The following is a 144,179-nucleotide window of genomic DNA, read 5'->3' as shown; positions in this document are numbered from 1 at the left end:
AGAGCGTCCCCTCTGGCTGGGAAGGGAATAGAGGTTGGACTTCTCTGTTCTTGGCTTCTGGGACTACTCTAGGAAAAGAGAAGAACCTCCATTAAGTACGCTGATTGAATTTCCTGCCAACTGTAACAATAGGGGCTTAGAATTGGATTTAATTGGATTTTTAAAAATGTGATATTTCTCGAACCACCCAAGTCTGTGAAGTAACATTTATGGAGTAAAACCACAAAGTGTCTTAGAAAGGAAAATAACCTCATCAGCCTTGCATGATGGAAGGATAATGTTCGAGAGAATTGCTCTAATATCTGTGAACTTTATTGTGATTAGAGAATCAGATTTTTCCACAAACTAGTAAAAAGGGAGAAAGGGACAGAAGGTACACAAAGAAAACAAAACATTATTCTTCTAGAAAAGTCTACCCTTCTCAGGTAGAGCGAGCACATCCTGAAGACTGTGCCCACGAGCGAGAGGTCAAAGACGGAGGCCAGCACTGGGCGTACCCTCAGCAGCTCAGAAAAGGCCACCTTCACACAGCTCAATTCAGTTCAACCTTCAAGTTATGTGTGTCCAGTAAAATGCATTGTTAAATGTTGGTCAAAAGGTCCAAGCTTTCAGTCAAAGGATGAATAAGTTCTGGGACCTAACGTACAGCATGGCGACTATAGCGACTAATACTGTATTGTATGCTGGAAAGTTGCTAAGAGAGTAGACCTTATTTGAAAATAAAAACAAAATCAAAAGCTATGGTGAGGTGATGGACATGTTAATTAACATGATTCTGGTAATCATTTCACAATGTATATCTGTAGGGAATCATTACATTCTACACCCTACACATATATAATTTTTGTCAGTTATATTTCCATAGAGCTGGGAAAACAAAAATAAGTTCTTAATAATAAAACTTTAATAAACAAATCTTTGTTTTATATCTACATATATCTGTACCTATCAATCTATAGAGATATGAAAGTTTCAGATGTGATCATAGATCTAAGAAAAGAATCTCCGTATTATTGGGTCCACATTCTTGCCTTCAGGCATAAAGTATTGTTACTCCCATTTTAGAGACAAAAATCTCCAATCTCAAAGATTAAATTCATTCACTGAAGCATACACTCAATGAGAGTAGACTGAGCCCCGCCTTATTCCAGATACTTGGCTAAGAACTGCCCTGAGGAAGCCTATGGAGGGGAAACCAATAGGTAAAAATTGATAATGTATATAGATAGATAGATACAGATAAGTCCTCAACACTTGTACGTTTCCTTTGGAATGTCTGCCCTCCGAAATGACCCCATTTCTCTGAGAACTCTCCTTTTTCTCTCCCCTCAATATTGATCCCTGGCAGATGTGTTTTGCGACTTAATCCAACACTCTGGTTTTAATTGTATCTGGTGTGGTTGCTGGACTAGAGTGGAGCGATTCAATTTTCTCCCCGGGGAATTTAGAATTGGGCTTGAAAAACAGTGAGGTTGTCTCTCAGGTCAGAGATAGTTTTAGTAGATTATGTACTTCTTTGAATTTCATCAAAACTTTCTAAATTATTCATGCAAAGTTTAGAATAACTTACCTTTTTAATATCTGCAACATCTACAGTCGTAACCACTTTCATTCTTGATACTGGTTGTTTATGCCATATTTCTTTTTTTTTTTTTTTCTAGACTGGTCATGTTAGAGGTTTGTCAGTTAGCTTTTCAATAAGCAAGTATTTGTCTTTATTAATCCTCTCTATTTTATCTTGTTTCTAGTTCATTAAATTCTCCCTGATCTTTATGATTTCCTTCTACTTTCTTTAAGTTTACTTTATGGTTCTTTTTTCTAATATCTTGAGAGAGATGCTTTGCTCATTATTTTTAACCTACCTTCTTTTCTACTACAAGTGTTCAAAGCTATAAATTTCTTTTTTTTTTTAGATTTTATTTATTTATTTGAGAGAGAGAGCATGAGAGAGAGCACGAGAGGGAAGAGGGTCAGAGGGAGAAGCAGGCTCCCCGCTGAGCAGGGAGCCCGATGCGGGACTCGATCCCGGGACTCCAGGATCATGACCTGGGCCGAAGGCAGTTGCTCAACCAACCGAGCTACCCAGGCGCCCCCAAAGCTATAAATTTCTGAGTGCCGCTGAAATTGCATCCCATATGGTTTGACTATTTTGTTACAGTTAAGCTGAAAATGTTTCTAATATCCTTTAAGATTTCTACTTTGACCCCTAGGCTATTGAGAGGGGTATTTTTAAATTTCCAAACATGTAGAAAAATTTCCAAGTATCATTTTGTTACTACTAGTTTTATTGTACTATGGTTAGAAGACACAGTTTTGATCCCTTGAAATTTGTGAAGAGGTATCCAGAATATGGCAAATTGTTGTTAATATTCCATGCTTGCTTGGAAAAAAAAATGTATATTCTGCAATTCCTAGCACAACATTGTATAAGTATCCCTGAAGTCAAATTTGTTAATTGTGGTGTTCGAATATTCTGTATACTTAGAGCTTTTTTTGTTTTGTTTTTCTGTGTCCCATTAGTTCCTGATAGAGGTGTGTTAATATCTCTTAGTATAATTGTGGATTTGCTTATTTCTCCTCAGAATTCTTTTGGTTTTTACTTAATATATTTTGATGCTATATTACTATGTATGTATATGTTCTAAAATATTACATCCTCTTGGACAATTGAACTTGTATTATGCAGTGATTGTTAACTACAGTAATTCTTTTTGCCTTATTTTAGTTTTTTAGTTTATTTTGCATGGTATTAATATACATATACATTTCTCTTCTGACTCCTGTTAGCATGATATATCTTTGTTCTTTAACTTTTTAACCTTTATATATCCTTTTATTTTAGCTATCTTATAAAAAATATGTGCTTGGATTCTTGTTTTACAAATCCAGTATGATTATCTTCTAACTAGAGTACTTGGTTCATTTATGATACAATTATTCATGTTTGGATTTATTATATACTGTCATATTTGTGTTGTCTCTTCTGTTTTGTTATTTTTGTCTCCATCTCCTTTTTCTTTTGCTTTAAGTATTTTTTTCTTATTCTCTTTGTCCCTGTATTTGTTTGCAAGTTATACACTCTGTGTCTATTCATTTAATGGTTAACCTGCAAAGAACAACATACAGATTTAGCTTTTCAAATCTATTTTTCGTCAATACCATTCCCACCTCCCTTACAAGTTCTTAGAGCTTTTTTTTAACTCTGTTAACTACCACAATCCTCCAATTGAAATGTCATTTACAGTCAATATTTGTTTAGATTTCCCACACATTACTACTACTTCTTCCCTCCTTGCACCTCAAACTTTCCATTTTAGATCACTTTCTTTTAAATCCAATAACCATCCTTTAAAATATCCTTTAGAGAAGATCTGGTAATGGCATACTTTCTGAGTCCTTATTTCTTGAAAATAGCGCATTGTATCTTATGACTGGAAGATAGTTGGATTGGTATAGAATTCTAGGTTGAACATTATTCTTTCTCAGCTCCTTAAAGGTATCACTCCAGTATATTCTAGCATTCATTTTTACTGTTGAGATATCACCTGTCAGTATGTTACTTCTAGAGGCCACTATACAATTTTTCTGTGGCTATTGTTAGATTTTTTTCTTTGTCTTTAGTGTCTTACAGGTTTTCTATTCTGTGTCTTTGTATAGATTTTTTTTGTGTATGTGTATCCTGCTTGGGATTCATTGGGCTTCATAGGGAAGAAAAAAAAAAAAAAACCACAACTATATCAATTGTGGAAAGTATCCTGTTGTTAAACCTTTAAATATTGCCACTACCAAACATTTTTATCTTACCTCCATGAAATCTAATTATAAATATGTGTATATAAAAATATATATTTTATACATGTATATAAATGTATGTATATACATATATATTTTAAAAGATTTATTAGGGAGTGTGCATGCGCATGTGTGTGTGGGGAGGGGGAGGGGGGACAGAGAAAGAGAGAGGAAGACTCTCTGCTCTTTAAGTCCTTAGGTTCACTTTAATTTTTCCATTTTATATTCTATGTTGCATAGTAGATATATTTTTTGAGAATTCAAGTTCATTAACTGCAGCCAAATTAATTTGCTGTAAACTTTTTAAATATACATAATAAATTATTCTATTTTTCATTTCTATACTCATTGTGGTTTGAAAAAAAATCTGCTTAGTTATATTCTTCATGGTTTCTTGTTTCCTATAGATATTTTAAACTTCTATAATGTAAGAATAGTAGGCATAATTACTAAAATTCTGTTTGTGATAATGCCAATATCTGAAATATTTGAGGTCCTTAGCTGTTGATGTATTTATTCATGAAGCCTTATTTCCTTGTGTGCTTAAAACTCTTTTCTGTTTGTTGTGTATTTTCCTTAGGACAATTATTTCTGGGAAGTCTTTGAGAAATGTAGTAAAGTTACAATCCTCCGGACCAAATTGGCTTTTCCTTTGCCATAAACCCATGAGTACTACCAGTTTAGGGTCTTTTAATAATGATACTTTTAAAAGACTAATGGTTGGTGATGACTTTGGATTCTCTTGGTGATTCTGGGGTTGCAAATCCACATGAGGTTTTTCACTTGCTGCTTGCTCTTATATTGAAAGTATATGGGAAAGTATAAGGGAGATTACCTCTTAGACGTGCTACCTTGAGAAGGTCTGGGCCTTATCTTCTACCCCTTATCCATATGATTCCATGAATACTGAGACCCAAGTTTATGAGATTTGATGAATACCCTCAAGGCAGAAGCAACTTGCATGTTCCTCTTGCATCTATGGGTTCCCACCTTAACTTAGATTTAGTACTGATAAAATCTTTTTTCCCTTTTTGCCTCTTAGATATTTTCAGAAAATATATTTTCTATATATTATCATTCATTTTAATTGTCAACATTAGAAGCATTAGCCCAGTACCGAGATACTGGAGAGAGAAGTCCCACTTTTACCTTCCAATGCTAATTTAGCTGTTAGTCCTTGAAGGTAATTTTCTCTTTTCTTTAGAATTCCAGGGTGCAATTATTTCCCACAAAATTTCAGATATTTACTATTTATTAATTTGTTATTCATTACTTCCACTCTATTGTGGCTGGTGTTTAGTATACTCCCATTTTAAGGTTTATTACTACCTTCTCTGCCTGATGATTTAAAAACAATTTTTTTTCTTTGTCTTTGTTTGTTACTGCAGCATAACATAGCCTATCCTGATTGATTCAAGAATAAGTGGGATAACTTCTTCTTCATTGTCTTTTTCCATATCCTAGCACAGGGCCCGACACAGTAACTGTAAATTGTGGAGTCAGATTTTAGAACCTGAGCTCTCTAAACCCCCGGTGTGATGGTGCAAAGATGTGGTCTCTCTGATTTTCCATGAGATTTGGTTTTGAATCCCAATGTATTCCAACCATCTTTCCAGTTGAAGAGAAGGAGAATCATATTTGACTTAGTAAAAAATGGAAATCATTTTGTTTGCTACAAAGCCCATTGGGAAAAGCAATACAGAAGACATTTTTTTTTTCTTCTAGTGGGTAAGCTACTACTACACACTAGATATTCTGTTGGCCTCTGAGAAATGATGCTAGGTAAGAGAAGAAGCAAGGTTTCTTGTTTTTTGTTTTTGTTTTGTTTTGTTTTTTAATTTTTTTATTGTTCTCTTAATCACCATACATTATATCATTAGTTTTTGATGTAGGGTTCCATGATTCATTGTTTGTGCATAACACCCAGTGCTCCACACAGAATGTGCCCTCTTTAATACCCATCACCAGGCTAACCCATCCCCCCACCCTCCTCCCCTCTAGAACCCTCAGTTTGTTTTTCAGCGTCCATCCTCTCTCATGATTCGTCTCCCCCTCCGACTTACTCCCCTTCATTCTTCCCCTCCTGCTATCTTCTTCTTTTTCTTTTTTCTTAACATATGTTGCATTATTTGTTTCAGAAGTACAGATCTGTGATTCAACAGTCTTGCACAATTCACAGCGCTCACCATAGCACATACCCTCCCCAATGTCTATCACCCAGCCACCCCATCCCTCCCACCCCCCACCATTCCAGCAACCCTCAGTTTGTTTCCTGAGATTAAGAATTCCTCATATCAGTGAGGTCATATGATACATGTCTTTCTCTGATTGACATATTTCACTCAGCATAACACCCTCCAGTTCCATCCACGTCGTTGCAAATGGCAAGATCTCATTCCTTTTGATGGCTGCATAATATTCCATTGTGGATATATACCACCTCTTCTTTATCCATTCATCTGTCGATGGACATCTTGGCTCTTTCCACAGTTTGGCTATCGTGGACATTTCTGCTATAAACATCGGGGTGCACGTACCCATTCGAATCCCTACATTTGTATCTTTGTGGTAAATACCCAGTAGTGCAATTGCTGGATCATATGGGAGCTCTATTTTCAACTGTTTGAGGAACCTCCATACTGTTTTCCAGAGTGGCTGCACCAGCTTGCATTCCCACCAACAGTGTAGGAGGGTTCCCCTTTCTCCGCATCCCTGCCAACATCTGTCCTTTCCTGACTTGTTCATTTTAGCCATTCTGACGGGTGTGAGGTGGTATCTCATGGAGGTTTTGATTTGGATTTCCCTGATGCCAAGCGACGTTGAGCACTTTTTCATGGGTCTGTTGGCCATTTGGACGTCTTCTTTGGAAAAATGTCTATACATGTCTTCTGCCCATTTCTTGATTGGATGATTTGTTCTTTGGGTGTTGAGTTTGATAAGTTCTTTATAGATTTTGGATACTAGCCCTTTATCTGATATGTCATTTGCAGATATTTTCTCCCATTCTGTCAGTTGTCGTTTGGCTTTGTGGACTGTTTTTTGCTGTGCAAAAGCTTTTTATCTTGATGAAATCACAATAGTTTCATTTTTGCCCTTGCTTCCCTTGCCTTTGGCGATGGTCCTAGGAAGAAGTTGCTGCGGGTGAGATCGAAGAGGTTGCTACCTGTGTTCTCCTTTAGGATTTTGATGGACTTCTGTCTCACGTTTAGGTCTTTCAACCATTTTGAGTCTATTTTTGTGTGAGGTGTAGGGAAATGGTCCAGTTTCATTGTTCTGCATGTGGCTGTCCAATTTTCCCAACACCATTTGTTGAAGAGACTGTCTTTTTTCCACTGGACATTCTTCCCTGCTTTGTCGAAGATGAGTTGACCATAGAGTTGACGGTCCATTTCTGCGCTCTCGATTCTGTTCCATTGATCTATGTGTCTGTTTTTGTGCCAGTACCATACTGTCTTGATGATGACAGCTTTGTAATAGAGCTGGAAGTCCGGAATTGTGATGCCGCCAGCTTTGCTTTTCTTTTTCAACATTCCTCTGGCTATTCAGGGTCACTTCTGGTTCCATACAAATTTTAGGATTCTTTGTTCCATTTCTTTGAAAAAAGTGGATGGTATTTTGATGGGGATTGCATTGAATGTGTAGATTGCTCTAGGTAGCATTGACATCTTCACAATGTTTGTTTTCCAATCCATGAGCACGGAACGTTTTTCCATTTCTATGTGTCTTCTTCAATTTCTTTCCTGAGTATTTTACAGTTTTCGGAGTACAGATCCTTTGCCTCTTTGGTTAATTTTATTCCTAGGTATCTTATGGTTTTGGGTGCAATTGTAAATGGGATCGACTCCTTGATTTGTCTCTCTTCTGTCTTGTTGTTGGTGTATAGGAATGTCACTGATTTCTGTGCATGGATTTTATATCCTGCTACTTTACTGAATTCCTGTATGAGTTCTAGAAGTTTTGGGGTGGAGTCTTTTGGGTTTTCCACATGCAGTTTCATAACATCTGCAAAGAGTGAGAGTTTGACTACTTCTTTGCCGATTTGGATGCCTTTGATTTCTTTTTGTTGTCTGATTGCTGTGGCTAGGACATGTAATACTATGTTGAATAGCCGTGGTGAGAGTGGACATCCCTGCCGCGTTCCTGACCTTAGGGGAAAGGCTCCTAGCTTTTCCCCATTGAGAATGATATTGGCTGTAGGTTTCTCATAGATGGCTTTTATGATATTGAGGTATGTACCCTCTATCCCTATACTCTGAAGAGTTTTGATCAAGGAAGGAGGCTGTACTTTGTCAAATGCTTTTTCTGCATCTATTGAGAGGATCATAGGATTCTTGTTCTTTCTTTTGTTAATGTATTGTATCACGTTGATTGATTTGCGGATGTTGAACCAGTCTTGCAGCCCAGGGATAAATCCCACTTGGTCGTGGTGAATAATCCTTTTAATGTACTGTTGGATCCTATTGGCTAGTATTTTGGTGAGAATTTTTGCATCCATGTTCATCCAGGATATTGGTCTGTAATTCTCCTTTTTGATGGGGTCTTTGTCTGGTTTTGGGATCAAGATAACGGTGGCCTCATAAAATGAGTTTGGAAGTTTTCCTTCCATTTCTATTTTTTGGAACCATTTCAGGAGAATAGGTATTAATTCTTCTTTAAATGTCTGATAGAATTCCCTTGGGAAGCCATCTGGCCCTGGGCTTTTGTTTGTTGGGAGATTTTTGATGACTGCTTCAATTTCCTTAGTGGTTATAGGTCTGTTCAGGATTTCTATTTCTTCCTGGTTCAATTTTGGTAGTTGATACATCTCTAGGAATGCACCCATTTCTTCCAGGTTATCTAATTTGCTGGCAGAGAGTTGCTCATAATATGTTCTTATAATTGTTTGTATTTCTTTGGTGTTGGTTGTGATTCTCCTCTTTCATTCATGATTTTGTGGATTTGGGTCATTTCTCTTTTCTTTTTGATAAATCTGGCCAGGGGTTTATCAATCTTGTTAATTCTTTCAAAGAACCAGCTCCTAGTTTCGTTGTTCTGTTCTACTGTTCTTTTGTTTCTAGTTCATTGATTTCTGCTCTGATCTTTATGATTTCTCTTCTCCTGCTGGGTTTAGGCTTTATTTGCTGTTCTTTCTCCAGCTCCTTTAGGTGTAGGGTTAGGTTTTGTATTTGAGACCTTTCTTGTTTCTTGAGAAAGGCTTGTATTGCTATATACTTTCCTCTCAGGACTGCCTTGGCTGTATCCCAAAGATTTTGAACCGTTTTCATTTTCATTGGTTTCCATGAATTTTTTTAATTCTTCTTTAATTTCCCGGTTGAGCCATTCATTCTTTAGTAGGATGCTCTTTAGGCTCCATGTATTTGAGTTCTTTCCGACTTTCCTCTTGTGATTGAGTTCTAGTTTCAAAGCATTGGGGTCTGAAAATATGTAGGGAATGATCCCAATCTTTTGGTAGCAGTTGAGACCTGATTTGTCACCTAGGATGTGATCAATTCTGGAGAATGTTCCATGGGCACTAGAGAAGAATGTGTATTCCGTTGCTTTGGGATGGAATGTTCTGAATATGTCTGTGAAGTCCATTTGGTCCAGTGTTTCATTTAAAGTGTTTATTTCCTTGTTGATCTTTTGCTTTGATGATCTGTCCATTTCAGTCAGGGGGGTGTTAAAGTCCCCCACTATTTTTGTATTGTTGTCAATGTGTTTCTTTGCTTTTGCTATTAATTGCCTTATATAATTGGCTGCTCCCATGTTAGGGGCATAGATATTTACAATTGTTAGATCTTCTTGTCGGATAGACCCTTTAAGTAGGATATAGTGTCCTTCTTCATCTCTTATTACAGTCTTTGTTTTAAAATCTAATTTGTCTGATATAGGATTGCCACCCCAGCTTTCTTTTGGTGTCCATTGACATGGTAAATGGTTTTCCACCCCCTCACTTTCAGTCTGGGGGTGTCTTTGGGTCTAAAATGAGTCTCTTGCAGACAGCATATTGATGGGTCTTGTTTTTTAATCCAATCTGATAGCCTATGTCTTTTGATTGGAGCATTGAGCCCATTTACATTCCGGGTAATTATTGAAAGGTACGAATTTAGTGCCATTGTATTGCCTGTAAGGGGACTGTTACTGTATATTGTCTCTGTTCCTTTCTGATCTGTGCTGCTTTTAGCCTCTCTCTTTGCTTAGAGGACCCCTTTCAATATTTCTTGAAGGGATGGTTTCGTGTTTGCAAATTCCTTTAGTTTTTGTTTGTCCTGGAAGCTTTTTATCTCTCCTTCTATTTTCAATGACAGCCTAGCTGGATATAGTATTCTTGGCTGCATATTTTTCTCGTTTAGTGCTCTGAAGATCTCATGCCAGTCCTTTCTGGCCTCCCAGGTCTCTGTGGATAGGTCTGTTGCCAATCTAATATTTCTACCATTGTAGGTTACATATCTCTTCTCCCGAGCTACTTTCAGGATTTTCTCTTTGTCTCTGAGACTCGTAAGTTTTACTATTAGATGTTGGGGTGTTGACCTATTTTTATTGATTTTGAGAGGGGTTCTCTGTGCCTCCTGGATTTTGATGCCTGTTTCCTTCCTCACATTAGGGAAGTTCTCTGCTATTATTTGCTCCAATATACTTTCTGCCCCTCCCTCTCTTTCTTCTTCTGCTGGGATCCCAATTATTCTAATGTTGTTTCATCTTATCGTATCGCTTATCTCTCAAATTCTGCCCTCGTGATCCTGTAGTTGTTTCTCTCTCTTTTTCTCAGCCTCTTTATTTTCCATCATTTGGTCTTCTATATTGCTCTCTTCTGCCTCATTTATCCTAGCAGTTAGTGCCCCCATTTTTTATTGCACCTCATTAATAGCCTTTTTGATTTCGATTTGGTTAGATTTTAGTTCTTTTATTTCTCCAGAAAGGGTTTCTCTAATAACTTCCATGCTTTTCTCAAGCCCAGGTAGTATCTTCAAAGTCATGACTTTGAACTCTAGGTCCGACATCGTACTAATGTCCGTATTGAGTAGGTCCCTGGCTGACGGTACTACCTCTTGTTCTTTTTGCTGAGGTGATTTTTTTCGTCTTGTCATTTTGTCCAGAGGAGAATAGATGAATGAGAGAACAAAATGCGAACAGGTTAACAACGTCCCCAGGAAATATACGCTATACAAATCAGAAAAGACCTGAAACCAGGGGAAAAGGAAGGGAATGAAAGAAAAAAGAAAGAGGAAAAAAAAGAAAGAAAGAAAAAGATAAAAACAAAAACAGAACAATACAAAGAAAAAAACAGAATATAATCAAATATGATCAGGCTAGTGCGTAGATCAGTGCCACACACTAGATTTTGGGCGTATTTTGGTCTGTTATCAAAAAGTGTCTCCTAAAATTTTAAAGGAAGAAAGACATATATATAAAATAAGGGTTGATCCAATGAAGTGATGGAAGATGACTATAAAGATGAAAATTATAAAAGATTTTATAAAAGGAATTGATAAGAGGTTGTTTGAAAAAAGAAAGATGAAGATTAAAAAAAAAAGGGAGAGAATGTGATCAGGCAGGAGACTAGAACAAAGCCATACACTAGTGATTTAGGGTATATTTTGATCTGTTAGAAGAAACTGTATCTCAAACTTTTAAAGAGAGAACAACTTATATATATATATATATATATATGCCAAAAATAAGGGGAGCTACTATGATGGGATAAAATATGACTCTAAAAATGAAAAATAAAAAATGCTTTTTTAAAAAAGGGATTGATAAGTTGTTGGTTGAAAAAGGGAAAAAGAAAAATTAAAAAAAACAGTTAAAAAATTAACTTTGAAAAACTAATAAATCATGGTAAAAAAAAAAAAGCCATGAATTCTCTGTGCAGTATTCCCCTAGCACTGGAGTTCTCCCATTCTCCTTGATCGGTAAACTTGGTCTTGGCTTGCTGGCTGTTCGTGCTGATCTTCTGGGGGAGGGGCCTGTTGCCGTGGTTCCCAAACGTCTTTGCCGGAGTTGGAATTGCCCCGCCCTTGTCGGTCCGGGCTAAGCAAGCTGCTCGGGTTTGCTCTCAGGAGCTTTTGTTCCCTGCAAGCTCTCGGTACAGCTTTGGAGGACCAGGGCGAAAATGGTGGCCTCCCAATCTCCACCCGGAGGAGCTGAGAACTCGGGGCCCCGCTCCTCAGTGCGCCCCCAGAGAAAAGCAGTCACTCCCGTGTCCCCGGTCTCCGGCCGCACTCCGTGCTCACCCGGCCTGTGACCGAGTGTTTCTATCTCTGGCACCCGACCCCGTGTGGAGTCTCCAAACCCAGCAGATCCCTGCAGTGCGCTCCCGCGCCGCTCCTCCCGGGGGAGGAAGGGGAGTCTCCCCGGCTCTGCCGCTTGTTGGGTCCCTGCTGGGGGAGCAGTGGCCCGACTGGGCCGCAGATCACAGTTTATGGCCACCCCGAGTTGAGAGCCCGCGCCTCGGCTCCGTCTCTGCAGCCGGCTTCCCCGCTCCGATCCCTGGGAGCTCTGCCGCACTCAGGCACCCCCGGTCTTTCTGTGACCCCGAGGGTCCTGAGACCACACTGTCCCGCAAGGATTCCACCCCCCCGCTTAGCCACTGGAGCGACATCCCTCCGCGGACCCGGCTTCTAAAAGGTCCGATTTTGTGCTCCGCGGCTCTAGCACTTGCCAGAAGCGGCCGACGGAGGCCCCCTCCCCCGCCGTCTATCCTCCCGAATATCGCCTCGGGTTCACTTCTCCGCACGTCCTACCTTCCAGAGAGTCGTCGCTTCTCTGTTCAGAGAGTTGTTGCTACTCTCCTCTTCCATCTCCTGTTGAGTTCGTAGGTGTTCAGAATGGTTTGATCCCTATTCAGCTGAATTCCTGAGACCAGACGAAATCTAGGTCTCCTACTCCTCCGCCATCTTGCTCCGCCCCCCCCCTTATTTGTTTTTGTTTTTGTTTTTTTAGGTCAAAAGGATTAGGAAACCTCTTTGACTGGAGAATTACATGCTTGGGAAACACTTGGGCATTCACTGAATTCATTCCATTCCCCAGAAGTAATCTATCTCAGAGTGTTTTATTTTCAGAGGATATAAGGCCATTCTTATTCTATGAAGTAAGATCACTGGATCTACCAGGAGAAAGTCCTGTTCTCTTGGTCACACACATATTTTATGGATTTCTTTTTTTTTCCCAAATAGGTGGAATAGCTGTATTTTTTTATTTCCAGATATAGAGACATTTGAGAGCAAGAGAGGACACCATTATCCATTATAACAGGACAACTTGCATAAGCCGATATTTGCCTGGATAAACGGTATGAACATCTTACAAATCACACCCTTTACAAACGTGAATTTTGTAACATAGAATCAAAGCATTAAGTCTTTTTTCCTAAGGGGAGTCAGCTGACTGAGGGACTGAAGAGCCAAGGGAAGGAAATTTCATCCCCCGTTACCATTGAAATGGGTAATATTTTTCCACTAGCTTGGTTATCGCTAAGTTTTTTCACAGACACCCCTGGTGAGGTCTTTGATACCTTTGTACAAATGTCTGAACTATTTGCCTGGCATCAACAGCCCATTTTTGCCCAGCACTCCCTCACTCCAAGACCCAGATTAAATGGTACTTCCTCTGGAAAGGCTTCTCTAACATCCCTAGTTGTAGCAAGTCTTTGGCAACTGGGTTTCCCCCGCACAGTGTAGGCACTTATGCATGGCACTGAAAACATTACATTCTAATTCCCCATTTATGTCTGCCTTCCCTCATGGGATGCTCAAGGGCAAAAATCACATGTCATTTTCTCTTTCTAAGAAAAACTTTTTTTTTTTTTGTCCTAAAGTAACTGCTCGGCAAATTATTGCAAGTGTGATCCCAGAGAACTATTTATTTAGGAAGAGATTATGCTTAGAAGGCCTTCCCAGCTTGAACATGAGCTAAAAGAAATAAAAAGGATGAACTGGTTTGCCAGCTATTTCCTGATTCATAGGAGAAAAAAATATAGAGTGATTCTGAGCTGGGGATGGGAGAGAAACAAAACACAGTGCCTTCATTTTAATTACATTTGGCTGTGGCGCCATTTCAGGATGGAACTCACAAAGCTGTAACTGCTAGAAGCTGTGTGTTTATTACTTAAGGGAAAACAAGGTAATGCAGTAATCTTTGAGGGATTTTTAAAAGACTTTTGTGGTATAGCTTTTAGGAATAAAACTAAGTGTATTCCCCAAGTGGTGGTTACAGAAATTAGAGATGCAGAAAACTCATCTGGTCAACTCTCCCAGGAAAGCATGCAGTTTTATGTAGCTCCTGTCACTTCCCAGAAGTAGGCAAAACTCTGAGCAGGTCAGAGTAAATGGCTTTGGATACATAAGGCAGATACTTGGCTCCTAATGCTAAATGGCCTTTGTGAGGGATCGGGAACTGACAAATGTTAAATTAGCAGAATTCTCCAAGCCAGGAGTTAAGGCCGAAGCCCAAACTTTTGAGAAGTCCTATATATTTAGGCAGAAGGGAGAGCCGTCCCTTCTGGGCCAAGAAGTGGGTGGGTAAAATGTACATGAGCCGCCTTAAGCTGTTGTGCAAGATTTAAAGAGCCGATCTCCCTGAGGCATGTGAAAGGACAAGGCAGTTTTTCTCAGAATTAGAGGTGGTATGGTCTACAAAGAATAACATGGGCACAGAGACTCGTGGGATTACTTTGGGTTCTAATTCTGGGCTGACATCTGAGCGGGGTAGAAGCTTTAAACATCGGTGTTTCTCCCCAGGGCTAGAGTTTTCCTAGCACTAAAGTGTAGGGAAGAGTCCCAGTAACCATGGGAGGTGGTGGTAGAAGGAGATGGCACAGAAAGGGCGTCAGACATCTCTCCCTGCGTGGAGTTGGCCTCCACCCCTCCCATCCTCTCTCTTCGATCAGCACTACTATCCTGGGCCACCACTAAGCTCACGGCACTGTGCCAAGCAGTACAGAACTAACGGTAAAAATGACAGCTGTGGCTTTCAAGATCTCCCAGTCTCTGGGGAAGGCAGATACATAACCAGACCATCATCGTTCACGGCCACGGGTGTGCTATTGGAAATGTGTACAGGAGGTTGTGGGAATGTGGAGGAGGGAGTTGCTAATTCTGTACAGTTAACTATGGAGGAATTGAAGTTTGGAGACGCCTTCACATATGGCTCTCCCTTATAGACCCCAACCCTTTGGTGCGGCATTCCAGGGTCTCCAATATGTGTGTCTTTTTCAGTCCCGGCTGCTGTAACAGTACCATATGCAAATACCCTGTACTGCATGGTATAACAAATACTATAGACGGGAGTGGCTTACAAACAACAGAAATCTACTTTTCAGAGTTCTGGAGGCTGGGAAGTCCAGGATCATGGCACCCGCAGGTTTGGTGTTGGCAAGGGCTTCCCAGTTCGTCGTAGACTCTTCTTGTCTCTGTGGTCTCTTTTAAAAAGGACACTAGGCCTCCCCAGGGGCCCCACTTCCTGATACCATCATCTCAGATTTTCAGCACTTGCATTTTGAGGGAACACACATATTCAGTTAGCGTGTCTGCACTGGTCCAGTTTCACCACCCATGCTGCTGACACAATCTCTTTTCTCCGCTCGGTTTGTGTTATTCTCAATTTTATCCCCTTTATTGCCCAGCCCGAATGCTCCGCTTCTCTCTACTCATCCTGAATCTTAACTGTCAGAGATCGGCTTACATCACACCTCCTCCCTGAAGCCTTCTTTAATGATTCCAGCCTACGGCGGTCTCCCTATTCCATACTCACTGTTTGGAATTCTACTTGGACACTTGATTTTTATCTTGCATTGTGACATCTCTTAGGTTGTTCTGTAATTCTTTTATTATTGATTTGATACACATATGCTCTTTTCTCCTTAACTAAAAGGCATCAAATAACAGAAGACATTATCTAATATTCCATATAAGCTGTAGTAAAGCATAAGACACGGTACTCAGTGAATATTTATTGAACGAATGAATGGAAAATGTAGGCATTTTATCCCGTAGGGGAGATTCAGGATGAAACCTTTTTGTTTTTTTTTTTTTAAGCACCCAGATTCAATATGAAGAGTCTCTCTTCCCTGTCGCTACTAATTGGGTAATGCTATATTTCCCTGAAAGCCACATATCCATTCATTCATCCATTCATCCATCAAATATTTACTTGGGAGTTTACTATGAACCACTGCTTGGTTCTTTGGGAATGAATACACCCTGAGAGCTGACATCTAAGTGGGAAGGGCCAGCACATAAAGGGTGGGGATGCAGAAGACTGAAAGCCAATTCTTTCACAAGGATCAGTCATGATTTCAAGAGTCAGGGGATGTTTATTCCTGTGCTCACCAGGGAATGATGGGGTTGGATGGGACTAGGGGGCTGAAGTGTGAGCAAAGGAGTAGAGCAGTCTAGAGCTTAAGGCAGCCCAGTACAGCTACACACCCCACAATTCTTAGGTCCAAGTGAGGAGCCCTCAACCCCGGCTGGTTGTTGTAGTTTGTGGTGCCCCCTTTTGGCATTCTTGACCTGATTCCGTTGCAACCTTGGGTATCTGAACATATCTTTATGCTACCCTTTGCAGATGGTTTTCATTGATACTTGGGCAGGAGGTAAGAGTTCTTGATGGGAAGTAAGTTTCCTTCAGAGTTCTTATGGCATTGCCCGGTCATTTCTAGCTTTCAGCGTGGGTAGAGTTAGATGCGATTTCTGATCTTTCATATTTTTATATGGGACCTTTACCTCCCCCACTGGCCCTAGTTTTTAGGATCCTCTCTTTGTCCCTGGTATCAGTGATAATGTACCTTTGATATGTTTTCTTGTTTTTAAGTCATGACTTTAATTCAATTAAATTAAAATTTTGACTTTTTTCAAACACCCGATGGGCCCTTTCAAAATTGATATTCATGTTCTTGTTTTGTTTTGTCTTTTAAATAATTTTCCCTTCCATTTTCTCCCTTCTCTCTTTCTGGAATTTCTATCGGCTAGATGTCAGATCTGAACTGCTTCTCTAGTTTTCCACTCCTCCCTTCCCATTATCTGTCTCTTTGGTCATTTGTTCTACTTTCTGAGGTTTCTTTAACTTTGTCTTCGATTGTTTTCCCGAAGATTTTCTTTCTGTTACCCCATTTTTAATTTTGTATTTGTTGTCTCTTGCTTTGAATGTTTTCTTTTTCTAAATAGCATGTCATTGTTTCCTTCATTCAGAACGTCCTCTTATTTATTTCTCTGAGAAGACTAGTTAACGTTTTCCTGAAAGTTTCTTGTAGGCCCTTTTTTTGGTTTATTTGGGGGTCACGCTCCCACTTTAGGAAGTTTCCCTAAATATCAGTCGCCCCTGGTGGTCCATGCGTGGTTAAGAATATGGTAGGAGGAAGACGAATGGGTGATCCGTCCACACAGGCGGGGCTGCCTGATGGCATGTAGTATGGTAAATATTCAGTTAGGGATCCAGCAATTTTCCTGGTGAGTTGTTTGCAAGTATCAGTGGATGTTTTCCTTTAAGTTAGGGTATCCGCAATCTGAAATCCCTGAAGGAAGGGATTGGGAATCTTTGTGTTCGCTGTGTGGACTAGTTAAGCACTGTGTTTTCAGCAGGTCTTCCACTATTTTCTGTGCCTGATGTGTTCAAGTTCAGAGCCTCTCATGTTCCTGTCTTCCAGCAAGTCGGCCAGCAACTCTGAGCTGGGGGGAGGGAGTCTGGGTGCTACTTGCTTCTAGGCAGAATGAACACTCCCAACCCCAATGTCTTCCGAGGCCCCCCTGGTACCCCTAATTCCTGGCTTTTCCAGATTTTTGCAGCTTTAATCAGTTTCTCCCCCCACAGGCTTTCTGCATGACGCAGTCAGTTACCACTTACTTTTACTGTCTGTCTCCTCCAATTTTTCAAAAATCTGTCTTCTACTGTCATGCCCTGTTCTCCTTTCCTTCATAACTTAGGGACTTTCTTCCTTATTCTCTATCATTGGGGAAGATATTCCTGGATAGAGTTGAGATAGACTTGTAATGTGTAGCATGCGATATTTAACTGACCACCCTTTCCCTTACGCTGACCTTTAGGTTTCTCCTCCTGACTGTCTTGACAGATTCTGCTCACCCTGATCTTCCAGCCCACACCCAGTGCTGAGCGGCAGTGTCGCCAGATTTAGCAAATAAATACACAGGATGTCCAGTTGAATTTGAACCACAGATAAACAAATACGGCATAGAACATATGTAAACTAAAAAAAAAAAAAAAATTATTCATTGTGTTCCTGAAATTCAAATTTACCTGGTCATCTTATATTGGATTTGGCAACCCTGCTAGGGAGGAAGCTTCTCGCTCTGTGCTTTGGCCCTCTAGAACCCAATCCTTCTGTCTAACCACTTAGCTAGTACCCAGTAACCCTCATCCTAACTCCGCAGAGGGCAGTGGTAGATCTCAGTGTGCTCAGGGCCCTCTCCCCCCTTCTGAACAAGGCAGCTAAAATGCGTCCTGTCTCTATGATGCCTGTACTCAGCTAAAGAGTTTGAATTTTAGCCTCAGAGCTTGGGAGAATTGCCAGATATTTTTAGCAGAGAAGTGACATGATCAGATTTGGATTACAAATGATAAGAATAATGCTAAGGCTTAGAGGGTGACAAGCCTGGGGAGCAGGGAGACCTTTGGGTCACTACTGCAGTGGTAACTCAAGCAAGAAAAATATGGCATCCTGAACCAGGGCAGGACACGTGAGAGTGGAGAAGAGAAATGTGAGGAATATTAAGGAGGTAGAAACTGCTGGTCTGGGAAATTGAAAGCTGTGGTGAGGGGAGGGAGGTGTTAGAGACGTTTGCTGAGTTGCTGGCTTAGGCAAACGATGGGGTGTAGAGCCTTTCACGAAGAAAAGAAATTCAGGAGAACAGATTTCAGGGAGGAGATTGCTTTGAGTTCTCTCCTAAATGGTTCTCATTTACACAGTGGGGAGAGGGTTTTCTTCTGGGAATCATGAATGCATTTGGCCTGGTCCCAAACTCCAGCAAAAAGAAACCACAAGGATGTATCCAGCTTACCGAAGTCATTTGCAAACTGTCGCTCCTACCCTGGCTGTGAGCTTAGTTGCTGGAGGAAGGCCTTCTATTTCCCAAATACGAGCAAGAGAGGGACCTTCTCACGTGATGGTCCCAGGTTTCCCGCTAGGTGGTGAGAGCTGCTGGCAATTGTCAGCTCAGCCACGAGGGAGAGAGGCTGTTCTCATTCTGCTCCAGCCCCCGGTGACCCACAGAAATGGTAGGGGCTGTTCCATACTCCACCTGAGCTGAAGTGCCCATCCTGGACTGAGGCCTGATAGCACCGGAGGCTGGAGGGTGGGGGTAGACACTGACTCTCTCGTGGGCCCGTTTTCTTACCCCTTCAGCAGCCTTCCCCTCACCGGCTCTCTGAACTTGCAGGTCACGTATTGGCATCCAGTTCTCTTCCTGCACTGCCTCATCTGCCTGGAATAATTGGGTCCAAGATGGTTCATCAGCTGCAGTCAGCACATGTCCCCTCCCCAGGCAGTGGAAATCCTATGGACTCCTCTGCTGTTGTTAATTTTTTTTGGCTCACACGGAATCTTATTATTGGATCGAGTTGGTTGCGAGTTTAACATTAACTTGAATGCCAGTTCTTGGCCCCGTTCACAGTCCAGACAATGAAGGCAAGTGCTATCTCTGTGAAGCTAATGAGGCAGGGAAAACACGGCATGGCAGGTGCGGCCAGTCCTTCATCCCTCGAGTGTCTGCGTTGCCTGGGCAACTTCTCCCACAACTGTAAATGGTAGTGTTTGGCTTTTCAGCATTCTTCCCTCCGTCCCGTGTTAGCAAATCCGCCGGCCTCTCCTCTTTATTTTCTCAAAGAATATGTAGAATGAACTCAAAAAAACCGTCATCGTGACAATTCAAGACATGGCTTCTCTTTCCATTTCTATTGCTGGTGGTTTGATTTTTTTTTTTTTTTTTTTTTTTTTTTTGGTTGTACAGAATTGAAAGCACAGTTTTGCATGTGAAATTACCGGCACAAAGAAGCAAATTGCTGTAGGGCCCGGACAAAGGAAGGTGGATTGTTGGAGGATACATTTTTAAAATTTGGGGCTGGGGGCAGGTGGTGCCAGACTCCGATTTCCAGCTGAATAACTGGGTCCCTTGAGAAACAGAGAAAGTGTTTGCAAACCCTGCAGCACCATGAAATTCAAATAAGCATTCCTGTGCCTAAGTTTGCCTTATTAGATTGTTAAACTTAAGTCAAAGGACAGGGAAATAATAGATAATAATAATAGGGAAATAATCCACAGAATAGATTTTTTTTAAAAATGGAGAGTGGAGCATACAGGACTTGAGTGGAAACAGAGGGAGACACTGCACCTTCGCTTGTGGGAAGAAACCTTCATCAGCCATGTGAGCTCGCTGTTGGTTTTAACCAGACCACCTTCCATAATCGATCACGGAATATGATGAATTAAATGTGGTGTTCAAATTCTTAATGCACACGCACACTCATGCCCCAGCATGGTCTGAAGCTAGCCCACTAGTTTTCAAGAAGTACTATCAGGCTGTGGTTAAGAATCTGGCCTCTAGAGTAAAAAGGTTGAGAAGCATATACCAGATTTGTAATCCGCTAAAGGACTTGGGGGAAATTATTCAGTCTCTGAGCCTCAGCATGCTCCACTGTAAAGTGGGGATAATGGAAAGAGAAGAAGCCAGGAGACACTCGGCAGGGTGCCTGGTGCAGCCAGCTACCATATCCTTATTTTGGGGAGACATGCCTGCGTCCTTTGCATTTCCTGGGGTTTGCTGCTGGAGTGTGGTAGTACCACCCCATTTCCTGTTTTCTCACGGGAAATATTTCCTACATCTTTTGCCTCCTTGGTTGTTGCTGGCCAGGCACAAAGCCTTGCGGCTCTGGATTTGCAGAGGAGGCTTGGTTATTTGCCAGGCTGCGAGGAGGACTCCCCTTGAGGACTGTGTCAGAGACGCTAATGAGATCTCTGTTTAACTGTGGCTGTGAGCTCTCCTGGCATTTGGGGGAGAGCAGAAACACCTTGCACGACAATTAGCTTTTCACAGCCATTAGCAATTTGTAGTCATTAGCACCTAGAAACGTTGCAAATAACACTCAGGATGCAAATGCCACTCAGTGCTGGAACAGGGCTCCCGAGCAGCCTTAGTCCCCACCGAGTCAGAGGGTCTTGGGCGTGATGCCCCCTGTTCTTGCCCACACTAGCAAAGGGATGTGTGACCCAAAGTGCCTCTGTTCCTTCCCATCGTATGTCTGAAAATGGCTGCATCGAGCTCATGATTTGTTTCTGTGAAATACAAATCTTTCGGAAGGCGAGCCCGGAAGATGTAGTGTATAATAAAGCAATTCAGAATGCCTGCACAGACCAAGAAATCTAAACTGGAATGAATGGCATGAATAATTGAAATGCAATTTGAATGATACCCCAGTGCAATGCAATGATTTAGCCCCGAAGCCGTTCAGAGCAACACTGTTAAATAGTGGGACCATCGTTATGTCTTATTGTAGGGTTTGGTGAAATAATTGCGCTATACCTATTTAATGGAGTATAACACAGCCTTTAAAAATAATATACTGAAATTCAGAGGTAGGTTACGGGAAAAAGTTTAGAAAAGCGTATTAACATTTTTTTCCTTGTAAAAATGATACACACCTTCTCAAATAGCTGGGGTTGTTCTTGGGTGCTGGGGATGATAATGGATGGGTTTTAATTTTCATTCTCTTGCTGTTCTATTTCATGTTCTTTTTCTAAAATAACTGTATTCATGTGTAGTCCTTTTGAATCAAAGAAAGTAAGAGAAAAAGAGCAGAGTGAGGAAGTAAGCCCTGTCTGGCTATACAGATTTAACCTAAATGCAAAAAGTTGAAGTAAATACCTTACTGAAGTGTAACATATATACAGAAAAAATACACAAGTAAGTGCACAGTTTGACTTTTCACAAAGGACATAAACTCAGATGCAGAATGGGAGTATTAAATAGAGTGATGGGTCTGCTTGTGGCTCCCCAACCATGAATCTGGATGGCAAATGATTAGAGTAGGAGATGAGCTAAGAGGGAGTCAGTGGTCCAAGTTGGCAAATTGGAAGCCAATGATGGTAACTCTGGAAGGAGAGGTGGTGGATCTCCATCTTACAGAAGCAGTAACTGAGCTGAAGGGAATAAGAGTAACTTGAATCCGACAGCTATTAAGTGGAGAAGCTGAGATCTATTCCCAGGCAGTCAGGCTCTGGAATCAGGGCCTCACCAAGAAGGAAAAAAATAGAGATGAGCCACCAGCAGGAGGCCAGGGCATCCCTAAGAGCTCAATGACTATAGACAGTAGGAGAGGGGGCGGAGAAGGTTATATAAGGGAGGCTGGGAAGGCTCATAGGTTAGGAAAGAACAGTAGAAAAACCAGTTCCTGGCCATGTCTACAAAAGGTAGACCAGCAGGGAAATTAGTAAGTCTACGTTTGTGCACTTAGGGTCCATGTAGAACTAAAAGGTGCCCTTGGGGCTAATGGACCAGAGAGGCTGAGCACAAGACCTCTGGCCTTGGTCAGAAATCACAGTTAGCTAAGTAGGAGAATGGGATCTGATCTGCATTTTCTCTACATTTGCTGATTCATAGGGAAGCAAGGCACTATTTATAATCCCCTTCACCTAGAAAAGCACCCCCCCAAAAAAAAAAATCTTCACACAATTATTAAACTTGTTTCCCTCATGAAATAACTGCTCTGCGTGATCCATGCAGAGGGTGTGTTCTGGGCAAAGGGTGCCTCTGGAGCGTAGGTGGTAAATGTTGAGAACTTTGGGTGACGACAGCAGAGTCACCTCCCAAAAGAAACTCAGCTGGGGAAGACCAAGCTTGGAAGGTTTTCATGGACATCATTTTGTCAAAGGCATGTGCCTAGGAATTTGGTTTTCTTGATTAACTCGGGGGTAGCACTGAGGGGCGTATGCATACTCCATGCTATGTTCCACGCTGGATATGATACTTTGTAAATACCTCTAGTTAGGTTGTAACATCCTGTCTTCTCACTGTCAGATTTTCAAGGATAGGGGCTCTGTGATCATTCATCTCTACATCCCCAGTGCATCATAAAGTGCCTGGCAGATGAGAGATGTTGCCTAAGTGCTTACCAACTGTATAAAGCAGATGTCCTACATTTTCTAGGACAATGCCAATTTAAAAGCTCCATTGATGATGTACACTGATTCAAGTTCAGGAAACCTGATCACCCCAGAACCAATCTAAACGTGGCTGAAGGGAACTGCTGAGAATTCTCAGGAAATAGTTTTCACTACTAGCCACAATACCATAGTTCATAGTTCTTCTCAACCATTCTCTGGCTCCAGCGAAGGATCAGACAGAGATGAAGGAGTCCCTGGCAGGGAGGGAAGCAAGAATTTTATTAAACCTAAAATTGAATCCTAAACCTCATGCTTCACCAACTCCGGAAGTTTTACATTAGTCTCAGGTGTACAACATGTATGTCTCATGCTGTGCTCCCCACAAGTGTAGCTGCCATCTGTCACCATAAAACCCAATTATAATACCACTGATTTTATTCCCTGTGCTCTGCCCTTCATCCCCGTGACGTACACATTCCATAACTGGAAACCTGTGTCTCCCACTCCCCTTCACCCATTTTTGTCATCCCACTCCCCTCTGGCAACCCATCAGTTTATTCTCTGCATTTATGGGTCTGCTTCTGCTTTTTGTTTATTTTATTGGTTAGATTCCACATATGTATGAAATCGTATGATACTTGCCTTTCTGTCTGACTTACCTCACTTAGCATAATACCCTCTAGGTCCATGCATGCTGTCACAAATGGCAAGATCTCATTTTTTATGGCTGTGCAATATTCCATTGTGTGTGCATGCGAGCGTGCACACACACACACACACACACAGTTCAGATGTTTTTATCACCTAAACACTTTTTCAACAAACATTCATTGACCCTTACCAAGGGCCAGGATCATATTCAATGTTAAAAATACAAAAATGAGAGACAGAATCCACAGGTAGGAAATATAAAAATTGCAACGTGAGTTGGATGGTGTTTATATCAGATAAGATGTGTTTGGTTGCAAATAAAGTAGCAGAAAAGAAATCGTGGCTAAAACAATAGAAAATTTTAATCACCTCACAGATTAGAAAAGTCTCGAAGACACTGTTTCCAAATTGGTTCAACGGTTTAATGATACTATCTAAAACCCCATGTTCCATCTCTTCACTTTTATCCTGCACCCTTTGGCTTGTTTCCTCGTGATCACAAAATGGTTGCTGTAGCTCCAAGTGTCATGTTTCCGTGCAATTATATTCAAGTCAGGCCAGAAGGAATTTTCTATTACCTTTTGTAGCAGAAAACACAAACCTTTTGGGAAGAATCCATCAGTAGATTGCCCCTTTAGTCTCACTGGTCAGAATTGGGTCACATGCCCACTCCCAAGTCAATCACGGGGAAAGGGGACTGAGATTGCCCTGTTTGGCCTGAGCCAATTATGTTTCATTCTCTCAGGCTGGGGGAAGTGTTCTATCTTCCATGAGCATGTTGCCACCCCTTAGAAATGGGGGTTCTATGATGTAAAGAAGATAGAAAAGAAGGTAACCAACTCTAAGGGTAGAGTTGTGACAGGTCAACATACCTGTTTTCTCTGATCTGAGGACTTGTCTGAAGCTCCGAATCCCTTCCCTAGAGTAAGGCCCACAGTCCAAGGCTACTAGAAAACCCTAGCCTTGCATCGACACTCCCTGGGCCTTGACTGCCCCAGTGCAGGGAGTGAAATAAGCCGTCAGACTCAGCTTTGGCCCTCTCCTTGAGCTCGCCTGACAACCTTCAGCTTTCATAATCCCAACCAGCTTTTAAAAAATGCAGCTTGTTGACGTGAGTGGGAGCTTGGAATGCTGGAGGGGAAGGGTGAAAGTCAGGTCAACAAAGGAGATGGCAGTGCATTTTCTTCCACAGACACAGAGCTTCCTTCAGGACTCTGAACTCTGGTGACTTCTGAGTGGGAAGGAGGAGAAAGCACTGCAGGACAGCCAGGATTAGCCTGGCCACAGATGCGGCTCAAAATTTGACAGGAAGGGCAAGTAGGTTTTCTCCTTGAAGAGCACTGTGTTCTACTTTCTTGATGTAGGTAATAGAGAACTAAGGAGTGGACTTGAGTCTGGGAAGGAAAGTTAAGAAGTGATTAGAGGAGATATTTTTGAAGGGTGTGACTTTGGCCAACACACCCATAGGCCCTGGTTCTGCAAGGCAGTGTGAGTTTACTAGCGCCATACATCATACAGTATGATACAACACCATGCAGTCCAGTAGGACATGTAATATGATGTAATGCAACACCATGTAATCCAATAGAACATAACAATACAATAGAATAACAGTAACTAAAATTCGTTGAGCGCTCATTGTGTAATAGACATGATACAATATACTTTCCCTGCATGACCACTTATATTCACAATGCATGCTTCATTATTACCCAGAGGTTGGTAACTTGCCCAAAGCCACTTCATCAGATGCTGGGCTCAGGACTCCACGGCCCAGGGCTGTCTGTCTCTAGAGCCCCCCACCCCCACCCCTACGCCCCCCACCCCACCCTGCTCCATTCCACTGCTTTGCTGTCTTCTGCCTCCAGTTTGCCTTTTCCCTACTAGGGTGTTAAGGGATATTGCGGTGACAAGGCCAGGTGGTGGCAACAGACAAGACTGAGAGAGTTTAAGTGAAAAATAGCTCATTTGGGCTCTGGATTGGGAACAAATGTTCGACTGGCTAGAGAAATAAAAGAAATAACACCAAAAAGTTATTTTCATTCTGCCCAAATGTTCAGAGAACAAAATAGTTAAAGGTTTCTTGTTATACACAGTTCAGGAGAGCAAAGAACAGAAGAGGAAACGCTGTACCGATAGGAATTAAAAAAACAGATAAACAACTTTTTTCAGCACAGAATCATGCAAATGTATGCGTGAGTTATGAAGGTTTTGCAAATCTCTCTTGTGTATCTCCACAGTCATTCTCGGCCTGGATAGTTTGTGCATTTACTCATTAACTCGAACACTCACTTTATTCTTTCATTCATTCATTTATCTATCTATTCATCTGTCCGATGTGTATTCCGACTTTTCCATGCACCCCTACCAAAAAGGGTAATGCAGGTTTAAGACTTAAAAAAAAAAAAAAAAAAAAAAAAAAAAATGCTGTCTTCTGACTTAGATGGGATGGAATTAAGAGACGGAGATTTTCCCCTTCAGATCTACTTCCAGCTCTCCATTACTGGGAATGGATGTCTGCTGTGGACAGACTTCCTTTAGTCCTCCGGCACAGCACCACCACACTCTAGGGAACTGCCTGTCCCTGATTTATGACTGGGACACTGTGAAGAACAGAGGACATTAGATATGTTGTCTGTCTGTCTGACTGGAGCAAATCCTGGTTCAGGGATCTCCTACGAGTTTCCATAGCGTCTTGAAGACCTCTGTTTCCAAGAGCTAATGAACACAGGTTGGTCCCTTTAAAATTTCCCTCCCACCTATAGAGGGCACGAAGCTAATGGGTAAGGCAGGTGCCTGGATATTCCCTAATCCCACTCAAGAGCTACCCCCTGCAACTGGGTGGCTGATAGCCACTTCCCTGATCTGGCCTTTTGGCTTGACTCACAGATCCTGATGAATATCTATCATCTTTCCAGAGCATTTCTCTGTATACTGAAAAACCAGCAATGAGCATCATTCTTGACAGCTCTAGAATCGTCCACGCCTCTCTGTGGACTCTCTTAGGGGTCCTGTTAAACAAAGTCCCCAGACTAATACAGTGGCCCCCCTGCAAAACAGTCATCTCATCCTCAGGATCTGTTCCAGATCACTAAAGATGACCTATGTCAAAAATGGCTCACCACAGTGATGGGAAATGCCCTAAGCAGGTTTCTACATCTGAGCCAGTTCATCTCCATAAGGGTTATCCAATTACAATGATGTTCCAGCAAAAATGTATATTAGTGTGATGAAACTCAGAACACCACCCCCCCCCAAAGCCTGGATATTTGTTTCTGCCCTTTCCTATGCTCAGATTTTCTCTACAAAATAAATAGTTCAGACAAAGATAAGGTCAGGTCCTATCAAGCTTGGACAATCTATGACTTTCCAAGTACTCTGTGTATCATCTGCTTTGGCAGTTTGCACGTAGAACTAGACTTCAGAGACTTAGCACACCCTTCTGTTCACTCAAGTGGCAAGTGTATTCAGTCTCAGTGGTACACATCTACCCAGCCTCTCTGACTTTTGGAGGACAGGGGGTAACTGACATTCCCAGCCTGGTCCTGGGGTATTTGCAGGAGCTACTTCATAAAAGGGACACTACAGTCTCTGTGGGAGCCAGTCTGGCCTCTTGGCAGAGGGGAGCCCGGGGAGAGGTCCGCATCCCTGAGTGCTTGCAGCCCGGGCAGAATGCTCTGGGAGCCCAGAGTCTCAAGCACCTATGAATGGAAAGAGGGGAACAGTCAGTCCCAGTGTGCTTATCTGGAATCCTAAGTCCTATTTGATCTTAGAAACTTGGAAGCCTGTAGGATCTGGAAGTGCTGATGCCCAGAGGCTGTGCAGTGTAGTGGAAAGAGAACTGGCTTTGGAATCGGAAGTTCTTGTTTGAGTCTCAGTTCTGCCCTGACTGGCTACGTGACTAGGAGCAGGTCTCCTCACCCTGCTGACTGTGGCTTTTCTTGTCTGTCCAATGACGAGAATTAGGTCTTCCCTGATGATCTCATAGGGCTGGTCTTGGTTGGTTACTTTTCCTGCACACAGTGTACAACCTCCTGGTGATGTCTCTGCCATGATCTAAGGACAACTGTAGAGCAGAATAATGATAAAATTAATACTAGTTTCTATAGCAAATACAACATTAATAACTATTGCTACCAGCTGTTAAACTCCTAATATGTACCAGACACTCTGTTAAGGATTGTGGAAACATTATTTCATTGCCTGAGGTCGTATGGTTGTGGTAAATCTTATGGCAGGACTCAACACAGACATCCTGACTTCAGAGCCAAAACCTTAACCCTGTGCACGCTTCGTTCCTTGTGACCAACCAGCCAGATTTCTCTATAGTCCTGGCTTGTAGAGACTGAGTGAGATGTGTGGGTTCTCCACTGACATTAGTAAATACACAAAATCAATTAATCAAATCCTTTAAAACAGGCAAACACAGCAACTTTAGACTATCACATGTTAAAAGACATTTTATGGAACAGAATTATTTTTTTTAAAGATTTTATTTATTTGAGAGAGAGACAGAGACAGCGATAGAGATCACGACAGAGAGCACGAGTGGGGAGGAGAGGGAGAAGCAGGCTTACGCCGAGCAGGGAGCCTGATGTGGGGCTCGACCCAGGACCCTGGGATCAGGACCTGAGCCAAAGGAAAACACTTAACCGACTGAGCCACCCACGTGCCCCTATGGAGCAGAACTAAATACATAGGAGAAAAATGCAATCCCGTCTTCACTAATAGTTAAACAACATTGCTAACTGACCTAAGTGAAGCTTTTTCTTAGGCTTGTATAGAATAGGCATCCATCCCAACCATCTGTCTCCCTCATCCATCCCTTCAAGAAATAATTTCCAAGCACCTGCTTTGTTCTAAGCCCCCAAGCAGTGGTCAGATTCAGTGGTGAATGAGCTGTTTGTGCCCTCAAAGATCATTCCAGAAGAGGATATGTGTAGGCATACAATTAGAGCTGTGACAATGAATGTCCTGTGATGGGACATAGGCAGGGTACTATGGACAAATAGAAAATAAAAAGCTAACACAGTTTGAAATGATCAGGTAAGCCTTCCTAGAAAAGGTGACAGCTAAGTTGAGTTAGAGTCAAACTCTTGGATAGGAAGAGATGAGGTCTTGGCAGGGAAGAAGGAAAGAAGCAGCCCATTTCAGGAAGTGGAAGTATCCTATATGACGGCTAAGAGGCAAGAGAGGCAAGACCCAATCAAGGAGCCAAAGGAAGTTCAGAATGGCTGAAGAACACAGTCCAAAGACAGGGGAGGTGAGAGCTGAAAAGGAGGGCCATATAGCCTGCAAAAGGAGTTTGAAGTTCATTGTAATCACATTGGGAATTAACTGAAGCGATACAAGCTGCGGGGATGGGTGAGGGAAATGTAGGTCGTTCTGTGATTTGTGTGATCTGAAGGTGATTCTGAACACAGCATGGAGAATGGTTTAGTAAGGGGCAAGGGATGATGACAGCTTACAGAAGATAGAAGCCCCTCAGAAATTATTTGGAATAGTTCAGCTAAAAGATGAAGACGAATCAGCCTGGGGTTCTGGCAGTGGGAACGGAGAGAAGTAGATCCTGCAAAGAACATTTAGTGAGGTGATGAATGAAGGTGTGGGGAGGGAGGGAATGGCCTCAGGGATGCTGTGTGTGTTCTAGCCCCTCGGTTCCCGAGAATAAGGGCTGATCTGTTTTGTGGCGGGTTCTTTCTAGTTGAGGTGAAATGGCTTTGTGTCTCCAAAAATCTGAATCCAATTATCTCATGCTTCTTGACATCCCTCATCTCTTCTTTTGCCCCATATTTTTTTTTCATCTTTCTGTGTATGAAATGGGACAGTGTGAACTATTGTAACAAACCCAGAACTTTCATTGGTTTATCACAATGGAAGTTTCCTTCTTGCTCATGTGGGATTCTTTGCAGGCAAGTCAGTGGCTTCCCTCCACATGCAGGTTCAGAAAACAGACCTCCTTCAATTGTATGACTTTGTCATTCCCTAGGGTCCTAGTGTTCTTAGCATCCAGCTAGTAGAGGAGGCAAGAGAGTGGAGAAAGTATCCTTGCTGCTTAAAAACTTCATTTTTTGTGTCCTGAGTGAGAACTCGTCACATTAACTTCTAGTTGACATTTGCTGATCGTGGGGATGATACAAATAATTCAGTCTTCTGGTTTGGACTGATGGAGGAGGCTACCTCTCTAAGACACAAACAACAGGGAAAGAATGACTCATGAGCTTTCCAGCACAGGTAAAGGCATAACCATTGTGTTTTCGCTGAGCAAAGGGCCCCTCACTGAGAGATGAAGGATCTGGGTTCAAGTTCTGTCTGCATCGGTAACTTACAGCATGACTTGTGCAAGTCACTTAGCCTCTCTAGACTCCAGTTTTCTCATCACTAAAACGAATGGATTGGGCTATACCAGTGTTGCTCCAAGTGTGTTCTGTAGAACATAAGTTCCATGAAATTCTCTGGGGAAAAACTGCTCTGGTCAAAAAGGTTTGAGGAATCCTGTGAATTTGAAACCTCTCCTGAAGGATAGTCATGGCTCGTGGACATATTGAAAGATCTGGGATCCTGTGCTAAGGAACCTTGTTTGGCTTTCTTTACACTGACATTTCCCAACCTTGAGACATGGAATTTACATATCCAGGTATTAATTTCTGTGGTTAACATTTTACCACTAACCAGTGGGGCTGTAGTACAGAGAGGCTTGGACCGAAGTCAGCAGAAAGAGTTCTCTCAGTAACTAAGCCTCGATAGGGTAAAAAGAAGTTGGGAACTGGGCTAAGAAGGCAGGTACCTTTGGTGTGCCAAGATGCTATGAAGAAATTGACTCTGCCCCATGCCTAAATGTCCCTTTTCTCTCATTATGGGTGTCCCACAAACTCCCAGGGAACAACCCCTGGACTGTGGAGCACCTGGATGGAAATGAGATTTGTTGCTGCATGTGAGACACTGCCTAGACGCCTCCACTCTTCCTCATGGACTCAATCTCCTGTAGACCAGCCTCTAGTGAAGGTCCTAGATGCTCCGAAGCCCCACAGATCAAAAAAGTCTTTGCCACCTGTGGGATGATGATCCTGAAGGGAAGTTAGCAGGGGCAGGAAGGGTGAGTTGGAACTTCTCTTTTGAGCCAGGGCAATGGTGGAAATCCCTATCTTCTGATGTCTCTTGAGTCACAGGAGACTGTAGGTGATTAGTTTCTCCACCTCTTTACGCTACAACCCACCTAAGCTCGCTTGTAGCTGTAGAACTGGTTCCAGAAGGCTGATGGCTTTCCCCTCCAACATCTGCATTTCTATTTTTCTAAGGCTGAAGGATTTCTTCAGCAGAAGCTCGTTCTGTAGCAGGCAGATGCAGCCCGGAAGTGGAGAGTTAACGCCTCCAGACCAATCCCCAGCCAAAGGGACACGTGAGCTTGTGTATACATGCCTCAGTCTCCCTATCCTTCTTTGGGGCAATTTTGAGCCATATTGTACATGTCTTTACAGAACGTCCCATTGGGATTAAGCCCCAATTGCCCACCTTAGGCGACCAATGTTTCATTATAACTTTTATTGTTTTTTTGGTTTTTCTTTTTCCTTTTGTGTCTTTCTCCACTTACTCACTTGTTCTTGCTGGAATCCACTCAGGTAAACTACCTGAACCCAAGCTCATATCTCAGGATTTGCTTTGGGGGAATCTGTAGTAAGATAAAAATGTTTTCATGGGATGCTTCTTAGCTGGTTGCCAGAGCAGCCTCTTGCTCTAAAATTCAATGGTCACTTATTTGGCCACTTGCAGTATCCAAGTCCTGGGTGAGTTCTCATTTTACCAGAAAGACAGAGAAGGGAGACATTTTTTCCCACATTCTGACATTAATTCTTCATCTAAAGAAGTATTTTTATTTAAGCCCCAAAATGGTCTATACATCCTGAACCATTTTTTTCAGAGAAGACCAAAGCAGTGGGGAATTGTGAGCTGGTTTCTTGGATATTTTAATAACTTAAAATCAGGAATGAACATATTTTATACAAGTTAAACATGTTCAAATTATATTTTATATATAACAGCTTTATTGAGATATAATTCATATAACCATATGATTCACCTCTCTTTAAGTACAGAATTCAGTGATTTTTAGTATATTTACCAAGTTGTACAATCGTAATCAGTTTTATTTTTTTTAAGTAGACTCCATGCCCACTGGGGGGCTCACACTCAGGATCCTGATTTAGGAGTCGCATGCTCTACTCACTGAGCCCGCTAGGCACCCCCATAACCAAGTTTAGAATGTTTTTATTCTAGTTTTTAAAGATTTTATTTATTTATTTGTCAGAGAGAGAAAGAGAGAGGGAGCACAAGCAGGGGGAGTGGCAGGCAGAGGGAGAAGCAAGTTTCCTGCTGAGCAAGGAGCCTGATGTGCGACTCAATCCCAAGACTCTGGGACCGTGACCTGAGCCGAAGGCAGATGCCTAACCAACCGAGCCACCCAGGCGCCCCAAGAACATTCTTATTACTTGTAAAAGAAACTCCATACCCATTAGCAGTCTTCCTGTTTTCCCCCAAGGCCCCAACCTGTAAGCAACCACAAAAGTACTTTCTGTCTCTCCAGATTTACCTAAAATGGACATTTCGTATAAAGAGAATCACACAGTATGTGGTCTTTTGTGGCTGGCTTCTTGCATTTGGCGAAATGTTTTCAAAGTTCTTCCATGTTGTAGTATGTATAGTACTTCATTCTTGTTTGTGGCTCAAGAGTATTCCGTGGTATGGCTATACCACATTTCTTTCTTTCCTTCGTTCTTTCCTTCGCTCTTTCCTTCTTTCCTCCCTGCCCCCCTTTCTTTCCTTCCTTCCTTTCTAAGTTTATGGACATTTAGCTTCATCCCACTTTTTGGATATTATGAATGATTCTGATAGGAAGATTAATGTGTAAGTTATTGTGTGAACATGTGCTTTCATTTTTCTTGACTATATACTTAGGAATCAAATTTCTGGGCAATACAACAACTGTTTAACATTTCTAGAAACTGCCAGACTATTTTCCAAAATGAGTGCACCATGTTGCATTCCCCTGAGCAGCGTATGAGGGTTCTGATTTCATCAACAATTTTTATAATAGCCATTCTCGTGGATATGAAGTGGTGTCTCACTGTAGTTTTGATTTCCGTTTCCCTGATGACTCATGATGTCAAGTAAATTTTCATGTGCTTAGTGGTCATTTGTTAATCTTCTTAGGGAAAATGTCTATTCAGATCCTTTGCCTACTCTTTAACTGTTTTTAAAAAAATTACTGAGGTTCTAAGGGCTCTTTATCACTTATCAAATATATACCCTGAAAATATTTTCTCCTATGGATTGTCTTTTAACTTTCTTAGCGGTGGTCTTAATGGTGTAGCACAAAAGCTTTAAATCTTGGTGAAATCTGATTTATCTGTTTTCGTTATTGCTTGGTCTTTTAGCTATATTTAACCACTGACTAATCCAAGGTCATGAAAATTTATGCCTATGATTTTTTTCTAAGTATTGTCTACTTTTAGCTCTTTCTTTTACATTGTTACATTTAGTGTGAGTTAATTTTTATATATATATTGTGAGTTTAGGGGGTCCAACCTCGTTCTTTAGCTTATGAATATCCAGTTGTCCCAGGACCATTTGTTGAAAAGACTGTTCTTTCCCCCACTGAATGTCTTATTACCCTTGTTGAAATAACTGACCCTAAGGGTGAGAGTAAAATCTGAATTCTCAATTCTATTTACTTGCTCTGTGTGTTTATGCTGGTGTCACACTGTCCTGATTATTTTAACTTTGTAGTTATTTTAAAATTGGAAAGTGTAAGTCCTCCAGGTTTGTCCTTTTTCAAGATTGTTTTGGCTCTTCTAAGGTCCCTTAAATTCCCATATAAATTTTAGGAACAGCTTGTCAATTTCTAGAAAAAAAGCCAGTTTGAATTTGACAGGGATTGTGTTGAATCTATAATCAGTTTGAGGAGTATCATTATACTAATAATATTGAATCTTCCCCTGCATGAACACAGGATACTTTCTATTTAATTGGGTTTAATTTCTTTCAGCAGTGTTCTGTAGTTTTCCGTGTATAATTTTTGCACCTCTTTTGTGAAACTTACTCCTAAGTATTTTATTCTTTTTGAAGCTCTTGTAAATGAAATTATTTTCTGTATTGCATTTTTGGATTTATTCCTTACTATTTGTAGAAACACAATTGGTTTTTGTGGATTAATCTTAGAGCCTGCAACCTTGCTGAACACATTTACTTGGTTTAATTGTTTTTAAAATCCTTAGGATTTTCTATCTAACGGAGGATGTCATTTGTAAACAGATATCTTTACTTCTTCCTTTACAATCTGATGACTTTTTTTCCCTCATTTTATTGTCTAATTGTCCTGGATAGAATTTGACTGTCTAATTCCTAACACTATTACATTGAAGTGGCGTGAGCACTCATCCTTGTCTTGTTCCTTCTATTAGGGGAGAAGCATTCAGATTTTCTCTTTTAAGGATGATGAAACATGGACCAAAATGTGGCTCACCATGAGTGAATTGGGAATGTTAGACATGCCTTGGCTTAATGGAGAGGAAGGGGTTCAAAGACTTAGAGATACTGGAACATAGAAGGATTTGTCACGTAAGGCCTACTCACCCTCACTGGGAGGGCCCAAAAGCTAGACCTTTCACCAGCCTTGTGAGGAACAAATGTGTGAGGGGAGCTGAGTGATCACTCTTCTCTGTAGGCCAGACCTCACAGTGGCAACTGCAGTCACCGTATTGGGAAACCAAAATGCAATGGGAATAGATGGATCTCTAGTGGCAGGGGCTCCACCACCAAAGGCCAAGTGGGATGGGTATCATAATAAACAGGAAAGTCAAAGCAGCAATCAGGAGTCTGACTTGTGCAGAACCATGACTCTGGCTAATTAATCATAGTGAAGTAGAAGTAAAAATATAAGAAGCCTACTAAGTTCTTGCTTGGTGTGAGCAGAGAAATTTTAAGTCAAATGAACAAAAATGTTTTACCTGAATCCTAAAAACAGAGTCATGGCCCCTCAATCAGTTCCCAGACTTGAGCTGACTTATAGACCCACAACCCGTTAAATGAGGGGGAGGCTGTGTCCCCTGGAGGAAAGACCTCAGTACACTACCGGAACTTTATTCATCTTTCTCCCAGTTTCCCTAATGTGATCTATAGTCTTTTACCAGAATAACTATATATTGGGGAAAAGGAAATAATCAGACCCTTTGGGATTACTGGACAGTGGCTCTGAACTAAATCTAAGAGACCCAGTATCTGTGACTGTGCCCCATCATTCAGTGGAGGGGCTTATGGAGGTCAAGTGATCAATGGAGTTTTAGCTCAGGCCCATCTCTCCGTGGTGATTTTCCCAATTAAAGAATGCATAATTGGAATAGGCATACTTAATAGCTGGTAGAATCTTCCTGTTCATTCCCTTTTGCTCTGGGTTTTTCATAGGTATTCTTTTTCAGATTGAGGATGTTCCTTTCAAATCCACGTACTTAGGTGTTTCTGTCATAAGGGATATTTTATTTTGTTAAATACTTTGTTTCCAGCAACTATTGAGATGATCATATGTTTTTGTCATTTATTTTATTAATACATATATTAATCATTTTTGGATGTTGAACCAATCTTACATTCTTGGGATAAATCTCTCTTGGTTAGATGTATAATCCTTTTTATATCTTGATCATGATTTATAACTTTTAATGTGTTGCTTGATTTTGGTTTGCTAGCATCTTATTGATTTTTGTATCTCTATACATAAGAGATACTGATCTATAGCTTTCTTGTGATCTTTGGTTTTTGTATCAAGGAATACTGAGCTCATAAAATGAGTTGAGAAGTGTTCCTTCCTCTTCCATTTTTTAGAAAAGTTTGTGAAGTATTGGTACTGATTCTTCTTAAATGTTTAGTGGAATTCTTTACTGAAGCCATCTGGTCCTGGGCTTTTCTTTGTGCTTAGTTTGTTTTTTTTTTTTAAATTATTGCGAATCTCTTGTTAGAGATCTCTTCAAATTTTCTATTGCTCCTTAAATCACTTTTTAGTAGTTTGTATCTTTCTAGGAATCTGTCCAGTTCATCTGGATTGTCTGTTTTGTTGGCATACCCTTGCCCATAGTTTATCCTTGTATTTTTTTCATTTTGGTAAGCAGTTTTGTTCCCTCTTTGATCCTGTTTTTAGTAATGTCAGTCTTCTCTCTTTTTTGTTAGTCTAGCTAAATGTTTTGTTGATTTTTTTCTGTTTTTCTATTCTCCATTTCATTAATTGTACTGTAATCTTTATTATTACTATTATTATTTTTTGCTTGTTTTAAAGTTAGTGTATCTTTTTATTCCAGGGTGTTAAGGTGGAATGTTAGGTTATTGATTAGAGATATTTTTTAAACATAGGCTATAAATGTCCCTCTCAGCACTGCTTTAATTGCATCCTGTAGGTTTTTCTATGTTGTATTTTAATTTCTATTCATTTCAAAGTATTATGTAATTTCTTTTGTGGTTTCTTCTTTGGCCTATTGGATATTTAGGAGTGTGTTGTTTAATATCAATGTATTTCTGAATTGTCTAAATATCTTTCTGTTAGTGACTTCTAAATTGATTCCATGGTGGAGATCATCAGTTCCATGATTTCAAGCTTCTTAAATTTATCAAGGCTTGTTTTGTTGGCTAGCCTATGGTCTGTCATGGGGAATGTCTCATGTGCACTTGGATAGTTTCATTTCATTTGCTTTATTTTCATCTCCATTATTATTCCTGATTTGATGAGGTATTGTCATCTTACCTTCCTTTACTTTTAAAAGCATAGTTTCCATTAGTTCTTTGAACATATTATAGTGGCTGCTGTGAACTTGTCTTAAGTCTGACGTCTTGGCCCTCCTAGAGGGGAGTTTTTGTTGCCTGCTTGTCCCCACTCCCTCTATTGGTTACACTTTCCTGCTTCTTTGCATGTCTAATAACTTTTTGTTGTTGAAAACCAAACATTTGTGATAGTATATTGTAGGGACTCTGGATACTGATTTTTCATCTCCCAGGTTTGTTGTTGTTATTTGCTTGTTTATTTGTTTAGTAACTTGGCTGGAGTACTTTAGTGAAACCTATTCTCCATGCAGCATGAAGCCTCTGATGTCATTCTTGAGAAGGTGCTGCCTTGGGCATGGGCACAGTCACCCTTGGATGACTGGTTTTAGCAGGGCTCTCTTTGGCTGTCTATTTTCCTGACCCCTCTCTTCGTTGGCATCACACCCAGCTGTTAGGCTCCATTAATTGCTGGCTGATTACTCTGTAGTTTTTGATAATGTACTAATATATAAAGTGCTCCACAGTCTGATCCAATTACATCTGGGCCCTTTTATAGAGCTTGTCTTTAAGGTTTTTTCCTGACTCTGGGAGAGTTTGTCTTAGCAGTTATTTCTTTACCTGGTTCTCTCTGGTAATCTAGTTGGCCTATAGCTTTTTCTTGTTGCTTTCATAGAGCCATCAACCTCCACTTAATTGTCTATACCAAAATCTCCATTGTTCTTTGAGAATCCCTTAGGATTAAACTTGCCCATATTCTATTCCAAATAAATTTTGTCTGGAAAGAGTTTCTCCATGTTTTAGTCTTTTGCCCTGCCTCTCTTTATGCAAAAATCTCAGTCACTGCTTTGGATGTGGGAGCAGAGACAATGACCCACTTCTCTTGGAGTACTATTTTTGCTTTAATGAGCAGGGCACTGGGCTGGAGCAGTAGCTTCTGGTCTTCCCAGTTTGCCTCTCCCAGGGTGGAATATCCTCTGTATGAGCAGACTGTGGTGATGGTAATTGGCTCCAGTGTTATAAGCTATCTTGGCCTGGAAGAGAACCACTGGGGCTAAGAGTAGGGCTGGAGGGAGGAAGGGAGCCCCTGACCTCTTGGTGACCCTTGCTTAGAAATTTAGCCTCTGAAACAGGCAGCTAGGAGAGGATGAGAAATGTTGACACTTGTCCATCCCAGGGAGGTATAGCACTTGACTGGTAGCTTGGGGGAGAGGGAGCCCTCTCTGGAATGGAACTTCCAGCATGCTATGCTGGGAGGGAAGGGGCAAGAGAGGGAGTAGATCATGACTCAATTGACATAGGCTCTCCCTGTTCTCACCAAGATTTATTAGATTTTCTTGAATAAATGTTTCTTCATTTATTGTATTCCTTTAGGCAATTTAGAGAGACTTTATTTTTACTAGGTAAGGTTGTTTTGTTAGGGAGTAAGTCTGCAGGGCTCCTCACACTGCCATTCCAGAAATTATGTCTAATTATTTTTAGATGAAACTTATTAGGGTAGAGGAAAAAATTAGTGTAAAAACAACAAATCTGAAGTCTAATTTAGCTATTAGTGGTAATTATTATTTACAGATAGATTATTTATAGCTCATTAACTGTAAACTTGATTCTTTTCTGTGGTAACTCAATGAAAAATTACTTGTTGAGTGATAAGGCTCTAATGTATTTTGACTTTTTAAATAAATTCCAAGGTTTGGATACCAAATTCCAATAGAGCATTAAATAACCACTAGAGAAGACTGAAGAATTGGTGGTTATATGCATTTTCTATAATGGAGATATTTTATTATCTTAAATGTTAGTGTGGTTATCTACTCAGAATCTGGATGGATTTCATCATGTCTTCTCCGTGCCATCTCTCATGTTTGCAGAACTGACACAATAAGAAATTATCTTTCTTATAGAACGCCTAGCCTTTGATTTAATTAACCAAGAAATACTTAGAGTACTACTGTCTAGAAAGTCACTGTGTGACACAGAGATAACTCAACAAATGTAGTACAAGATACCTGTCTCCAAGAGGATAATCATCACTTGGGTGATATAGTCTCTAGACACATGAAAAAAATAACTTGTAACATAAGACAGCATAGTTCAATGATAGATGAATAGTACAGAGGGGTTCAGAGGAGGGTCTGGCACTTTAGGGTTGAAGCCCTATGTTTTAGTTAAAACAGGGGCTTTAAAATAGCAATATATATATTTTTCTTTTTCTGATAGATCAATTTGCGCAGGGCTCCATAGGATACGGCTTGTCTCTGCTCCATGCAGTGTTAGCTTGGGAGAAGTTGGTGGTTGCTGGTGATTAACTGAGGGCTGGAGGATTTGCTTCCAAGATGGCTCCCTCATGTGACTAGTAAATTAGTGAGCAGCTTTTGGTGAGCAGCTCAACTGGAGCTCTTGGTTTCTCTCCTGGAAAGTTCTAGAAAGCAAGGAAAATGAGGACTTTCAATGGTCACTGGAATTGCCCACATTAGAATCCAAGAATATTAGAGTTTTGGTGGAAGGAACCACACTGCAAAAAGATGAGGAAAGGGGGGTATGGCAGCAGGTTTATCTTGAGTCCAGAAAGTAAACGGTGAAAGGCAGGAGAGAAATTGGCTGGGGGCCAGAGAGACCATTCAATCAGATAAAGGTTTCTTTCAAGTTCAGAGAGATCAAATTATCACAGAAAGCAGAAGAGAAAGAAAAATGTTCTGTGTGTGCCTTGCTTTAGACTTGGTTTTTAATAGTATTGCATTTGAATAATGTACCTGGGATTGCTAAGGAATTTCTTGGAGTCTCCTGGGGTCTTGATTTGTTTGGATGCTTCTGTGCATCCAGGAAGGGACAGTCTGAGATTTCTGAAGCATTTTTATAGCATTACATCTTTATATAACCTGAATCCAGGTACTTCCTATCTTCTTGGAGAATAGTTTCCCTTGCAGATTAAGAGAAGGGTGAGTACTTCCTTTTCTCAAGCAAAGTAAAACAGGGCCGAGGTGGGGAAGACAAAAGGATGATGCTGAGTGGGAATTTGCATAAGAATTGTAAAAATTTTCTCCAAAGATCTGTGTGGCTTTATTCATAATTACCTCTTGGTAGCCAAAGCTATGGTGAGCCTGGAAGACCCATAAAGGACTATGCTGATGGTTTGTCAGTCATAGTTAGAAGGATTATTGGCTCTCATTGCTAGGGTTGATGGCAAGGAGGCAACTTAGAGCTACTGAGAGTTGTCATTTCTGGGAGCAACTGCTGCTGATGAGAGTTCCTGCTACAAAAAGCTCCAGGGTATAGTGTTCAGGGGGAACCAACTTCAGCTCCTGACAACCAGCACTTACGGGAGCAAACTCAGTTGGGCTTTTCCTAAAGACACTGCTACCTTGATTGGCAAGGTCAATAAATACTGCTCTGGACCACTGAGAGGAAACTCTCCAGGAAGTTAAATTTAGCTTAAAAGACAGGGAGCATTCTTTGGAGGCCAATGACCCAATCTGCTCTCCTAGCAAACACTGGTCTTGACATTGATGGGAAGAATAGGTTGACTCCCAATAGAGGTCAAGTGAAGTGAAGAACAGATAGTGTAGTAGAAAGAGCATGAGCCTTTGAGACAGGTTTATACGTATGCTCTGGTACTTGCTAGTTTGTGCGCCTTGATGATTTTTTTTTTTCAGTTTCCCTGTAGGTAACATTAAAAAAAATTCCCATCATGATGTTAGAGAGACGGCTGAATGAGATAAGATATGTAATAGAGCCTGGTATGTTGCGGGTACTCAAATGTGATAGCCAATAGTGTTCTGTTCTATCTAGGCCCATCTGAAATGAAGGCCGTGGGACTCCAAGGCATCTAGCCAGTTATTGAGTCCTTGAATTATATTCTGCTTTTTACATTCATATGGAAATAATCTAGGAGGCTTTAGTTTGGGAAAGCTATTAAATGAAGGACTAGAGGCAGATCTCATGACTCTGAGAGCCTTCACACTGTTACATGCATGTGGACTTGCAACTGATCCTAGAAATATCATGTGTTCAGGGACGAGCACACCCGTTCTGTGTATTTCTAATGACTTCAGGACTTACTATCATTAAACTGTTCAAAGGATCATAGTCACAAAGGATTTTGTTTCTGGAAAAAGTTTTCAACATGTTTGCTTCACCTTATGTATAAAAGATGGAAGCCACATTTCTCTTTTAAAAACCTGCTGCTTGATTAATTTCTCCTTGCCCAGACCTATGCTTAATAGCTGGATGATTTGGGTATCACTTTGCAATTCAAAATCTTAGCTTTCCAGAGATGGTTTTTGATTTGATGTTCCAGGTGGCTGAGAAGAAATGGACATTAAGTGATTGCTCATGGCTTTGAAAGGTCATGATCTGCTTCATGCAGGCTAGAGAATGTCAGTCTGCACCTGAACTTTAAGACTCATATTTTTCTGATTATGGATATAAATCATGTGACATTGGCAAGTAGCTCATTCTCATGCATATCCAATGTTCAATTAAGGCAGGACTCAGAGCTGATGAGCACTTCTGTGACTGGCATTTCAGAGGTGTATTTATTTCTTTGCTCCCTCAACTCATACATCAAAGGAATTTGAACAGTTTGGCTGGCGGGCAAAAGGGAAAGCAATTCCTCACTTTACATGTAATCATTTGCACATTTAGAGCCTCAAAATGTGTCATTCTTTCACAACTCAAATTTTGCACATACTCCATTTACATAGAATGAAATAACGGACACACTTCAAGAAAATATTGCAAGAATTATGGATGTGAGCATTTAAAGCCTTGTACAATAAAAATCCATAAAGTTAATAATATACTGCTATTTTGGGGGTAGCATCAAATCATTGACCTAATAAGGAACAGTTTTGAACATTATGAACTATTATATGCATCTAGTGTTTAGTAAGGATAAAAATGCTTTATAATTAAAATTTTCCCACATATACAGCATCTTTAATACACTCAGAGTCAATGAAGTAGACTCACATGTTTGTTTAACAAATGTTTAAGACTGTTTTGTGTGAAGACTTGAACTAGCATTTTAAAGATTTTACTTAGAGCATGAGCCCGGGGAGGGGCAGAGGGAGAGGGAGAGTGAGAATCTCAAGCAGACTCCATGTGCCAAGCACGGAGCAGACGTGGGCCTTGATCCCAGGACCCTGAGATCATGACCTGAGCTGCAACCAAGAGTTGGATGCTTAACTGACTGAACCACTCAGGTGCCCCTTGAGCTAGCATTTTAAAGGGTATCATTATAGGTGAATTTACAGGCGACAAATTTTATACATACCTACATAAAATAATTACAGAATGCTATATGAATAATCAAGGAAAAGAGTATGCAGGGATGGTGAATTTTGTGAGGTAATCTACTTTAGATAGAACAGTCAAGGAAGGATGCCATAGGATTTAAGTAAAGTGACATTTAAGCTGAGGCCTAAAATGAGAAGCCACCTATTTGGAGTGTAGCAGGAAAGGTAGATTAGGGAGAGGCAAAGCGAGTGCAGAATCCCTGCAAGGGAGTTTGGCATGTTGTAGAAACCCAACATGGTGTGAGTGGAGAAGCGGGAGCAAGGAGAAGAGCAGAATGATACCAAGTGGGTTTCTGATGATCCTTTGTTAAGATGTGAAGAAGATGGGGCTCAGGGAGCAGCTGTTCGGGCATACATATGCTATATATATATACTATATGCTTTCTTCAATCAATTGGTCCATGAGTCCTGGCAAAGTTCCAGGAAAAAAAAAATTACGGCAAATCAAAGTAGAAATCAGCATTCTTTAAAAAAAAAAAAAAAGGCTGGAAGTGACTACAAGGAAGGCAACGGTAGAACAGAAACATTGTCATAGCAATGCTGATTCATCTTGCTCAGCTTCATTGACTACTGGAAGCTGTTGGGGACCTAGTTAGTTAGTAGGCTCTACACCCACCGTGGAGCTTGAACTCGTAATCCTGAGATCAAGACCTGCGCTGAAATCAATAGTGGAATGCTTAACCAACTGAGCCACCCAGGCGCCCCTGTTGGGGATATTTTAGTTACTACGTTTATCATTTAGTTGGTAAAACACAAGCAAATTGTCATATCTAGGAGTTCAGGTTTCTGTATTCTGTGGTATTTTTGTCTTGGTTTTGAAATGAAGTCATTTTAATTCCAAGAGGTAGCAGATGCTTCTGGAACTGGTTATTGTCCTAACTGGGAAAGACCACCTCTGTAGGAGAAAAGTGGAGTGGTGTTATCCCCTGACTTGCTTAACATCAGAGCTACTGAGCATCTTACCTGGGGTCAAAGGGGTTGTGATACGGGCATTTGCAGACTCACTAACACTTGGAAGAGGCGGTGCTAGTAGTAAATATAAGGGCTGTCCAGTCGGCAGGCTCAACATGAGCAACCACTAATTCAGGGCATAATGTACAACCCTAAAGGCCTCTCCTGTGGCCTTAAACAGACCCTCCACTACGGTTAGCCGAAGGCAGATTGGGCTGAAAACCAGGGACCTTACTGTGAGTCAAATTGCAGAGAAGGCTTGATACACAAACCTCACCAAATCTCATACATTAAAGCAGGGAATTGATAGGGAAAGAATGGGGTGGTGGGGACATCTAGATGGGAGACTTTGAGACTCCCTATCAAAATCCTGTCCGAATTCTCCATGCCTTCAGGAGTGGCCCGTTATTTCTTGCCTAAAAAATGCTACAAATATTGCCTTGAGGCCGATGTCTTGTAAAATGGTAACATTCCTTCCTCAGGATTTGTCCCCGCCTCTCTTATGACATCCAGGGCAATAAGCAGGATCAACTCACAGAGTTTCCCAACTGGTAAGATACTGATTCAAGCATTAAAAAGAGACACAGTCTCATGAGGCTAAAACCAAGGCGTTGGCAGGGCTGCATTCCTTTCGGGAGGCTCTGGGAGAGCATCCATTTCCTTGCTTTTTCTAGCTCCTAGAGACCACCTGCATTGTTTGGCTCATGGCCCCGTCCTCCACCTTCAATGCCAGCAAGGACAGGTTCAGTCCTTCTCGCATCACATCATTGTGATCCTCTCTTGTGCCTCGCTCTTCTACCTATTAGGACTCTTCTTATTATATTGGACCCGCCCAGATAATCCAGTATACTTTCCCTATTTTAAAGTGAGCTGACCAGCAACCTTAATTCCATCTGCAGTTTTAATTCTTCTTTGCCATATGATGTAGCAAAATCACAGGTTTCAGGGATTAGGATTAGGCATTTTGGAGATGCTGTTATTCTGCTTACCACAAAATATAAAGATGCTAAAATTTAATGTCTGATATCTAGTAAATGCTCAGTAAACCTTTGCTATTATCCCCCTCTAATCCTTGGGTTCCTGCTTTCGGGTGGAGAAAACCACGACCATCTGTGAGTCAGAGGCATCTCAAACCCCATGCTCTCCCCTGTTCTCAGTAAGATTCTTCTCTTCTACTTCTTTCTCTGATGTCCCCAAACTACCATTTCCCTCCAGCCCTTTCCCCAGTCCCTAAGTCATCAGCAGCAGATGATTTTGTTGCCTACTTTGAACAAAAAACTGAAGCCATCTGGTGCTTTTGGGGTACACTAACCCCTGGTGCTCCCACCTATGTTTACCTACCACCCCTGTTCCCATTCTCGGATCTTTCCCCGCTGTGTGGAGGATCGGAGCTCCTCACTCTTACTCACGGTCAACTCCTCCATCCATATTCTTGGTGCCCTGTCGGCTTGAGGGCATTGCTCGCATCCTGTCTTCTCCCTACTGCGGACCATTACGCCCTCCTTGAGTTGCTGTCTGTAACCTCTTGATGTCCGCAACAAGCTTCTGTGGCACTGTTCTCTCGTGGTTCTGCTGCTACCTCTCTTACCACGTCTCAATCCCCTTCAAAGTCTCCTCTTCCTCCACTTGCCCCTTAGTTTGTGAAATATCCCAGATCCTGCCTGCTCTCATTTCATTGTAAGGAGATACGCTATAATCTGCACCTGATACATGGTGCTCACTGTTTTCATCTTCCAAGAAGACTCAGCAATTTCAGGAAACCTTCCTGTAATCTCTCATCTGTGCTTTTCCTCTGAGTTTTATGAACATCTGTATCTAAGAATTTACATCATAATGTATCAAAATCACATCTTAGCCAGTCTGTCTTCCCTAAAGTGCTGTATGATACATGTGGATAGAGATTTTAGTGATCTTTCTCTAGTGCCAGCTACCGAGGCTGGCACACAATTAACTCTTTATATAAGTTTGATAGTTTAACTATTTTGAACAGAATACTAGAACCATAATGCCAAATTTCTAAAGTCCTGCACTCATTCTATCACATGAAAACTTTTTTTTTCTTTAAGATTTTTATTTATTTACTTGACAGAGAGAGCACAAGTAGGCAGAGTGGGCAGGCAGAAGAAGAGGGAGAAGCAGACTCCCCGCGGAGCAGGGATCCCGATGTAGGACTTGATCCCAGGACCCTGGGATCATGACCTGAGCTGAAGGCAGACGCTTAATGACTGAGCCACCCAGGCGCCCCACGTGGAACTCTTCTGTAAAGTAAAACAACTTATTTCCTAACAAAAGTTACTAGTGTCATTTGCCTTTGCATATGGACACAAAAAGGCAAAACAAACATTTTTGGCTAGGCTTGTTAGTGTGTAGCGATAAACAATACGGTATAAAGTCATTTTTCTTTTTTTTTTAAGATTTTATTTGTTTATTTGAGAGAGAGAATGAGAGCTAGAGAGCACGAGAGGGGGGAGGGTCAGAGGGAGAAGCAGACTCCCCGCTGAGCTGGGAGCCCGATGTGGGACTCGATCCCGGGACTCCGGGATCATGACCTGAGCCGAAGGCAGTCGCCGAACCAACGGAGCCACCCAGGGGCCCTGAAGTCATTTTTCAAATACCAGTTTCCAGTTTCTATATTCAGAATGCTTTCATTGCTCAACCCAGTTTTGGAACTGAATTTATGGAAATGTTCTTAGAATTTTGCAGGGCTCCTGCGGCTCTGAATGTCCATAATATGGCTTTCTGTGATGGATGGCCAATTAAAAACTCTCAAGGACCTGAACTGAGGTCAGATTCGCACAATGCTTACTGTAGCCTCCACCTAAATAGGTCCTTTTAAAGATGACAGTGAAATCTGGTAACTTAGTGCTTAAATTTTCTATTTATGTCAGAAAATCAAGGAGGAGTAGATACCCTTTTTTTTTTTCCTGACCTTTTTCTCTTACCTCTGCTGTAAAATTGTCGGACACCCCTGGAATTGTGGCTCTGTTTTCCTTGTAAGGGACACATGTTTTATTGGTGGATGAAGTGATATATCTGCATGCCGAATATAATTTTGCAAAGTCCTTTGGCTTGACGGAGGTTGCACAAACAAGAGAAGACACTTGAAATAAACGGCAACCTGTAAATGCAGTTGCTTTAGCTGCTTTTCCAAATCTGGGAAAACCTGAGTTAAGAAATGGCATTCGGTAGAATTAGTTTGTGGTTCAACCTAACTGTGTACTGGGCCTTCCTTTTCTATATCAAGCATATTGAGTAATCCATCTCCAGAGATCTGGGTGGCTTCAGATAATGGAAACATATTTAGGTTACCTGCGGAGTAACTCACGTGTTGTTTTTTTTTTTTTTTTAACCTAGCATCACGGGATGGGAATTGTCCAGCTTGCTTTATCCGGACAGGAAGCACTCAATAAATAACTGGTGAAATAAATCCAGGGCAGACAACGTCCCCGATGCCAGGATACAAAGATAAATAAGACACATTTCTACCCTGGAGGAGTTCACAATGTGGCAGGAAAAAAAAAATCAGAGAAGCTAACAAAAGGGGATAATAAAATACGGTAGTGGTAAAGTGTTACAGGAATCTAGTAAAGGGGAAGATGTATTGTTAGGTAGAATCATGGGAGGATTCACAGAAAAGGTGCCATCCTTCAAGACCCCGTAGCCAGAGAAGCTAGGGGAGACAGGAGACAGGAGAGGGTGGTTAGGAAGCTTGTATGGGGTCTCAGTGAGTGAGCGTACGGAGTGTCTTCATGGAACTTGATGTAGTTTAGTTTGGATGAAGCATGAAGTTGCTAAAAGGGGGACAATAAATCAGGTCTAGAAAAGCAGATTGAGGTTGGGTTGTGAAAAGCATCATAAATCATACAAAGGAGTTTGAATTTCATTTTCCCCATTGAAAATTCCATTTTTAAAGCTCCATGTTGCCTGTAAGACTGGATTTCCCAGAGGCTGTTCCCAGGAAGGATGCGAGTTCTGTAGGATGTTCATAGGGGTTATCCCAAAATCCCTGCTCAGCATTTAAAGGTGTAAAGGCAATCGTCTGAAGCAGATACTATGGAGCCCAGTTGTGAGAAATAGCAGTGGTAGGGAATTTCTGAAACATGTAGAGCCCATCTATCTCTTCGATAAATGAAGTTAAACCAAATTAAACTACATACCTAGGCCAAATAGTTCTGCCGTCTCCCCTGATGGCTATTACTATCATGTTTTTCAGTGAGATGAGAAGGGCCTGCACTGAGAATTGTAATAGGAGATGGTTTGATGAGACATTTATGTGTGTTCCATCTGAACAGAGGGTCTGTCTTTGTCTAAAAGGCGATGGGAGTGTTGTCATTGATTATGTGTCCTTCTTTGTCATAAACACTAGGAAACCTAGAGCCACATTTGTGGCTCACCTGCAAAGGAGGGTCCTTAGGGTATATGTTCTTGGGTAACAACCGAACTCAGGATTTTGTTGGACTTCTTACATTAGTGTTCCCTTTGCTCAGTCTACTTATTCGATCCTATTGCAAGCTTCTGTAACCCTCTCTGATCTTCTGGGGAAGAAGAGCTGGGATTAAGAGAGACATGGAATGTACATCACTTACCACGGTGCCTGGCATACAACACAGACCAAACAAGGACTTGTCTTTATTACTGGGGTTTTTATCAACCCCATCTCCTCTGTTGGACGGCAGTGTTGACAGAAATGGAAAGATAGCATATACCAACGGATAGAAGTGCTTTCCAAAATCTTTTTGTCATAGTCTTAAGTCCCGTTAAGCACACAGAGAGGTGGACAAGTATGAGTTGAACAATTAGCAATCGCAAGTCTCCAGTCTTGTGCTGTGAAAGGGACGAGTCAGTAAGTCAAAGAGAATGGTAAATGGAGCGTCTAATCTAGTCAGGGAGCTCTGCTATCACTAGAGGCCTCAGGATCCTCATCTGTAAAATGGGAATAATAACAAAACTTACGTAGTAGAGTCATGGTAAGGGTTCTGACTTTGCACATGTGAAGTGCTACGAATAATGTCTGGCACTTAAGTGCTCAGTTCATTATTAGCAGGGGCTTTGCAAATTCAGACAAGTCGGAAATCACTACCAGCTGAAGTCATCCAGGGAGGCTTCCCAGAGGAGGTGGGATTTGAACTAGACTTGGTGGGATGGAGGGAATTCAAGTAGGCAGAGAGGAGCAAGGAGGTTGATCCTTTCTGGGATTCAGTAAAAAAGCAGAGAGGAGGGGGGTGGGTATCCGGTGAGGAAGAGCCCTCAGGAAAGCAGAGAATTGGTGAAGGGGGCTATTGGGTGGCAAGGCATGCAAAGGCAAGGCCCTGTGTTTTGTGCCTTCTTGTGTCCTTCTTGGGCGCTAATGCCCTGCCTCACGGTGGGCCTTCCCTAACCACCCCCTGAAGGAAAACCTACACTCTTCTCTGAAACACACTCTGCGCCTGCCTCTGAAACTTTCATCTACCTTGTAGCCAATAGGAAAATTACCTCAGGGTGAGGGCTTGAGAGGGAATTACAGAAACCCTGGCTATCCCCATTCCCAAATTCCTACACACAGACTCCGAAAACCATGCTTCTATTCCGGGCAGTCGAGTGCTTGGGAGGAAAAGTGCAGGAAATGTGAAATGAGAAGGTGGCAGCAACATTCCCATCTGTACAGACGCTGAAGGGCTCTTATTACAGAAAGTGAGAGAGAAACTCGGTGAGTCCCCGCAGCGGTGGCTGGACGGGCTCCAGAGTGGGGCGCCCACAAGGCGCCCAAGGTGGCCTTGGCTGTTTCAGGGTCGCCAGGCTCCTATCCTCTGTTTGTCTGTTTCAAGAGAAGAAAATCTATTTTTACACATGTCCCCTTATATTTCTAGACTCTTTAAGATTTGGAGGGGAAAAGATGAAAGATTCATTTAGATAATTTATCTTTGTACCAAGAAGAAGCCCGATGTTGAACTGCAGCAGTGAAACACTCATCAAGGAAGTGGAGGGAAGGTGTGTGTGGTTGACACGGGGAGGGGGGGTACCCATAAACCTGTGCTCGCTGGGGACAGAGACCATACAAACAGAAGGCTGAGGATACCAAGTTAAGAGTGCAATCCCAATTATAGTTATTTGCTGATTTATACCCTGATGCCTTCCAAAATTATTTGAGCTTGCCGAAATTCAAGTTGAGAAGCCCAACTCTCTGAGTGAACATCTGCTGACACAGTTTCTTAAAGCAAAAGCTGGACCCTCTAGAGGGAGACTTTTTCACTTAAAAAAAATAAATAAATGTTCCTTTCTGCCGTGCGACACCGTCCTGCATGGGGAAAAGAGCATGAATCAAGCTGGCAATTCACTTGACTCAAACTACATTCCCCATTTCTGTCACTGTTCTACACGCCACAGAGAGACACGTTTCACAAAGGGAACTTTTCTACATTAAAATGTTTATTGGGGTAGAAGATACAGATATATGCCCAACTCATAAATACACAGCTGGATGGATTTTCATGGTGTGAAAATGTTTGTGCAGCCAGCATCCAGATCAAGAAACAGAACATTCCTGGGATCCCAGAGGCGCCATCCGTTCCCCTGGACCCCTGAGGGTAACTACTCCCAAGATTTCTAACACCACAGATGACTTTGCCGGCATTTGAACTAACATAAAGGGAGTTACATGTCATTTACTCTTTTGTGAATTCTTCCACTCAACATTGTTTGTGAGATTCATTCACAACATTCATTCGTGCATTCTCATCGTTGCATAGGGTTTATTTATTTAAAATGCTGTGATTTACTAACTTCTTCTATGGTGAAACAGATCTTTGGGTTCTTTCCAGTTTGGGACTAACTCATTTAGTGCTTAAATACACAAGAATGTGTATGTCTTGTGTGTGTTGGGATTATACTAGGAGCGGAAGTGCTGGATACATTTTGAGTGTTGGCCAGTCACTGAAAACCATGAAAGGAGGTAGACACTGGAATGAAACCAGGGAAAAACCCAGTCCTTGTTTGCAAGGACCTCACCATCCAGTGAAGGACAGAGCTGAGCTGCCACATACTCTAGGATGTTGGTAGGGGGCATGTGCATCCTCCATCGTACAGTAGTGTTGACAGAAATGAGCACCTGGGATGGAGGGGGAGACAGGGAGGTGGGAGTCAGGAAGCCTTCCCCACGGGAGTGACACTCAAAGTGACTTTTGAAGCATGAAAAGATACTGAAGGAGGGACAAAGTGGAGAAGGCAAGAGAAGCGTGTGTGGAAAAGCAGAGACAAGAGAGGAAGTAGGTCAAGTCCAGAGACGGTGTGTTAGAGCAATAAAGGAAGGTCAGAAATGTTTGGTGAAGGTCAAGGCCGACTAGACAGGTTGGGGGCACAGCATGAAGCACCTTGCTTTCCATCCACAGAATACATACATTCTTCTGTATATGATGGGAAGCGGCAGAAGATTCTAGGGCCGAGGACTGGCAAGATCAGTTCATTTAGGTGGCTATGTGGAGACAGGACTGGAGAAGGGCCTGGAAGCTGGAAAGGGGAAGGGAGTGTGGTATCTTAGCGGATGGAAACTAGGTGATTCTTTGAAGTCTGGTTTTGGCCAATATCCAGGTCAAGAATCTGGATGGCTTCTAACGGAATATGGAGGATATGCAGAGGGAGGGTTGTGTGTGGGTGCCAAGTTTCAATGTGCAGAAACCACACACAGTAATTCATACGGAAAGCTTTTGGGGCCCGGAAGCCCCCTGACATCCGGACTGGTGTAGGCAAGGAGCCCTCTGCTTGCAAGTGGAGAGGCAAAGCATATGTGTGAGGAATCCACGCCAAAAAGCAAGTGCACTACGGCATGGGTCTGCAACAGTGCTGCCAAGATCTCATTGCTCTCTCCCCCCTGCAGACCCAGACGGAATACGGAGGGGAGACAGGCAAGTTCTCATCTCGCCCAGCTTCCTCCTAGACTCAGGAGAGAATTCTAGAAAAGTCTCCTAGCCTCCTCAGATTGAAATCATAAATTCAGTAGTAATATTTTATGCATACTTAGCTAATTCAGTGCCTGGATGGAGCCCAGAAACTCGGTGTTAGGACTCTGAATGAATATTTGACATGGCATGAGAGGTGTCTAAAATGAAATATAATGGGAAAATCCTGATTATTAAATTTCCTTCTAATATAAAATTGACACTATATTAGAAAATATGAAAAATGCATAAAAGCAGAAAACATTTGCCCCATATTCCACTGGCCAAAGAAAAGCACTGTTGAGTTTCCCTCCTCTCCTTCCCCCCTTCCTTCTTTGCTTTCATGAACACACTTCTTTAGAGTTGTAATCGCAAGGTAGCCTTCGTTTTTGCCATAAGTGGCATTATCTCCAATTGCTTAAAAATTTTTACGACCGCACTTTTCCCTTTATTAATAAAATAAAATTGCGAAACTTAGAGAAAATACTCTGCAAAAAAGAAAAAAACACCCCTAAGTTCCCACCACCAAGAAATAACCATTCTCAATTCTTAGTCTGTCTTGACATTGTGTTCTTGTCTATAATTTAATAAAAGTATTGCTTTATATTACCTTCGATTTTGCAATCTTTAAATTATTACCTATGTATTATGCATATTTTCCTAACCGTATTCCATTGTATAACTGCAGATTTTATTGGAATAATTCCTATCTTGGGATACATAAGTCTCCAAATTTTCTTAATATAAACAATGCTGCGCTTGTTCACTTTTTTTTTACTCTTTTTATTTAAAAAATTTTTTTTTTTATGTTATGGTAGTCACCATACATCATTAGTTTTTGATGTGGTGTTCCACGATGCATTGTTTGCGTATAACACCCAGTGCTCCATGCAGAACGTGCCCTCTTTAATACCCATCACCAGGCTAACCCATCCCCTCCACCCCCCTCCCCTCTAGAACCCTCTGTTTCTCAGAGGCCATCGTCTCTCATGGTTCGTCTCCCCCTCTGATTCCCCCCCCCTTCATTTTTCCCTTCCTACTTTTTTTTTTTAAACATATAATGTATTATTTGTTTCAGGGGTACAGGTCTGTGATTCATCAGTCTTGCACAATTCACAGCGCTCACCGTAGCACATACCCTCCCCAATGTCTATCACCCAGCCACCCCATCCCTCCCAGCCCCCACCACTCCAGCAACCCTCAGTTTGTTTCCTGAGATTGAGTCTCTTATCGTTTGTCTCCCTCTCCGGTTTCATCCTGTTTCATTTTTATCCTCCCTTCCCCTATGAACCTCTGTCTAGTTTCTCAAATTCCTCCTATCAGTGAGATCACATGACACTTGGCTTTCTCTGATTGATTTATTTCACTTAGCATAATACCCTCTAGTTCCATCCACGTCATTGCAAATGGCAAGATTTCGTGGGGTTTTTCTTTTTTTTTTTTGATGGTTGGATAATATTCCATTGTGTATATATATACACCACATCTTTTTTCTTTTTCTTTAAATTTTTTATTATGTTAATCACCATACATCATTAGTTTTTGAGGTAGTGTTCCATGATTCATTGTTTGTGCATAACACCCAGTGCTCCACGCAGAACGTGCCCTCTTTAATACCCATCACCAGGCTAACCCATCCCCCCACCCCCTCCCCTCTAGGACCCTCAGTTTGTTTTTCAGAGTCCATCGTCTCTCATGGTTCGTCTCCCCCTCTGATTCCCCCCCTTCATTCTTCCCCTCCTGCTATCTTCTTCTTCTTCCTTTTCTTAACATATATTGCATTATTTGTTTCAGAGGTACAGATCTGTGATTCAACAGTCTTGCACACTTCACAGCGCTCACCATAGCACATACCCTCCCCAATGTCTATCACCCAGCCACCCCATCCCTCCCACAGCACCCCCACTCCAGCAACCCTCAGTTTGTTTCCTGAGATTAAGAATTCCTCATATCAGTGAGGTCATATGATACATGTCTTTCTCTGATTGACTTATTTTGCTCAGCATAACACCCTCCAGCTCCATCCACGTCATTGCAAATGGCAAGATCTCATTCCTTTTGATGGCTGCATAATATTCCATTGTGTATATATACCACCTCTTCTTTATCCATTCATCTGTCGATGGACATTTTGGCTCTTTCCATAGTTTGGCTACTGTAGACATTGCTGCTATAAACATTGGGGTGCACGTACCCCTTCGGATCCCTACATTTGCATCTTTGGGGTAAATACCCAGTAGTACAATTGCTGCATCATAGGGTAGATCTATTTTCAACTGTTTGAGGAACCTCCATACTGTTTTCCAGAGTGGCTGCACCAGCTTGCATTCCCACCAACAGTGCAGGAGGGTTCCCCTTTCTCCACATCCCCGCCAGCATCTGTCGTTTCCTGACTTGTTAATTTTAGCCATCCTGATGGGAGTGAGGTGGAATCTCATGGAGGTTCTGATTTGGATTTCCCTGATGCCGAGCGACGTTGAGCACTTTTTCATGTGTCTGTTGGCCATTTGGATGTCTTCTTTGCAGTAATGTCTGTTCATGTCTTCTGCCCATTTCTTGATTGGATGATTTGTTCTTTGGGTGTGGAGTTTGATAAGTTCTTTATAGATTTTAGATACTAGCCCTTTATCTGATATGTCATTTGCAAATATCTTCTCCCATTCTGTCAGTTGTCTTTTGGTTTTGTTGACTGTTTCCTTTGCTGTGCAAAAGCTTTTTATCTTGATGAGGTCCCAATAGTTCATTTTTGCCCTTGCTTCCCTTGCCTTTGGCGATGTTTCTAGGAAGAAGTTGCTGCAGCTGAGGTCGAAGAGGTTGCTGCCTGTGTTCTCCTCTAGGATTTTGATGGATTCCTGTCTCACATTTAGGTCTTTCAACCATCTGGAGTCTATTTTTGTGTGTGGTGTAAGGAAATGGTCCGGTTTCATTCTTCTGCATGTGGCTGTCCAATTCTCCCAACACCATTTGTTGAAGAGACTGTCTTTTTTCCATTGGACATTCTTTCCTGCTTTGTCAAAGATGAGTTGACCATAGAGTTGAGGGTCCATTTCTGGGCTCTCGATTCTGTTCCATTGTGTCTGTTTTTGTGCCAGTACCATACTGTCTTGATGACTGCTGCTTGATAATAGAGCTGGAAGTCCGGACTTGGATGCTGCCAGCTTTGTTTTTCTTTTTCAACATTCCTCTGGCTATTCAGGGTCTTTTCAGGTTCCATACAAATTTTGGGATTATTTATTCCATTTCTTTGCACTTGTTCAATTTTTAAAGAATATATACTGTTTACATGGAATTGGTGGGCTAAAAAAAAAAAAGATCTGTGTAAATTTTTAAGACTTTGACTACATATTATCAAATATCTCTCTAGGAAGTATCTATCAATTTATACTACCAGGAGCAAAGTAGTACCCATTTCTCTACAACTTCACCAACATTAGGCACTATCAATCTTAAGACAACACATTAATCTAATGGAAGAAAATGGAATTTTATTATTTTATTACTAATGAAGTTAAATATTTTTCTTTTGTGAACTATCTGTTCAAAACATCATTTTTCTACCAGCATAGGTCTGTTATGTGGATATGCTATTAGTTATGTAAGCATTCTCTATGGAAAGGGGAAAAGCAAAGTATATGGAGTTCAAGCCAAAAAGCAAACACATTACTACATGCATGTACAACAACGTGGTAAAATCTCACTGCCGTTCATCCCTTCTGGAGACTTCCAGGTTTTTGGTGTTGGGGGTACTTAGAAAATATTCCAATTATATTAGTATTACTTTAATGTAGAAATTAGCCCTTATTATAGCAGTTAGATAAACAACTAGTAGTCTGAGAACAGATGTCCATAAAGGCAAAGCAGACTAAATTTCTGCTGTTAGTGTGTAAAAGTGTCTTTTTGTATGTGATATGAAATATCAAGTAAGACAGGAATTGTGTCTCACCACATGCTCTCAAATGTGGGCTGTTTATTCTTCTCCTCAAACACACGCACAGGATTCTGGAGGTCTGAGGCCAAACAATGTGTCCTCTCATGCTAATACATACAGATACTCGAGGAGGAACTCTGAGGTCAGAGATGCTTGTGCTAACTCCTTTGCCTTGTTCTTTGGGGATCATCTTCTGGTCCCATTTAGCATGAATCTCCTAGAGATTGAAAAAAAATTTAGAAATTATCCTTGGTCGGGCGCCTGGGTGGCTCGGTTGGTTAAGCGACTGCCTTCGGCCTCAGGTCATGATCCTGGAGTCCCAGGATCGAGTCCCGCATCGGGCTCCCTGCTCAGTGGGGAGCCTGCTTCTCCCTCTGACCCTCTTCCCTCTCGTGCTATCTCTCATTCTCTGGCTCTCAAAAAATAAATAAAATCTTAAAAAAAAAATTATCCTTGGTTTTGGATCAAACCTCTCCATAGTTTTTAGGGGTGGCGGGGGAATATCACTAACACACACTTGAGATCAGTGTACGTGAAAATGTGAATGTATGTACGTGCTTATGTATTTGGTGCTCAGGAATAAAAGGGTTTTAAACCTACTTGATCACACCAGAAATTTTGTTTTGTTTTGTTTTTTAACACAGACTCCTGACCACCATCCAAAGCATCTGGGGTAAAACCGTAACACTGTTTACATGTACTTCTCAGGTGATTCTGATGATAGGACAGGTTAGTTTTCTCGTCTCTATTTTGCTAATGTGTCCCCTATTCTAATGATGATTGCGTTTTATGTTATCTGTTTTCTCTATTGGCTCTTCAGCTAGTGTTTGCTTCAGTGTCTGCTTTTCATAAAAGGAATCTACCAGATTTGCATATCACGTGCAGGATTCAGTGTGCTGCTTCCACGTGAGGTCTCAGGATTTCTCTTAGTTCTGGACAATTCACAGCCATTTCATGCAAAGCACTGCCCTGTTCCCATTTCACTTTCTGAAATCCCATTACAGCTAAATTCAAACTTCTAATTTAATCCTCCATACCTCCAAACCTGTCTTTTTGATTTCATTGTTGTTTCTCTCTCTCTGCCACCCTCTGGGTAATTTCCTCAAACATATCCTCCAAGTCATCACTTCTCTCTTTAACTTTGCCATTGTGCCCTCAAAGCTGGTCAGAGCTGAATTTTATTCACAATGTTTCATTTTGAATTGTTCTAGTGCGTTGTCATAACTGCCAATTCTTTTCCATTTTTTTTGTCTTTTCATGAGGGATTTTTATTTCTCCCTTTATCTCTTTCATGAGTGTGAATTTACTTAAATTTATACTCGTCCCACATGTATCTGTCGACTCTCCCATTTTGTGGACCGCTTCCTGAATTTGTGCTTTGTGAGCATTTTTTTCGGTTAGGATATAGTTTCCCTGTGGAATGCTTGGGTACTTTAAGATGTGGTAGTAATCCTTCAGAGAAGTCTTACATTTGATTCTTCAGTGAAGTGCAGACATTTCACTGGTCAGAAATATTTATGGTATATTATATATTAATATCTTCACTTGGGGTGCCTCTGCTCTGAGGGGGGTCTAAAATTTGGATGATACACCTATGCATAGCACAGATTTTCTTTAAGTTGCCATTTATTGTGGAAAATTTTCCTCACCCAGATATCTGATCAGTGAGAAATTTGCCAGTAGCTTTAGTAAGTGAATAATGCTTTATGGTACCTTAACAGAGTGGGAGCCGGTCTTCCTTGGTCCTAGCTTTATAAGTGAATTTCAGTTCCAACTCCTTACCTTCCTTGGGCCCAAGGGCCATGTATAAAAAAACTCCAGCCCCTAGCTGTTAGGTCCTATGGTCACGTCTGATACCTTCTGTTCTGGCCTCAACTCCTGTACTTACACATTGATTATGAGGTTCTTCTTTATTTTGGGCGCATAAGAGTTTTGTCTCTCTGCTTCTCAGTCTTTGTCTCTCTCTCGCTTTCTTCCTTCCCCATATGTAAAATAGTTTCATTAGATTTTATCCAGCATTTTCATGTGTCTGTAGCACCTAGATGTTAGGAAAGCAATGTTAAGTACATGGAATTAGAAAGCGTTATCAGTCAGGTTTGGAGACCCCCAACCGCTGCAGTAGAGGATACACGACTTGGAAACTGGAACCAGAGTTGGAACTGTGGCTTCGGCCCTGAGGAAGTTGGCCTGAGTCATTTAACCCCTCCCTAAGCTCTAGTTTTCTCAGCAGGAAAATAGGGATAATCCTACTAGTGATCTTCCTTAGATGTTCTTCCTTAATGCTCTAAATTCCCTCCTGTTTAAATTGATGCTGTTTTCTCCACCCTCCATTCCTACAGAAGCTGGGGAAAACTGCCAGTTTCTCATTCAATATTTTCCTTTAAAAAACAGCTCAGGGATGTAGTGGCTGACTGAATGAGCTTACTACTTTTCCTTTCACCAATGTATTTCCACATACCCATGGACTGAGGAAAACTCTGGTTCAAAAAAAGAACCTAAATTGGAAAGAAATGATGAATTCCATTTCCTACAAGTTTGCAAGGGGATGAGAGAGGAGTGGACTTTCCTCCCCCTTCTTGCCGCGCGCGCTCTCTCTCTCCCTGGAGTGCAAATGAGTGAAACCGTATATTGGTTTAGAGGTTCTGCTTGGGTAAAAGTTTAAGAGCCAATAAATCTGTCAGAATAGATCTCGGGCTGAGCCAAGGTGAATAGCCTCACAGTAATTTTTCCAGAGCCTCAGGGTACCAGGCAGAACAAGCAGAGAGGTCTCCGGATGCTGGCTCACCCCCTGCTCAGGAGCTGAGACATCAGCCCACGGGAACGTGAGGAGCTTTTCCCAAAAAGTTGTGTTTACTGTGTGGTAAAATCCCTTGTCAAACAGCAGAGCAGTCAGATTTTAAAAGCAATTAGAGAAGAAAACAGAGGCACATAAAACTCACAGGTCCTCTCAGTGAATCTGGTGGTTTGCAGACTCCAGGTGAACATTACTATTCATTGCGGAAGGCAGTTTGGTGGTATCCCTTGAGACAGTTTCAGCTTTTCACTTAGAGAAATGTATGCCGTGGACAAACGCAAAAGCACCAGGTGGCCCATGGTGGCTTAATTTTTCTGTGTTGTGCACTTCGTTTTGAATACGGAAAAATTTAGGAGAGATTATAAAAATCGTACCAGGATACATTATACAATGGAATGTTCTGTGGTTACTCTATAGACTCATTTGGAAAGGTGCCTAGGAGTATGACCTTTGGAGCCAGACTGTGTGAATGTGACCCTGGGCAAACAGCTTCTCGTTCCTGTGACTCAGTTCACTCACACATACAAGCAGGATAACAGTAATACTTGAGCCCTAGGGTTATTGTGAGCATCAGAATGAGTTAATCTATAAAGGGCTTATAACAATATCAGACGCATTGTCAAGTACTAAGCTATTATGTTAAGTATTATTGTTAACCGTAGCTTGCTATTTTTAGTTATTAATTGCTTGGGTCTGGGCAATACACTTGTGAAGTTTGAGGAGAGAGCGAACTTTCAGTTTTCATTTTATACCATTTGGATTCGTTACTGTGTACACAATACTTTCATTAAGAAAAATCATTATTCAAAAGCATACAGGATAGGAAGACTGTTGTTCTGAAAGTTTGGCTTATAACCAGGATTTTAAACAATCATATTTACTGATGGCCGTATATTTAATGCATTAGGAACGGATTCCTGTGAGCAATCCCTTACATTTAATCCCCTACATCTGTAGTACATTTTACAATCAGCAAAATGTTTTTATATTCATGAGTTCATTTAATCCAACTAACTGGATTATTTATGAATTCACTTAATCCCTGTGAAGTGAATTTCCATATGTATTATTCCAAATAGGTGGGAGAGAGGGAGAGTGGATTGTTGTTTTAATTTTCCTCTGCTCATGGCAGAGTTGGGCAGGCAACGGAATTGAAGCTTAGAGTGTTAAGGGCTTACTTAAGATCGGATAGCTCCTGGGTCATAGAAATAGATGAAAAGCCCCGTTTCCCCAGGCAAAGCTCTTTCCACCAAACCATAATTACCCTGTGGATTTACAATTCCACCCTATGCATGAACACTCTTAAGTATCCGGTTTGGCAAAAAGGTGGGTTTCTAGTGGGTCAATGGGAAAGAATAGCTGAAAAGAAAGTTCTCAAAGTTCATAAACCAAGCTTGTAACTGCCTCAGGATAAAGATGACCAGTGACAGAACACAGAGTTGGCTTCTGGGCATAGAACCCTCAAATGGGATCATGCTGAGAAGGTAAAACTCTAGAAGAAGAAGAAAACTGCTCAAAGTGGTGGAACCACTTTGTATAATTATAAACCACTAAGTATAATTAAAAATAGTAGCTATGGGATGTAGTAGAGGTCATTAAGACAATGAACACATTTAAAGCAATAGGCCAAATAGCCTGCTACCTACGTGATCTGTGGCAAGTTGCTCCTCTCCCTAGTTTTCTCGCTTCTAAAGGGCCTTTAATCTGCCTAAGTTGAATGACATTGATCAGGTCATTGCTCTCAAGGAATTTACATTCTGGCACGGGCAATAAACAGACAATAACATGTAAAATATCCGAGATAGTGATAAGTGTTATCCACAGAATTAAAATAGGCTGATGCGAAAGATGATTGAGTACCCTGGGTGGGTGCCCAGGGAAGGATTCTCTGAGGAGGTGACATTTCAGATGAGATTACAAGAAAGACTGAGCCATGTGTGAATCACAGAGAAACTCACTCGAGGCAGAAGAGCTAGTGCAAAGACTCTAGAGAGGGAATGAGCTTGGAGTGGTGAGGAACCAGCCGGAGCACGGATGGTGCTTTAGTCATACAGACTTTTGGAAGATTTTAAACCAATTTATGATCTGATCTACTTCATGGTTCAAACAAGTTTACTGCCATTGCTATGTGCAAGACTGGACGCAAAATACCAGGTAAGAAGCCAGTGTGGTAGTTCAGAAGAAATATGATGTCTTTGTCTAAGGCGAGAGTCACAGAAATGCATAGAACTGGACAGATTCAAGGTGTTTGCTGGAGTAGGATCAATAGTGTGTAGGTAAATGGCTTTTGTAAGTTGAGTGAAAGAGAAGGATCGAGGATAATTGTCAGATTTGCGCTTGAACAAGTGGCTGGATGTTGGCGCCATCTTCCAAAATGGGAAGAAAGAGGTATATAAGGGGTGGTTAGTGTGTGGGCAGATAGCAGTGGCTCAAAAGTTCTGTATTGGTCATGCCAAGCATGTGAAAATTTTAAGCTGGCAACTAGAGTCAGGAGTCCTAGGGATACAACATAGTTAATGATAAATATCTGGGAGTGATCAGCATAAAACTATGGGCTGGAGGAAATCCCCTAGAGAGATTTAGTAGAGGAGGGGTGAGTATGGCACCCCAAAGCAGTCTTACACCAGAGGTCAAGTTGAGTATGGGGACCAAAGGAGAATGGAAAGAGTGTCATAGGAGATAGAAACAAAATCAGAAGAATGTGGTATCTAGGGAAGCTTTAAGAAGCAGAAAACAACCCAGGGTAAGGCCAGGAAATAAAGAATTTGATTCCATGTAAAAGAAATCATGTTTAAGTGTCCAGGTATATCTACAACTATTATGTTTCTACAGCACTTAGGGGCTTGGGAAGGAGCCCTTAACTGTAAGTTTGCCAAGAGGTCTAGAGAGTTCCATCGAAAGGCAACAGACAGGACTTCCAATACATAGGAAATCTGAAGGACACTCATCAGGAAGATAACTAAACATGCAGTTTTATCAGAGTCACTGCAACAAGGAGATTAATGTACTTCAAGATAAATGTAATAATCTTAATAAGTGGAAGGGATCTAAATGTAATTATTACACATTATAAGGAAATAAGTATTATATGTAAGTTGGCACCAGTCCAGACGTCGTTTATCCATAGCTATCATAGAAGTATTAGAGTTTTTCACTCCATAATTGATATTTGGGTTTGTGGCCCATATTGAACAGTAATTCTTTTTGATAGAACTATCTTCATTTAGGAACACTGTAAAGCTTGATTGGGGGTAGAAAGAACGCTCTGAGAACATGGGTCAGCATGAACCAAACTGCTCTACATTAAAATGTCTAAGAATTTAGTAGGGGGGAAAGAAAAGGAGAAGACGGTGCTAAGCCACATGGCAGGGAGGTAGAGTCCGAGTTGCAGAAATGGCAGAAGGGTTTTTTAGGAACGTCCACATCTAACACTGAATTTCAGTATAATGCTACACAAATAAATACCTCATGTGCTTAAAGAAAAACCTGTATGGACATTTAGAAACTTCACACAGATCTTCCAATCAGCATTTATTCATCCAACTGTTAAAATCTGAAGAAAAGCTGAGGACCACTTGACATTTGAAGAAAGCCTCTAACATAAAAGTAAGGGGCCTCAAAACAAGAAAGGAAGAAAGGAAACTCAGAAGAAAAGTTTGATTAAACTGTATTTAATGACCTCAGAGAGATAAGCTATTTCTTCTCCAAACAAGGTCAGGATGCTATTAAGCAGACATTATTATTAAGATAAGAAAGGGTTCTTATAAATTTAAATAGAAGAGCTAAAATTATATTAAAAAAATATAAAATTTGTAAAAGATTTGGAAAAAAATAGAGGAAACCAGAAGGCCAGTCCAGTAGGCCCAATACCCTACAAAATAGGGTTTGGAAGAGAAATATTACAAGGACCTTTTCTGGGCCTGAAGTATATGTATGTCCAGACTGAAAAGGCCTCCTGAGCACCATGCATGAGAGAAGACCCATCACCATTTTAAGTTTCAATAACGGGAAAAAACAGTTCACACACAAATGATCAGGAGTAAGATTGGCCATGAACGCTGTACCTAGTGCTATCTAGACAGAATGAATTTTTTTTTTTATATTTAAGACCTAAATAGTCTGAGAAGCCTTCTAGAGGATGGCTCCCCGCAAAGCTCCAAGGTAAACCAAGAAAGAAGGAATGCTATCCCGAAAACCAGGAATCCACCCCAGAGGGAGAGAAGGAAATCCCCTGGACGAGTATGACCAGTGGGTGTAGGGGTAGAAAGCACGCAATCTAGGCGAAACGAGATGATAGGGGACATACAGCAGAAAAAGCTTTCCAGAAAGTTCCAATGAATTATCTGGTAGATTTGCTGGTGTACAAAGTTACATCAAGGGCTGTGTTGCTTGGAAGAGGAGCTGCAGGAGCCCAAGGGCCCTGCTTCAAGTACTGACTCTGCCATTTAGGATCTCACCATGCTAGTCAATTACCCTCCATGCTTCGCATTTCCCAATTATGAGATGGATCATAATGTACATACCTCACTGAGTTCCTGTGCAAAATAAGTCAGTTACTATACTTAGTGTGTTAAAACAAACAAACAAAAAAACAGTGCCTTGGATATTATGCTTTTGGAGGCACGGAAAAGACCATGTATGGAGAAAACTAAAGGCATTTAAAAAAAAAATGACCAAATTCTCAGCTCTATGGAAAATAATAACTGGATAAGAAGGGAAACATGGTAATAGGGTCCTTGGCTCAACAGTGACTATTCCATTGTCATATAATACAAATGTTGTATTGTAATGTGACAAACTGGAAGGATGGAGGAATGGTAAACAGATACACAAGACATAACTTTATCTACCATAATAGAATGTGAACAGAGGTAGCATTCTATTTAGAATACGGAAATATTAAAACGAAGGGCTAAATACATTTACATCAGTCCTCAAAGCACAGGATGTGGTTAACTATGGCCATTGGGTACCATAAATGAATAAATTTAAAAAAATTTTTTTAAAAGGAAACACAGGAGGACCAGGTGCTTTTATAGTAATTCCAGAGCACCGACTTCTGACAGGGGCCTCAAGGTTAGGGTCCGTGGCACTACACACTGTGAGTTTGCACCGTTGGGGAACAATGCAAGAGAAAAGCTACCCTCTGTGAGCGTTTCATTCCACAGTCCCAGGACATGAGTCTCCCTTACCCTGGAAAAGCCTTTTTTTTTTTTCTATCTGGTAAGGGGCCTGCTGAGGCAACTTACCCATTTTCTTTTTGATCTCCACCACCTAGGACATGGGTTAAGTTTGGCTTGATACTACAGCCACTCCTTTTAAAAAAAATAGTAACAAATTTTGGTTAGAAATCTTATTTTCTAAAACAAAGTCATGACAAATGATATTTAAAGGCCTATGACTGACATAGGGATAAATACCCCTGTCATGCTCTGAAATTAAACAGATAAAAGGCATTGTGCCAAAGAACAGCCTGCGGAGAGAGAGAAGGCACACGGGTTGTCCGCACAAGGATAAAGTTTAAGTGAGGCCTGATTTTGTCTGAGCTCCATCTGATGTTTCAAACCAAGGCAAGCTCTGAGTGCCCTAACTGCAGCCCCCAGGTATCCATGCTGGCTGGTGCTTTTCTACCTCAGGGACCATCCCAGGGACTTCCTTCCATCCCTGGCTAGGCTGCTTTGTGGTACTCAGCCTCCACACTGTCTTTAAGGGCTGAATAAAACCGCAAGACTAGCCAGCAAGGAAGAATTCCCTTTATTAGCCGTTTTCCTGTCTGGAGGACAGGTGTGTTTGGATTTCAATGACCAAACTGAAATTTCCACAGCTGAGCCAAAGACCGCTGCTCCAGAAACCCAGAGGGAGACCTGGGGGTCTTGTGTTATGTATTGTATCTTGGCAACACTTCCTGATGCTGCTGACCCATAGCAGAGGCCCTGCTTCTTTGTGATAGGCCTCGAGGCGATCATATTTCCAGCTGGGTCAAGAAGAAACCATGTGATAAAGGGGTAGGGACCCCTTGCTTGGGTCATAGAAACACCAAGGCACCCCCTGAGAATGAAATCCCACTCAAAATATGTGAACACACTTTTTATGGCATCCATGGGAAGCAAGGATTTTTTTTAAGAAACAAAATCCGTACAGATAAATTTTTTTTTTTTAGACCATCTGAAATTCTGAGTAAGCAGCCTTGGATGTATAATTTCGGGTCCCCAAAATCCATGGGGATTTTGGCACTTTCAACAATATGCAGGAGGTCTGAGAGTTGGTTTTTAATTCCTTCAAGCACTTCCCTATAAAACTGATTCACGCCAGCCATTTTTTGTAGAAAGAATTTTCGTTTGCTTTCTCACCTTTTCTTTCCTAGAGGCTAGTGCTAAGGTAAAAAGGGAGATTGAGAATGGAAACAAATATTTATGAAGTGCCCCTTATGTGGGCAAGTTATTATTCCAGCACAATGCCCGGCACAGAATCAATTCTAAACATGAAGAGACTGAAGCGCAGTTGAAAATATGTCTAAAATCACAAGGCTAATGAGCAGTAGAGGTGAGATTAAAAATGAGTTTCCCCTGAATCTGAAATTGATGCTCTGTCCATTACACCGTGTCCCTTCTCATAAATCCAAGCCCAGAGCTTTGTTTTCTCTTCTGTGCCGCCGCTAACAAAGATGTTGCAATCCATCTATTCATGGAAGTCATGTAAGATAGTCCTGTAATTTCCAGCTGTGAGAGTGAATGCACTTATCTCTACTTTATCAATTAAGGCTCCTGCTGTGACAGGTTTCTCTCTCTTGCCAAGTATTTAAAATTCTCCATTATGCGTTGCTTCTCACCTTGCCCAGTGAAAGTTGGCAAGCACTGTTATCCTCACTTAATAACTCCAGTTACCCAGGGAATAGCCTGCATTAGAAGCGATGATACCCAAAGCTCATGGATAAGCACTCTGAGTCTCCTGTCTAGACTCAATGAATAATTCAGAGGTCTATTTGGTGGAAATCCAGTTAGGAGTCTGGCACATATGATGGCAGAGCTGTGCCATACAGGACACTATTCCTGCCTCGGTTTCCTCCTAGCTCTCTGACTGCATCTCCTTAGGGGCAGTCTAATTCCCCCATCCTTTAAGAGTTGGTATAACACAAGGGTCTGGTCCCAGCTCCCTCCTTGGCTATTCTCTTTGTTCATTCAGCCAAAAAGTATGGGAGCTCCCATTACTTGTGCATGTCAACTGCCTGTTGGCATTCAGGTCTATTTCTGGCTCTTTCCCTGTTCTGCTCCACATATATAGGCTCCCTTGCCCTCTAGCGTCTGGCTAATGAGCAGTAGAGGTGAGATTAAAAATGCTTCTTTGTGATAGGCCTCGAGGCGATCATATTTCCAGCTGGGTCAAGAAGAAACCATGTGATAAAGGGGTAGGGACCCCTTGCTTGGGTCATAGAAACACCAAGGCACCCCCTGAGAATGAAATCCCACTCAAGGGATTGGGGGGAGAAGGAAAAACCAGACGCTGCTTCCATTCTCTCCCCCCCCGCTTCCTGGGGAACTTCGGGTCCCGGACCCCAACTGGTGACCTCTCCAGGCAGCCCCCCTAACGTGGTTCTAGCTCCTGCCAGACAATGCACTCCCTTCCTCCACTGTCCCTCCAGCCCTTAGGGTGATGGCAGCTTCCAGGTGTTAGTGATCTGTGGGTTACCTCATTGCTTCCTGTTGGGCTTGCCAGCTTTTCTATACCCTTTTGTATTAAACCCCATTGGCTTGGAAGAGGTAGAGGACTGTTTTCCTGGCTCTATCTTCTTAGGTACAAGTTATAGGAATCAAACCTGACGTGTTGGCAGGAAAGGAATTCATCACAAAAGATAGTGGGGAGACCAAGGAATCTCTGAAAGGACAAAAGGAGAAGAGGCTCAGAGTACAACAAACAAGGGAAAGAGCAATGCTCAAAACTATCCCATTAGAACTGTTCAAGGAAGCCATGCTCTATGCAGGGGGTGGGGGGCGCACACCGTATGTGCCACCAACACTTGGACGCTGGACGCTCACATTCAAATTGTTGTCTCTGCTACCATCCGGCAAAAGAATCAATTCCGGGCATTTCCTCCTTCATGACAGGAGCTTCCAACTGAAGGGAGTGGAGTGGGTGTATCTGATTGGCACAGTACGGGTCAGGTACCCACCTGTGGCTGCAAGTGTACTTGACCTTTTCGGTTCCCATCATGAGAGATGGGCTCTGTACAGGCAGCGGGATAATTTAAATATAAGATAAGGACTTGGATGCTGAGTGGACAATTTAGTTTGGACAGCCATTTAGACAAGGATTCAAATGTAAGTGGTTTATTTGGGAGTTGGGGGGAACCAACACACACAGTGGTGACATCACAGTGGTGAAGAAGTGGGGCAAGTAAGATCAGGAAGGCAAAACAGCCAATGGAGGGTAAATTATCAATTGAGTTATCGCCATGGGGTAACTGGAAGTAATGCCTCAGAGGGTGAAGGACGTGGAGCAGCTGGGGTGGGACTTAATTCCCCATCGCTCGGAAGCTCCCTTGCACAGGTGTGGCCCGAGTGGCCCGTGCAAGCCAGAGCAGACCGTCAGGCAAATGCATGCAGGAGCGGACTGTTGCAAGTCGGACAGGTGGGAGCTGGAGAGATAAGAGAGATGATAAGGCAGGGCGCCGGCTGCATCTGCTGCAGGGCACAGGGTGAGTAGCAAAGGTCCACTAGGAACTGCAAGCACTGAACGTGCAACAGTGGACAATAGAGAAGCATTCCTAAGCTGGTGCTCTTGAGATTGAGACACTTGAATAAGGCGAGTGGGACGAGAGCAGTAATAGGGCAGCCTCGGGAGCCAGGGCTCAACTTCTAGCCTAGGAGACCCATGAGGTTGGGGACAGCCCCCTATTCGTGTTTGAATCCCCAGTGCTTAGGACAGTCGCTATTCAATATATGTTTTCTGGCCCCAAAACGAACTGTTGGGCACAGCTTTGGGAGGTTACACTCATTGTCTGTTTCCTCACTATAACTCAGCAAGGTAGGGGTGTCCCCATTTTGCAGGGAAGAAAGTTAAGGCACTCACTGTCTCAGCTTTGAAGTATTTTCTCCAAAAGTGTACCCCATTACCTGGGCTCTCCCTATGGGAGAACCTAGCTTCTGGATTGTAAATACAACTCTTCCTTGTATCTTCTCATGAGCAGGGTTCTTTGGGAGCAGGAGCTATGTCTGTTTAGCACTATATGCCCAGCATCCAGGCTGGTGCTGACACATTCTAAATGTGTAAGCCTCATTTACAGTGATTATTTTCTGCATGGCTTGAATAAATGAATAAGGTTCAGAGGTGTTGAGTAACGGGACAGGTCACAAATCTAAAAGGTGGTAGTACTGAGGCTTGAACTGCAGTGTGACCCCCCAAATATCTCTCGTGTTTTGCTGAGCCTTACAGAACTTATCTGCGGCAACTAGAAGATTTAGGTTGGCTTGAAGACTGCTATTTTAAGATCAAAATAATTGGGCAGGAAGTGTTTGTTTAAGAACTTGCCATAAGCGTCACCATGAGGGATGACCAAGCTCAGCCTGTAGACCTAAAAGCAAGGAGAAGGTTCTTCGAGGACAAGGCCCCATTCCCAAAGCCTTGGCTGAACTGGAAAACCTTTAACACTCCCTGTAGATTGACATTCTAAGGTTTTTAACTTAATCTCTAGGTAGAAGTAAAATTGTTCACTCCAGCACCAATAACCAATTTACATTATTACCTTACTAAACCAAAATAATTTTAAAATGTTGGATACAGTAGTTAAAGGAACACGAAAGATATATCGGGTACCTTAAGACACTGGGGAAGAGTCATGTCAAACTTCCAGTTTCCACAGAGCCACATTCCAAACGAAGAGGAAGAGGGACACATCTATCTTAGTTATCACCTTCTTATTCTCTTGTTTTTGCAACATCAGAAAGCATCATCCATCCTCCGTGCATGCACTTTCCCTGTTTCCCCTATTCTAAAATGGCCAACAAGCAGCACAGAATTAATAACTAGGAGCAGGGAGAGGGAATGGAAGGTGAGAGTTGGAAGGGACGGAAATGCTATGGGAGATGGTTATAGACATGACAGTGTACACCTCCTGATTTTAGAGTGCTAAAATGTGCCCCCCAAGAAAGTCCTAGAATTGAAAAAAACATGCCAATTAAATATAAAATCTTTAAGTGCTACTAATGGAAAGCCTATATATATATATAGTCCCACTGAGATTATTAGGTATAATTAAAAATGGGAACAACAAAAAGGGGTTTCACATAAATTACAGTTTTGAGCAGGTCAGTACACATTTTTAAATTTCTGAGAAGCATGTAAAGTACTTGGATTGGTTTCTGGAAAAACTACTAAATTGAAAAATTATTCACCAATCAAAAGTTACATATAATGCAGGGGCTTTGATAGTGCAAACTTTCTTGGTCAACATTGAAGTAGGATCTAATTTCTACTTTATCTCTTTTTCTTCTGGAAAAGAATATGCTTGTGCTCCAACAGCTTTTAAATGGAAATCCATACAGCCAATCAGATTAATAGTCATTCCTTTGACTGGATCACTGATTCAGAAACTCAGGAAGTGAACACTGTGTTGTATTTCACCTAGTTCTTACTACTTCCATAGTTTCCAGCAGAGTCCTGCCCCAGTACTCACCACTAGGGTTAAAATGGCAACCAAAAGCAAAACTCCCTTGTCAAAGATAGCCCAATGAGAATCAAGTGCAGGACAAAGACATTGAAAATATATATATATATATATATATATGCGCCAAACTAAGAGAGGGTGTGAAAGAGAAAAGATGTGGCCTGGGTACTGTTGCCCCTTCTTCTGAGCCCTAATCAGTCCCAGAGCCAGAGGCATCCTCAGAATATTTCTTCAAAAAGCCACTCCAGGCAATTGGAAACAGAACTTAAGGGAGAATTCTTTGCTTCCATCACCGAGGACCGAATATTTCAAGCCATAGATATCTCCCATATATTTATTGGATCCTGGCTACACTGAGCTATTCACCCATCCTTGAGTAGGCCAAGCAACTTCAAGCATCTGTGCCTTTATTATGTTCCCTCTACCTGGAAATATCTTTTATCTACTCCTCTACCTGTGGAAACCTTTTTTTTTTTTTTTTTTTAAGATTTCATTTATTTATTTGTGGGAGAACATGTACAAGCCAGGGGAGAGGCAGAGAGAGAAGCAGACTCCCCACTGAGCAGGGAGCCCGATGTGGGGCTCAATCCCAGGACCCTGAGATCATGACCTGAGCCCAAGGCAGATGCCCAAACAACTGAGTCACCCAGGCGCCCTGGCAAACTTATTTATTCTTTGTGGCTCTATCCAGTAATTGCCACTTTAGTTTGTAATTGTTTATTTCATGAGTTCTAGCTGGAGGGACCTGGGATATCTACAAAAATTTAGCAAATAATGACAATCATTACCATCATTACATCCAACATTTAAATATACAAAAATTCCGGTCCAAAAACAAAGTTCAAGAGGGAAATGAACTGGAATTCTTTTCCCTACCTCTTTTTCAAAGTTCTAGCTTCTACTACAAAGTGAGTCAATATAAAAAAGTTTAGCGTAAACCTGAGTTTCTACTGTAAAATGTTTACCAAGGGACAGAAATGGAATCATAACACCATTTTGTCCTGAGCCACAGAAACTTCTATCAAGGCAAAACTTCTTCACAAAAATTTTAGGAGTTAGCAAATGCTCTAGGTCCGTTGTTCCCAAGGCGGGGCTGATTCCCAGAATCATAAGGGGAACTCCTAAAGAATATACACTCCTTGGCTTCATCTTGGCCTGTTCTTTGGAAAGTGAGCCCCAAGAATTAGTTAGTTGTGTAAAAGCTGCCTAGGTGAAGTGAAGAACCACCAGGCTAACTAACTGTCTGAGCTGGGGATATCAGCAAGTATTCCTTACAAGTATACGTCAAAGAACAGAAATATCTGGACACACAATATTTGAATTCCACTGAGGCAGGGACAATACTGGCAGTCAGTTTACTCATTTCGCTCTTTTGGCATTGTAGTTATGGGAGAAAAAGGGCGGCTCAAAATTTCAACAAATTTCTGAAAAACAATATGTTGTCTTCAGCCTGAACAAGAAAATATTTGGGGACAGAACTTTGTTCAAATTCAACTTGATTTATCCAACCATGAATAATCATTTTGTTTTACGTGTCAATTTCCAAAAGAGCTTGGTTTTTGAGACCCCTGCTACACAATGACCTTATCTTCTTCAATAAGGAAAGAACTTGGATATGTTCAAAGAAATATAAACTTCCAGTAATAATAGCTCTAAAAATGAGAATCCCTGCACATCTAATTTACAATTGGTTTGGGGCTACCAATTCATACCGTAGAGGAAGATTCCAATCCATAGTAGACTGCATTAGTTGGATATTTTCTGACAATTCGCTAAGTGCTACTCTACGGGTAATCCATACATATCTGGTGATTAGTCTCCTGTTAATATGTTCTATTTATGCATGCTCCAGTGGGAACTAAGGGACGTTGTGGATACAAATGAATGAACTGACTCAAACCCTAATAAGGAAATAAGAGGAGGAATGCACTGGACTCTCAACCACCACATCAAGCTCAACATAGCCTTGTGTATTCTGTGGCTGGCAGGTAATAAGAAGGGCACCTATATGCATTAAGCAGAATATCTGAAATTCCTTTGAAAAACGTTCATTTTCATGAATCTCCTTTCTGTGCTTTGTTTGCATTTGAGAAGTAAGCTTAGAGACAAAAATACAAACTCAGAGTCCATCGAAGCCAAGGTTAGACTCCCACCATCTTTGTAATGAGTCCATTTGCTTTGCCGTTAAGATAAATTTGACAGTCCACATGGAAATTAATTTAAAAACCATGGCTTGCTAGGCATGGGAAATACAATGCTAACCTTTGCTGGGTTTCCCACATGAGAATTTACAACTTTTAGGGCGCCTGGGTGGCTCAGTTGTTAAGCGTCTGCCTTCGGCTCGGGTCATGATCCCAGGATCCTGGGATCGAGTCCCCCATCGGGCTCCCTGCTTCTCCCTCTCCCACTCCCCCTGCTTGTGTTCCTGCTCTCACTGTCTCTCTCTGTCAAATAAATAAATAAAATCTTTAAAAAAAAAAAAAAAGAATTTACAACTTTTACAATGCATTTCTTTTGGAATGAAGTTGCAATACTCACATTCAACGGGGCAACTGAGACAATCTGGCTAACTTTCCATGTTTTCTCTGCAGATGTGGGGTGCACGTAACATCGAAACAGAGAGAATTTCTTGGAGCAGGTTGTCGGTTCCAAAACTGGCCACATTGATATTCCAGTTCCTACATTCTTGCAGAACTTGCCAACCAAGAGAGGTAGAGTCTAATTTTCTTCTTGGACTTGGATGATGCTTTGTGACTACCTTAAGAACTTGGAGAAAAGATGTTGTGTGACTTCCAAGTTTAGGGCATAAAAACTGACAGTGCTTGAACCTGGCTCTCTTTTGGGACACTCACCTTTGGGAGACAAGCAGCCATGCGGCCGGGCCACATGGAGGTACTGCAACCACAGCCCCCTGGCGGTCGCAGCCCACAGCCAGCATCTACTGCCAACACATGAGTGCCCCTTCAGGTAATTCTACTCTTCAGTCTTCCAATTCTATTTCTTCACCCCACCTGATGCCAAGGAGAAGGGACACAATGTCCCCACCATGCTCCATCAAAATTGCAAACCTGTGAGCAAAATAAACATGATCATTGTCTGAAGCTACTGTTTTGGGTGATTTGTTCTACAGCAATTGGAATACTTACCTTCTGTCAATACTTTAAGTCACTTTTCACCAGGAAAACAATTTAACGATCATTTAGCAATGATTCTCATAACTGCCCTGTATCCACTCTGCATTTGGTCACAATTGGGCCCACATCAGGTGAAAGCTATGCGCGTTCCACTTGGACACTGTAAATTCTTTAAAAGTTACAAAATACATACTCATTAAAATTCACATTTTACAGATTTTTCAGTAAAAAAGAAAAAGGAACATCCTACACCTTTCCGAGGTTGTCATACCAAATCCAATGTTCAGACCCTTCTCCACACATATACGCTTGGCCCATCTTAAGACTTTTCCCCCGGTAGGTCATGAGTTTTTTATTATGTCGCTAAATCAAGCTTAATGATGCTAATTATGATCAAGATATGATGATGTTTGTTTGCGTTTCTATGTGCCAGGCAATGAGGAACATGGGTAGCTTGACATTGGCTATGGTGGGAATATTTTAGTTCTGATTTTTCATATTTACATTGGCAAATATGAAAAATGAGAGCTTTTGCTTTGGGGAAAACCAGTTGTTAAATTTACCATCAGGGACCATATTTCTCTTTGCTTATTAATACCTCTCCAGCACCTGGGACAGTGCCCAGCACTTGGAAGGCTCTCAATAAATGTTTGTCGAATGAATGAATGAATGTTCTAATCACAGCCTCAGACAGTATTCCCGCTGAGGCACCTCTAAAACGAATGGGACCTACCAGTTTTAGGAACGAGCATGCTTCTAAAATGCAACTTCTATTTATTCTTTGTTTTCAGGCATTTCCTTATTGGGATAATTACTCTCTCTGTGGGTGACCAGAGCCAGTGACCCAGCTGAAGTGTGCAATTCACAGGGAGGCACAGTTCCCCAACAGTCAACTTAGCATGGTGAAAATTAATTCAAACCTCACAACCAAAAAGTATCATCCTCCTTATCTGTTACCAGCTTTTGTCATACTCAGATGTTTTTTTTTAGGAGTGACCTAGTCAAGAAAAAAAAAAAAATACAGAGAAGTGCACATGTACTGTGGGTATATGTGTGCGTGTGCATGTGGCATAGGTAGATCTTTTTTGGAGAAATCTACATACATAATAAATATCTTCCTTAAATAGAAATGGTGGGAGGGTTGGTGGGAGATGGGGAAGAAAGTGTGAATAATGAAATATAAAAAGGAGAGCAATCCAGGCCTTATCTGTCAGAGGAAGGAGATCATAGCTGCAAAATGGTTGCCTCCAAAATTAACTACTCAGATAAATATAAGCAACGTATGCACTTTAGGCCTAAAAGACCCAAGGCAATGTGGTAATGATCAGGTGGGGGACAAAGGTTTTCCCAAAGAGCAAAACTACGGACATCATTTAACCATCATAACCTGCTCCAGGTTTCGGGTCACTGACAATAATTATGATTTGTAGAATGATAAATGTCTACATGGTACTTCCCCAAATTCCATCTCTGTTTAAAATGCAAATGCTTTCCAGAGCAGATTTATCTTTTCAATTAACCTCCTTGTGGGTTCCAAGAAAATCTCTGGGGGCAGGCTAGATATGAAGAGATGAAGGATAGTTGTATTGGTATTGATTTACTCACGGATTATTCTTTAAGGCTGATACCTTCCAGTGTTGGGCTAACAAATGGGCATCTAGTTGAATTCTTTTTTTTTCCCCGAAATTTCAGGAAGTGTTAGGAATCTTAGTTCTGTTTCTATGAAAAAAACTCATTAGGGTATTATAAATACTGGTGTGGCTTTGGTGAAAGTTATACAACACCACTGGAAAGCAGACAGATAGTCTCTGATTCCTTGCTTTTGAGACCTATCAGTAATTTCCACCACTAAAAATGCACCATCATTCTGGTAGCATTTCCAAAAGCAAAGGCTCTGGAGAAATCCACAGAAGTCAGGAAAAGCTTTGTATTCCCCCTGTAGAAATCAAAGAGGATGAATTTCAGGGAATGTCTAAGAAAATTTCTAGCATTACAAAGCCTTTTCACGGCAGCAAAATGAATGAATTTACCAAGAAATCTTAAATGAAAGAGTAGAAAAGTCAAAGCAGGGCACAATGTGAAGGTCCAACGATGAGTCACTGTTCGAAAACCTGATAGTATAATTCACTAAATTAGAAGTCAAAAGAGAAAAACAACTTTCTCCTCCTCCTAATTCTATCCCCCTTCCCATCCCTTCCCAAATAATTTATCCCAAAAGCTATTAGCTGGGTCCCAGAAGAAGTGGGAGTGTGTTGGAACTTGAGTGGCGTGAACATAGCATGCAGGCAGAGAGGGGAGTGGTGGTGGACCGAAGACTGGTTTTACCCAAGAGTTTGATCACACAGGTAACTATCTTCAAGATCACAGAAGGCAGGTTTTTTTATTCCTTGGGAAGGGAGTTATCAATGTGGAGAAGGAGAAAACTAGAATAAACCTAGGCGGTTGGAGTAAAAGTATCACTATAAACTCAGCATTTTCTACAGATGGATGGATGGTTGGACAAATAAGAAAATCACATGGACATAAATGTACACATAAGCATACATACATTTCTCTAGCTCAGTCCACTAAGGGGCTCCGAAGCACTGAGACCCAAAGAGTAGCCAACATGCCAAGATGACTGAGGACTCTGGCAGAAGTAGAGAATCAACAGCCAAGTAGGTAACAGGCCCATTTTACTCTCTGACATTCAGACAAAGCTTGGAATGCTGTGCTTGACTAGGAGAGGCACACTTAAAGCACAGATTCCCAGGACAGTCCAGAGGATCCTATCATTAACAGCCAAAGGAGAGGAGGAGATTTAGTCTACTGAAAAGAAGAATTAAGGGAAATATGAAAATGCTCTTCAAATTTCCACATGGCTGTCATGAGAGAGATCAGGTTCATTATCTCAGGGGTTCCAAAAATAGAACAAGGACCAATGCACAGAAATTTCCCAGATAGCATCTAGGGACAAGAAAAACTGTTCCAACAATTAGACTCACTCCACAAAGGAGGAGGAGGCGAAGCATAAAGGAGATGATAGAGCTTCCCTCAGAGGCTTCTAAAGACTTATCAGGGCTGTTGCAATGTAGATTCCTGCTGTGGTAAGAACTGTACTAAACCGACTCTGAAGACCTTGTAGCTCAAACTGAGGTCCATGGACCAGCAGCACTGACATCACCCGGAAGCTGGATAAAAATACAGATTGTTGCTCCCACCCTTAGACCTAATGGATTAGAAGTGGCATCTTCACAGGATTGCTGCATGAGTCATGTGTACATTAAAGAGTGAGAAACAGACTTTGAAGATGTCGTTTCACTCTCCAGCTTCTCCAACCACTTAGGTTTGCACCATCTCCTCGCCACTCCTCTTTCATCTTGCATAACCTACAAAATATCCGTTTAATAATCAGTTCCTAAAGGCAGAAGACCTGAGAGTGATTTGGGATAGAATGGATATGATGAGCTTCCAAATTAATATCATCTGATAAATGATTCTACAGTGGGCCCTTGAACAATGGGTCAAGGGCCCAACTCTCCACAGTCGAAATCCATGTATAATTCGACGCCCCAAAACTTCACTGATAGCCTGGAAGCCTGACTGATTGATAACATAAATAGTCAACACATATTTTATATGTTATATGTGTTATATATATATATAATACTACCAAAAGCAATATACCAAAAGCACCATACTACCCAAAGCAATCTACAGATTCAGTGCAATCCCTATCAAAATACCAACAGCATTTTTCATACAACTAGAACAAATAATACTAAGATTTATATGGAACCACAAAAGACCCCAAATAGCCAAAGCAATCTTAAGAAGAACAAACCAAGAGGTACCACAATCCCAGATTTCAAGATCTCCTACAAAGCTCTAGTATTAAAACAGTATGGTACTGGCACAAAAACAGACACATCGCTCAGTGGAACAGAATAAAGAGCCCAGAAATAAACCCACTATTATAGGGTCAATTAATTTACACCAAAGGAGGCAAGAATAGACAATGAGGAAAATACAGTCTCTCTAATAAATGGTGTTGGGAAAACTGGACAGCTACATGCAAAAAATGACACTGGACCACTTTCTTATATCATACCAAAAAAACCCCAACAAAACACAAACCTCAAAAAGGATTAAAGACCGAAATGTGAGACTAGAGACCATAAAACTCCTAGAAGAAAATATAGGCAGTCATCTTTTTGACATTGGCCTTCCCAACATTTTTCTAGGTGTGTCTCCTCAGGCAAGAGAAACAAAAACAGAAACTATTGTGACTACACCAAAATAAAAAGCTTTTGTAGAGTAAGGGAAATCATTAACAAAACAGAAAGGCTAACTACTAAATGGGAGAAGTTATTTGCAGATGATATATCTGATAAGGGTTAATACCCAAAATATAAGCACTTATGCAACTCAGCACCAAAAAAACAAATAATCTGATTAAAAATGGGCAGAAGATATGAAGAAACATATTTCCATAGATGACATATAGATGACCAACAGACACGTGAAAGGATGCTCAACAGCACTCGTCATCAGGGAAATGCAAATCAAAACCACAATGAGGTATCACCTGATACTTGTCAGAATGGCTAGAAACAAAAAGGCAAGAAATAGCAAGTGTTGGTGAGGATGGGTAGCATAAGGAACACTTGTGCCCTGTTGGTGGGAATGTGAACTGGTGCAGCCACTGGGGAAAACAGTATGGAGGTTCCTCAAAAAATTAAAAATAAGAACACCATATGATCGAGTAATTCCACTGCTGGGTATTTACCCAAAGAAAAAGAAAACAATAATTTGAAAAGATGTAAGTACCCCTATGTTTACTGCAGCATTATTTACCATAGCCAAGTTATGGAAGCAATCCAAGTGACGACTGAGATGAATGGCTAAAGAAAATGTAGTGCTTGTGTGCATGCGCACACACACGTATGTATATTGATATGTCAATAATATGGATGGTCCTAGAGAGTATTATGCTAAGCGAGATAAGTCAGAGAAAGACAGATACCATGATTTCAGTTATATATGGAATCTACAAGAAAGGAATAAACAAACAGCAGAAACAGTTCCATAAATAGAGGGAACAAACTGATGGTTGCCAGAGGGCAGGGTGGTAGGGGGATGGGCAAAATGGGTGCAGGGGAGTGGGAGGTACCGGCTTCCAGTTACGGAGTGACTATGTCACAAGGATAAAAGGTACAGCATGGGGAATGGAGTCAGCGGTATTGTGAGAGAGCATCCTATGGGGACGGATGGAAGCTATATGTGTGGTGAGCACAGCATAATTCACAGACTTGTTGAATCCACTATGTTGTGCACCTGAAATTAATGCAAGATCATGTGTCAACTATACTTCAATAAGAAAATATATTTTATTTAACCCAGTATACTCAGAATTTCAACAGGTAATCAATACTATACTGGCTATTATTAGATATTTTACATTCTCTTATCAAACCAAGTCTTAAAAATCCAACGTGTATTCTACATAGAGAACACATCTCAATTTAGTCGCAGCAGCTACACGTGGTCAGTGGTGACTATATTGGACAGCCCAGCCCTAAACTGGAAGGATGTGGGACACCTGGGTGGCTCAGTCCGTTGAATGTCTGACTCTTGATTTCGGCTCAGGTCACCTCAGGGTTGTGAGATCGCGCCCCTCATGGGGTTCAGCACTGGGTATGGAGCATGCTTAAGATTTTAAGATTCTCTCTCCCTCTGCCCCTCCCCCCTCACGTGCATGCTCTATCTCTAAAAAATTAAATGAAAATAAAAACCTGACGTCATCTACTTACAGGTTTGTCTTCCCTACTAGAAGGTCTAGATGCATGATCTCATTCAGTCAGTTCACAACAATGCCATAAACTATGTACCATTATTACTTCTACTTTATGGATAAAGAAACGTGCCCCAAATCACACAGCTGCTAAATGGAAGAATGAGGACTTACGGAAATTATTCTAGAAAAACAAAGGACATGGCCACTAAACAGACACACACGCACACCACTATAAATAAAAAGTTGAAAAGAAACTGTATTTGCAGATGTGATAAGCCTGCCCCAGTGGGTAAGCCTTCTCAGGACTCTCCTCTACCAGCCCCACAGCATCTTTTCTGGGGCTCAGTGACCTGCTGAATGTTGCCTTATACAGGGTGGACCTTTTTCCAAGGGTTTGAACCAGTCTTGAAAATTTAATATCTTTCGTATTTGTCTTCTGAGTTGTGTACATTCTTCCCGTCTTGTCAAACCCGCAGAGCTTTTCGGCAAGGACTTTAGTGAGTGAAGTCACCTTTCTCAGTGCCTCATCTTCTCCCAGGGTATGGAGGGACAGAGGGACATAAACTGCTTCCCTGCCCCTCTGTCTCCAGAGAGTCCTGCAACCCTGCTGGGCAAGGGACTCGCCTATGGATGAGGGAAGCAATCCTTGCCGGTATGTGTGCTCTTGTTTAAGGCAACTAGGCTGAACTTGAGAAAAATGATGCAGGGGCGCTTGAGTGACTCAGTCGGTTAAACGTCTGCCTTCAGCTCAGGTCATGATCCCAGGGTCTGGGATCGAGCCCCATGTCAGGCTCCCTGCTCATCTGGGAGCCTGCTTCTCCCTCTCCCTCTGCCCCTCCTGCCTCATGCACTCTCTCTCTCGAATAAATAAATAAAATCTTTTAAATGATGCAGATCTCAAATTTGGTGGAGGTTGTGGGGGGACGGATGGTGATGTGTATACAAAAATTCCATTATCTCTAAGCCACAGGAACCAGAACCACATCTGGCAAAGGAAATAAAGCCAGAGACGTAAGGAAAGAATAGATTAGGAGAAGCCTCGGAAACAGGCAGCTGTATTTGGACTTCGCGTGGTGGGAAATGAAGATCCCTGGAGGGTTTCTGAGCCTGGGAGTGATGTGATGAAAACAGTGATTAAGGAGGATGAAGTGCAAGCAGGACAAATTGAACAGAAGGGCTGCGATCTGGGAGGAGGCAGGCATCCAGACCCGGGGAGGTGCAGAGAGCAAGGCAGAAAGCAAGCCTATTAAGGAAGGAATCCGCGATTCCACATAAATTAACATCTGCCCACCCCCAAGCCACTTTACTACCAACTCACTACCAGTTTTTTTCTCCTTTTTATGACCTTACTATATTTGGGAAGGCAAAAATAAACCTGAGAGGAGCTGAATAGTTTCATTAAACTGATAATAAAATTTCATCTCTGTGAATAGAATGGTTTAACTGTGTGTGCACCCTGCTGAGCAAAGAAGCTTCATCGCGAGCATGTGGAACGGTCTGTGGGGGACAGAGATGACATTCAGAAAAATGTATATTAGGTCCTTATTCACAGAATAAACAAGCATGATGAAAACAATGATTTTTTTAGAGCAGCCTCATGTGGATGAAGCCCATAGGACAGAAGAGAAATGGCTGTCCCCAAGGTGGTGGCCCCAGCTGGAGAGTATCCCGAGCTCACTGCCCTTCAGCACTGACAGGCCCCTGTCCATGTCAGCTCCCACCGTGGCGGGAGGGACAGGCCGACTCTTAGGTGGGCCAGCCCTGCTTGCCAGAGCCCTACCCCCTAAACCGCCACGTTCTTTGGTTCTGGCTGCAAGTTTAAATGTCCAGAGACTCAAAAGTTATTTTCATTGAAGTGTAGATCTGGAAAGAGCCTTGGAGAACATCTAAACCCATAGTTTATGAATATTTTCAAGCTGCACACTTTTTTTTTTTTTTTTTACAAATTAAATCTAATGGAAATACAATGGAGAAATACTAACATGGAATCCTTTGGAAGGAACTGTGGGGAAAAGCCCAGGATTCCATCTACTCATTCTGTCCCCTTCCCTGCTCTAACCTTACCTCCAACTTACACACTTTGTGGCAGACCCCGAAGTCTTCCCCAGGACCCGGGAGTTGAAGAGAAAGCCGTCTGCAAAATACTGAAGAGTCTAGTATTTTTTCTGTTTTGTTTTGGCATCTTGTGACAGGTGAAAAATTAAAGCTCAGAGACTTAAAACAGGACTTCCATTTCCAGCCACAGGACACAGGAAATGACCTAAAAGCCTCCCTGTAGAATGCTAGAAAGCCTCCTTCTTTAGCTAGAATGCAACTCTCCATTTCAGTGCCTAACATGAACTCACAAAGACATAAATTCCTCACTTTGAAACTGGGTATAACGTATGACCCAGCAACTGCACGTGTCCCAGAACAGTGTTTATCCAATTTTTCATGGAGATGGGTCAGAAGAGCACTTCGGTATATTGTAACCAGTACCTTTTTTTTTTTTTTTTTTAAGACCACACTAAACTGATTGTAACTAAATAGAAAATAAGGGTATTATTTTGAGAAACTTTTATTACACATCTATGTGTACACACCACAGTTGTAACCCACGTGCTGGGTGTCCATGTAAAGTGTATCTTTAATGGCGGGTATACACAAAACAGTTTGAAAAAAAATTCTATCTTAGAGAAACTTTGGCATGTTAGTATAGGAAATGTATAAGAACACTCACTGAAGCATTGTTTATAATAGCGTAAAATGAGAAGCAACCTAATTCTTCAACAGTAGGATAGATAAAACATTTGGTGGTCTGTCCATGAAACATTATACCTCAGTGCAGTTAAAACGAATGGACCAGACCTATGTTGCTGAAATCTAATGCTCAATTGAAAAAAAAAAAAAAAAAAAAAGAGCAAGCTGCAGAACATATAGTGTGCTCCCATTTACTTCAAGTTTAAAAACATGCAGGATGGCTGTACTTACTGTTGAAAGACGCAGATGTCCAGAGAAGAAGTATGAAAGTATGAAGGTTTGGGACAGTGTCTGTCTCTGGGGTGGGAGGAAGGGAAACGGGGCCAAGGAGAAATCCACCAAGTACTCAACTAGGTCTGCAGTGAGCTGGTCAAAATGTCAGGACTGTTGCCTGTAACTCACTGGTGGCATTGAGCTTTGTTACTGCATTTGCCCTATTTTGTTGTTGTTGTTGTTGATTAAAAAATGTATGTCTAAGTCATGTGTACTCACCGAGACCAGATGGCTGATTGGTAGAGTGATCTGGAATAAATCCAGGGCAGGACCCTGACGATTACCAATCCGGTCGTCTTTCCACACAGCTCCCAGTTCATGATCTGTTTGGGAATGAAGGATTTGCATCATTTTGGTCCTAATCTTAATCATTTATTTTTACCTGAGGGATATTGTTCCCTACAGCCCACCGAGGCCACATCTGCTCTAGCCAGAAATAGCACAAAGCCCACTCGCTCTGTGAGGGTGAACTGTTGCTTCACAGTTTGTGTCTTGGCTCTGTTTTCCAGGCTCGCTTGTGCACTGCAAATAAAGAAGAAGAAAAAAAAGTGCTGAGCCACTGAAAGGTCAGGAGAGAGATGATCTGAACAAAAAAGTAGAGGCAAAAAAAAAAAGAGAGAGAGAGAGAGAGAGAGAGGGGAGAGGGAGAATCAGTTTTGCTTGAGGGACTATACAAATTCACGGAAGTGATCAAATTAAAGTCAGAATATCGCTGAGGAACTATAAAACAAACATGGGGCGTATTTTAGATGACAGGACTCAGTTGAAATAGTAGCCTTTTGCATAGCCTTTCAGCACAAATACACAACCTAATGGGAGTGGGTTCATTAACTTTTTTCCTAGTCTACAAAAACCAGACAAAGGTTACCTTGCCAAGGACTGGAGAATCATAGGCAGGGATTTATTGTGCTTTGGAAAAGTTCAGGGCAGTGGTTTTTATCATTGGATCTTTTGTACTCTTCAAGTTACATGAGAGGCTCTGACTTCTCTTTTTCCTGGAGGCATAACTTCCAGGCAAGCTTTAGCTTCTCAGGTGGGTGAGCCAAAGCCTTTTGCTGTTGGAGGGGAGACAGTGACAGAAGAAGATACCCTTGTAGTAGAGGCTCTGCAAGAGATCACTCTCCGGAGTCAAGCTGTGAGCTGTACGTGAGTGTATCTTTATATACTTCTCACCCTGGGACGCCTACCAGTCTTCAGGAACTGTGAACATCTTCTTTTCGTACAGCTGGAGAAAACTCAGACCTGTGACAGAATTCCTTCCGTTGTGTGGAGAGCAAACAAAGCAGCCACTGACATTTACTGAGTGTTTCCTCTTCTAAATGCTTTACCTCTTCTAGTCTGCAACCATCTTCCCAGGAAGGTACTAGAGCTGGCCCCATTTTACAGATGGGAACATTGAGACAGTGCAAGGTTAAGTGATAGATGTCTCAGGTCACCCAGAGTGAGTGCTGGAACCAGGGTTTGGACAGAGCCAGGGGGTCCTAACAGCCTGGGCTTTTATGTGCCGTTGCGTCCCAGAGGTGGCATTTAAAGTAAGAAGCTGACAGCATCGAGTTATGTTAGGATCCATGGGTACCCTGCCTCAGATACAGGGGCTCTAAGAGGTGAGAGCGGTTCGCTAAAAATCAGAATCCTCTCCTTAGAGGTTCTAGCACCCGAGGACACCTGCTGTGGACCCCGCTCTGCCTAAGTTACGGCTAATTTCTGCTTTGCCCCAAAACCCCAGAGGACAAAAGTGGAGATGGACTTGGGAATGCTATCAAATAAAAATGGGAAGGCCTAAGCTTGAGTCTGGTTTTGCCACTTACTAAATGGATTCATTTCCTTCACTTTCCTTGTCTGTTAAATGAGAAAAATGAATGCCCATTACATAGGATGGTGATTCAAACCAGACAGAGGAACAAAGAACTTTATACACATCGGTGATACGTGTTTTTTTTTTTCCTTGCTCCATAAGTCAAGGCGGCACACGTTACAACAAAATGCTGTAAACATCTGAGAAAGACCCATGTGGATCCCAAAGAGACTTTCTCTGTATTGTGAATACTAACCTTGGTCAGCGCACTTCCCCCCCTTTCCCCCGTCTATAAGAAGAGGGGTATTAATCACTGGAGTGTCTTCCAATTTTGATATTTTGTGGTTGGTTTGGTTCCAGATCCAGGAGAAGCAAACTAGGGTTTTGAAATGGTAGTTTGGGTATTTCCAGGCCAGCTTGCCCTCCTAAGGTGAACACTCATCACATTTCTGGGGTCCCATTCCTGACACAGGACCCCAGAGGCAATCTAACAGCCCAGGGATATAATTACAGTGGTTCTAACTGCCCCCCAACTTCAAGTGTTCGGGAAAAGAGAACTGGATTCTCTACTGGAACTAGGTGAATACCTGCTTCAGCAGCTACATGCTTGAACTCGGGGTGGGCGCATCCCACATTTTTGTTCTGGGTAATGCCAGATACATAAAGGGAATGCAGGGCAGGAGGACTTCTGAGGGCGTTTCTAGCCTTGCGACCTCATGTGACCACTTCACTGATAAGTATCACTTGAAAATGATGTCAGAGATGACCAGTCATGACAGGCTGGGGAGTCATAGCCGGGGGTACCGCCAGGCTTCCTGCCTCTCTGCGTTGGCCTCGCCACAGGGAAACAGGTCAAGTGTGGGGACTACAACTCGAGCAGGTGACAGGGGCGTGGTGCCGAAGCAGCTGTGAGCCTGCTGAACGCTCTGTCAGCCCTTCCAGAATGGACCTGACGCCATTCCAAAGGAAGCCAGATGCCTGGGGGGTCTCAGTGCCGTAGCTGAACATGATGGGTCCATTCTCGAAGGGAAAGGGGGTCCGTCACCCTGACCACCGTCTATTATGCGCAGATCTGCCCAAGCCGCCCCATTCCTGGGTTCTCACAGCCTGAAGCAGAAGATAGGAAAAGTCACCTGAGTGACAGGAAGCCCTGTCAGCATCCTCAAGATACATCACAAGCCCATGAGCCAAGTGGCCGGAACGGTTACAACGAGATGAGCATGACCAGCCTCCCACATCCTCTCGCGGGGGACGCCCATTAATGATTCATTCTGCGTCTCTAGCCAGCTATGCTCCTGCCTGCCCAGGGCTCTGTGCCACCAGCCCTCCCCAGAAGCCTGGGCCTTGTCTGCCACAGCTGGCTCCCTTCTGTCACTCAACGCTCACGTCAGCTATCACCGTCACAGGCCACAGGCACACCTCCCACAACTCCCCACCGCAATACTCCTTTCCTGTCGCATACAGACCTTCTCATTATCTCGGATTACTCACTTCATTTATGATTGTTCAGTGTCCACTCTCCCTGGAGGGAATTGAGAGCATTTTCTCTGTCTTCTCCAGTCTATCCCCAGCCCCGGAAAAAAATATCTAGCAGAGAACAAGGGATCAATAAAATTAGTACCATTAGTTATTTAACGAGTTGATTAATTCTATCCAGGACAGGTGTGGACTGGCACAGAGCGGGTTTGGTGAGCCCTCAAGGCACCCAGGTGGCCTTCATAGACACTTTTGAATACCACCCCGTTAAAGATCTGAGACTTCCACTCTGATCGTCGGGGCTGGCTCCTGACATCTGTGTTTATACCATATAACTTTTCACCTAGAAATGATTTTGGTTGCAATATATTATATATAGTGCACTGTGATTTCAAGAACCAGGGTATCATTCTTCTCAAATATTTACAAATCAGGAGGTGTTCGGTCCAGGCTCGACCACAGAAGGACCTTGCTCTTTCTCCTTTGCACCCTCTGTTCCTAGCACACAACTTTCTTCTGGTGCTGGTCACGTCAAGGTCCCAACATGGCTGTTGCGTCACCGGGCATCATGTCTGAATGCCGGAGAAGGGGCAAAGCAAAGGAAGAAAGAGCCATGCCTCATGATTCTGTCATTCCTTTTTATTGAGAAGACAAAAGCTTTCCCAGCATCCATATCCACCCTCCTCCTATTTATAGCTCCTACCTTTGTCCGGGGTCACATGGCCACCCCTAGGCTAGTTACTGACAACAGGAAATTAAATAACTGACTATTTGAGACTGTCACGATTCATCCCCTGGGGCTGAAGAGAGGACCGGCTTTCCTTGAGATCAAGGTATTGCCACTCTCTCCTGAACAAACAGAGGTGTCCTATCTAAATGGACGAGCGTGGACATTTACCCCAAACGAGAGCTAAGACTCACAGAGACTGAAGTTACAGACACATCCCTTGAGCTGTCATCTGAACTTTCTTAAGATTGGGCTGTTCACATTGTTTAAATTCCACTGCATGCTCAAATATCTACCCAAACTACCTTTTTTCTTAAGCCAGCTCAAGACAATTTCTGTTATAAAAGCAAAGGGTCTTTGTTATAGGAACATGTAACTACCAGCATCCTGCACAAGCTAGTCAGGCTGCTGTCGGGAGTCTGACAGTCCATTCACATCTCCCTCAGCAGTGACACGGCCCTTTGTACCCAACACTCTGCTTTTCCCGAGGTGACAAACACTTAGACATTATGTCATCAGCCTGACAACCTCCTCCTCGCCCCCCTTCACCTTCAGACAGCATTTGCTGAGGTCCCAAGTGTCCAGGGAGGCCTGCTGGGTCCTAAGGGCCTGCCTGATGACAGAGGGATGCAGGGCTATGCAGTAATACCCACCCTGACCAGTGGAGGAATGGAACTGAGAGAGGTCACATCACAAATCCATGATAAAGGCCAAAAACCCTTCCTGCATTCTGACTCTTCTCAATAATTTTTTTCTTTTTTAAGCCACCTGATTATCCAGGACAGACACACACACACACACACACACACACACACACACACACACACAGAGTCATCTACACCCTCACAATTAAGAAAGAACCTAATGAGCGAAAAGCCTGGCTAGCCCAGTGTACTGTTCCATCCCTGCCAAGAGCCACAAGGTATCTTTTGTGGGTGATTCTAAGGACTGTCACACAAGTGTCTATAGGGATATCTCTGCAGAGCTCTTGCTCGACCATCTATGAACTTGATCTAAAATCTTTTTCAGTATATACATTGTTCTTCAATATCTCTCTTCAACTTATGCAGATTTTGACAGCATTTCTCAAAATGTGTTGCATGCCACTTACAGGTTTTACATAAATAAATGCTTCCATGATCAGATAACTTGGCAAGCACCCGATTAAAGAAAGATATTGCAAGATATGGCGCAAGCCTTCAATATTCTAATATGCATTATGAGTAGCTAAGGAGAGACGGAGTATGTGGCATCTTCCAAATTTGTTTCACCACTGAAAGTTTTTTCCTTGGCATATACTGAAGGGCGGGTGATGCTTCAGGAAATGCTAAGAAGCAGAGGGATACAGGGGGCAAATCCTAGCCACTACTACATCTTTTAAGTGCCGAGAGGCATATTCTGTGACTTAGTTAAGTTGGCCTTGTCCAGACCTAAGTATATCACTAGTCAATGTACTGGGTAGTTAGGATGGCCCCTTAGTCCATTGTGTCAGAGTTCTACATCCCAGTTGCTGCCCTGGGTGAGAGGCACCTTGGTCTAGGAGGGACTACACTTGAGCTGATGATGTTTTGATGTTTTTTTCTGATCATCAGATTTCCCACCTTCAAAGTGAGCATGGTGGGCCACATCAGAACAGGGGGCATGCGATCATTACCGAAGAGTCCAACACCCTGTTATTTTTCTTCTGTTCCAACCTTTAATGAAAGCAATTTTCATTAATGCAAGGGTGAGCAAGCCACATTGACCTTGGTGACATGGTACATGAACTAAAAACTTTAAAGTTTTTTTTTTCTAATTTGTCTTATTTAGATCTGCCTTCTCTAAAAGACCACTTGGCAAACATAACAAAAATATCTTCCTACAAATGTGCAAACATTTCTCTCAGATATCTGGCACCAATGTGGCTGCCTCATAACCTTTAGATGCTTTAAGCATCTCTACACTGACAAAATGATTTTAGGAGAATTAAATGCAGGATTGGCAGTGGTTCTGCCAAAGCCTCATCACAGGACGTCTAGAAGGAAGGCTTGCTTCCATGGGAGCCTTTGCTCCAGGGACAGAGAGATCCACATCAAAGAGGAAAATAACTGGACAAACACATTTATCATCACAGTGTGACAATATCAGCTGCAGTTTATGGGACAAGTCTAGGAGAACTTCATCTCTCGCTCAAAAGGTTTAATATTATCTGCCACATAATAATAAAAAATTCATTGCTTACCTCCAAGATGACTTTATTTTTAGGCCAAGTTATTAAGAATCCTTACTCCTCTGAACTTACTTTGACCTGATATTCTCCTAAATTGAATCATTTGAAATGTCTGAAAAAATTTGGAGGTTCTGACCACACCCCTGTACCCTACCGTCCGTGAAAAAGAACATGTCTTCTCTGCAGCAATTAGAATACAAATAATAAAAGGCACATGGTGCAAGAGAGGAAAAAATGAACAAGGGCACTAGAGGACCAAGGTTCTAGTCAGTATTTGGGCAGCTCTTGTAATGGGCAGTATTGTATTACCCCCAAATTCACATGTTGGGGTGCTAGACACTGGTACCTTAGAATGTGACTTCATTTGGAAATAGGGTCTTTATGGAGGTAATCATTATGGAGGTCATTCGGGTGGGTCCTAATCCAACATGACGGTGTACTTGTAAGAAGGGAACACTTGGACACAGACACACCTAGTGGGAAGATGATGTGAAGGAACATGGGGTGAAGACAGCCATTGACAAGGGAAGGAGAGACACTGGGAACAGATTCGTCCCCCCCCCGCCACCCCGAGCCCTCAGAAGAAACCAATCCTGCCAACACCTTGATTTTGGACTTCTAGCCTCCAGAACTCAGAGACAATAAATTTCTGTCGTTTATGCCACTCGATTTGTGGTCCTTTGTTAAGGCAGCCCCAGTACACTAATACAAGCTGTGCTCTCCTGTCTAGTATCTCTGGGTCTCAGGTTCCTCATCTAGAGCATTAGGGGGCAAAGGACCTTTGAAATTGCTTTTTATCTCTAAAGGTTAATGATCAAGGATGAAGGTACCTGTCACCAATTCTCCTGAGATGTAATCATATACCATCTTGGGAGAAAAGATTTCCCTCTTATTTACAGATCAATGGATTATTATATACAGGCTGAAACCATCTCTGCTAATCTGGTCTGGCCATCCCAATTTTTATTTCAGTAATGGCTTTGGAAAGCAAAATAAGGAATAAAGGAGGCTCAAAGTAACTCCTATGAAAGGCAAACTTATAAATGGGTATCTTTTTACAAGACATTCATCATTTGGAAAAACCAGCTTGTGAGAGATTCTAAGGGAGGTGTTGGGATGGGCTCACATGAAAAGATCAGTAACAAACATAATGCTTGTCATGGAAGGAAACATGTTCTAGGCACAATTATTGAGCTACTGAGTGCTACTATCCTGTTTTACTTCACCAATAAAGCAGTTAATAACAATCACTTTCTACAACATTTGTCAGCCTCTCATCAGAATGTATCATGTTGGTATAAATCCTGGGCAATTACTCTATCTTCAAAGCCTGGAATATAGTGTTAATGCCAGAACCATAATGGGTAAGAAGAGCATTTTGGCAACTGAAATTGCAATTCCAAATGCTATTAAACAGAACCGATAGCCTAGTTCCCTTTCTCTTTCCCTCACTGAATGTATACTCTCTTGCCAAAGGATATACCAAGATAAGCATTCTATGAAGTGATTTTATCATTGCTAATGAGGGCGACCTTCTTAAACAGCAGCTAAATGGCCGGTTTAGCATCCACGATATTAAAACAAAAATCAACATATCTGGCAACAGATTTGGCATTTAAATGAATGGTGCTTATATTAGTTAGGGTCCCATTAAGATGGCTCGCCCAAATCAGAATCATTCAACTAAGGTTTATTCACTCTGGAACTTTTTATAAAGGGGTCCCCAGAGTGTTAAAAAAAAAAAAAAAAAAAACAAACAAACAACAACCACCAAGGAATTGTGGGGCAATAATCCAGGATTAAGAGCTGAAGCACTGTTCCCAAGCCCTAGGCACAAGGAGACAAAGAGGAGCAGTGGTTAACAGAACCTGGAAGGCAGAGAAAGCCATGTACAGAAGACTGTCTTGAAAGGAGTAGAGGGATTCTGTCTCGGGACACAGCCCGAGGCATCTTCCCAAGGAGGAAGTGAGGAGAGTAAGTATCTTGACTGACCTCACTCACCCCCTCCCTTCTATTTCCCACCAGGGCTCCCCATTTGGTCAAATCCAACTGGAGATAAAGGGCAGGGTGCCCGTGGATGTGGTCCATAAGGGTCAATCTCTAAAGACTAGGGTGAGTGGACCTGGAGGTGGATGATATTTAGCATAGTGCTAAATAACCCAACAGACGCATTAAGGTATTTGTAAGTTTTATAAGAACAGAAACATGTCTGCTCTCGTTCACCATTTTATCCCCAGCTACATCCTTCCAATACCGATCAATTTTCCAATGCTCTGACACTAACCAGGTATCCAATAATTCAATTCAGTGCTGACACTACTCAAATGTTAGCACAGACCCCACAAATTAAGGGCTCAGTTCCACAAGATTGACCCCGCTTTAGACACCGGCCACAAATGGGGTCCCCAGGAAACCTGAACATCTAACTGACCACAGATTTGGAGATTCCCATGACTCCCACTCAGGTTCAATAACTTGCTAGAACAACTCGTGAAAACACTCTACTCTCTATTACAGTCTTATTATAAAGGATACAACTCAGCAACAGCCCAATGGAAGGGGTTCATAGGGCAACGTATGGAGGGATGGGGGGCTGGGTATCCAGAATTTCTAACCCTCTGAGTGTGCCACCCTCTCAGCACATCAACATCTTGACCAACCTGAAAACTCCATTAGCCTCATTGTTTCAGAGAATTTATGGAAGCTTCATTACTAAATCATTTACTAAATCACTGGCCACTGGTGATTGAATTAAATCTCCAGCCCCTCTCTTCTTCCTGTTGGTTGGAGCCTGGGCTAATAGTTCTAATCCTCTCACATGGTTGGTTCCTTGTAAACAACCCCATCCTGAAGCTATCTAAGGATGTGTATTCAGTCACCACATTAGGGTACAAAAGATATTCCTAACACTCCGAAAATTCCAAGGATTTTAGGAGCTCTATGCCAGGAATGGGGACAAAGACCAAGTATATGTTTTATCATGCCATGTAGCCACATCCTACCAGTGTCTGGTGCATGACAGACAGTTATATTCGCTAATGAATGATGCAGTCTCAGCAAGCCACTCTAGAGGCCCTGCCTCCCTCCCTCCCGCTTCCTCCCTTCCGTCCCTTGGGATTACTTACTGAATTTTTTAAGCCAAAACTATATACATGGCTTTAAGATTCTCCTTCCCCCTTTTCTGGGTATTCTAGGAAAGGCAAACCCGGACAGGTCTCCAGAATCTTAGGACATTTCACACCCCTGACATCCCAAGTCCCGGGAGACTCAATGGAGAAATATTCCAAACCTACTGATTTATAGTCTGTTCCAGTCTCCTTGTTTTCGAACCTTCTTACCTTCACAACCAACATACCCTGCTGCCCTAAAGAGACGCGGGAAGCTAGGGTTGGGCTGGGGTTGCTAGAACATTTTTTGCTTATGTCATATGTTGTGCAACATGCCACCGAAAGGACTTTATATTCTGGATAGTTTCCCAGTGATATGAGTCCCACCTTATGCTTTTAAAATCCCAAGTGATCAGCATTTTACTACGTATCACGGGGAAAACTGGATTTCTGCCAAAAGAAAATCTGAAACCAAGGAGACGGTGGAATGGAGTAGAGCTATTTTTAAATGCATTAACAGAAAAAACAAACGTGAAAAACACGCACAGGTCCATTCAGGCCCAATATGCCTTGAAAACGTGGTGTGAAATTCCAGCTTAAATGAGGGTTGGGATAAGGGTGTTGAAGTTTTCTATCCATCAGCCAAGCTAGCTCTCAACCTGATGGTTGGGCTAGTTAGTTACCCTTCTAAACTTAACAAAAACAAGCCAAACTCTAGGACCAAACTGAATTCTCAACCTAAACAGTTGTTTGAGGGCTTGATGAGGTCCTCTTAGAGAATATTTTTAGCTCTGCTCAGACACCCATGGCCCACCTTCCTGTGGAAGTATACCCTTCAACCTGAGCAAAAAATACAAACGGGGCTCCTGAATTTCCTTACCTGTGTCCTCTCTGGCCACCGTGTCCCCAGGGCATGTGACACCTCTTTGATCAGCAGCACATAGTATCATCACTTCAGGCACTGATAAGAAAATGCATCCAAGAAGGGATTGTGATACCCAGCTTGCCCAGGTTTGCTAGAAACAAGACACTGATACTGGAAGGAAATGCCTAAGGCACTTGTTCTAAACCCAGTTGGTCATTCTAAGTGACCTAGGGGGAGGGGTCGCCAGAAACAACTAGTGGGTCTTTTGAAAGAGGGACAGTGAGAACTGAGTCCACCCAAAGAGCACGGAATTATACCTAGAGATGGAGCCCAGGTGTCTTTTGAAAGTTACCCGCCCCATCATACAATGGAAAAGGAACACATTAATCATTTTCCTTTAATATCTTTAAACAATACTCACCTGGATTGGGTACAGGGGAATTCCACGGGAAATATTTTCAAAATAGACACTTGCAAGACCTTCCCTACCCACCCACCGGCCCCACCATTCTGACAAACCCTACGCAGGGGCAACCTATGCATTTCGCAAGAACTCCCAGGTCTTTCTGATCCTCCCTCCTCCCTTCATCCCGACTTATCCCTGGTTAAGATCCACTGAGCACTAGATCTCTATTATACTCAGTTACTAGAAAGAAATATATTTGGGTCACATATCTGAATTCCCTGCCGACATACCTTAATGGAATTAATATTTAATAATACACACTTGACTTAGATCAGAAATGCCTCATAGAGGTTATCTACTTGAATTTTACATCGTTACAACTTCTGGAAAATCAGTTTCAATCATCTATTACCCAACATCCGTTACATAAACCCTTCACAAAATCGCATGTCTGACAAAAGATGGTCGCTCCCAGCCAAACAGGTCTGTCTTTCTAACAGACAAGGATAATGAGATAATGCAGTGTTTGCCCTGGTGCCTCAGCTGCTAGAAAACAACCCTGATTTAGCAATAACTGTGCATGCTGACAAGCATCCTTAGAAATGGCTTATAAGGCAGTGTTGTCCAGTGGAACTTTGCGTGATGGTAGGAATGTTCTTTGTCCACACTGTCCAGTTCAACAGCCAGTAGGCACGTGTGGCTAGTGAACACCTCCCATGTGACTGGTGTGGTGGAAGAATGTATTTTAAATTTTTTAAATCTCAACCAATTTAAGTATAAGCAGCCACATGTGGCTAGTGGCTATATTATAGCGGCATGGTGGCAAGGCCACTTGTAAAATTTAAACTAGTACTTAATACACATGATAAGACAATACAAAAGTTTCATAGTAGCTTCAACTTAGGAGCAAATGCTATGTGTAACACTAAGAGTGTCACTAAGAGTGTCACTATGTTTATATTTTAAGAGTGTCAGTAATATTACAGTTGACCCTTGATCAACTCAGAAGTTGGGAGTGCTGACCTTCCACACCGTCAAAAATCCTTGAACAAATTTTGACTTTCCCAAAATTTTACTAGTAAACAGAAGCCTTAATGATAACAGAAAGTCAAATAGCACATAGTTTATATGTTATATATCTTATATACTGCATTCTTACAATAAAGCTAGAGAAAAGAGCATGCTCTTAAGAAAATCATAAGGAAGAGAAAATATATTCACAGCACTGTACTGTATTTATCAAAAAGCCCACGCATAAGTGAACCTATGCAGTTCAAACCCGTGCTGTTCAAAGATCAGCTGTATTTGAGAAGACTTCTGCATATCTGGGGCTGATTATAGAAACTTGGCTGCTCTTAATAAAAAGGAGAAGGCTCAGGTCATCTGTGGAGCAGCCTGATTTAACTGGACATGCCCTCTGTCCCGGACTGTCATAGTTATGATGCTGGGACCTGAAGACGGAATGCCGACTGTCGTCTGAACAGTGCCACTGTACCCTGCCTGGATGGCAGGGTGGTAACCTTTCCTCTCTCTAGTACCCAGATGTCTGTTACTCGATACACACTCAAGCATTAAAGAATAAAAGGCAACTATTATTTTTTAACTTTACAAATGCCCCCCTCGGTGCCTAGCATAGTGTAAAAACAATAAATATTTTCTGGTTGCTTCATAGTTTTACAGGTTTAAAAAAAAAAAAAGCAGAAATTTCTGACTATTTCTGAGGAAGAAAATGATGGGGGGAATAAATCTTTCTCATACCTTGATGCACATGAAGCAATTTCCTGGCCTCTTCAGGTTTTCAGCAAACACAGCAAGTCTAGAAAATATAGTCTCACCATTTCCAATAGGCACCATCATTGTGCGTGAGAACAGGATGCATCTCGGGATCTGTCTCTTCACAGAGGTTTGTCTGGGTGCGGTGGTCAAGAAGATTCCTTCCTCCCTGACTGGGCGAGCCGATCATCTCTAGCACCAGATGAGACCCTCAGGAACCCCTGTTGCCAGGTTTCCTTCAAGAGAGAAACAGAAGGCTCTCTTCAGTTCCCAGTTCCTGAGCCTTTTAATCAGCACTCCCCAGCACATGAGGCTTTTACTTCATGGATCACAACCAGACCCTGGAGAATGAGCCTACTACCTGATTAAAGCTAAACCCATTGCACCCAAAACCTCAGGGATGATTTACCTCCATGTACACATGGCCCAGCATAGCAGAGGGAAATTAAAGGCATTCCCACTGTGCACAGATTTAAACAGAGATATGCCTTGTAGAGTCAGTCCTTCACTCCTTTCCTCAACTGTTTATGGTACTTAAAGCCTCTTGGAGAAGAGTTTTTATCTAATGAAAAATATCACTTTCCAAATTCCATAGCATTGGCTGTATATTTAAAGAACTGCTGTAGTCAAATCACCAAAATCTCTAAGTCACGCTATTTAATCAAGGACAAGGTCAGAGCATTTATTATAATTAGACAAGAAAGGAGAAGGGAAAAACCCATCCTTTCCTTTCAGTATTTTGCAGGAGACACACTGGAATCACCTGGGCAGCTCTCTAAGGTCTCAAGGGTTGGGCCATAACCCAGAGGAAATCAGAATCTCAGGGTAGTACCAGGCACTACAAATTCTTTTAAATAAATGTTTGATTTTAGAGGAGCTTGAGGTTTATGGAAAAAACTGCAAAGAGACTACAGATATTTCCCATATACCCCACACCCATTTCCTCCTATTATTAACACTTTCTAGGAGTATGGTACATTTGTTACAATTACTGAGCTAATATTTTTCAAAGATTTATTTATCTGAGAACGAGGGAAAGAGAGAGCGAGCGATCACGCACATGAGTGGGATGAGGGGCAGAGGAAGGGAGACTCTCAAGCAGACTCCCCGCTGAGCGCAGAGCCAGATCCAGGGCTCGAGCCCACGACCCAGAGATCATAGCCTGAGCCAAAGTCAAGAGTCAGATGCCAAAGCCAACTGAGCCACCCAGGTGCCCCTAAGAAGCTAATATTGCTACATTATTATTAACTAAAATCCATACTTTTTTCATATTTCCTCAATTTTCCCCTAATTTGCTTTCTGTATCCAGGATCCCATCTAGGATACCTGGTCGTCACGTCTTCTGCGGCTCTTCTGAGCTGCAAGAGTTTCATAGACTTTCCTTGTTTTTGATGATCTTAATAGTTTTGAGGAGTACTGGCCAGATATTTTGTAGAGTGTCCCTCCATTGGGATTGGTCTGATGTTTTTCTCATAATCAGACTGGGGTTATGTGCTTTTGGGAAGAAAACCATAAGAGGAAGCCATTCTCATCACTCACATCAGATCAAGGGCACATATGGCAACATAACACATTTGTCACTAGTGATGTTGATTGACCCTAATCATTTGGCTGAGACAGTGTTTGTCAGGTTTCTCCAGGACAAAGTTAGTCTTTCCTCCCTTCTTTCTTAGTGTACTCTTCTGAAGGAAGTCATTAGGTGCAACCCACACTTAAGGAATGCAGGGTTATATTCCACTTCCTTGAGGCTTAGGAACTACATGAAATTTTTAGAATTCTTTGATGCAGGAAATTTGTCTATTTTCCTCCATTTATTTATATCATATAGATTCATTTATTTTCTACTTTGGGTTTCAATCTAATACTAATTTATTTTTATTTTGCTATTCCAGTGTTCCAGCTTTGGCCATTAGGAGTTATTTCAGTTGGCCCTGTGTCCCTTTGTGGTAGTGGTGGTGTTTTTCTGAGCACTTTGTTACTTCTGGGCACCGTAAGATGCTCCATGCTCATCTTACATATTTCCTAGTGATAGAATCAGTCATTTATCCAAGTTCTGGTTCCTCTGGTTGGAGAATGATATTAGAAACCGAGATCTGGGTGCTAGGTGTGCTCATTGCTACAGGGGTGACATTGCTTCTAGGCTCTGTCAACAGGACAAGGAAATTACGTGTGTCTATACTAACCCATGCCATACACATATCTGTAAGTACTTCTGTTTGTAACTATTTGTATGCATATTAAGCTAATATGAGTCCATATTGATGTCTCCAACTCTAATCCAATTATCACGTGGATGTTTCCAGTCTCTTGCTTTTCTGTAACCTCCCACTCAAACAGTGAGAAACTTGGCTCCCACCATTGTCTAACCATTTACTGCTGAATTCCAGTATGCCTGTATAGTGGTATTAGAATTGTTAACCTGTATCCACATGGGAAACAAGTTTATCAACTACAGCACAGCACTTATGGACAGTTCCTTCTGCCTCTAGTCTTACAGACTATACTCATTTCCAAGGTTACTTGGATCAGTACCTTTTCTCCTCCACACCTTCAGTGAGGCTGTTCAATACATTCACAATACAGTTACATTGTTTTGTCACAATTCTGCATTTCATCCTGGGATCCCGACCTACTAAATAACTTTTTAAAATCTGCATAAAGTTTGCTCTTTGTCCTATCAAGTTCTATAGGTTTTGACAAATGCATATCATATTTTTACCATTATAGTTATCATACAGAATAGTTCTACTGTCTTAAATAATTTTCTGTGCTTCACTTAATCAACACTTTCCCCTTCCCCTGAACTCCCAGGAACCCCTGATATTTCTACCATTTCTATACTTTTGCCTCTTCCAGAATGTCTTGTAATTTGAATCATATAATCTGTAGCCTTTTCATACTGGGTTCTTTCACTTAAACTCTTGCATTTAAGATCCACTCATGTCTTTTTGTGGCTTGACAGTTCATTTATTATTTTATTACTATGCCATTGTACAGATGCATACCAGAGTTTGTTCATCCATATACCTATTGAAGGACTTCTTGGTTGCTTCTAGTTTGGGAAATCATAAATACAGTTGCTATAAACATTCCTATGCAGGTTTCTTTTTATATGAATATAAATTTTCAAAACAGTAACTTAGGTTTTCAGAACAGTAAATATGTAGTAGTTCAATCACTGAATGATATATTAAGACTACACCTATCTTTGTAAGAAAGTGCCAAAGTATCTTCCAAAGTGTCTATACTATTTTGCATTCCTACCAGCAATGAATAAGACTACTTTGTTGCTCCATATCCTTATCAGCAACTGATGCCAGTTTTTAAATTTTAGCCATTATAATAGATGTACAGTGTTATTTCATTACTGTTTTAATTTGTAATTTCCTAATGACAAATAATGTTGAGTATCTCTTTACATGCCAATTTTCCATCTGTATATCTTCTTTGGTGAAGCGTCTGTTCAGATCTTTTGCCCATTCAAAAATTTGATTGTTTTCTTATTAAGTTTTAAGAGTTGTTTTTATATTTTGGATATAAGACCTTTATTGGATATGTGTTTGAAAATATTTTCTCCCAGTCTGTGGCTTGTCCTTTGGTTCTCTTTACAGTGTTTTTTTTTTTAGACAACAGAAGTTTTTAATTTTAACAATGTCTGATTTCTCAATTTGTCTTTAATAAATCATGCTTTGCATCATATACTTACAAACTCATCATCAAACTCAAGGTCACATAGCTTTTCTCCTATGTTTTAGTCTAACAATTTAAAAGTTTTGTATATTACATTCAGGTCTATGATCCATTTTGAGCTAATTTTTGTAAAAGCGTAAGGTCTGGAACTAGGTTTATTTTTTAAATTTTATTTTATGTATGGGCTCCAATTGTTCCGGCACCATCTGTTGAAAAGCTTTCTCCATGGCACTGCTTTTGCCCCTTTGTCAAAAATCAGTTGACTATATTTGCCTGGGTCTATTTCTGGGTTCTCTCTTCTGTCCCACTGATCTGTGCGTCTGCTGTTTCACCAATGAACACAGTCTTGATTACTGAAGCCTTATCATAGGTCTTGAAATTGGGTAGTATGAGTCTTCCAATTTTGTTCTTTTTTCAGTATTGTGTTGGGTCTTAAGCTTTCCAAATGAGTCCAATGTATAGCCAGTGTAAGAATCCCTGCCTTGGAGGCAAGAACATGGATTTTAAAGCCAAGCAACCCTTTGTTCAAATTCTTGGTCTGTAGGCAAGACATTTGAAATTCTGGAGCTTCAGTTTCCTTTTCACGAAATGGGGGATTAAAATGTTTACTGGCAAGGGTTTTTGTTGTTTGTTTGTTTTTATAAAAGCAATTCCTTGGAAAACCCCAACATAGGGATGAGCAAGCAGCAAGTGACTAGTCAAGATGAAAGCCCTTACCCTCACTTTGAATGCTTTCTGGACTGTTTTCTTAGGGTACTCTTAGACCATTTAATTCCAAATATTATGAAGAACTGGCATAGTTTATTATTATGAAATATCTCCCCGTAGATGCATAAACATGTGAGATGGGTTTTAATCCAGAGTTTTGCTTCTCCTGGAAACTGGCTGCCTAGACTAAAGAAATAAGCCTATTTGACAATCTTTTTTAGAAGGAAGTGATTCATGTTGAACCCATGGGGAATTAATTCTGGTCTATTTTTTAACGATTTGGGGAAGGGAGAGGAATTTACTGACTGCATGGAAACAATAAGAGAATAAGTAGCAAATAGCACAAATGATTTAAAAAAAAAAAAAAAGAGGGTGAGGAAAGTGCCTTTTGAAAAAATAAGGTAAACAGGAAAGTGACCAGGAAGGACATATTTTTGAAGCAACAATAGGATCTCTTTATGACTATACCTTTGTACTTCTAAAAATTGGGGCCATTGTTTCAGTACACATTTACATAAGTGAGATTACTAGGTAAAAAATACAGTTTCAAGATTTTTGTATAAACGTCTTGTTTTCCAAAAATGCATCCTTCATTCTACAGAGAAAAACAAACAAACAAACAGCAAACCATACACAAGCAAGAAAACAAGGGAACAAACAAAAAACTAAAAGTCGAGAAAGGTGAGCAGAGGGGAAAAATAAAGGAACTGCATTTATCACCTACATTTATGCTCCAAGCTTGCTAGGAATTACACACATTTAAATAACTTAATTTTCATGACAAATTTAGTATCATTCTCACTTCATAGAAAAGAAGCGAAGTCTCAGAAAACTAAGTAATGGGCCACAAAGCATACAATTCACAAGCCAAGTACACCTCAAAACCAAGCACTCCAGCCCCAGCTCAAACATCCTTATACCATACTGCTCTAACTCTTTAATTTCTGAAAAGGAGAAAGAGCGTGAGAAAATTTTTAGCTTTCCAAAAAGATCCCCAAAGTTCCTAGGTATTTTATAAACTGAATTCTAATTTTCTTGTACAGATATCCTAAGAATTCTGGTACTGCCTCCTTTAGCAGTGCTGAAAGGAAGGGGTTCTTTCATTTCTTGCAGGACACAGACAGGCACATTTTCACAATGGCCTCCCCAAGATGGTAACCCTCCTCTGGCACCTCCCCAGGAGTCATTAGTGAATCCCAGAACCCTCCATGCCTGCTCTCAAAAGATCTGCCAGCCCAGCAGCAGCAACAATAATGAGACACGGCCACCATGTAACAGATGCTGGTGATTCACAGGCAAGAGGGGCACAGGACTCACTGTGCCTCTCCTTCCTGCTGCAAACGTGAAGCCTAACCAAACTGCTCACAATAAAACTGACGACAAAACTCAAAGAAAAGAAAATGTCAGGGGTCAGAAGTGGCCACAGAAACCACCGTAGAACCCAATTAAAACTAAACTTTGTCTACTTATCCACAGCTACTCAGGACCTCAGTGGATTCCATGCTCACTGGCTTAGAAGATCCTAAAACACAAACCAAAATGCCAAGGTGTGGTTATTGTTTTTCATTTGTAATATTTTTCATTTGTATTCTTTTATTTATAGTAGTGGGAAAATTTTTTTCTGTTAATTATAATACTATTGCAGGGAACCATCCTGTATCTGTTAGCTCTTGCTGTATAACCACCATGTCCAAACTCAAAGACTTCAGACAATTAGCATTTGTTTTTGCTCATGCATCTAGGGTAGCAGGGCAATTCTGCTGATCTGGGAGAGGCTCAGCTGCTCAGGCACTTGTGCTCACCTGGTGGTTGGGCCACACTGTGCTGGCTGATCTAACGCATGGCTAGTATAGTCCAGCAATCAGCCAGAGCAGTAAGAGTAAATGGGCCTTGTTTCTCATCACTGAGCAAGTTGGCCTGAGTGTGTTTCCATGGTGGCTGTGCAATGTTCAGACAGACAGAGAGAAGAGAGAGAAGTATTTAAAGCCTCTTGATAATCTAGGCTTAAAAGTGGTACATCATGGCTTCCAGCACATTCTGTGGGCACAAGTCACAAGCCAGCCTACCTTCGAGGGGTTAATAGTCTCTAGCTATTGACAAGATGAGTTGCCAAGTCACATACAGGATACAGGAAAGGTAATAATTACCGCTATTCTGGCATCAACTTTCCATCCCTCCCTCTCGTGGGCTCTTAAAAACTGAATTAATAAGCAGAGGTCACTTGATAAAATCCACTACAATTGGATAGTGTTCAGGGGTTATTTCAGTCAGGCTTCCAAAGAATCTGATGAACTATACTTGCTCCAAGCCCAGAATGTACCAAACACCAGATTGTCTCTTTCCCTCCCCTATCCCCTCCCACACACCCTAAATGTCCATTTGGAGGTCATCTCTCAGAGTGGATTATTTCTGCAGATGCCTGCCCCTAAACCCCTCCATTATGCATTGCTCTTCCCTGGCTTCAGTCTGATGGTGGCACCTGTTTCCACATAATAGATTTACTTCCTGTAGCCGCTATAGTAACTACTACGTTTGGTTTTTAGTCAATAAAAATTTAATTGCTGCGAAAGTTGCTTCAGGAAGAGATAAAGGAAAACATTCTCTCTTTGTCTCCTGCCCCCTCCTCAGGGGCAGAAAGGCAATGGCACTCGTGGAATCTGGAAGAAGAACACTTTTCTTTTTCTTTCTTTCATTAGCAGATGCCGTAATGACCAGAAATTTACAGCCCTGTGGTTCATAACCAAGTGGAAGAGCCCAAATGTCTGTGGGCCACACAGGTTTACTGCATTCACAGGAACATTTCCTCAAGTATCCTGGAACTGAAATCTAGTTATTTTGTAGCAATCCCAGAAACCCAAACCCTGTTAGAGTAAATTAGCATTTAGGTATTCAACATGGCTTTGGAATGAGTCTTTCTGTAAAGACGAGTTTTCTAGGTTACTGTTTCTTTACACAATGCCATCCTTATGAGAGCCCAAGGGAGAAATTTCTCTCTGATCTCAGAATGGGAAACAATTGGGCTGCTTCTTAGTACTTGGAATGGTTTTGTGGTGTCTGTTATTACAGACATTGTAGATCATGTATGTGAGGGCATCTCCTTCTTTGGGAAGTTTAGCACCAAAGCTGAGACCCATCTCTGGAAAATCTATAGGACCTTTTGGTATGAATTTTAGATATTAACCTCACATCTGACTTTGCCTTATCTTTCCTAGTTCTATGTACTCTCTATTCTGCCTTCCTTACTCAATGATTTTTATGGGGTTTTTTATCCTATTTAAGATACTTTTTTTCTAAGTAGGCTCCATGCCCAGCACGGAGGCCAACATAGGGATTGAACTCACAACCCTGAGATCAAGACCTGAGCTGAGATCAAGAATCAGATGCTTAACTGCCTGAGCCACCCAGGTGCCCCTATTTAAGATACTTATTAAGTAGACTTACAATGCTTTTTAAAGCCTAAGGGAATAAAGAAGCAAATAAATACCAATTTCTCAAGAAAGTTAGAGTTTAATTTTTTTTGAATGCTTAAAAAATTCTTTGCTTTTATCTACCTTGATGGGACTCTCTCTTTTCGATTTCAGATACTGTGGCCTGACTTATTCATACTTCTCAAAGGTTCATTATCATCTTTGATCTAAGACGACCCTTCTCATTTTCTTTCTTCCCTTTTATTTCACTGCTATTCCTCATCTGTCCCAAGGCAACAATTTCAATGTGATTAATGCAAGCTCTTCTGCTACTCTGTGTTCTTATACAACATATAGTTTTATATGCATAAATCCTAATGGTATGCAACTATAGCTATAAACCTCAATCTGTTTCTTTTTCATTCAGCCCATGTTTTTAAGACCCATATATTTTTCTAAGGGTACATCTACTCTGTTACTTCTCTCTGTGGGAGAGCACGAACCCAACACATTTGGCCTCTCCACTCCCCAAACTGCCTCCAACACCCTCCCTGCCTCCCCCTCCTCCACCACCACCACCACCACAAACAGGCTGTGAGGACAATCCTTACACACAGGATGAACAGTTTTGAGAGTAATAAGGGTGCTACTAGTAATTCCACCAGGACAGCAGATGTGTATTCTCCTAGTACACATCTAGTACTAGTACACATCTAGTATCTAGTACACTTCTAGTACCTAGTACACTTCTAATAGTACACATCTAGTACTAGTACACACCTAGGACCTAGTACACATCTAGTATCTAGTACACTTCTAGTACCTAGCACACTTCTAGTACCTAGCACACTTCTAGTACCTAGTACACTTCTAGTACCTAGTACACATCTAGTATCTAGTACACTTCTAGTACCTAGTACACTTCTAGTACCTAGCACACTTCTAGTACCTAGCACACTTCTAGTACCTAGTACACATCTAGTATCTAGTACACTTCTAGTACCTAGTACACTTCTAGTACCTAGCACACTTCTAGTACCTAGTACACTTCTAGTACCTAGTACACTTCTAGTACCTAGTACACATCTAGTATCTAGTACACTTCTACTACCTAGTACACTTCTAGTACCTAGCACACTTCTAGTACCTAGTACACTTCTAGTACCTAGTACACATCTAGTATCTAGTACACTTCTAGTACCTAGCACACTTCTAGTACCTAGTACACTTCTAGTACCTAGTACACATCTAGTATCTAGTACACTTCTAGTACCTAGTACACTTCTAGTACCTAGCACACTTCTAGTACCTAGTACACTTCTAGTACCTAGTACACATCTAGTATCTAGTACACTTCTAGTACCTAGCACACTTCTAGTACCTAGCACACTTCTAGTACCTAGTACACTTCTAGTACCTAGTACTGTCCTAGGCAAGCTGAAATGCCTTGTCACCTTACTCATATAGGACCCTTATGAACTCTGTGAGAATCCCTTCTTGATATGCACCCAAAAGTGGACTTGCTGGGTCAGGAAGTATACACAGACCTAATCTGCTATTACCACCAGAGTCCCCTGAAGGATTTCTAGACCATTTTACACTCCCATCAGCAGTGGGTGAGGGCTTCCATGTTCCCGTGTCTCTGCCAACACTTGGCAGTACCCTGATTTTGCCAGTCTAGTACATGTAAAGAGATGCCTAATAGTTAATTTACCTTGCATTTTTCTGTCAACTGAGTTTGAGCATCTCTTCATATTCCTGTTAGCTTTTTGTATTTTTCCTTTCGGTGAATTTTGATCTTGTATCTTTGCCCATTTTCCATTGAGGTGTTTGTCTTGCTGATTTGCAGAAGATGGTACTTTTTCTAAAGTGAACACACATTTCTTTGTCTTCGTAAACTGCTTAAGTAGCCTAACTATCCTTTCTTGCAGAACTAGGGTCACGTGATGATGAGCACATGGATTGCTGGGGTCATAAGATGCTATGAAACATCTAGTTTGAGAGATACAAACAAATTATAGTGGACTGAATGGTGCCTCCGCCTCCAAAAAAACAATCATATATTGAAGTCCTAACCCCCAATGTGACTATATTTAAGATGTGGCCTTAAATGAGGTCGTAAGTGTGGGATCCTAATCCATTAAGGCTTGTGTCCTTATAAAAAGAGAGAGACATCAAGTCAGTAGCATGTACACAGAAAAGTTTACTTCAGGTGGGCCTCCAAGTCAGATACAGGGAAAAATATCAAACTCATTTAAATTGCTTATCTTTGATGCATGAGTGGCTCAGTTGGCTAAGCGACTGCCTTCGGCTCAGGTCATGATCCCGGGGTCCTGGGATCGAGTCCCACATCGGGCTCCTTGCTCTGTGGGGAGCCTGCTTCTCCCTCGCCCTCTGCCTGCCATTCCCCCTACTTGTGCCCCCCCCCCTCTCTGCCGAACAAATAAAATCTTAAAAAGAAATTGCTTACCTCTTTGGGCACTTGGAAGTATCAGAACTTGCTGTTTAACACTTGGAATGCTTTCCAAAAGTTAACCAGTGGTGTCATTTCCAGGAAACTGTTCAGGATATAGGCTGTTTTCAGAAATCAGGTATTTCTTCCTCGGGAAAAAAACCAGTGAATTTTTCATTTTCATCCTTTTTCTTTCTTTTCTTTTCTTTAACTTATTTTCCGAAGTAATGTCCTTCTTTGGTACCACCAAGTTTCCTAGAGGAAAATACATGTGGCTCAAACACCTGTGTTTTGTTTTGTTTTGTTTTTTTCAAACACCTGTGTTCTTAAAAACTTTTTGCTTCTGCAATTTACAATGTCCAAAGATACTGGATCTTTGGGTCTATGATTTGTCCACCTGGCAAGAGTTTTTCATGGGTCCTGTAGAATGGCTTCAGGGGTACTGCTGGTCACTGTGTTGCTTAATTGTATGTTACCAGGAACATGTCTAACGCGAACACTGTGATCGGTTCCTTCCAATGTGTAAACTCCAGTAGAAATGATTTACAATACCTAATGTAACACCATGTGGCAGCATTCTACAGAACCGAGCTTACCCTGCTGGACCTGGTATCAGACCCTGATATCAGACTTCAAATCTCCAAGTTCCCAAACCTTCGGCAGACCTCCTCTGAAGTCCTAATGCATGTCCTGTGTTTCTACAGACGTTAATAGAACTTGGCCCAGCTTTTACTAAATGGTCCCCTCCTTGGCCACCTCCTTAACCACCCCCACCCACACTGGATAGCTGATTTCTGGTCCTTCAGGAGGGTGCACTCCCTTAATCTTCAGATACATAAAGTACTGTTTACCTGTTCCCCGTTGTAGTATTGCTCTTTCCTTTTTATTTCTCTTTGCCATTATATTTCTTTTTCACTGTTATTATCCTATCTGCTTTCCCTATCTGCCACTCCCATTCACAGATGTTCCCTTGTCTTCTCTTTTCTATCTTCTTTTCCTGTTGCTTCTCTCATGCTCTCTGGCTTTTGGCTGAGCAGAGCATCCATTCGTTCTCAGTTTGGCCTTACAGAGCAGGACTCCTTCCATCCCCTGAAATCACCTGGCAAAGCTGTGTGTGTGTGTGTGTGTGTGTGTGTGTGTGTGTGTGTGTGTGTGTGTGTGTGTACACGTGCACATGTGTATGTGTTTTCCTGGAGTGAGGACTGTGGCAGACCCTATGGCTGATCTACACCCCTAACAATTCCCAATTCCCTATGTCCTTGACTTCCTTTGCCACAGAGGCTGAGAAGCTGAAAGTTTTCAATTTGCCAACTTTCTTTGTTTTGACCAATGAGAAGGAAAACATCCTTTCTTGAATAAAAAGCAAAGCCTTACTAGGAGAAAATCCTTTGCTCTTCATTCTTTCCTATGATTTCTGCCTGGAATGTAACGTAAAGCAGAGACAGAAGCAGCCAGCTAGCAAACATGAGGCTGCCAGCCCGAGGATGAAGACCCATACATGAGGGAGAAGGGCAGGAAGTTACAAAGAGTTTTAAGTCTCTAATAGTATCCTTGTGCCCCCATCCCAGCTCTGGACAATCTACCTCCAGACATATTTTTACATGTTATGAAATACACACACACACACACACATACAAATTTTAAAAAGAAGATATAAAAATATAAACAGAAATTCTAAAATTTTCTTCCTGTTCCCTGATTGCTTTGTTATGACCTAGAGGCAAGCATCCTATTTTGGAGGCCTCTGCTAAATAACCAAGGCATTGCTATTAACAGAAATTGGCAAAAGTTAAAACAGCAGTGATGAAGAAGGGGGGAAATGCCCAGAAAAGTATACCCTAAGATAGGGTGGTAATGTTCAGTCATTTTTGTTTTATATGTAAGTGACTGGAAGGATATCCATAGGATGCTAATGGCGGTAGCTTCAACCTAACGTGTGTTCCTAGCTCTCCCCGTCAGCCGTGTACTAACTTGCAACAAGAAAAAGAAAAAGAAGTGTTATTTAAAATTTCCCAGTAGTTCAATACAGGCCCTCCCTCCCTTCCAAAATTTACTTCTTCCTTCCAGGTGCCCTCGTCAGGGTGCTGCGTGTCTCCCTACACTACACAGACGTGCTCCACCATGAGCCCCCACCTGTGAGGACAGCCAGGCAGGTGCAGCGGTGAGGACTAGGGAGGGTGATGGCTCATTGCAGGTGGCCTGCAGTCTGCTCTGGGGTGGGGGTGGGTGGCGTTGGAATAAGGAAAACGAATGCCCTGTGAAGCATCACCCGTAGTGATGAGGCAACCCTCCCACGTGTCAGGGGAGTTTTCCCATGTCTCGTCCCACTTATCACCGAATTGTCCCAATTACTATCCTGTCATAGAATGATGGGCATTTAGCCTTGGAACACCTTCTAGTGCCCTCCTGCCTTTTCAAAGACAGAAGAGCAAGCTCTGAAAGTGAAGGGTATGTCCAAGGTCAAAGACGACATGTAGGCAGCAGAGTGGGGATTGGAACCCATTCAAACGCTCACAACCACCATCGCTGCCACCCTGACTGCCTCAGGAAGGCCTTCTTGCAGGCTGGGCATTGCCCCAGAGTGCCATCTACAGAGCCTCTTACCTTCATGAAAGCCCTGTAAGGTAGGTGTTGTCCCCTCCATGTTAAAGTTGAAGAAACTAAGGCTCAGGTAGATCTTGTGGTTTTCCAAGGCTAGAAGGAAGCAGAACCAGGAGGTGACCTCAGCTCTGTCTAGCCCTTCCATTTCAGCTGACTCAAGACAGTGTATTCTGATGCTACGCATGTTCCTACAAAGTCGTTTCCCACAATTCCTCTAGAGGAGTCCTCAGCTACTGGAGTCTCAGGAAATCATTTCAGTGCCACCTCCCTCTCCCCTTCAGTGCAAAGAATCCTTCCCAAATGAGCCTGGTCTCTCAGCAGCTGGTGGCATTTGATTTGATTAACACCCTGGGACCTATCACCAGACGTAAAGATGACGCCTAATTAATTGCATACATTAAAGAGCTGGCACTTCTTGCTTTCGGATCACACTTCCAGCTTCAATCATGTTTTCGTTTCAGCAATAATATTTACATGATTAGCAAATAGTCGATTCATACTCCAGCGTGGACCTAAGCTGGGTATGGGACTTCCCTAAGCAGATGTCCTTGACAGGTGTAAAGAAATAGGCTTTTTTTTTTTTTTTTTTTTTTCACAGCAAGATCCATGAGCAAGCTCTTCTACTTGTTTTTCAATAAAAAAATCATGCTTGGATCAACAAATATTCCTTGAGCACTGACCTGTTCTGTGTCAGTCATTCCATTTCCAAGGCCCCATGGGGGCCAAAAAGAAGTGCACTCACTAAGAAGTCACATTAGACTTAACTGTGTTTTCTTCCCTTTTTTTTGGTCCAAGATCTAGATGCCTTGATTAAGAAAACAGACTCGACATTAGACATGTCAAGTTTCAATAGGCATTTGCTGAGGTCTTCCGAGATCTTATCATGCAGGAGGCAGGGGAGTTTGGGATGTGAAATGACCCCTGGGATGTGAATGGGGGTCAAACTGAAATGAGGTGAAGTGCCACCAGACTATCCTACACAGTATCTTTAATCAGAATGTGGATAATGATACAGAAAGGCAAGATTCTACCTTCTGACAGCAGGAAGTTGGAAGGGATAAGGCAGCAGTTTGGATGACAAAGTTCTTGACAATGGGCTGAATTCTAACACCATGAGCTTGAGTAAGAACAAATGCCACAGAACCACCAGAAGCACCACTACACAGAGAAGGTGTGGCTTTGTGGAAAAGGCTTGACTGTGATGAGCCACAGCTTAACACAAGGCAACGGTGTGAGGTGTGTCCCAAGCCACTGATGCAACCACTTGACTGAATTTGTGAAGCCTCTACACTTAGGACCGGGAGAGTTCTGCTCTAATTTTCCCTAATCCACTCACCTTCACGTAGTGCACTCAGCTCAGCTGTAAGAAGGCTGACTGTAGACCATATTGTTCTAATCAGGACACTTTTTAGAATGAAAGGGTTTGCAGGTATAAATTAAACCTGGAAAATAGGCATCAGTGAAGACTCCTGGAGAAACTGGGGTCTATGCTCCCTACAAGGGATGTAGACAGATTGGAGGGTATTCCAGAGGAGAGGCTGGAGGATGGGGAAGCCTCAAAAATGGATTAAAAAATAGATAAATCTTTGAAGAAAGAGATGGTCAGTCTGAAGAAGAGCGAAGTTTATATGAGAGCTACTGTGAGAAATCATAAGGGCAGCATGTGGAAGAGAGGGGGCCTGGGGGTCACAGGTCCCGAGGAGCTCTACTCTGGGGCGGCCAAGGTACCTCCAACAGGAAAGACTCTTTGGAAGCATATCTGGCTGTATCCACCAGTTTCTGGATCACATGCCTACATAGCTCTTCAAAAAATTCCACCAAAATAGTAATACTTCCTTCTTAGTGAAACACAGCTACTTTCCTTTAAAAGTGTTAACATTGTATAAATATATGGTGGTGGTTCTTTCTCTTTTCAGAGAGAACTTATTTTACGGAAGTTAGACACACATCAATCTGTGATTCCCTGGGCCCCCGCTGTAGTTTTATTTTTATATATGCTTTTCAGGGGACTATTGAGAGGAGAATTCTATCCAGTATTCCCCTTTGTACAGACCAACACAAATATCATATTACACTGAAGAGAAGACACCAACGGTTATAAGATGCATCACTATTATCTGCCATTAAGGAAGAGGAAAAGATACCGCCAAATCAACTATACCCCAAACTCCTTCACATCCAACTGACTGTCTTGGGTCACTTTTCAACTCAGAATTGGCATGTTGTTCCCATTTTCCACATGATATTTGTGTCTGTGTCATCAAGAGCATCAAGAATGCAGTATTTCTTTAAAAAACATTCCACTATTTTCTCTAGAATTTTCCTCCAAACAAGTTAACACTTGATGATCTGAAGATTTGATGCTATTACTTTTTTGATCTAACCAGCAAATGTAGGTTTTCAAACAGGGATTGTATTCTTTCTTCGAATAGTCCTTAAATTGTTTGCTGACTGAAACTCCAAGGGACACTGTCCAGTTATGCCACCATGAATAACAACAATATCCATTCTGCATAGACAATGACAACTACTTTCCAAATGGCACCTGGCCAACAGATGCTTGGGATATTAGAATGTGAAGTCTGGGTGTTATAGCATAAAATATAGTAATTCAATCTGCCTGTGCTCTTCTGGCCTGGGTTATATGTTTTACCTGCTCTGGGGTAGCTAAGTGATAACCTCTATTGGTTCTTCTTTACATCAATTAAGAGTCTCCTCAAAAGCTCTCCTGGGTTGTCTGTATTTCCCCTTTATGCCCAGCCTTTCCACTTTGGAAGTATTCCTAATCTTTTCATTTCAGCTAGCTTTCCACTTTATGCCCATCAACTGGTGGAAGGCAAAGCAAAAATAGGAAGGTCAACCAAGGTTTTGCATCGCAAAAGAAGACATGTTTCATCTCTGCTTTTATGAAGAAGAGCTATGCGACTTGATAGTACAGAGGTAGTTCTTAGCTCTGACTGTGAGGCAAAGTAATTTGTAAAGATTTTTTTTTTTTTGGGTAAAGATTTTTTTAAAGGTAGATTCCAGTGGACTCTCCCAAGACCCACTGACTCAGACTTTCAGGGGTGGGGACAGAATTGAGGGAGAGCGGGCACTTGTATTTTTAAAAGCGTTCCACCGATTGATGTGATCCGTCACATAGGTTGTACACCTTTAGGAGGAGGACATTGGGCATTTTCCAGTTCATTCAGGGACAATTCTCCTGACCTACATGAACCCAAATGTGCAACTCTAACTGTGCTGCAGAAAGCAGTTCCTAGGGATGGACCCCCATTTTATTCAAACCATAATATTCACACCTTTCCGTGCTCAACACGATTAAACCAAGGGGTAGGAAGGTTGGGGCTACGCCTGGGCACGTGGTGGGCATGGCAAGAGCACGGGCAGGAATCAGAGGAGGAGACTGTCTTTTCCCAGGCTTCCGACCGCCCCAAACGCTGGCTGGCCTGACGCCGTAGGGGAGGTGGTCTCATCCTCCGTTCTCCGGCCACAGCTTTGCAGGACCATTTCAGAAACAAAACGATTGGGGCATAATTCTGGCTCCCCAGCTTGGGGATAGTCTTTAGCCTTAGAGTGGAAGGCTGTACTAATGAGGGCCTACCCTCAGGAAACGTGCAAATCCCTGCACCAGAGGACTCAGGAAGAGGTTTTTATGGCTGCGGGAGAGTCCTGACCCTCTCCCCTTAATCACCTGCTTTCCAGCAAACGTTCTTCAGAATTTTATGTAAACATTAACCCCCCCATCTCATCTAGGGTAAGTAAATAACCATCGATTCTACTCGTAGATATATGGCCTTTTAATTATGCCAGGGAAATCGGAATGCAGTTTCCACACCAAAGCCCAGATCACCTCTGACCTCGTAGATCCAGGGACCTCTCGCTTATATCCAAGAAAGAGCCTGAGACTTGTTGTCTCCTGTGAATTTCTTTTCTTTCTGGGCCTAAAGCAGGGGCTGAAAGCAAGAACACAAGAGGCACAAATCATTGCAAATCAGTGCTGATGGCTGAAATTAATGTTTCCGTTGTACTTAATGCTTATTCTCTTGCTACCATGTATTGAACACACATGATGCGCCAGGCCCTTTATCTATATCATCTCATTTACTCCTCACCAAAACCTATGAAGTAGCCCACACTGTCTACCCCTGTGGCAGAAACAGACTCAGGTTAAGCAATACCCCCAAGGTCATGCAACAAATAAGGGCTGAAGTCAGGAATTAATCCCAGATCCTGTTCCAAAGTTGAAGGTCTCTCAAGCACTAGTTGTGCTGGAAAGGCAGTGAGGAAAAAATAATATAGAAATGATGGACGGTAGATGGATAGATCAATAAATATGTCATAAATACCCCAATACCCATAGACGCATGAATATAATTGAGACTATCGAACAAGCTAGGTCATTATTATATGGTGACTTGCACTCTTTTGTATGTTTGAGAAAGTTTGAAATAAAGCGTTGGGGTGAGATGGAAAAGCAGTGAGGCAATCAAAGTCATGCCAATTCAACGTTCTTTCGAGGATCTGTCTGTTTCTATAATTATGTGTTTTAGAATTTTAAATTGAGTCTGACAAACATGTATTGAAGTTTTATGATGTACTAGGCACCACAATACCTGCCAGCCTAGGATGCTACGTTCATGGGAGGTGCTGTGAGGACACAAGACAGAACCCTTCTGGGTTCACACGCAGCAGCTGACACTAACTCAGCCTGCGATCCGAAGCGGATTCCGCTAAAGGGCTATAATCCATGTGTGACGTGCTGAAGGAACTCAAGGATGGAGGGGTCTGGAAAGGTGCCTGGAAACAGAGGCAATCTGAACTATGCCTTGGACAAAAAACAGGGAAGAAGTCAAAAGGTCTGAACTGTGTTTACGCAAAACACTTCTGACCCCAAACATGTGGGTCCCCTCCTCCCCACACACACAACCATTCTCCAATACCACCGGGGTATCCTGAAATTCAATTCACTTCTGCCACTGTCTCGAGTTCGAGCCCACAGGTTAAGAGCTCAGTCTCCCAAGACTGCCCTTACTTCAGAGGCCAGGTGAAGGTTGTGGGTTCTTTGTTACCATGCCAGTGGCACTTTTGAGCACCGGGGACTCGTTTTAACGCTTGCATTCAACTTGTAGTGATTCCTCCAGACTATCTGCCTTGGAAACCACTTAGTCATTTCTGTTCTGGGGTTTGGCAGTCTCCTTGAGCCCTACAGGAAAGGGATGTACCGACTACTTTCTCCCGGGGTGCTCCACACAAAGCCTCTTTTCAAAGGAGAGAGAGGCCACCAGCTTCCAAGGGCTTTCTCTGCTTCTCCTCTACTCCACCATCTTCTGTCCCTCTTCCTCACCTCCCTGTCAACAGCTGAGAGCTCCTGCCCTGCCCCTGGATCTAGACCTGTCTCTCCCTCCCTCCCTGGCTGTACACTTGCAAAACTCATGTTCTACCAGAGGCTAGAAGCTTAGCTCCAACTCATCGTATGCCAAGTGCCCTTAGGGTCTTGGCTTTTGAAAACTAAAAGCCCTTTCCCCCCGCCATTTTTTGGTAAAACCCCTTTTTTCCCTAATGCAGTAAATGATGCCGAAATGGGGCTGGGGTGGGGTGGGGTGTGCTGGGGTGGGGTGAGGAAGAGGCAGAGGCAACAGGAACTGCCAGAGAGAAAAATCAGTTAATGTTTAAAAAATATCATTCTGTCAGTGTTCTTATCACTGCCTTTAAATTTGGTTCGTCCCTTGAGCAAAGAGGGAAAGACTTGCTCCACACCCTCCTTCCTGTTCTTGTGTTTCAGAAGAATTTTTATTCCACGTGACCTGCTCTCGACTAGAGGTTGAATCCCAAGGTGACCCTAATTCCAAAAGAAGATGAATCTCACACCTTGAGAGCTGCCTCGGTCTTAGTTACCGCTGACTCTCTGGAGGTTTTTCTCAGGAAATACAGCAGAAGGAACCCCAAACTGCTAATCACCAAAGTGTATAACAGTTTAGAAATATAACGATTTATTTATGTTAATTGTATGGCTGGTGTGCCTTCTGTGTATTCTCTGAACAATTATAACACGAGACCCTTAATTTGGGGCCATGTGCTTCACGAGTTTCCTGTGCCAATAATCACCACGGGGAATTCAATATTTCCCACACCACTACCCGTCCACATGCACTTTGTCTCTTGCCCCATTTGATGAAACTTCCAATTCGCATCCCCGTGGCAGGCCTTCATCTAGATCCTTTCTTCGGTTTTAGTTCTCTTTCTGGTCCATATGACAGTCTTCTGTATCAAGCCTGGGGCCTGGAAGAGAAATAACTTGTCAGTTAAAAAAAGGAACTGAAGCCAAAAATGCAGATGTTTGTGGAAACTATAAAATATAACTTGATTTTTTTCTCCACCAACTGCCCACCTCAAATGAAGGCCTTGGGAGTTTTATTTCTAAAACATAACTCTGATTAGAAAGGCTCCTGGTTTCAAGTCAATAAATACCCATAGGATCTATCTCCCACCATAAACCCATACAGGTAAGGGTCAGAGATGTCTCTTCCCATTAAGCAGAAAGAAATTTTCCTTGTCACAAATTAAAATCCTCCCCTGTGGCTGTAGATTTATAAGCAAACTTGCTTACAATGGTCTTATTAATGGTGATTGGGAACAATAAATCATTTCCTCCTGCTACGAAGGCTGCTCACATTGGTTCAAAATGGCAAACCTCCTGTTGAAATCAACCTTCCCATGTTTTGGGGAAAAGGGTAAGAGAAAGGTTTGGAGTGGGATGGGACCCACATTTCTCGGATTTAAAGGGAATATTCAGCAGCACGTGACTTCACCACCTTGTATGTATTCTTAAACAATGCCCAGAAGAAATATTGACCTGAAATGCATTGAGTTTTTGTTCACTTTTACCCAAAGAGTTGAATATCAATGATTCAACTGAACTTTTATTATTGAGTAAAATAACACAAATGCACAAAAATCATTCAGGGAGTCTGTGTGTGCTCAAAACCATACCCTCTCCATTCTTCCTTTCCATCAGTGAGGGAGGAAGCTTCCTTTTATTTCAAGAATACAAATTTAGGTCATATGACCAATAAATGCTCATATGATACACATAATACATTGACATTGATTGTGCTTTGCAGTTCTGAAAACAATAAATCACCAAGAGCTAAAGCAGTGATCATTTTAAATAAGATCCAGAAATAGATTTATTTCATTTGGTTGTTGACCAGTTACCTCCATTATCTTCTTGGTACTGGGCAAAACACACAGGAAGTTTTTCTCCCAACATCTGCCCCCCCAACTAATGCACATTCTTGCAGAAAATATCCCTCACCTAACAGACATTTTCTTAGAACACATGCAGTCTTTTTAACTCAAGGTAACATTCAGACCTGTTACACATTTTCAGCTCCTCTGAAGACTTCAATAAAGCAAGAAGAATCCATGTGCCTCACTCAGTCAGCCTGACTTAAAGGAGTATGAGACAAGAATCATCCACATGTAGAGTTAAACAATGCAATTTGCCAAGTATGCACCCGCTGCGAGAATCAATAACCTCTTCTCAAACCAGCAAATTGGTTTCAAGGATTTGGTTCACTGGTTCCATCCAAAAACCACGAATAAGAGGACACCTCCTGAGTGAAAGAGAAGGGGGTTATGAATCCTGGAAAAATGTGTTCTCTCTCATCAGAATTCCTGTGCTTCTCTACTGCATGGATGGTATTTGCAAAACTCTTTGGAAAGAACCCTGGGTTTAATTTCAGGCAATCCTCTTTGATGGGATTTTAACAAAAAAGCTTTTGCAGAGTACTCTATCTCATTTCATGAAAATAATTCATGCCATGTAGCTGTTTAGATAATTTGGTATTTTCTGGATTTTAGGTTTTTCTTAACATTGCAGCCAGATTATTCTTTCTAAAATAAAACTGATATTCTCTAGAAAGATTTAGCTGAAGTAACTGGCCCTTCGGTGGAGCCATGAGCTCTGGGAATATTTGTCCGAAAACCTGGTCCTTTTGCTGACATTGCTATGAACATTGGGGTGCATATGGCCCTTCTTTTCACTACATCTGTTTCTTTGGGGTAAATACCCAGGAGTGCCATTGCTGGGTCATAGGGTAGCTCTATTTTTAATTTTTTGAGGAACCTCCACACTGTTTTCCAAAGTGGCTGCACCAACTTGCATTCCCACCAACAGTGTAAGAGGGTTCCCCTTTCTCCACAACCTCTCCAACATTTGTTTCTTTCCCTGTCCATTTATGCCATTCTAACTGGTGTAAGGCGGTATCTCAACCATGGTTTTGATTTGAGTTTCCCTGATGGCTAATGATGATGAACATTTTTTCATGTGTCTGTTAGCCATTTGTATGTCTTCTTCAGAGAAGTGTCTGTTCATGTCTTCTGCCCATTTTTTTGACTTATTTGTTTTTTGGGTGTTGAGTTTGAGAAGTTCTTTATAGATCTTGGATACCAGCCCTTTATCTGTAGTGTCATTTGCAAATATCTTCTCCCATTCTGTGGGTTGCCTCTTTGTTTTGTTGACTGTTTCCTTTGCTGGGCAGAAGCTTTTTATCTTGATGAAGTCCCAAAAGTTCGTTTTTGCTTTTGTTTCACTAGCTTTTGGAGATGTATCTATGGAGTTGCTGTGGCCGATGTCAAAGAGGTTACTGCCTATGTTCTCTAGGATTTTGATGGATTCCTGTCTCACGTTGAGGTCTTTCATCCATTTTGAGTTTCTCTTTGTATGCAATAGCCAAACTGTGGAAAGAGCCAAGATGCCCTTCAACAGATGAATGGATAAAGAAGATGTGGTCCATATATACAATGCAGTATTACTCAGCCATCAGAAAGGATGAATACCCAACTTTTACATCCACATGGATGGGACTGGAGGAGATTATGCTAAGTGAAATAAGTCAAGCAGAGAAAATCAATTATCATATGGTTTCACTTATTTGTGAAACATAAGGAATAGCGTGGAGGACATTAGGAGAAGGAAGGGAAAAATGAAAGGGAGAAATCGGGGGAGGAGATGAACCATGAGAGACTATGGACTCTGAGAAACAAACAGGGTTTTAGAGGGGAGGGGGGTGGGGGGGATGGGTTAGCCTGGTGATGGGTATTAAGGAGGGCACGTACAGGGCGCCTGGGTGGCTCAGTTGGTTAAGCGACTGCCTTCGGCTCAGGTCATGATCCTGGAGTCCCGGGATCGAGTCCCACATCGGGCTCCCTGCTCAGCAGGGAGTCTGCTTCTCCCTCTGACCCTCTTCCCTCTTGTGCTCTCTATCTCTCATTCTCTCTCTCTCTCAAATAAATAAAATCTTTAAAAAAAAAAAAAAAAGGAGGGCACGTACTTCATGGAGCACTGGGTGTTCTACAAAAACAATGGATCGTGGATCACCACATCAAAAACTAATGATGTATTGTATGGTGACTAACATAATAAAATAAAATTAAAAAAAAAAAAGAAAACCTGGTCCTTGAAATAGCAGAATGTTTGTGTCCCTTACTCTCAGGCAAGGAGTCTGTTTTCTTTTTTCTCCCTTCCTGCCTTCTCATTCCCTGAGCACCACTGACCTTCTTCTTCAGTCATCAATATCTAGCATCACTTCCACAAATTTACTTCACTCTCCTGCTCTCTGAGGGCTTCTGTAACAATCCCTCTTCCTTTGGAAACTCCTTTCCTTTTCTTCCTCTTAGGATAGAATGCTCATGCAGAAATTCTAGCCCAAAGCACAACTACTTTTTTTTTTTTTTTTAAGTAGGCTCCATACCCAATATGGGGCTTGAACTCACAACCCTGAGAACAAGAGTCACATGGCCTACCAACTAAGCCAGCCAGGTGCCCCACCAAAGTACAACTACTTCCGCGTTCTATGGCAAAGAAAGGTCTTTGTCCAGCAGGGTAAGTTGTGTCTTCTGCTTAAGTGCACACAATTTCAAAGAGACATACACAAAGGGAAAGGAAAAGGGACCTAGCCTAGCCAGTCCTACCAACTGGCTAATGAGCAACTTATTCCCTTGAATGGTCCCCAAGGCTGCCCTCCATTCCCATCTGCCCTGTCCCATGCTCACCACCAAAATGGCCAAACTTACAGCACATCTCTCAGAGCATCTTTGCTCCACTAGTAAATGGAGTCCTTTCTCCTTCATACTGCCTGTGTCCCCTTAAGACACAAGATGCTTAGGAGACTTGGGAACTTAAAACTACTGTTTCAGAGACACTATGGGCTAAACAGGCCTCTGTGGACTGCCCTAGGAGTCCTACTAAACATTAATTATATTTTATCTACTGATAACCTTATACCCCTACTTGTAAAGGGATTTTAGCATTATTAATAATATTGTTCATCACGAGCCTGGTATCGAAGAGAAACTGTGAGTTATAAACAACTGAATTATAAAACCAATTTTTGAAAAAGAGTAGTGAGAAAATTGGAGGCTGCTTTTTTTTTGAGGGGAGGTGCTTCCTTTTTCTTTACCTTTTCACATATTAATTCATTCATTAAATATTTGTTGATCATCCTCTTAGGGGCTGGAACTAAAACAACAGTCTGAAGCAGAGATTTCCTGCCCCTGTGGAGCTTACAGCCCCAAAGAGCAGAAAGGCAACCATACAGTGAGAAAAAGGAAAGGAAAACTGTGTACCTAGGATATGTGGTAGAAAGGATGGGCATACAGTACTCCACAAGGATTAACCGGTCTAGTCAGAGAAGCCAAGGAAAGCTGGATAAAGTGGCAGAAAAGAAGGTTCCAGTAGAGGGAACAATGTGTGCAAAGGCCCCATAGCGGAGGAAACTTGGTGGGGCGAGGAAATGGAAAGAAGCCCGCAGAGAAGCATGGTCGGGGAGAGGAGTGGGAGCAGATGAGACTGGACACACTGGACAGTGGCTGGGCTTTACAGGGCTTTATGGGCCAGAGCAAGAGAACGCCTCTGCAAATCTTACCTGGAAGAGGAGACACATTGGGCACTTTTAGAAGACCACTCTAGTCACAGTGTGGAGAAACAATGGTGGCAAAGTGGCTTCCTGCAGTCCATTTAGAGAAGGTCATTGCAGGAGTCCTCATGAGAATTAATGGCCACTCAGAGTGGATAGAGACAGACTGAAGAGATTATTACGTGGAAAAATAGATAGGATTTGGCAATGGGTTAGGTAGGAGGGTTGAAGTTGAGGAAGCATGGAGGAATGACTCTGGTTTCTTGTGTATCTTATTTTAACTCTTTGGTCCTTTGCTTTATCATTGACTCTTGTCTACCCTTTTACTCCCTTTGTGCTCCTACTTCACCACGAAGGAAAAATTCCTTATTACTTCAAAACTAACAATGCACAAAGCCCCTCAGCATTATTCTACAAGCCCCTCAAATCAATTGTGAATACATACAATTTGTGATGATTCTGGTTTATAGTTTTTTTGGGGTGGGGGTCAGTTTATAGTTTTTAAACTAAGTTTGGTCTCTCCTCACCTAATTTTTCCACATAGTAGGATTTCCTTCATTGAAATGAGAAATCTGAAATTTTGATATAGTCGTGGAAGATTTTTAGCCACAAATAATTGAAACCAACCCGAACCAACCTTAACACAAAAACAAATTTACTAGAATAACACAAGGGTGTCTCAAGGAATCAAATGGGAAATGCAACCAAGATTAGAGGCAGGCTAAATCCTTCCAGAATTTCCCTCCATATTCTGTCTGCTCTTCTCTATATTGTGGCTTCAGCCTGTGAGCTTGCAAGTCTAGCTTTTTCCAATCTTCAATTGTAAGACGGCTCTGTAGCAGCCCCTGTATTTATATGCTCTGGGTTTAGCCACAGACACTGATCCTTAGTCCCCCTGTGTCTCAATTCCAAATCTAAAGGATGGGAATTTAGCCAGCTATGGTCAGTGAAGTATGGCTGGTGGTGGGCGGGCACAGGAATTCAGGAAAGAAACAGCCAATGCCAATTCTGAGTTTCCAGTTCTCTTCTCCTGAGAAGGGAGAATTGTTATGGACTTGGCAGACACCCCATATAGAGGAGGGAAACAATAGCTCTTTTGCTTCAGTAAACATGTATTAAGTACCAACTATGTCCCATGGTCAGTCTAGGCCCACGGATACAAAAATAAGTGCACCAAATTCCACCTTTAAGCAACATAACACCCAGCACTGCCTGTGAGCCCCTTGGCCTCTATTTATCTGTGGTCATTTACCATAGTACATACCTAAAAACTCATGGTGTACTACATAGAACCAACATGTATGGTATTCATACTGTGGAGTCAACACTTAGCGCTCGTCTTGCACCAGACTAACACATTTGCAGACAGGGAGGCGGAGATTCAAAATTTTATTTCCAGGTGCTGACAGATGTCAACAAATGAGCAGGAAATAAAATACAAAACTTACAATGCAGATGACTATGGCAGTTTTATTTACCGTTGTTCATCCATCTTCAGAGTAAAAGGTATCTATCTGTATGTTCATCAGTAGAAAAAATATTCACTGCAGATCTACAACATGTCAGTCAGGTTGCCAGAGAGGAGTTGACAGCGCATCTGACTCTGAGGCCGAAGACCTGGAACCTGGGCACACACATACCAGCTGTGTGATCTGAGGAGGACCGGGCACCTGTAAAGTGAGGTTCACACCACCTCTCAGTGTCAGCATCGGGAAGCAGGAACAAAGAGGAAGTATATGAAGGTAGACAAAGATGCATGCATAAGGCAGTCCAGATGGAATATCAGTTACAAGCAAGAGTGTGCAAGTGGGAGCCTACAAGGACCGCTGGGAGATTGGGAGACAGCTGAAAGAGAGGAGGGTCTGGGGAGATGTCGCGGTAAGAGGTAAGGCTGACAACTCAGATGGGATCTCTTTGCGGCAGATTTACAAGCAGGAGGCAGGGGAGTGAGGAACAGCACGAAGAACCAGAAAGGAGAAGAGCCAGGCCACATGAAGATTCCTTCCAGACCTATGGCTGGAGGAGAAGACAGCTGGCCCGTAGGCTCTAAGCTTCCCATGTTCCCGGACGCGAGACATGCCCTAGCCTTGCAGACTTAGTGGTACCTAATCTTTCCCTTTCAAACAAATCAGGAAAAGAAGCTACCTAGTTATTGTAGTAACTGTCACCTACAAAAGGAAAAGGGAATAGGATTTCCTTCAGCTTCCTTATCCAGCACAATTTTCCTTCCATCCTATTGCCTCACAAGCCCTCCTTTTATGTTTCCTTTTTATGGTAAGCTTAAACTCAGATTAACGGCCTCTCTAGAAAGCTTCCATCTCTTCAATTTCTCTTATCTTTGCCCTTTACCAGATTTTATTTTTGCATTTTCAGATTTTACTAAATCTCTATTCTTTTGCATGAGCATCGCTGTCCATTTAAAATGCTGGAGGCATGTTTGTTAGCTTTATCTAGACTACAGGCATTCAGTAATACCATTCAATGAAATTATTTTTGAGTTTCCTAATGCTGTCTCATTATGATGCCAAATGTACAACAGGTGATATTAAATTACCTTTAATTTAATAAGGAATCAAAACATCATGAAAAAATGCTTCTTATTCTCAGAACTCATTCCCCTTTTATTTAGAATATATATTCTCAATGGTGGGGATATTACCCCAGACAGGTGAAATTGGTTCTTGGGGAGCAAAAAAAATCTTGGCTATCACAGTGGTTTGTGGCCCTCAACGCCTCAATTCTATCTGACTTCATAGATACACAGCATACCTATAGTATTAACATGTCATTGTGGGAGGAAGTGATTAGGTTAAAAAAAAAAAAAAAGTCTAAAGAGACACTTTAGTAGGAAAATAATGAAAACAATTTTTTTAAAGTTGAGGAAAATGATGTAGAACTAACTTATACTTGGGACGCCTGGATGGCTCAGTCAGTTAAGCGTCTGCCTTCAGCTCAAGTCATGGTCCCAGGGTCCTGGGATCGAGTTCCACATCGGGCTCCTCGCTCAGCAGGTAGCCTGCGTCTCCCTCTCCCTCTGCCCCTCCCCCTGCTTGTGCTCTCTCTCACACTCTGATTCTCTAATAAGACTAATAATCTTTTCCAAATTTCCAAGGATAAGTAAATTCAGAGAGAGAATTGAAAGTTCTTTGCCTTTATGTTTTTCCCCTAAATCTTAAATATCTGCTTCTGCTTGTTTTCCAGTTAGACTACAGAAAGGCAAAATATGAACAAATGAATGGACAGCAAATAAATATTTGAGGCAAAATTTAGATAGTGAGTAGCTGAAAGTACTTACTCTGTGAGATAGGTAGTCACACTCATATTTTTTCACAACTTCCAAATACTCTGAGAGCTAAATAGCACTGAACCAGATTGAATTCCAGGGTGGGGTCCTGCACGCGATTTTTCTTTAAAACCTCCATGAACTGCCATGTTGTAGAAGCCCATTATGGTACCAACGGGTTTCATAATGAATGAAGAAATACAATGAACCAAGTGTTAAGTATCTGAAGAAGAATAAGGACAACAAGTGACATGAGAATTGAGAGAGAGATGCCAGGCTAAGCTAGTGGGGCAGACTGGCTGGTTGTTTACTGAACAATTGCTCTTTTTTTTTCTCTGGGCACACTGAGTTAGCTATTTCCCAGCATGCCTTGCACATAAGGGAGGAAATAGGATTGATTCACTTCCAAGAGAATGTGGGAAGAGGGCAGAACACCACTCCTAGACTGGGCCATAAAACTCCCCAGCTGAGGGGAGAGGATTCTGAAGACCTGGAGGTGGGTAGACCTATGAGAGGGAAGAAGCCTGAGTCCTTGAAACATTGTCTGAGTGAGAAGTGCCCAACCAGGAACACTGCACTGCACTGTTAATGAGCAGGAAAAAGTACGTTATATTAAGTCTCTGGAATTGGGGAGCTGTTATGTTTGTTAGCTACCCTAATACATTTGATTCAACCGGAAATCATCCAAGTGCTCAGAACCAACCATGACAATTTTTTCAGAATAAAAGCTTTTTCAGATAAGCTGCTTCATAAAATCCCTAATACTGCCATTAATCTGTTTTGCCTCTAGAGACAATAGTACCACCATTATTTGGATAAAGGTAGGTATAGGAATACACCTAAGGTCACATCTGAACTAACACACGTGAAACAAAAACCTTTCCACAAGCCAAATGGGCTTACAAAGGTCTTCATTTCCATGTGCCTTTAACTACAACAACAAGGGACGTGCTTGTTTTTACATGGGCAGGAGATAAACATTAGCGTCTGAAAATATGGCAAGAACAAAAATTCATGTGTGAAAAAATGTGGACGGTGGATGCCCAGCAGAACTGAGGTATTTGTCTTGGATCCTACCCTGTCTCATCCCACGCCATTCCATTTCCAGTTACTGTTTACTGAGCACCCACTATATGTGAGACACTGTGCTTGTCACTGGAGATATAAAGGTGGAGGGGACTGCCACTGTATTCAGAAAACAGCCTGTTTAGGAGACAAATGTGCACACAATCAATCTATACTATAAAATAGATGTTTCTAGTCCATCCAAACAGGACACTGTGGGAACACTGAAGAGTAAGTGCTTGCCTCTACCTGGGATGATTTCACACAGGCAGTGAACCTTACATATCCCAAATCTACCCTTGAAGTGACAGCTTCTTGACTTTTCTCCAGTTATACATAAATTAACAGCTTTGGCTGAGTACTAGTTGATTATCCAGCTATGAAAATACAGTGAAAAATGTGGAGATCCCCTTATCAAGAATTTGAGAACATACCACCTATTTATTTATATTCATAGTCAAAATTATGAAGTCATGCAATATTAAATTTGAAATGAATATAAATTTACTATATTCCCCCCTGTAGTCAATTAAAGTCTTGGGGGAAATATTTTGAAACTATGCAAATCCCTTTCTTCCTCAAAGCTTTGCCCACTGTTCTAGTAGCCATTGGTGGTCCATCTGCAACAATGATCCCTGTGGAGGTTATCTGTGGGGGTGGCAATTCTCTATGTCCTTCATTCTTTGCATTTGACTAGAGCTCTACTGCAAAGAAGAGCTGTCACATCTCCTCCACATACAGTCCAACCTCATTATTCACAGATTATGAATTTAAGAATTCACCCTCAGGCTAAAATTTATACTCATGGCACTTTCTTGGTCACTCGTGGACACGTGCAGAGCAGTGACAAATCTGGAACACCTGAAACACACACTCCCCGCTGAGGTCCAACAAGGCAACACTCTGCCTCCTTAAGTCAGCTCGCTGGCCATAAACAAGGATCCTTTGATTAATTGATTTAGTGCCACATTTTTCACATTTTTGTGTTTTTGTTGGCGATTTCACTGTTTAAAATGTCCCCCAAGCATGGTGCTGAAATGCTGCCTATTGTTCTTAACTGCGAGGGTACGATGTGCCTTACAGAGAAAACGTGTGTGTTAGATGAGTTTCATTCCGGCAGGAGTTACTGTGCTGTTGGCTGTGAGCTCAATGTTAATGAATCAACAAACAGAGTCTTTAAACAGAAATTAAAATAAAACCAGGTGATGTATGGATCAACTGATAAAAAGGTTTTGACCCAAGGCTGGCAGGAACTCAAACCTGTATTTCCCCTAAGAGCAATGGTTCAGTATGAGGTAATTCAGGTACACACGCTGACTTTATAGAACATAACTACTGAGAATAACGAGAATTGACTTTATCAAATAGCTAGATATCAATTACTTACGTCACTATTGGACTCATGGATATTATTTTGTGGGTTATAATCTAAGAGTATCATTATCTATTTTGGTGCTCAAATTGTTCCACCTTGGTCACTGGGATAGTAACTTCAGAGTGGAAAAGCGTAGTGACGTCTTGACCAGGTGATCAACACCAGCATCATCAATGATAATACATACTGATATCATGCATGCTGTGATCTGCTGTACTGAGAAGGATGAGGAACCATTTCTGTGGTGTTCTTGATGGGGATGCAGGACTTCAGTCCAATCACAAGACTCCAGACAGGCCTGAATGGAGTGACATGGAGTAAAACAAATTAATCAGAATTCTTTGGGGATGTCAAGGTTACAAAAGACAAGGAAAACCTGAGGAACTGTTGCAGATTACAGGAGATCAGAGAGAAATGATAGCTAAATGCAATATGGAATCCTGAATTGGATCTTGGGAACAACAGCAAAAGCAAAGGGACAGGAGTTGGAAATTTCAAAGTGAAGTTCAAATGGAGTCTTCAGTTCATGGTGCTATACCAATGTTAATTTCCTGGTTATGATAATTATATTACAGTATACAAAATGTTACTAGTATACCGGGAGAGGGACATATAGAAATTCTCTGTACTGCTCTTGCAGTTTTTCTGTAAGTCTAAAAGCGATTCGAAATTTTGACCACCGAATGGTCTTGCATACCGCTGGTTGCAGAAATTGTGGGAGAGTGGAGGCAACTCCATTTCAAATACTGTGGATATAGGGAAATGTTCATTTTTCCAGGCTTTTCGAAATCCAAAACCTTTGAGGAATAGGGAATAAATAAGTGCTTTCTATTAAAGTTAATTATAAGAGCTTTGGTTGTACCCAGGCAGGAGACTTCCCTTTCAGCTGTTGACCTTGGACAAGCCATAAACTCAGTTTTCTCATCCATAAAAGGAAGAGGCTGAAATGAATCATCTTACTTTATATCTCATATATGTTATAGCATAACATCTTATTGTTCTAAATTAACCTTGTTATTCAGCACTTGAAATCAGGTAGTGCAAAAATACCCTTTATGATGCTTATTTATTCTGCTTTCTTAGTAATAGGCAATAGTGCTGACATTTCATAAGAAATCCAGGAATCAAATGAGAGTAGTTTTAAGGAATTCTGCAGCAGTGCCCCCTGAAGCTCATTTATAAAATAGATATACTTGACATGCTCACAAACAATATAAATACATCTAAAGAATCAAGATTGTGCAGCCCTTTAAAATGTGTAAGTCTCTCAACCATTAAGAGGAAAAGCAGATTATAAATTTACACATGTATAATGACTTCAGATAACATTTTCCACACAAATATTTTTAAATGGAGATGAGGCAGAACTTCTAATTATACTCTGGTAGACTATTATTTCAGAGGACATAAATCACTGATAGAAGAAAAATGCACATTATATACTGATAAGATACAACAGAACAGCAAAATTTTATATGCATTCAGTCCACCCTCTGTAATTAAGGAAATCATAATTCTGTCAGATGTTGCTAAGTCAGCTGAGAACTTCAACTTCTGCCCATTTCATGATTAATACCACTGGGGAAATATCAGGGGAGCAAAATGAGAGAGAAAGCAATGAATCTGGTATTCATGGTGCTGGTCACTCTACCAGAGTGGCAGAAGGAGTGAGTGGAGAGGTTGAGTGTGAATCCTTTGTGGGTTAAGGAGATGAGTTCCTTTCCTTCATTTTTTACCTGATAAATTCATCAGTTCATTCAGAACAGTAAGAAACAAGGAAAATGACAAGAAGGGAGTTCAGTTTACAGCATTTTGTATGGGTAATATTCCCCACTCCATTTGATAGAAAGCAAAATGGTACTCCGTTGAGAAATTAAAACGTATGTCTCCCTCTCTGATTTCTTCCCATTCAGTTTTCCCTCCACTCAATGGGAAGAAATCAGAGATGGAGACAAACCATGAGAAACTCTGGACTCTGGGAAACAAACCGAGGGTTACAGAAGGGAGGTGAGTGGGGGGATGGGGTAACCAGGTGATGAGTATTAAGGAGAGCACGTGTTGTGATGGTACACAACTAATGAATTGCTGAACAGGACATCAAAAACGAATGATGTACTATATGTTGGCTAACTGAACATAATAAATAAATAAGAAAAAAAAGAAATTAAAATGTATTTTGAACCATCATTAATACACATTTAATTACTTTTTCCAAGATAACAACTCACCAGGTTTTTAAAGTCCATCCTTTGATCACTAATAAATTCTTTTTTTTTTTTTTTAGATTAAGAGAGCACACATGAGCAGGGTGGGGGAGGGGTGGAGGGAGAGAGAGAGAATCCTAAGCAGGCTCCATACTCGGGGCAGAGCCTGACGGGGGGCTTGATCTCCCCACCCTGAGATCATGACCTGAGCCGAAATCAAGAGTGGGATGCTTAACTGACTGAGCCACCCAGGCTCCCCAACAAATTCAATTTAAATAATGAAATCTAATATCAACAGAGCAGAATGGTAACCAGAATAGCATAGCATTAATATCATGGGCTGCTATTAGCTTGTTTTCTTCCTCATTTACCTGGTCAAGTAATTTCATTCTCTGGGCCCTATTTCCTCATCTTTAACATGAGAACAATATAAATCATACTTCATAGGGTTGTTGTGAAGATTAAATGAAATCAAATACATAAAATGTTTAGCGTAGTATCTAGTACATAGTAAGGGCTCTATAAACTACAGATGAAGACAGAGAAGAAACACAGCAAAGTGTTTACCCCATGTGGTAGGATTATGGGTGATTATCTTTTCCTTTATTAGTATTCTTTATTTTGCTAAATTTCCTAAAATGGACAAGTATTTTATAATCAGAAAACAGGTTGTTTTGAAAATGAAGAAGTGTAAATTCACATATATATTCCTTAATGGCCTTCTTCCTTTTCCATAATACCTTATCTAGTGATTTCTGACCTGGGGAAAAAAGGAGGGGTATGGACAGCACAAATTCACTTGATCCAAGTTAGGCTCGGTTTGCAAGGAGTCTTCAGGAACAGAAATGAAAAATGATTAAAGCAATGGGGGAAGGTGGAGAACACAGGAGGGAGACCTCCAGGCAGTGGCAGATCTTGAAGAGAAAGAGACACAGGAGAGGAAGTGAGAGAAGAGGCGTGGCTGCAATTCTCACAGATCAGAGAGTTGGCCAACCAGGCATGAGAAGAAAGAAAGGACCAGATATTTAATGTTGAAGTTATGTCAGGAACTATCCACAGCAATTTTTTAAATCGATTGAATATCTGAGAAAGAACCTACGATTAGAGTTTACTGTGGTGAATGGATCTTGCCACGCCACTCGGTCACCATTCTCGATGGTTTTTTCTAGTCCTGCTCACAGGTTCATCATCATTTCTACTTCATTTAGAAATTTTGTGAAGAGACTTCTGACAGTCAAGGATCCAAACAACCAACAGATTAGATAAGAGACTTTCTACTCACACTTCCTCCTCTTAATTAAACATCGTTTATTCTTTAGGATTGCTGTTCTTGGTGTTACCTATACAACTGCAAAAATAACTCCTCCTGGAAAGAACTGCCAACAACCTCACATAACCCCCAGGGTAGACTAGGGAGCAACCTCCACTACACCTTTAGCTCTTAGACTGTAAACTTTTTAAACAAAATATGATGCTACCTACCTACCATTCATCACTGGGATATATTTTCCAGTGGGGCTAAGGTATTTATTCTCACCCAACCACATGTCATACCACCACATCCTCTGGCCATAGGAGAAAGTCAAATTGGCAAAATTACTAGGGATGGCATCCATGGCTTGGTTTCATTTACTCCAGGAACCAGATGGCTATGCATCCAGTCAGGGAAGAGTCGGGGTGAACAGTTGCAAAGGATGACCTATCTGGTAGGCTGTGAACAGAACCACAAACACAATTTAATTCCACTGACTTCCATTTTTATGAATGGCTAGAGACTATTTACCAGTAAATTACTAAGTGAATTATTAAGGGTTATTCAATGTGTTATTAGGAAACTAAACTTAGGATATCATCAGAGTTTACTAAGGATTTATTCTATATTCTCCTAATGTGGCTTAGTGCCCAGCAATGCCTGCCAATGTTGAAAAGCTCCTACTGGGCATGCCCCACATAGAAAGAGAATTCTTGTAAATTTTTAGAAAGGATATTTAGGGAGGAGCCTCACCACTATAGATTTGAGTGGTCAGGTTTTTAATTACTTTTAATTTTCCTTTTAATTATTAATTGCTCTTAGTTTAGCATCTTCATTATGAATTTAGTTTGTTGTGGATTATTTGGTTAACAACTACAGTGTGAGTGTTTACTTTAGTCCAGACTCTATGCTGAGATGTTTATATGCTCATTTATTGCTCTTAACACCCCTTTGATGCAGGTAATATTATTGTCTTCACTTTACAGTGAGGAACTTAAGGCACAGAGGGGCTAGATAACTTGCCTGAGGTCACACAGCTAGAAACTGCAGAGTTAGGAATTTGATCTCAGGATCTTTACTTTAGATTGAGGGTCAGCAAACTTCTTTTTCTGTAAAGGGCCGGATGGTGAATATTTTAGGCTTTGTAGGCCGTTTTCTACTCAACTGTGCTATTGTAGCCTGAAAGCAGCCATCGATGCTGTGCCAACAAAGAGGCATGGCTGCGTTCCAATAAAACTTCATTTATAAAATGGGCAGCATGCACAATTTGGCTTATGGGCCACAGTTTACGGACTCTGGCTTTGGAACCCTCACTGTTAACCTCTATGTCATTAACATTTGCCTTCTTAACTTCTAGTGAAGCACATATGCAGATTAGGAGACTAAATATTCTAGTAACTATACTGAGACATGAAGGCATTGCAGTTCAGATATTAATCACCTGTGCCCTTACTGATAAAGATGTAAAATATATGTTTGTGCAGCAGTGTATTCATTATTTTTGCTTGTTTTTTTTTTTAATTTGCAACATAGATCAAGGTAAGAATAAGATTATTTTATTATTTAAACTCATATTGCAATACTCTAGGATGTAAAATCTATACATAAACTTATCATTTGATTTTAAAGTAAGTATACAATTCACGTATTTGGCGCCCCATTGCTTTATATAATCTAGTTGGACCACATGAAGTAGGGAAGCCAAGGGATCTTTGGTGCTACCTAGAACGGCTACAGTTCAAAAATGGACTGTAGGGAAGCTTCTGAGGCCCCGTTATGTCTGGAAAGAGATCTCAAATGGCAGTAAGGAGTGAGGGCATTCTTTTATTTTCAGCAACAGTTCCTGGTTCCTGTTATAAACTGAACTGCTTCCTCCAAAATTCATATGTTGAATCCTAAACTCCCCACGTGACTGTAACTGGAGATAGAGCCGTTAGGCATGTAAATAAGGTTAAATGAGGTCATAATGGTGGGGTCCTGATCTAATGGGCCTGATGTGCTTATAAGAAGAGGAAGCGTCACCAGAGCTGTTCTCTCTCTCTTTCTCTGCAAACACACACACACACAGAAGAGACCACGTGAGGACACAGCAAGAAGGCAGCCATCTGCAAACCAGAAAGAAGGCCTTTATCAGAAACCAACCCTACTGGCTTTCAGCCTCCAGAACTGTGAGAAAATAAATGTGTATTGTTTAAGCCAGTCTGGGGTATTTTGTTATGGCAGCCTGAGCAGACTAATACAGTTCCCACCTGCAGAATTTTAAAATTATACGAACTTCAACAAGATATTAGTTGTATATTCATTATCTCTTGACGGAGATTATATATAAATACATATATACACACAAATAATTGGATATGGTGACTTCAGTAATACCTCTATGTTACTATTCATAACAATATATAAATATCTTTGGGGGAAATATGTTTTGTTTTCTTTTTAACATGTCAAATGCCTTACAACAGTAACTCCCTGTTGACCACCCTGGCATCCTTGGTCTTCTGGGAAAAAATCATCTATTTATAGCCCCTTTTTAGTCAGGCTAAATTTGCACTACCCTTGGCTCAGTCCCTTTCCCTCAGCTGCCCCCTGACTGAGGGTGTGGCACACACAGAATATATCAGATACAGTTCAAGAAAATGATCTAATTGCAGGAATCCAAAAGCCAGGATATATTTGAGGCCAGGGAAGAGTCATGGTAGCAGTGGGATTGAATGCTGATCTGCTGCCATATAACTAATCATACATCGGTCTTATTTGCCTGAGACTGGAAGCTCAGCGGCAAAAAGCACCAATGTCTTCGACTTAAAATTCTTTCCATATTCCTCGTGAAATTTATCATTGTAAGCACATTATTGATATTGTTAAAAAAAAGGGGGGGGGGTCTAGACTGGTGGTTTTCAACCCTGGCTCATCATCTGTATTACCTGGGAAGCTTCTAAGACTATGGGAACCTAACCCCATCCCGAGCATCTTGGAGGGGTGGGCTCTGAGGAATCGTGATATTACTACACACCCTCCACCCTGCTGTCAGCGATCCGATACAGCTATCTTGAACCCCTTTCTCAGATTTGCATTTGACTGTTGCATGGCCTCAATTAATGGCTGCCAATATACTTGCCCTTTGCCCTATAACTGTGTAGTACCCTGCCACTCTGAGATCACCCAAGTGTCACTCTTTGACCAACAGAATTTTAGCAAATTTGACGTAAGCAGAGACTGGGAAAAGTGTTTGCTTACATGTTTCCATTTCTTCCCTTCAATCTCGGCCACTGCAAGGAGAACGCCCTAGGTTGCTAGTCTGCTGGAATGATAAGAGAGGCACATGGAATAAAGCCAAGTCATTCCAGGCAAGGCTAGGCTAGACCAGCTAGCCTCCACCTTACTCATCACTGCAGATGCATAAATAAGCCCAGCTAAGATCCGTCAATACCAAGCCAGATCAGCAGAATCATCCAGTGATCTGCAGGCTTGGGAGAAATAATGAATGGCTATTATTTTAAGCCCCTAAGGACTGATACAACTGTGGTGCAGAGCAACCGGGGGACAGAGCACATAAATGAAAGGCTAACATTGATAGTGTCAGAGACCCTTGCAGAACCTTTCAATTTACATTCTGTAGGATGGTAGTGAAAAGAAGAAGGGGATTTTCCAAGGTCAGATGTCTGGGAAATGCTAGGTTAAAGTTCAGCTTAGCTGGTTTCTTTGCTGCAGAAGCCTTTAATATGAGCCATGATAAATCTTCTAAAGGAAGAGCTTGTAAGCAGTGTTTCCAAATTATTTGAGCACAGAAACTTCTCTATCCCTCACCCCCATGCTGAGCACCACACAAAATGAATAACCTGTACAATATATTTTGGACATTTAGGACAAATTGGTCTTCAATCTGCTTCCATGATGTTCCAGAAGGTAGAAGAGCATTTAAAGCACGAGAGTTACACAGACAGGGATTAGGACTCAATGAAGTCAAGCAAAGATTTGTCAGCTATCAGGGTCATCCAAAGACGGACTTGTCTGACTTGGGAAGCAATGGCTCTAAACCCCAAGACTGAAAGCATCCAAAGAGAGATAAATATGAGGTTTAGAGATTTTTTGTGTGTGACTGCTAGTTACTTTCATTAATATTCTTATTCAATAACATGATGAAGAACTTAGATTACCTCTTTCTGTTTAAAGTAGTATAATGGTAAACTTTATGTGTCGACTTGGCTGGTAATGGTGCCCAGTTGTTTGGTCCAACACTAGCCTAAACATTGCTAAGAAGGTATTTTGTAGATGTGATTAACATTTACAATCAGGAGACTTTAAATAAAGCAGATGTTTCTCCACCCTGTGGGTGGGTCTCAGCCAATGAGAGTCTCTGTCTCTCAATCTCTCTCTCTCTCTCTCTCTCCATAAACGCTCAGACTCACATGTGCACACACACTCTTGGTCTGTTTCTTTGTAAATACAAGTAGATATCAAACATCATTTATATTTTATCACTATCCTAGATTTAAAATACCCCCTAAAAGTTCTACTCTTGCTGCACCCTAATACTTGTCCTGGGCAGGTCCAAGCGCTAGGTTTCCCATTTGTTCCTCTGACGACTCTTCCAGGCAGTCAGCTGAGAGGAGAGCTTAGTTGCATTAGAATGATAGTCTGGAGGTGACATTTCTAAAATTCCCTTTTTAAGAGGGGCCAATTTATGAGTCACCTTGGGCGGCATAGTAATTTTGTAGCTGTGTAATGTTTGTGAGGAACTGACAGTCCTTATGAGCCACAGTGACCCAGCTTGGCAGGGCCCCAGCACCTATTTATGGTCTGAAATATGGGGGAAGAGGTCACAGGAGGTGGTTCTCTCTTCTGGAATTGAGTCAGATGATAACACTCCAGGGTCAGAGTTAACATGAAGTTTACTGCATCATCTTCTCTGAATGATTTCCTAAGAGCCTAAGTGAACTACTACAAATCCTGTGTTGATATCCATTACTTAATCATTTAGGGAAAAAAAAAAACCACAAACAAAACAAAAGCCAAAACCCAAAAACCAAATAAACAAACAAAAACAAGAAGAGACTGGAGAAGGTCAATAAGAAAGAAGACTTTTAAATAGGAGAAGTAAGGAAAAGACCACGTGTAGTCCAGTGGCTGTGGGAATTCAGAGCTGGGACAACCAACTTCCTAGGTTAGGTGCCCTGTTCATGTATTTGTCCTAAGACTTCTCACACTGTAGCAATGGTCATCCATAACCAGTTCCTTGAGGACAGACTCTTGTACCAATCATTCTTGTATTTCCTGTACCTAGTTCGATGCTTGGTACATAGCAGGAACTTACAAAGTGTTCAATGAGTGAATTAACTAGGAGAGACATATAAAGCACTTAGTATCCAGTCAGCATTATTTCTCATCTGACCACTGAGCCCTTGACCCAGCACCTGAGAGTATTTCTTTCCAAACTTGCCTTAATATATATGTGCAGCTTTTGAGTTCTTAACATCTTTAGGGCTGGGGCCTTCTAATTATGTATGTGTACTTGTAATATTTCACTAAAGCGGCCCTCACAAAGCACCATGGGGGTGGGGGTGGGGGTAAGGGTTGCTTAAAAATAGAACTGCATTTCCTCACAGTCCTGGTGGCTAGAAAGCTGACTGAGATCAAAATGTCAACAGGGTGAATTTCTTCTGAGGCTTCTTTTTGGCTTGTCTCTTCTCCCTGTGTCTTCAGCCAGTCTTCCTTCTGGGCCTGCCTGTACTCTAATTTCCTTTTTTAATAACAACACCAATCCTACTGGATTAGGGCCCAGCCCAGTGACCTCATTTAACTTAATTACCTTTTTACAGGTCCTATCTCTAAACAGAGCAACATTCTGAGATACTGGAGGGTCAAGATTTCAACATATGAATGGGGGGACACAAATATATGTATGTACACACACATAACACATATACATAATACACATGCACATATTTTCATTACTTTAAGGTCAAGAAGGGAAGGTCTTCACATCTATCTTCGTATCATCTCTCTCACTGCAAAGACCTCCTCACTGTGTGACGGGAGATGAACTGAGGCTATGCCTTTTCTTTCTCAGCTCTAATTGCTAATGAAATCACTTTCAGACTCATTCATCGATTTCTTTTTCATTTATCTCAAGTTTTTATTTCTCCTTTCAGAATTCTTGAAAGCTGAAAGAAACGGGAACACAAGAGACTAGATGTGGCCCACGGAGAAGTTGCTAGATCCTAAGCCCCTGGAGAACTGACTGTTGTGTCTGTGTGTTGCCAGCATATAACACATTACCTGGCATGTAGTTGGTGTTCTGAAAATACACGGTTAAAATGATGAATACAGGAAAAAGAACCTCATGCTAGGTTCCTGTTTTCGAGTTCCAGAATCACATTTCCCCCCTAAGCAATATTCCCATATGCTGACTCATGTTGAGTTGTACCATTGTACCCTTACTTTTTTTAAAAACCACATTTATGTATAATGACTTATTTCCTGGAGTTTAACAGACTTGTGTTGGCAGCTATGTTAAAATAGGAGCAAAAAGTCTTCAGAATTTTACTTACACATAAACAAAAAACAAATGGCATCAACCCATAAGACAGTCAGTGTTGTCCACTCAGACACCAACCCCACTGATGCAGACATCAGCAGCCATGCGTGGTGCCCTCTTGACTTCCCATCACTGAGGCAACATATTCAAGAGGCACATACCTGTAGGGGTCAGCTTGACTCATGACTTTGCCTTTGCCTTGGCCCAAGAGGCATCATCAAGAGGAAAATGGGGCACTTAGTTAATCTGCAGGGCCCTCCTTGTCTAACACTAGCCAAGCAGTCATCTGATGGGCCAGTAATCCATCAATAAGAAGACCCTGTGGCTGAAAATAGAACATCTAACATTCTGTATCTTGGACTGGACACGTCACTGGCTTTTTGACTCGGACCCCTGAATGAATTATTCTGATCTGGTTAACTTCTGGTCTTCTGGCTGTGGACCCAGACTATATGCACTCTGGTTCCTGTTATGACCTGGTTATCTATCTAGGATGGGGTGAGGAAATCAGTAATAGCCATTGCAATACAAAGACTTATCAGCTAGTTTTCTGTTAATTCAGAACAGAGTGGTCACAAAAACAGAAAACTAGACTCCATTATCTCCATATTGAGACTGAAGGGTGTTGACTGATAGATGTGTGGATGGGCCACAGCTGAGCTCCTTGAGAAATGTCATCATCCTCTATCAAACCACTGACCTAATGATTCTGCCCTGCTACTGAACATTCATGGCAGGTCCTGGAATGCCACCGCCCAGCACTAATACTGTCACTTGGTTCCACATCACTAGATGGGGTTAAAAGTATGATACAATAAACACTGAACCAGAGGTCACAAAGGCTCAAATTCAAAACTTAGTTTAGCTCCATAGTGACCACCTTCTTTAAGCAACGTACCAAGCTTGCCTTTGCAGTTTATTTACAAAATCAGAATACCAGCACCTAACACTTAAAAGAAGTGTTGTAATGATGCGATAAGATAAGGAATCATTCTGTCATTTAGTCAACAAATATTTAGATGGGGCACACTAGGTATCAGGCATCATTGTAGGACGCTAGGATATAGCTATAAACAAACCCTGTTGGGGCTCATATTTCACTGGGGGGCGGCACGAAAAACTAATGCGTACATGCATGAGTAGGGCAAGGAGAGACAATTAGTAATACAGCTTAGGAGGCTCTTATTTCAGATAAGGTGGTCAGGCAGGACTTCTCCAATGAGAGGACATATGCACAAAGCTCAGAACAAGGTAGAGGACTGAGACATGCACATAGCAGAGGGTATAGCAAGTGCAGGAGCCCTGACGCAAGAACATGGTTGGTGTGTTGGAAGCAGCACACGGAGGCCAGTGTAGGCGAAGCAGAATGAGCAAGGGGGAAATGGTAGATGATAAGGTAAAAAAGGTGGCCCATGTATCAGGCAGGGCCTCGTATCCAGTGAAGGAACATTCCTCTCTCAGAGGAAGCAGATTTGAGCAGGACAGTGATATAAGTATATCTGTGTTCTAAGGATTACCCTGGCTGCTGTGTTGAAAAAGACTGATAGATGAGACTGGAATCAGGGAGACCAGTCTGGGGACTATGGTAGTGTGTAGGTGAAGAAGAGCAGAGACCTGGGCTAGAATGGCAGGGGTGGAGGATACATTTTTTAGGTGGAGCCATAGGGATTTGCTAATAGGTTAGATGTGGATATGAGATAAAGCATGTGGTATGTGGTATTATTCAGCCACGTTGATTTGGGAGTACTACAGGGAAGTCTCCTCAACAATACCGATCTGAGAGAATAAGATTACATCCAGGCATAAACTCTAAAATCAGGGCAGAATGCCTCATAACAAAGATCTGCAGGGTCACCTTCCCAAGACAATCCAGTATCACTGCCAGCAAGATGAGACCAGACTTTAGAACTTTTAATATGGCTAAAGAAGGGTTGTGTCAGCCAAATGGGTGTTTCTCAAACATGAAATCATATATAAAAAGAGAATTACAGAGTCAGAAGCTGTGTCTTTATAAACATTGTCCAGAGAATGGGGAGCCTTTGCCAAAGGATGTCAATTACTATGTTCCCATTGGCCAAGCCAGATCCACTGTAGGGATCGATTCGAGGAACTGTGGCCAACTGACTTCGAGTATCCTGGACTTTTGGCAAGATTAGCCTCATCGTGGTGATGACTGCTGATTGCTTGGTAAGTATGACAGACAGTAAGAAGGGAAATTTGGCTACTGAGTCCAGGAAATGGCTTCTAACTGGAGAGAAGGCACTAAGACAAAGGGCAGACAAATCAGGAAATTAGTGTTCCTTGGCTCAGGTGAAAGAATTGTGGTTAAACATAAGTCCTGTCTTCTACTTAACCCCCGATTTGTATTAGCACCTTTAAATTAAAGGATAATAAGACTTGTCATGCACAGACATGCTTGGATAAGAAAGCACTGTGATAAATTTCTTTCAACCATGGTACGAGGTTGGTGTGAGAGAAAGAGAGCTCGATGGATTGTTTTCAATGACTGAAATATCAACACTAAATTTTGTTAGCTCTTGCGTAATTCAGTTTAAAAGAAATTGTTCCTTGAAAATGGCATGCCACTGACTGACCCTAGAACATACTTTTTAGAGGTATTTGTTAATATATGAGATTTACCAGGTTTTAGAGAACAAACCATTCCATCCCTATCAAACTACTAATGACATTTTTTACAGACCTAGAACAAAGAATCCTAAAATTGGTATAGAACCACAAAAAATCTGAAATAGCCAAAGCAATCTGGAGAAAGAAAAACAAATCTGGAGGTACTATGCTCCCCGATTTCAAATCATACTACCAAGCTATAGTAATCAAAACTGTATGGTACTGACACAAAAAGAGACACATAGATCAATGGAACAGAATCAAGAGGCCAGGAATAAACTCACAGTCATATAGTCAATTAATGTATGACAAAGGAGGCAAGAACGTACAATGAGGAAAAGACACTTTCTTCAACAAATGGTGTTGGGACAACGGGACAGCTACCTATAAAAGAATGAAACAGGACCACCTTCTTAGACCATGTACAAAAATAAACTCAAAATGGATTAAAGACTGAAATGTAAGACCTGAAACCATAAAACTCCTAAAGGAAAATATATCAATATGCTCTTTGACATAGGCGTTGGCAATATTTTTTTGGCTTCACCCCCTCAGGCAAGGACAAGCAAATATAAATGAATGGGACTGCATCAAACTAAAACCTTTTGCATAGCAAAGGAAACCATCAATGAAATGAAAAGGAAACCTATTGAATGGGAAAAGATATTTGGAAATAGCCTATCTGATAAGGGGTTAACATCCAAAATAATAAAGAACTCATGCAACTCAATATAAAAAAGAAAAAAATCCAATTAAAAACTAGGCCGAGGACCTTAATAGACATTTTTTTTTTCCAAAGAAGACACACAGATGGTCAACAGTCACATGAAAAGATCCTCAACATTGCTAATCATCAGGGAAGTGAAAATCAAAACCACAGTGAGATATCACCTCAATGGGTCAGAATGGCTAGCGCCAAAAAGACAAGAAATAACAAGTGTTGGCGAGGATGTGTAGAGAAGGGAATCCTCGTGCACCGTTGGTGGGAATGTAAATTGGTGCAGCCACTCTGGAAAACAGTATGGAGGTTCCTTAAAAAGTTAAAAATAAAATTACCATATGATCCAGCAATTCCACTTCTGGGCATTTATCTAAAGAAAACAAAGACACTGAGGGGCGCCTGGGTGGCTCAGTCAGTTAAGCGGCTGCCTTCGGCTCGGGTCATGATCCCAGGGTCCTGGGATCAAGCCCCATGTCGGGCTCCCTGCTCGGTGGGAAGCCTGTTTCTCCCTCCCCCACTCCCCCTGCTTGCGTTCCCTCTCTCGCTGTCTCTCTCTCAGTCAAATAAATAAATGAAATCGTTAAAAAAATAGAAAAAGAAAAGGAAAGAAAACAAAGACACTGATTCATAACAATATATGCACCCTTATGTTCACTGCAGCATTATTCACAATAGCCAAGATGTGGAAGTAACTTAAGTGTCCATCAATAGACGAATGGATAAATAAGGGGTATACATATATAATGGAATAATACTAAGCTATAAAAAAGAATGGAATCTTACCATTTGTGACAACATAGATAGACCTGGAGGGTATTATGCTAACTGACACAAGTCAGACAGAGGAAGAGAAATACCATATGACTGCACTTATATGTGGAATCTAAAAAGCAAAACAAATGAACAAACAAAACAAAATGGAAACAGGTATAGAGAACAAATTGATGGTCGCCAGAAGGGAGGTGGCTGGACAAAATAGAGGACGGGGATTGAGATGTACCATCTTCCAGTTATAAAAATAAAGACGCCATGGGGATGTAATATACAGTATAGGGAATATAGTCAATAATAATATAAAATGGTGACAGATAATTAGACTTATGATAATTATTTCATAATATATAAATATTGAATCACTATGTTGTGTACCTGAAACTAATACAATACCGTTGTCAGTTATACTTCAGTGAAAAACCATTGCACATAAATGGGGATTTCACATAACTGATCGCAACCTGTATACACACCAATATTTAAAATACATTGACAAAAGTAATTCTAAAATAGAGTACTCTACACTCTTCCTCTTAAACAGAATACACCGAAGATCCTTCATCCTTCTTAATGAATCAGACTCATTACTAAGAATATTAGTAATCATGACGCCCTCAGGAGCCACTGACCTCCACAGAGTGACATGCCCCTGAACTAAATGGTCTCTCTTAATAATAAAATGCTGTAGGGCGCCTGGGTGGCTCAATTGGTTAAGCGACTGCCTTCAGCTCAGGTCATGATCCTGGAGTCCTGGGATCGAGTCCCGCACTGGGCTCCCTGCTCGGCAGGGAGTCTGCTTCTCCCTCTGACCCTCCCCCCTCTCATGCTCTCTCTTTCTCTCTCTCAAATAAATAAAATCTTTATTAAAAAAATAATAAAATGCTGTAATAGTTCTTCTTTGATCACTCCCTATCAAAGGGCTATTTATACTCTTTCTTTGGCTGCTGTTGGTATATCTGACTTTAGTGAGTGCTATGGATTGAACATTCTCCCCCGTACAATTCATATGTTGAAATCCTAACCACCAATGAACTGATATGTGGAAGTGGGGCCTTTGGGAGATAATTGGGTTTAGATAAGGTCATGAGGATGGGGCTCTCATGATAGAATTAGTGTTGTCATAAGAAAAGACACTAAAGAGCTTGTGCTCACTCATGCTTTCTCTCTCCCTCTCTCCCTCATCCCTCACGTGCACACACAGAGAAGTGAGAAGACAGGAGGCTGCAAGCCAGGAAGAGGATTCTTACCAGACACCAAGTCAGCCAGCCTTGATCTTGGACTTCCCAGGCTCCAGAACTGTGAGAAATAAAGGTCTGTTGTGTAAGCCAACCAGTCAATGGGATTTCGTTATGGCAGCCGAGCTGACTGTGCCACGGGGGGACCACATTTCCATTTCAGGTTCATTGCTTCCAATCTGCCATGAACTGCTTGATCAATTTTTGCTTAGAATAAAAGTTTGAATGTGATCCATGGGTGCTATTTCATTTATTTTGACTGCTCAGGTGTCTTCATTATCTACTTTCAAGTTCCCAGTTAAATTTTGGCACTCAGAAGTTCAGTATTTACATTTGTTTCCAAGGCTGCTAATAGCTGAAAATTGGTTTACAAAATCAAAGACACAGGCAACGATTTGGCGTGTTTTGTTTTTTAATTTAAGGAAAGAAGAAAAAAAGTGTTTAATTGTCCCTCACGTCTGAGTTAGAGGAGATTTTTAAAGCTCTTAAATTCAGAGAGACAAGAGTTCCTCTGAGAAACCATGATGATCTTCTTTCTGAATTACAGCTTTGTTGGTGTAAATGGTTGAAAGATTTGGCAGGGGTGAGGGTGGGGTGGAGAGCAAACAGAAACTGTGTATCCTAGAATTTATTTTGTCTTCAAGGATAGAGTTAAGATGATATTTTTAGATGTTTGGAAGTTGGGGAGTCTTGGGGGGCTGGGGAAGACTGTTGCTAATGAAACATCTGAAATAATAAAAGTAATCAGCATGCAGTTCATGTCAAACATATTATTACTGTGGTTGCATGACAAGAGAAACATAAACTGCAAAAGATTATTATTTTCAGAGGAAATAATGTGACTTCTGACCAGTTTTCGCATTTGTGTTGAGTAGGGGGAGCTAGAAGCTTGCAGGGGGTCCCTTGAACTGTTTTTTTTCTAAGATGTTTAGCAGATGGCTTAGCAATGAGTGGCTAGGATGCTCAAAAGAATGGGGTCAAGGAATTAAAAAAAAAAACAAAAAAAAAGAAATACCTGATGAGGAGCCTGCTCTGGAGATGAATTTTTAAGATTATCAGTGCTAATAAGACCTTGGAGGGGAAAGAAGATGTACTTTGCAAGTAATGACTTGTTATTCCGTGTGCATTTTATGCCATGTGTATAGGATGAGGGCTCCAGGATGTAAGAGAGGAAAGGAAATGAGGCTAAGTTACAAAGCAAATAGACACCCTTTACTTATTTCAACTTCCACCTTTGGAGCAGAGCCAAGTGCGTCATGTGGGTAATATGTATGATGAATACAAACATTCTAATGGGCCAGGTGCCAGAATTTGAGGAGTGGCAATTAAAAAATGAAAAATAAAAAAGAAAGCAAGAAAGAAAAGGATGTGATTCTTTCTCTCTTGTCTTTGTGATAAGCACAAGGTCCCATGTGGAAGTGCAGTGAGGTGTCTACTCTCTCCCTCAGCAAACTGTATAACCTGGCCAAGCACAGTAACTCCGACATACGAGGGCAGCAAACAATGTGCAAGAAACAGCTACATTTGTGAGATAGTTAAGCACGTTTGCCTAATTTATTCCAACAGCCTCTTAAGACATTGCATTATTCTTCCTAATTTATGGATGTGGAAGGCAAAACTCATCAAGTGAAGTTCTTTACCCAAGAATCAAAGAAAACTCAGATCTAACTCCACGTTGACTGCTTCTCCCTCCTCCTCTATGAAGACAACATACACTGAGCAGAGAGGCGCGGTGATGTCTAGCACTGGGCTCCCGCATGGCCTGGAAACACAGTAAAAAAAGCAACAGAATAACAACCCACCTCCAGGTCATTGGTGTCACACCATTCCTTCTATTTCCTACCTTATTTCAGATACCTCAGTCCACCCAGAAGGACAGTGACATCTTCCCTTAGAAAGAGCATCCATCATGAACCATCACTGAAAAACATGCATGTATTTGCTCAAAAGCTTTCTGCCTATCAGCCATTATTCAGCTTTCAACAAGTTGTCTGATGGTAGCATCTGAAATGACAGAGCTTGTTTGCGGGGAATGACAGGGTAATTTCCAGTGAAGCTCAAGTTTATGGACCAGCAGGACCAAATGTATATAAAGTGAGACTGAAAATGCCATCACATCAAACAGTTTTAAAGGTTTTCCAACATTTAAGGATTTTTCAAAGCATTCACAAGAATCACCGAGTTCCTCATATATGACATTAGCTTGAGTGGAAAATAATTTCAAAAGCCACTTCTCCATGAAGATTTTGGACAGGATTTTGTCTTCCAGAATTTCTTATTTCAATTCTTTGATCCTATCTGCCACCTGCAGTATTTTCTATTCTATCCTACCACACATCCTGTGGAGTCCAACTTAACCTCTACCAAAAGGTCATGAGGATTCCAGGGGTTTCTCCTTTTCCTGAGTTACTTTGACCTTCTCCTGTAAATCATTAAGGATGACACATAACACAAGGTCACTTGTCTTTTCTTCTCATAGAGATGTCTTTTGTTCCTTGTCAAGATTATACCTTCTCTGAACACAAGGATGGTGTAGTATGCACTTCACAGCATAGCAAAACCTTGTAGACAGATAAAGTAACTGCACTGGGTCATTGAGATAGTGGGAGTTATGCACATGGCGGGACTTTAGAGGGAACACAGTGCTAGAAGGCTTGAGAAGCCAAACAGAGTAAAGCACAAGTTAGCAAAAGGAGGAAGCCTCTACTCTCTTTGGGGTCGGGGAGACAATGAGAGAAGTTGTGTTACTACAACCCAGAAGCCAGGACCTTCCAGTAAGAGCTGGAACCATGTAGGAAGCACAGCCACTGTCAGAGATACCCAAAGAAGCAAAAAGAGGTGAGAAGACCCTGACTCTTTGCTATTCTTGCCCTATTTTTCACCAGCACCTGTTTGGTCACACCTCCTTGGAAGCCAAAGAGTAAGAGAGCTTCTGTGATACAGATCAGAGGGGCAAAGGAGCATGGGATGGACCAGACAGTAAACAAGCAGTTTGCAGAAACAGTGATCCATAGATTCCCCCTGGTAGATACAGACATCAATTAAATCATCTGTAATCATTGTATATTACAATTTAATTTTCCCTTTTAAAAAGATTAGCTGCAGCAACTTCTTCCTAGAAACATTGCCAAAGGCAAGGCAAGGGAAGCAAGGGCAAAAATGAACTATTGGGACTTTGTCAAGATAAAAAGCTTTTGCACAGCAAAAGAAACAGTCCACGAAACCAAAAGACAACTGACAGAATGGGAGAAGATATTTGCAAATGACCTATCAGATAAAGGGCTAGTATCCGAAATCTATAAAGAACTTATCAAACTCAACACCCAAAGAACAAATGATCCAATCAAGAAATGGGCAGAAGACATGAACAGACATTTTTCCAAAGAAGACATCCAAATGGCCAACAGACCCATGAGAAAGTGCTCAACATCGCTCGGCATCAGGGAAATCCAAATCAAAACCTCAATGAGATATCACCTCACACCAGTCAGAATGGCTAAAATTAACAAGTCAGGAAACGACAGATGTTGGCGGGGATGTGGAGAAAGGGGAACCCTCCTACGCTGTTGGTGGGAATGCAAGCTGGTGCAGCCACTCTGGAAAACAGTATGGAGGTTCCTCAAACAGTTGAAAATAGAGCTACCCTACGATCCAGCAATTGCACTACTGGGTATTTACCCCAAAGATACAAATGTGGGGATCCGAAGGGGTACATGCACCCCGATGTTTATAGTAGCAATGTCCACAATAGCCAAACTGTGGAAAGAGCCAAGATGAATGGATAAAGAAGATGTGGTATATATACACAATGCAATATTAAGCAGCCATCAAAAGGAATGACATCTTGCCATTTGCTACGATGTGGATGGAACTGGAGGGTGTTATCCTGAGTGAAATAAGTCAATCAGAGAAAGACATGTATCATATGACCTCACTGATATGAGGAATTCTTAATCTCAGAAAACAAACTGAGGGTTGCTGGAGTGGTGGGGGGTGGGAGGGATGGGGTGGCCGGGTAATAGACACTGGGGAGGGTATGTGCTATGGTGAGCGCTGAGAGATGTGTAAGACTGATGAATCACAGACCTGTACCTCTGAAACAAATAATACATTATATGTTAAAAAAAAAAAAAAGGAAGAAGATAGTAGGAAGGGAAAAATGAAGGGGGGAATCAGAGGGGGAGATGAACCATGAGAGACTATGGACTCTGAAAAAGACAAACTGAGGGTTCTAGAGGGGAGGGGGGTAGGGGGATGGGCTAGCCTGGTGATGGGTATTAAAGAGGGCACGTTCTACATGGAGCACTGGGTGTTACGCGCAAACAATGTATCATGGAACACTACATCAAAAACTAATGATGTAATGTATGGTCATTAACATAACATAATAAAATTTAAAAAAAAAGAAATATGTCGAATAGGCTTTTGCTTCTAGTGATGGTAGACCAGTCCTCCTCCTGACATTAATTAAGGTATATATACACTCATACACATGTATCATTTATACTGGAGAACCAGTAGAGGAGAGTAAAGGTCCATGATTTGGGTTTTTCCTCTGGGGGCACTTACCAATTCAGGAAGAGGCAGCTAAAAATTCTATGTAGCACTTTTGGCCGTCTCATGGGCATAAAGTCACAAATGTTGGTTTTGTACTTGTAAGAGAGCCTAGGTCACCTCAACAGGGTGAACCAGAGGAGGCTGGGTTTTGTAATAACTTCAGCTCCGCTGTGAATCATCTTTATCCCTAAACTGGATTAAAGTGATTCCAGATGCAGGAACTGCCAGACACACAGTAGAAACGTAAATCTTCCTTGCAGAACAAAATATCCTAGACACCAAATTATTTCTACAAATGATTTTTCAGCACAATTTCTAAAACACAATAGAATAATAGCAAGACCACCAGATAATATCAAGACCCAGCAGAACAAACAGACAATGGAAGTAGACCTACAGTGGATCTAGAAACAGGAGACTTCTCAGGCATGCACTTTAAAATAACTATGGTTGCTAAATGTTGACATTTATTGAAACTGTGTGATGGATTCTTGTAGGTTCATATACTTTGCCTTGTACTTTACTCTGTATTGGGAATTTTTCGTAGTAAAAAGAATAAAGCCTGTGAACCAATGCAAAGAGAATCTTAGTTGCCTCTTTTGTTGCCACCACAGCAAAAACACTGAATTCCACTGCCTAGGGAACATTATATCATGTCTGTGACATTCATCCAAGTTTGTATGTCATGAACAGCAATGAAACATAGCAAACATAAAAACAAAACTGCGCTTATCCTTTCAAGTAAATAAAAGATGCAGTTGTAAATTCAGCAAAAAGAAGTTATTTTTAAAGGATATTTCAGATTGAAAAATAACTAGGGGCACATGGGTGGCTTAGTCGGTTAAGTGTCTGCCTTTGCCTAAGGTCATGATCCCAGGGCCCTGAGATCGAGTCCCTCATCGGGCTCCCTGCTTGCTGGGGAGTCTGCTTCTCCCTCTCCCTCTGCCCCTCAGCCCCACTTGTACTCTATCTCAAATAAGTAAACAAAATCATTTAAAAATAAATAAATAAAATTACCATTCTAACCTAAAAAGTAGAAATTCTAGACTGGAAAAATAAAGTAACCAAAATTAAGACCTCAGTGGATCAGTTTAGAACAATTGGTACACAGCTTAATGAACTAGAACTAGTGTACAAGGTAAGAAAAAACTGTACTCAGATGGAAGCATACAGAGACAAAAAGTTGAAAAAGACTTTTTAAAGATGTTAAGAGGGTAGAAAAATAGAAGTTGGGGTGCCTGTGTGGCTCAGTACAGCTCTTGATTTCAGCTCAGGTCATGATCTCGGGGCCGTGAGATCAAGCCCCGCATGGGGCTCCATGCTGAGCCTGGAGCCTCCTTAAGAGTCTCTCTCTCGGGCACCTGGGTGGCTCAGTCGGTTGAGTGGCTGCCTTCGGCCCAGGTCATGATTCCAGGGTCCTGGGATCGAGCCCCACGTCAGGCTCTGTGCTGAGCGGGGAGCCTGCTTCTCCCTCTCCCTCTACCTGCTGCTTCCCCTGCTTGTACTCTAATATAAAATAAAAAATCTTTAAAAAAAAAAAAAGTCTCTCTCTCCCCCCCCTTCCTCTGCCCCTCCCCACCATCCGCTAGCACGCACACTCTCTCAAAAAAAAAAAAAAAAAGGTGTAATAGTGTCTGAGAATTCTCCAAAATGATAAGAAACAACCAATTGCATGTTCAAGAAGTCCCCTGAACTCCAAGTATATCAGATAAAGAAATTCTCATATAAGCAAATCATAGTAAAACTGAAGAAAACCAAACAAAAAGAAAAAAAAATTTTAAGGCAGCAGGAGTAAAAATAAATAAATAAGTAAATAATTTCTTTCAAAGAAGCAATGAGACCAAAAGCCATCTTTCAAAACATAGAAATGAAAGCCAAATGTCAATGGAATGATTTATTCAAAGTTGCCTTTTGAGGGAAGGCAGGAGGGCCCAGGAGGAGACAGGAGGGGGACTTCTGGACCACCGTCAATATTTTACTTCCTGACCTGGGTGTGCTTACAGGGATGTTCACTTTGTGATAAACCACCGAGCTATATATTTCTATGCCTTCAGCATTTTTCCGCATGTTCTCTAATAGTTCACAATCCCTTTCAAGGAAAGATTGTGGTACAAAGAATTCTTTCTGATTATTAAATAGTTCTAGAATACCTGTCATACTGCACTGGCTCTCCGGGTAAGCAAACTTTATTGTACAGTAAAATTTTAGGCTACAGAAGAGGCTAAATATTTGAGTTTTACAAATCCCAGGTATGTAACTACACCAAACCTAACCTCCTCTTTCTCACTTGTGATACCAAATAAGCCTGGCTATCATGAACAAATATATCTGTTAATCACAAATATTCCTATCAATAATATGTAAAAGGTGCTACTGAAGTGTTTATCTTTAAAAGCCATCTTCTGGGGTGCCTGGGTGGCTTAGTCATTAAGCGTCTGCCTTCGGCTCAGGTCACGATCCCAGGGTCCTGGGATCGAGCCCCGCCTCGGGCTCCCTGCTCAGCGGGAAGCTTGCTTCTCCCTCTCCCTCTCCCACTCCCCTTGCTTGCGTTCCCTCTCTCGCTGTGTCTCTCTGTCAAATAAATGAAATCTTTAAAATAAATAAATAAAAGCCATTTTC

The sequence above is a fragment of the Eumetopias jubatus genome, unplaced genomic scaffold, assembly GCF_037043125.1.
Source record: "Eumetopias jubatus isolate StellerSeaLion01/CBP00866 unplaced genomic scaffold, mEumJub1_p1.0 scaffold_15, whole genome shotgun sequence".
NCBI classification, from domain to species: Eukaryota; Metazoa; Chordata; class Mammalia; order Carnivora; family Otariidae; genus Eumetopias; species Eumetopias jubatus.
The sequence above is the reverse complement of the archived record's forward strand: the minus strand, read 5'-3'. Positions refer to the sequence as shown.